The sequence below is a fragment of the Vipera ursinii genome (assembly GCF_947247035.1).
Source record: "Vipera ursinii genome assembly, chromosome: 3".
Classification (NCBI taxonomy): Eukaryota; Metazoa; Chordata; class Lepidosauria; order Squamata; family Viperidae; genus Vipera; species Vipera ursinii.
In genome coordinates this window covers 124,031,516-124,153,411 of record NC_139516.1, presented here as the reverse complement: position 1 = coordinate 124,153,411, position 121,896 = coordinate 124,031,516, and the positions used below count along the sequence as shown (strand labels likewise).

At 40.2% G+C, this 121,896-nt stretch overlaps 1 protein-coding gene across 1 annotated transcript; it reads left to right on the top strand.

Moving 5' to 3' along the window:
* Positions 1–4,516: 4,516 nt before the first annotated feature.
* ICE1 (interactor of little elongation complex ELL subunit 1) lies at positions 4,517–51,245 on the top strand. Its single transcript, XM_083359119.1, has 20 exons — positions 4,517–5,477; positions 13,787–13,845; positions 15,471–15,506; positions 16,445–16,462; positions 16,846–16,957; positions 17,947–18,023; positions 19,008–19,045; positions 22,393–22,475; positions 23,389–23,428; positions 23,539–23,598; positions 26,725–26,814; positions 26,945–26,962; positions 27,992–28,359; positions 34,657–38,922; positions 41,396–41,564; positions 42,548–42,708; positions 43,147–43,337; positions 43,924–44,030; positions 47,620–47,718; positions 49,946–51,245. The coding sequence occupies exons 1-20, from the start codon at positions 5,391–5,393 to the stop codon at positions 50,140–50,142; spliced, it is 6,276 nt and encodes a 2,091-aa protein (XP_083215245.1). The 5' UTR covers positions 4,517–5,390; the 3' UTR covers positions 50,143–51,245.
* Positions 51,246–121,896: the final 70,651 nt, after the last annotated feature.

The window sequence follows — 121,896 nt, the reverse complement described above, 5'->3', positions numbered from 1 at the left end:
AGTGAATGTGTTCTTCCTGTCATTTTGGTTTATTAAATTCAATAGTCTCTTTCAGACACACAACGTGGCAGTAAATTACCAATTGTTATCAACAACATAAATGCCTACACTTGGAAGGAGATATTTGCCAGACTACTATCAGACATAGTTATTCAGTCTTGTTAATGGTTCTTTGCTTGCTTTCTTTTCCCTTTTTCTTTTCCATTTAAAAGGTCTTTATGTAACAGGTTTACTATCAGCATCATTTTTCCTCCATGCTAGTTAATTACTATCAGTGAATGTTTCAAATTTCCCTGCTTTAAGGGGCATATGATAAAGTCATTATGATAATACTGACAGAGATAATAATGTACAATTCTCTCTAGATACAGATTTATGAGATGAAGTAGACTGATAGGAGAACCATTATTGGGCAGCAATTTCCTGTATTACAGTTATCAGGTTCCCCCAACATTTTCTGCTACTTCAACAATGCTATTATAATAATACCGAATAGGAGCTCTGGAGCAATCTTTGGTGCCATCTGCAGTATGTTGCCTGGAATTTCAAACTGCTACAAATAAAAAAAAACCATTAATTAAATGTTCTTTGTGTTTTCTTACTTTATCTGTTTCATTTGTCTCTCCCACCAGAGGCAAAAACATTAAAACAAACAAAATTTTACTATTGCAATTTCTGAATTTTTCTATTTACTAATATTTTTTTCACCTTGAAACACACATGCAGATCTTGCAAATGCTTTAATGAACTGAAAAGTAATGCCCCATGCATGCTTTCAAGCACTGAGAAGCTACATCATTGTTTTCTTGCCATTATGATATGTTATAGATGCCACTGCCTGTGGGAAACCATAGAGCAATAGCCTGGGTATCAACTAGCCCCTAGCACAATTTTCTAAATGTGACCAAATAGAAGGGAATAGACACACTCTCAAACAGTGTTTCTGGGTCCTATCCGCCAAACATTCCAAAAGCAAATCATTGTCGTGTCAAAGCATGCTGAGTGGTCCTGGAAAATTAGTGGGGCACATTGTTCTGTATTATTATTATTTTTACTATGAGTAATGTGTTGCTTCTTATTGGAAACTGGAATGTCAAAGAAATAAACTTGAGAAGGAAAACAGTTGTACTGTATAGCCTAGGAAATTGAAACGAAGCAGGAGAACAACTTACACATTTCTGTCAAATCCATTATTTCTATATTGCTAACACAGTTTCTCAACAATCAAAAGGATACCTATATACACGGATAAACACAGAAGTCAAACTGACTATATTATTGGTACAAGGAAGTAGAAGAATTCAATTGTAACACCAAAGATGGAGGCAGGGGCTAACTCTACAACAGATTGTGCACTATTCACGTGCAAGTTCTAGGTTGAGCTACAATGGAAGAAGAAAGCCTGACTGTTTTCATATTGCAATGTTGAGCACATCTATTGTTGTGATTCAGGGTCAGCCTGTGGGTTCGGCAGTTGGGTCGGATGACTCAGAGGAGGAGGAGGGGGGTGTTGAAGAGCTTGCTGATGATGGCCTTGAGGCTCCGCAGAGCCCTCAGCCAGGCCCCTCCCACCTGGTCACGACGGAGACCCAGCTGTGTGAGCCTGACAGCGTGGATGAAGATGACCCACAGCTGGCCCTGTTCAAGGACACCTGACACAGGAGGCAGTCAATCAGGAGTAAACAGAGGAAGGCAATGGGGCACCTCGGAAGGAGGCAGAGAGAAGCCACGCCCTGAACTGTATAAAAGGGGAATGCGTGAGAGGGCTGGTTTGCTGAAGGCAACTGCTTGAATAGTTCCTGTTTCATAGCTCCTGTTTCATGGTTGGTGTCTTGTTTTGCTCTGTTTTATGTTAATAAATTTGGCAGGCTTTATTCCAGCCTCTTGCCGTTTGTAAAGGGGTTGTCCCTGCTTTTTCTGCAGGGCCGGTAGCAGGCTGGTACAGAACATCTATATACATCTATAAAACACTCATATCTATTTGTAATTTTCAATTGGGTGAAATAGTGCATCATAGGGCAACAAGTTTTGAAATGAACTAAATCACAGAATACCACCAAATCCATGACCCAGGACTACTGTGGAAATGAAATTCGAGAAGTTGTGGTCACTTTGCTGTTGCTTCAGTATCGCCATGCTGCCACAGTCAACAATAGTCACATCATGCTCATTTCCAACAGTCCCCAACAGGCAGATTTAGTTTTCGAAAATTAAGCCATCCTATGCTTTATTCTGAATATATACTCTTTTCCCCCAAGAAATACCTAGTATCTCTGATCATGTGCAAAGTATCATTCTTTTAGTTACCAATATTACCATGGTATCAGACTGATAACTGCTATGTGGCAAGGCATATCTGCCCAATTTTTATTTCCAGGCTAGCGTATCCAGATAATTTGTTTTTAAAAAATGAGGAATCATTGCACCAGAAGATATTATTGTATGTCAGATCTTAAAAACAAATGCACAATATACCCACCTTAAGAAATTTTTAAGTGAAGGTAAAAGAATGCAAAAATTTGTCTATAATTCAATAGTAAAAAAAAAAGGCTTGACAATCCTGGCAAAATTACATACATCAGATCATGAAGAGTTGGAAGTAGACTGAACAACTGAATAACAATTTAATAATTTTTTGTAACAAACCTTCAGTTTCCAAAATACATTGGTTTCTTCCAAAATTCCTAAACACAGCTTGAATCTTTGAATGGGTAGATTCACCTTATGATTAAGCATCTTACACTTATCAAGAAAACCAGTTATAAAGATATTGTAAAATATTCTGAAAGATGTGCATTTTCCCCCAGATCTTTTATTCTGCTAAAGGCAAAGTTTAAAGAGTTGGACTGGGCAATAACCTGACCATTTTTTAATTTAGCAAATTAAAAATAAGTTACAGAATACTTTTAACATCTAATTTACCAGGCAGTCAAAGAGCAACAAATTTCTGTAACTGTTGCCAACCTATGGGGCATACTATGGGTCCTTGATCATCGCAAAGTTCAATGATATGAGGCTTCCCAAGGGGTATCTCATATTATTTAGATCTCAGGATAGAAAAGGATCATGGTATGCCTGATTTCTAAAAATGTGCAAGATAGGGAAAAAAAACAAGGTTCAGGTGGTCAGAAGGACACAATCACAATTCACTTCTCGATTGCTAATTGCTAACTCAGGTGCAAGAAGTACAAATGCTCAGAAAGATAACGCCTAATTGGTCTTTAAAAAAAACACAGGTACCAATCAAGATAAATAAACTCTTCTCTTGATTCCAGCTGTTAGTCTTTATTCATCTAAGCAGTTTGCTGTGAACTATTGTGGTCCCAAAAACCAATGCAATATTTTTATAATGAAGAAGAGTTAGAGGAATCCTCTGATTCCTCTAATTCTTCTTCATTATAGAAATATTCTATGGTTTTATTGCAGCTTTCACATACAAGATGGAATTATTGGGAATGAAGCTGAAAAAACAAGGTGTGGGCAAAAATAAAAGACTCCACTATTTGTGGAATTCCTTTCAAATTTCTGGAAAAAATGCAAGTAGACTGGATTTGGAGACATTGGGTGTGAGTATTCTGGAAGCATGGCTTGTATCCACCCCTTAAATTCTTCCACAGAGTCATTTCAAAAGCCTTTCTTCAACATACCTTCAAATATATTATTTTGCTTGCACAAAATATATGCATTGCAATGTATGAATCCTCACAAGTTAAGGCAAATGTACATGCTCCAGGATAATGTTGCAGGGTCCAATCTGAGTCTGTCACAGGGACCACTTCAGAGAGAGAAGTTCCCTGAGGGTGGGCTCCAGCACAAACCAGAAAGTTTGAAAGTGTAAGGTTTTCCACTTAGCCTCACAATTGTCCCAGTGTTACTCAGGAATTTAAGAGCCAAAGAAACTCCTGGGCCGAGGTTTCAGCAAGCAGACAACTTTTATTTTGATCAAAATAGAGTTGGGTGACCTCATCTCTCTTCCTGGCTGACAGAGAGATGAAGGCAACAACCAGGAAAGATGTCTTCCACCTTTTATACCTTTCCAGAACAAAAAGATCAGGTCTTGGTACCAGGCATAAGATAGCACAAAAAATAATAATTCCTAGATGATGACTTATACACAGCAACCCAGGCTCCATCCGCAACTCCTCCCCCCCCTCCCTTTACCGTGCTCTTTTCATGTAATCAATCACCTGTACCTAAAGCATGAAACAGTTGCTTTTATATAACTAATTGCCCAATATAAAACACCTACAAAGCTGCTTGCACACAAACAAAGATCAATATTACTAATATCAAGCTTAAGCATAATAAATCCCTTCAAAAGAATAAACCTCTGGACACAGCGACTGACTCAGATTGGATCCTGTATGAATTACGCCTGTGATTTTGTTTTGCTAAGGGTGGCCCTACAGTTTCGGTTAAAACGTACTGTCTTGCTCTGTGCTTAATGAATGAATCCAAAGCAAAATCTGTAAATCAGTTCAGAATGGGTATTACCACAGTATCTTTATTAGGCCAATCCAAAGATCACAAAACATTTGCAAGGTATTGAGATCCCCGAACTCTTCATCAAGCACGGGGAGTTTTAAAAAATGCTGAGAGCAAGGAGAGAGGAAGGGGAAAAAAACTGCACCGTTGATATCCGTATCTAACGCGCAGTCTTCCATGCCTGCTCGGGTTTCGTCTCTGCTTTTCGTTTGAAATTATTTCTCCTCCTCTAGATTGCCTCGGTATTCTTTGTCCCCTTCGCACCCCTCGTAGCAGAACATGACGTCTGTCGCTACTGGCTTTTTGTAGACTCAGGTTCCCGTTCAGATATGGTTAAAAAGTTCGCTTTTGTTTGATGCAGTTCCAGATTTCTCTTATTCTTGGCTGGAAATTGCACCTGACCCTCGAGAAGCATGGCAAGAGTCATATTCCCAAACATAGGGAACTTTAAAATTTAAAAATTACATTTACATGTGATTATAATTAAATGCAAAAGTTAAATTTTCTTCGCTGGTCGTATTTCCATCCTGCTATCCGTTTGCAAAAACCAGCATGATCTGCAAGCTGCGAGAGTTTGCCACTTAGTAGAAACCCCCACTAACACCACCCATTGTGAAAACCCGCGTCTTACATTCAGCCCTAGATTTGAGAAAGAGAAAGTCAAGGTTGCATTGGAAGGCTGGGAGTTGCAGTCCGCCGATTTGGCTGCAGGCACTTTTTTTCTTCCCCTTTTTCTCAGGCACTGCGCGGAACAGCTAATCGCAGCGGCGCGAAGGGTCTTTCTTCCCTCTTGCGTCGCACTGGCTTTTCGGGGAGGTTTCGCTACAATATTCTTGCTGGTACCGCCGTTGCCGTCACCGCCCGAGGCTTGCGACGGATGGGCCGCTTGCGCTGCATTGGCAATCATGATGCCCGGGGAGACCCCGCCGGCGGCCAACATGGCAGCGATCGCGGCGGCCACGGCCTGCGACAACTGCGGAACCCTTCAGCAGGTAGAGCTCTTAATTTGACTTTGCCTTTTGCAGCCCGTCGTGCTGGGGGCGTATTTACCGAATGGGGCAGACCTGGTTTAAGACGGCCTTATTCAGGGGTCTTCAAACTTGGCCCTTTTATGACTTGTGGACTTCAACTCCCAGAATTCCTCAGGCAGCTTTGCTGGCTGAGGAATTCTGGGAGTTGAAGTCCACAAGTCATAAAAGGGCCAAGTTTGAAGACCCCTGGCCTTATTGAATGAATACTCTAAAATGGTATTTTAGGGCAGTGTTTCCCAACCTTAGCCATTTTAAGATGTGTACACTTCAACTCCCAGAATACCTCAGCCAGCATTACTGGCTGGGGTATTCTAGGAGTTGAAGTCCACTCATCTTAAAATGGCTAAGGTTGGGAAACACTGTTTTAGGGAAGGAGTGAAGTGCGCGGGGAGCAAATTCATGTGATGAATGATTTGGTTTTCCTGGGCTCCCTTGAAGTTCCCAAACACCTTTGCATCCTCCAGCCTGGGGCCAGCTGTCCACTCACTGTCCTCTGTCCAGACATTTTTAACAGAATAACAGAGTTGGAAGGGACTTTGGAGGTCTTCTAGTCCAACCCCGTGCTCTAGCAGGAAACTATATACCTTTTCAGACATACGGTTGTCCTATCTCTTCTTACAAACCTCCAGCGTTGGAGCACCCACCGCTTTTGGAGGCAGGTTGTTCCACTGATTAATTGTTCGTTCGAACTGTCAGGAAATTTCTGCTTAGTTCTAAGTTGCTTCTCTCCTTGATTGGTTTCCATCCGTTGCTTCTTGTTCACCCTTCAGGTGCTTTGGAGAATAGGTTAATTCCCCTCTTCTTTATGGCAGCCCCTTAGATATTGGAATACTGCTGTTCTGTCACCCCTAGTCATTCTCTTCATTAAAGAAGACATACCCAATTCCAGCCATCATTCTTAATATGTTTTAGACTCCAGTCCCCTAATTTTCTTTGTTGCACTTTTCTACACTTTTTAGAGTCTCAGAATTTTTTTTTTACATTGTGGCAACCAAAACTGGATGCAATATTCCAAGTATGGTCTTACCAAGCGGGCCCCGAACAAGGAGTATATATCGGAGGTGGTGAGCCTTTGAGAGCTGTATGCAACGAAATTTCATTTTGATGTATGCCAATTGGTGTACATTCAAAGTGACAATAAAGTTATCATCATCATTAACACTCACATAACCTTGCTACTATCCCTCTGTTGATGCAGCCTAGGACTGCACTTTTTTGGTAGCTGCAGCACACTGCTAGCTCATATTTATTTATTTATTTATTTATTTATTTATTTATTTATTTACTTATTTATTTAGATTTAGATTTAGATTTAGATTTAGATGATTTAGAGTTAGATTTAGATGATTTAGATTTAGATTTAGATTTAGATTTATATACCGCCCTTTCCCGAAGGACTCAGGGCGGTTTACAGGATATTTAAAAGAAAAACAATACAAAAGTTAAAACAAATTTAAAAAGATTAAATGAAACCCTGAGAGAAAATAAAAAGCCCAGTTAAAATTAAAAATTCTCAGCCTGGGCCAGAGAGCTCGAAGAGCCAGGTCTTCAGGTCCCGGCGGAATGAACGGAGGTCAGGGGCAGTCCTAAGCTCCGCGGGCAGCTGGTTCCAAAGGGCAGGCGCGCCCACTGAGAAGGCCCTACCCCTGGGTGTCACCCGCCGGCAATCTTTAACCGGCGGCACCCTGAGAAGACCCTCCCTGTGGGAGTGCACTGGACGAAGGGAGCTTGATGCTGGCAGCAGGTGTTCCCTCAAATATCTCGGACCCTCACCATTTAGGGCTTTATAGGTCATCACCAGCATCTTGAATCTCACCCGAAGGGCAACCGGAAGCCAATGCAGCTCGCGGAGTAGAGGTGACTGCTCATTAGGACACTAAGATCCCTCTCACAGTTACTACTATTGAGCCAAGTACCACCTATTCTGTACTTATGCATTCGGTTTTTCTTGACTAAACGTAAAACCTTACATTTCTCTACATTGAATTTCATTTTGTTAGGTCCCAGTGTACAAGTCTGTCAAGATCCTTCTATATCTCTGTATCTTAAGCCTATCAATTTTTGATTGTTTTCTGATCTCAAGAATGCACTGATAGTTGCCCTTGTTGGATTGTGCTGAAATTTTTCGCTTGAAGTTCCTTGGAAATGTCATTTGCCTTTAAAGCCACACAAATTTCCACATATTCATTGTTGTCCTAGTATTTTGAAGGTTTTGCCAATTTAGAACAGAGAAATTTAAAGAATTCTAGTTGTAAATATGTTATCCAATCTTAGAGACAGAATGTGTATTTCAGCATTATTGTATAAGATTAAGACCTGAAGTCACCTCAGAAAAAAAGTATGTGTAATGTAACCAAGGAATAATCTATTTATATTGCTCTTTTCAGTATGATTGTCCTTTCCTGTGCTTTCTTGAGAGTAAGCTCCCTTGCCAGATTTCTATCTGATTTAATATAATGTAAATGGAATTGTACAGTAGTCTATAACTTTTACTCATTAACCTATCCCTACTGCTTTTAATAAACAATGTATCCTTAAAATACTAGAATTCATTTTTTTCAAGTGACATTGATGTCCAAATGATAAGATTGGATTCCATCATGAAGAAGTTTCATGAGTTTTACAATGGATGCTGTTCTATAAACTAAGGACAACTAAAGTAAAGAAAACAGAACTGGTTCATATTCATAGTGTTTTTTCATCTTAAAAAGTTTTCAAAATACCAAGACAATCATTTCTTAATTATATATTTTGCTTTCATTTATTTACTTTGATGTCTATTTCTGACCAATAAATTGTTTAGAAGCTCAAACATATCTTTTTAGATGAATATTTTTTTATCCTTTCTCATTGTACTCTTCATTCTTTTTACCTTAGTCTTTGACTTTCACTTTTCCATATCATCATAAAATAATGTTCTTTCTTAAAATTATTATTAGCTTGCTTGTAGTGCTATTTATTAATTTTCTTTATCAATTTAGACCTTCAAGTGAAACTCTTACTCAGCAGAATTCTGTCCCTCTCTCTTTCTCTTTCTCTCTCTCTCTCTCTCTCACTCTCTCACTCACTCTTACTCTCTCTTCCCTACAATAAGGGTTTAATAAGTATATTGTGGTCCAGAAGCTGACTTAAATTCTGTGTGATCTTTGATTTTTACTAAAGTGCTTATTATTTACTCATACTACATTTACAAAAGTGCATTTTCAGCTTTTCATTCTGGTTAAGGCTTTATAATTCTACTCTAGCATTCCTTGAAAGTAGTCTATAGAAATTGTAGCAATGCACCTGCTAATCTCTACAGTACTCCACTGATTTTTCACGTGGTTATTGTAGGCTGATATGATGCTTGATGAATGGAAGCAAAATGTAAAAAATTAATACCATTGAAAGTAGCTTTGCTCAATATTAAATGACACAAGTGTTTTGTTTATGATTCCTCATTCACCCAAGCACATTCTATTTTACTATTAAAAATACTTAGGTCAGTTTGCCAGATAAACTGAAACAGTTGTGTTTATAGTATCTTTGCACATAATTTTTACAACGTTACAAATCCACTGAATATTGAGTAACCTGTCTTGCTCACAGAATCTTCGGCCAAACAAGTTGTAAAAGGGATTCGGCCACTTCCTAACAATTTCAATAAAGCAGTCTTGTTTAGGGGCAATTCATCCTTGTTACAACCAAGTTCAACCTGGTTATTTAGAAGCCAGCTAAACCTAAGTATTGAACTTGATTTGTAGTAGAATCCTTATCTATATTTCCCAGAATCTGAAAAATAGGCTTCTGGAGTAGGCACCTCTCTGAGCTTTCTCCATTGATTCTGGTGTTTGGATTTACCTGAAAACATTGTATTAGATGGACCTAAAGCAAAAGGGTTTCCGTTTACAAGTTGAATTATGATTCCCCATCCCAGTAAGCATTATTAGGGATTCAGTACACTGCTTGCACCTTCTCATTGGTGGAATATAGGAAACAGTACAATGACTTGCAAAGTAATCCATAGATTGGAGATCTTAGCTTGCATAGAAGTGTGCTTGTGGTAAAAGTAGTATTTGGTTATGTTTGTGGAATGTGAATCAAATCTAACTAGTATTGCTCTTACCAAATAATTGCCCTTACCATTAGCAGGGAATACTGTATTACTTTGACTGGCAATCCAAACTTCAGTTTTTCTGTAGAGGTGCTTCCAAGTTGAAATGATTAGCAATGATAACACCATTGCCCAGGGCAGGGGTAGGCAACGTTGGCTCTTTTATGACTCGTGGACTTCAACTCCCAGAATTCCTGAGCCACCCGGCTCAGGAATTCTGGGAGTTGAAGTCCACGAGTCATAAAAGAGCCAACGTTGCCTACCCCTGGCCCAGGGGATACCCAGTTGGGAACTCTTTTCATGTTCCTATTAATGAGTCCACTGAAGTGGCAGCTATTTATCTACTCACTTTTGCATGCTAGGTTAGAAGGAGCTAGAGCAAATAACAGGAGCTCACTTCGCCACACAGCAACACTTGGGTCTCGAACCTGGGTTTGCAGATTGTCAGCCCAGCATTCTAACCATGTGAACTACTGCGTTCCTAAGCGTTAAGTAAAAGTTGATCAGAACGATAATGGGTCAGTAAAGTTTGATATTTCACTTCTGATGATCACTATGGTACATGAAAGACTGTAACTTTAAATATCAAAATGATAAATTCCTGACAGGATTTAGTGAGAAAAATGAACAAAAGTAAAATAGTTAAAATAGATTAGAAAATAGATAAGTTGTGTATCTGATACTTAGGGAGTGATGATTACTAAATGGAGGTAGTCTTAAGATTATAGAGTTGAATGCATGTAAAGAAGTAAATGTGGGTTTAATTACAAAAGGACTAAAAGTCAGAAGATAAGTGATGTCATGGTTTTAGTTCATAGGAAAGGAGAAATCTATAAGATGGCAATAGTTTTATGTTATGCTGCAGTAAATTGGTAGTAGCGGAAGCTACGAATTTGGGGGAAACTATGCAACATTGTAAATGAATGTGATCAAGGGGGAAAAATGTAAACAGAAAAAGTGATTGCGTCATTTGGAGAAAAACTTAAGAATGAAATGTAACTGGCGAATAACTGCTTAGAAAAAGGCCTGTTTGTTTGGAATATATGGTTTAACCATAAATCTGTTTATAGATAAATATTTGTTCTTATCCTTTCTTCCCTGTATTGACATTTAGCCCCAGTCATAGAGTCTACATCATGGGTGTCAAATTTGCAATGTCACGTGACGTGTTACGATATATCGCAACTTTTTTCCCATTGCTGGCAATGGGGTGGGCGTGGTTTTGGCGTGACGCATCCGGCCCAGAGGCCAGCAGTTTGACACCCCTGGTCTAGATGGGTAACAGTCAGTAAAAATTTAATAAATATCCACACACAATTCAAAAATCAATTTCAGATGTCTAATTAAAATAGAACTAAATCCAACAATTCCTCACACCAAAAGGTTAAGGAACACACACACACACACCTGTACTTTACCTGTCTTGGCAAAACAAAAGCATTTTTACCTTCCTCCTCTCTTGAAAATAGACTGCAGGGCACGGATGTCAAACTTGTGACATCACGTGATGTGTCGTGACGTATCACGACTTTTTTCCCATTGCCAGCAATGGGGTGGGCACGGTTTTGGCGTGACGCATCCGGCCCAGAGGCCAGCAGTTTGACACCCCTGGTCTAGATGGATCACAGTAAAAATTTAATAAATATTCACACACAATTCAAAAATCAATTTCAGATGTCTAATTAAAATAGAACTCAATCCAACAATTCCTCACACCAAAAGGTTAAGGAACACACACACACACACACACACACACACACACCTGTACTTTACCTGTCTTGGCAAAACAAGCATTTTTACCTTCCTCCTCTCTTGAAAATAGACTGCAGGGCACGGATGTCAAACTTGTGACATCACGTGATGTGTCGTGACGTATCACGACTTTTTTCCCATTGCCAGCAATGGGGTGGGCACGGTTTTGGCGTGACGCATCTGGCCCAGAGGCCAGCAGTTTGACACCCCTGCTGTAGGGGTTATGTTGGCCTTTGGAAGTAAGCTGTTACAAAATGACAGGGTAGTGACTCAAAAGGCCTGTCCCATAACTCCTCTGCTTTATTATTATTGTGTGTGTGTGGGGGGGACTAATACTCCATCCTCGTGTCATTGTATCTTGGGTGCTTGGCAACTGGCTTGCATTTAGATCAGTTACACCGTCCCACAGACACAAGACTGCAATTTGCAACATTTTTTGCCATTTTTCTGCCCGTTGTGTATGCTGGATTTGCTGAACAACCTCATGGTTCACTTAAAGTCCATGTACATTGTATTTTATTTTAAAAACTAATAAAAAATAAATAAAAAACTTTGCAAGCATCAAAAAAATAGTTGCAAAGTCAAATCAGATCGCATGGTGACTTGCATAATGACCGCAACTACCAAAATTACAACTTACAACTACCAAAATTCTGAGCTCAATTGTGGTTTTAAGTTGAGAACTACCTAAATATACAAGTACTAGGAGATTAATATCTTCCAGCAGTAGCATCAAAGATGAAATCCAGCACTAAACCTGAAATTTATTTATTTATCGTGGCTTTTATGCTCCTCCAATCAAAAATAACTTTGAACAATTTCAGTGAGATCTAGAAAGTCAAGAATTGATAATGCTGAACAATAGGGTGGATAACATATCAGCAGTATACTCAGCCTGTCTGCACAACCCAGTTTCAAATAGAGTTACTCACAACCAGTCATGTCAAGAACAGGGCACCTGATAACTATCTCCCATAATACTTGTCCCAAGTTCTTTTAAACTATATCCAATTTGGTGGGTTCAAGACACCAGAAGAGCTAATCACAACCCACGTTCCTAGACAACACACACAAGCACTCACATAACTTTTACCCACTATTTGTATTTTTCATTCTTCCCCACTGCTACTACAACTTCTGCTACTCTGCCTACTACTCCTTGTGAGTAGTGCTAGAGAAAAACACCCCTTTCTAGCTGCTTTAGACTGTTTTACTTTTTTACACACTCCTCCCTTTCTCTCCCCCACACACTCAATTATTTCACAGCAAAGCTTTTATCATTAACCTTGCCATGCTGTCCTTGGGGACAGGGCTTAAAGAGAAGAGAAGATAGCAACAGCACAGATGCTGGCAATTTTCTGGGCAACCTGTTCTCAAATTACTATAGCCTCCACCATCCCAGCATTACATCAAAGCTGCTAAACTACCAAAAGTGAGACAGATGTCAGATATGGCACTTCTTTATTCTTGCCCAAACAGTTCTCGATTACACGTGCAAAATCTTCGTAATGATCCCTAAGCAAGTATTTTGAACAAGGTTTTATTACACATGAATTCACTAAAAGCGGCCTGAGGCCAAATACTGGGAATTCGGCTTCCCGTATTCTAGGAGGCAGGTGTACTAAAAGATGGGATAAGTAACAGCCAATATTCTGTAATCTGACCCCCGTCATACCTCCTCCTTCCTATTACTATAGTAATAAACCTTCCCATATCATTTTTTTCTTCCTGAGCACTTAATCCTCCCCTCACAATCCAACTGGGATTGATTACTATGAGAATGGAGTCCTTAAGCACGCGTAGGAAAGTAAGAAGAAATAGGATGAACAGTAAATGGATGCTGAATGACTGAAAATGCTGAATAGAGAAGTGAATAACTAGTGTGAAAGAAGTACATCGAGGTGATTTGGTAATATAGAGAGAATGAACAAGGATTAAATTACAAAATAAATAGATGAAGAAAGAATGAATGAAAGAACCAAGAAGAGACCAGGAAAGTTGTGGTGATAGATAGTTTTAGAAAAAGAGCTCACACTTGTTCACAAATTCATTCACGTTTCTTCTATAGCAGACATGTCAAACTCGCGACGTCACAGGACGTCGCGCAACATATCGGGACAGTTTTGCCATTGCCGGCAGTTCGGTGGGTGTGGCTTCTGGATGACGCATCCGGCCCATGGGCCGGGAGTTTGACACCCCTGTCCTATACCATTTTTTGGTTTAGTTTACCTTATTTTTCTAATATAATCTTACCTATAATGGTGTTAAATCTTTCTAGCTTCTCTTTATAAAATTACTGCAGCAGATTAAAACTTGCTGTGGATTAAAGCAGCCCATCAAGGTCTGAAACACTTCCTCTAAATCATTTTTAAAGTGTGACAGCTCTAATAAATATTCTTAATAATTTGTCATCTTTTTTTTGCAGAATTTGAATGAATATATTGCTGCCTTAATAGCTTTAAAACAAAAAATAATTGATGCTGAGTAAGTACCTTTTCATCCATTTTTGCAAGCGTTCATTTATTTTTGTAGTCCTAAACCATTTATTGAATATAATTAGGGACTAGATGGGAGGCTAGGAGTATGTGACAGTACAAATAAATTGGGCATGATGTGCATAAGGAGTCTAACATGGAATATAATCCACGCTATAATCTATAAGGTTCTGATAAAATACTTTGGGGTATATCTTTAATACAGTTTGGGAGTTCTGCTATGTCCAACACTACTGTGGAAGATGGTGTGGCAAAGATGTCAACCTGGTACTTTGCCGCTATGATAACAATGTTTTTCACATGGAATACCTGTGACTTCTCAAAAAGTTTTGGAAACACTTTCACAGGAATTACTCATTGGAAATCATTTTATAAAGGTAAAGGTAAAGGTTCCCCCGCACATGCATGCTAGTCGTTTCCGACTCAAGGGGCCGGTGCTCATCTCCGTTTCAAAGCCAAAGTCCCATTTTATACCAACCACTAATTGACTTTCACTGAAATCATTTACTTCCAAGCACAACTGATGTGCTGGTTTTCCCCTCCTGAGGCCTAAAACATAAGTAGGCAACTTTTTGTCAATCATGGGATAGAACGGTGCTCATCTCTGTTTCAAAGCCGAAGAGCCAGCGCTTGTCCGAGGACGTCTCTGTGGTCATGTTGCTGGCATGACTAGATGCCAAAGGCGCACAGAACGCTGTTACCTTCCCACCGTAGTGGTCCCTATTTTTCTACTTGGATTTTTACATGCTTTCGAACTGCTAGGTTGGCAGAAGCTGGGACAAGTAACAGGTGCTCACTCTGCTACGCAGCACTCGGGATTCGACCCACCAAACTGCCGACCTTCTGATGGACAAACTCAGCGTCCTAACCCACTGAGCCACCGCGTCCCATATGTGTGTGTGTGTGTGTGTGTGTGTATAAATATGTATGTGTGTGTATATGTATGTATGTGTATATATATGTGTGTGTGTGTGTGTGTGTGTGTGTATAGCGTCCTGTCTCATGACAGATTAAAAAAAGTTAAAAACAGTAATACAAAAACAATCAGAAGTATTAGAATTATGATTGATTGAAAGGCAAGGAGAGGCACAGATATTAACCTCAGCAGAGCCACCTCAACAATAATGATATGTAGGTAGGTAGATAGTAGGGAGGGAGGGAGATGTTATGAGCATAGTATGTGCTCACTTAAGCACGTGGGGAGCAGTTCCCCACAATTGTGTGGCTCACCCCTCTACTGTTTACACCCCTTGATATACTTTTCTGGAGGCAGTGTAGTCAACAGGGTGAAACAGATCCACATCCCCACTTTGGGGGATACATTCATGAAAACAAAAATGTGTTCTGTGAGAAATCAGATCTCAGATATTGTGTAAAAGATCTTACATTTGCTCAAAAGGAAAAGAGAAAGCCTTCCTTTGTCTTCTTCTAAATATAAGAGAACAGTTCCTGTAACCATCAGACACAACCATCAGACACAATTCAAGGTATTCGGTTTAGATTTTGGTCTCTATGAGTTATTTTTTCCCCCTTTGCCAGTCAGCACTCTGTCTTGTTTGTTTGTTTGTCATGTGTGGACTTTCATCTAATCCTTCTTCTGTTCTTTTCTTACAGCCAACTACTCGCAGAATACCAACAAAAGTGCAATGATATCCTTTTTTGCATTAAAAAAAAACCCACAGGTCCTTGCTTTATTATTGGAAATCTGAATTCTAGCATTTTCAACAGTGGCGTCGGAAGCTTCTAATAAGCAATGAGCAGTATTTTGATGCAATACTGAAGTGCATATACTATGCGTTTTATTTATTCACTATGTATTTTATTCAGACTTCTGAAATCTTGCTGGTGTAATCTGCCTGGGCTTTGATTGCCCAGAGTTGCATCAGGGAGCAGCAGCCACAACAACTTTAGTAGAAAGCATAGGCCTTGTTTCCTTGACAATGAGAGTGTGTGGTGTTTCTGTGGGGAGGGGGTATTTGATACAAGGCATCCATAAAGTGAGAGCCCCTAATTATTGTAGTGTTCTGGCTCTTCAGTCATCAAGCTAGATGATGACTCCAAGATCACTTTTTAAAAAACATTGAATGCTGATACTTTTATACCAAATTTAAAATGCAGGTCTGCTAGTACAAAAGCAGGGATTAAGGGAAATAACCCACCCTTTATCCATTCACAAATCCATGAATCACTAATAGATATCCAGATGTCGGCCAAAAGTCCCTGAAGGGATTTCAGAATTTTATAAATAAACGTTGAACCTAATCACACCAGTCAACTTTGATTTCCTTCCTTTGGCTTCTAACAGTCATGATCCTTAATTCATTCTGTACTGTCATAGGATTTAATCTCCCTTCAATTTTTCTCTCTCCCATTTCTTTTAAGATTTTAACAACCTTTCACAACCTTCATTTCTTAATTCAGGCATCACCCCAAGTTTCTCATTATGTTTTTTCTCTCATTATTATGGATTCACACTTTCAAGAAACCTGTTCTCTTTTAAGAGAATTTATTTTTTCCCCTTTTCCCTGCTCTAGCATATGTAGCAAAGATAATTCTGTATGTCCTGTTTTCTTTAATAAGTCAGCACAGCTTCAGTTTGCTAAAAGGTAAGAATTTATTCTAGTTCAATTTCCCATTGTTCGGAGTTGTATGAATTTCTGGGTATTAATAGTTGTATGTTAAATTTGAATTTACCAATAAAGAATTAAAAGAAGACCGGGAAAAACAATAATTGTTATAGTGTGACTCTTGCCCAAGCAAAACAGCATGACAAAATAGCATGTCATAGCATGACAATCATGTCATAGCATGACAATTAATCTTTGAATATAGTGTAGGATATTCTGGTTTATTGCTTCTTTGGGCCTTTGACAAAACAAATGCACAAAACAGAATTTCAGTTGAGTTTTAAGTTTTGTTTTGTTTTGTTTTTTTCTAATATTTTTAAAGCCATGTTTTCTTTCTGTAAAGTTTTCTGTGTCCCTTTCAGAGAAAACAGTACACTTCATCACCAAGTGGAACAAATGTTCCAGAAAATATCACCTCTGAAAAAGTGTCAAGAAGAACTGGGATCTGTAAAAGCAGAGCTGGAAGAGAAGAAGGTAGCTTTCTCTTTTTGAAACAGAGATCCATATTATTTAGAGGCACTGCATTTTTGTTTGTTCTTTTTAAAATTGTAACAGACTGTGATTTGTACCTGGAAATCTATGCATAAAGTTTTGGTTAAAAAAAATACTTAGGAATTTGTATCCCTTGGTACCATAGTAAGTCATGTTTAGTAAGGAAGACTAGGAATTTTTTAAAAAATCCCATTTATATCCCGCCCTTCTCCGAAGACTCAGGGCGGCTTACAATCTAAAGCACAAATCAATGTGCTTAGCAATAGCCTTCATTCTATGTATATGCCTGCTTATTAGGGCTTCCCCCCCCAAGCGGCATTATTACAAAGTCAGCTTAATTGCCCCCCACAATCTGGGTCCTCATTTTACCTACCTCGGAAGGATGGAAGGCTGAGTCAACCTTGAGCCTGGTGGGATGCAAACCTGCACTAATTGCAGGCAGCTGGTGTTACTTAAGGAGGCATTAGCACACTGCTCCACCAAGGCTTGAAAAATTAGCTTGCACTCATTTGTTGGCTAGCAGCTTTAAATTATAAATCTGTAATTATGACTGTATATTATTTGTATCGTCTCATGCCTAGTACATTGTTGGACTTCTGGTGAGGAACATACAGGCTATTCTATGAGGACTGTTACCAGTGAACATTAGTGAGTGGATGGTTGACTTTAGTCATGGATTTTTACTTCATTAGCAGTTCCACAGGCCTCCTTTTGCCCCATCCTTAAATGTAGCACAAACACTTCAATGCTTTTGGGATGCACATTGACAAACTAATATGGGTCACCATAGGCACCAAATAAAAAAATAAACATGTTAATTAATGCCTTTGGCTGATTATTATACAGTAATGGGAGGTTTTGCAGGGCCATGGTATTAATTAATAAACATAGATGAATTGTCCAAAAGATACATGAACACAGAAACTTCCATCTATATATATCAACAATGTATTCCTATCGTCTTTTTTTAGAGTTCACTTAAGATATACCAAGAGACTCATCTGGAATATGTTCGAGTGAGAGAAGAAATGGATAAAAGTGACAGTGTGTGAGTCATTATAATGGAACTAACTAATGGATGTAGACTGCATTTGCCTTCTTTTTAATTAAAACATTCAAATAATCATCCAAGGTCTTCCTATAATTTTAGAGGTAAAAAGAAAGACAGACACAGAGAGAGTGAGAGAGCTAAGGATCTTTGGGCAAGGCGGGTTATTAACTTCCTTGGCAGATTAGATAGAGGGAAGGTTAATATTCTTTCACATTAGCAAGACCAGAATATATACCAATTTTTTATAGAAAAAGAAATGCAATTCCTATAAAGGGAAGCATAGCACTTAGGGAACTATTCCATGCAAAATGGAGACTTTCTGATGACTCATTCCCTTTTTGCGTAGATTTCCTCCTCTTCTGTGATGATAGTGTAACCAAATAGTTTTTGCTTGGTGAGAGAAGTAGATTTAACTCTGTACCCTCCACTAGTTCAGAGAAGCAAATATCTCAGGCTGGTTGCCAACCAGGTTAGCAAGTTTTCTCCTCAATTTTCCTTCCTGTTTCTCTTGATGAGTTTATTGTATGCTGTGAGCAGTCTTTAATAGGGATGTGCAAAATATTTGAAAGGGGACCTCAATAAAGCATGCTAACACATGCAAATCATCTGTCCTTGAAGTGTGTCTCTGAGCATGCACAGACAACACTTCCAGTAGTACCACCAGAGTAACAAAGTGAGTATGCATATGCAAGACATGCAGATAGCTCAGAGTAGCTTTTGAAAATTTTCAAATGACGTGGCCGCTTTGCTGCTAAAAGAATAGGTACTTCACTCATCCTTACAGAACAACACCCCCTTTTTAATGGTTCCGCAAATCCAGTTGTTGTTATCCATAAAGACTGTGGGCAGCCAACAGCTCACCATAAAACTAACCAAATTGTGAAATAGAATTAAATCTAAAATGCAACAAAAATTATATTGAAGAAGTTCTTTGCTCATTTTTCACATATGTATTTTAAAATGTTTATTTTATACTTTCAGGAAGAAAAAATTAGAAATTAAAGTGAAAAAGCTTGAAGGTATTTTAGTCTTTATTATTGTTGTGGGGTTATGTTTCATAATCATAACACAAATGTACAATTGGGAAAAGATATTTGAATACACAAAAAGAGATTTTGGCCATAAAATTGAACTTGCTTCTCAAACTGTCATCTCATCTTCATCCCTGTAAACTAGGTAAATATATTTAATGCAATGCCATGCACTATATAGAGGGTTAAAGCATCCATTTACTAATGTTATCCATTGTCTTAATTATCAACATTAATAAAGGAAAAAGATGGAAAGCTAAAAATACCCAACTTTTCATTTCGACCCCAAACCACCCCAGTGATGCCCTCGACGTGATGTCCCGGTGCCTGGAGGCGGTCCGGGTCTGGATGGGGAGGAACAGGCTTCGACTCAACCCTGACAAGACTGAGTGGCTGTGCGTACCGGCATCTCGGGATATTCAGGATATCCCACCCCTCACTATGGGGGGTGAGTCATTACCTCCTGTAGATAGGGCTCGCAAATTGGGAGTCCTCCTAGATTCACAACTCTCCTTAGAAGACCATATTGTAGCTGTGACTAGGGGGGCCTTCGCCCAGGTTCGCCTGGTGCGCCAGTTGCGGCCCTATCTAGACCGGGATGCCTTACGTACGGTCACTCATGCGCTCGTGACCTATCGTCTGGATTACTGCAACGCTCTCTACATGGGGCTACCCTTGAAGACCACTCGGAGGCTCCAACTGGTACAGAATGCAGCCGCGAGAGTTGTACTGGGAGTTTCCCGATACTCCCATGTCACACCTTTGCTCCGCGAGCTGCATTGGCTACCAGTTGTCTTCCGGGTGAGGTTCAAGGTGTTGGTAATGACCTACAAAGCCCTTCATGGCATGGGTCCGGAATACCTTGGGGAGCACCTGCAGCCGGCGTCAACTTCCTTCCGCCCAGTACGCTCCCACAGAGAGGGCCTCCTCAGGGTGCCACCGGTCAAAGAATGCCGACTGGTGGCCCCCAGGGGGAGGGCGTTCTCTGTGGGTGCACCGGATTTATGGAACCATCTTCCGGCTGAGCTCCGGATGGCGCCCGATCTCCGCTCCTTCCGGCGCGATCTTAAAACCCATCTCTTTAAACAAGCTGGCCTGGCCTGATAGGACGGGGTGGGATTTTTAATTAATGAATTTTAATCTTAAATTTGTATTAATTTTATGGGCATTGTTTAATTATGTTTTAATAATCTTAATTTTTGTATCTAGTTTTTTATGTATTGCCCTGTTCACCGCCCTGAGTCCCTAGGGAGAAGGGCGGTATATAAATTAAATAAATAAATAAATAAATAAAAAGCTCTTATATTCTTTGGGAAGAAGAAAGTGGAACATTATCTCACTGCTTTGTCTCTGGCAAAAAGCTGAAGCATTGCCATAGATAGCTGCAAAGACAAATCCACAACAATTGTCTTCAACTTAGTTCTTCCTTCTTTACTTTAAATTGAAAAAGTAGGTATGAAATAAGGTGGGATTCACTGTAACCCAGTGTGTCCCATATCTGGGCAAATTATCCAAAATCAGATAAAAGTTTTTTTTTTCTTTAATGACACATGAACCAATTACCCAAACACCACAAAATATTTAAATTAACTTAAAGTGTTTTACCTGCATTGAGAAAAAAAACAACTTTCTGATAAATGGTTTTGGGTAATAAAGAAAAAAGTTTGGGAAACACTCCTTTAACCCACATGTAAGGAAATAAATTTAAATGGTCTAGAAGTCATAAAAGAGAATTTCCTTTTTGTGGAGTTCTTGGTATTCTCTAAACTTGGTTATTTGCTTGCAGACATTTCATTACCTAATTAACTAACATCAGTGCGAGTATATGTAGGGTTTGCTCCGTGTTTATACACAGTAGCTTCCCTTGCCAACAATACCCTAATCAAGGTACAAGCAGAAAAACCACACCCCCATCCAAACCCGTTGTGAGAACCCATTGGGTTCAAGAGTAGGAGATCAGGCGACGCACCCCTTAAAAGATAGATGGCTGCAGCAGGAACTGCCAAGGCAATGCCCAAACTTACAGGGTGAAACCAAGGTGTGAAGAAGGCTTCTGGGTGATGAGGTTTGAAAACCTCTAGTTGTGTGGTTCAGCCAAGCCACTGTGAGCAGTAATTTCAAATTGGGTTATCCCTGGAGATCCAGTACAGAGTCTGGATACTAAATGCTTTTTTTCTCTGATACATATTTGGAAAGCATCATTACTTTTATGTGGAAACAGATTGCAATATTTGCAGAACTTAAATTAATAACCGTTAGTAATTAATTTTGTGTATATGTCAGCAGACATTTAACACCAAATTTCAGGTCCATTTATTTGTAATTCAGCTCCTATTCACCGAGTCTCTTCCATGCAATACATATCTGCTTGAAAGTTAAGGAGCAAACTAAGATTGTTTACCAAGTTCCATTTATGCTGTTGAGAAACCGCAAGGTGCTTGAGATTGAACTTACAACAATTATGACAGTGCTGAAAAAGGAAGTTTATGACAGTCCTTAAACTTGTGGCCCTTGTCACGTCCCCGTGACCAGGTGATTGCAATACAGGCCCTTGACAACTGTCACAGCTGGCTTCCAAGAAGCAAAGTCATTGGGGAAGCCAGCAGGAATTCACAGATCATAGTTACATGATCTTGCATTTAATGACTGCAGTGATTTGCTTAACAATCACAGCCAGTAGGTCATGCTCAGTCACATGGTGCTTGCTTTACGACCGAATCACTTAACAACAGAGTTGCTGGTCCCAATTGTGGTCACTAGATATTTGCATATTTGAGTTATATTTTAATGAATTTGATTAGGTAGTGACTAACCTGAAATCTCAATCTACATATTGCATTCTGAAAATGTATAATGTAAACATTATGACCAATATTTGTATATTATGGTCTGTCAGGAAACTTTGAAGAAGTGATGTCCAAGAAATATTCTGGATATGCATTTTGCATATTTATCATATATAACCTTTTATATGGAAACGGTTTCTTTCAGATACTTTTATTCAGTAAGAATTATTTTGTTTAGTGAGACCACCAAAAAGGCACTCCAAGCACATGCAGTTTTTTGTTTATACATTTGGAGACAAGCTGTGTCTGCTGTTCACGTTTTACTGTGACTCTAACGAAGCAAAACTACACACATCCAGTGTGATGAAATCCTAATGAAATACATACTGGTACAGAGCTCAGTGTTGCAAACCGTGAATAAATATTAGAAGGCTAAACCAAAGCGAAAGGTACTAACATCCAAGTGCACTGATAGGATTGTTGCCATAATTTTGAAAGCCGTCTGTGTTGTTTAATGCATTTTTATTACTTTGTGTTCCTTCAATGAAGAAGCTGCATCAAAGCAGACTCAGGAATTTAAGCAACTGAAAGCAGAGAAGAAAGTGCTCGAGAAGGAATTGAAGAAGGCACAGGTAACTTTTTAAAGCAATAATTTACATGTACAGTTTTCTTTTTTAAAAAAAGACTAAAGTTTGTAGTATTGTTAAGTTGTAAGTAGTCACTTAATGTGACAGGGGGATGTAAGGTGTTCTAAGATAAGGAATGAATATTGTCAGGAGTCATTTGAGACATAAGGTTTTTGTACCCTCTTGGGCACAATTCCCAGAACTGAAGGACACCTTCCATTGCTCCTCACATTTGTATTAGCCGGGCATATTATTTTGATAAGTTGACTAATGCAAGAAGGGGACTGAAAGTGCGGAACTGAACTGTTGGATTTATAGCTTCTTATTTTTGCGGTCAGTGTGGCAAGAGAAATACCATCTGCAGAAATGATGGTCCTTCCAACTAACTGCTTTGTAATGATAATGGTAATACGTGAAACCATATCCAGGATGCAGGGTATCCTTGTGTGCATGGAGGGGAGAGGTTTGCCCCAACCACAGCCTTAAATTTGGAGGGGCAAAGGAAGAAGCAAAATGCATGACAAACTAGAGGGAGGTGGGAGCCAAAGACCAGGGTCGCAAACACCAACTGCTTAACCATTTAAACAATTGTAAGAATAAATTGTCCTAAACTGGATGTTTCCAATCTGATATTATTCGTGTAAAGGAGCATTCTTTTAACACAATGTTTCCCAGATAGGTTGTGATTACAACTCCCAGAATTCCTTCCCAGCGTAGCTTATTGCCATTCTGGTGGAAATTCTGAGAAGTATATTTCAAAGGCATCTGAAGACTGACAAAGGCCACTTTGATGTTTTTAAGTAGTTCACGGGGAAAACAAAATCGGACATCGTTTTCAGCGTGACTACTGCAGATTGTGTACGTCCATTAGTTTAAATTGCTTTTCTCCCCCCCCCTTTTTTTTTTTTTTGATTAATAGGAAAAGATCGACGGCTTCTCTAACGCAAAGCAAAAGAAAGGTGACCTTTTTGTGATTTGTTCCTCTTTTGGTGGGGGAGGGAGGAGATACTTTATTTTGATTCGCAGTTTAAATTTTTAATCTGATATAGCTGGTTCTCTTTCCTCTCAGTGTTGAAAAATGCAGAGACCCAGAGCGAGAGTGAGAATTTGGTAGCAAATGTCGACAAAGGTTAGTATATGTAAGTCTTGCATATATTGCCGTTGATTATTCTTCTGTTCTTTGGTAACTGGTATAGTTGGATTATTCATGTTCTGTACCAGCCTGCTACCGGCCCTGCAGAAAAGGCAGGGACAACCCCTTTTACAAGAAGGCAAGAGGCTGGAATTACGCCTGCCAAATTTATTGCTACAAAAACAAACGGAACAAGACAAACCAAGAAACAGGAGCTTTAAGAAACAGGAACTATCCAAGCGGTTGCCTTCAGCAAACCAGCCCTCCCACACATTCCCCTTATATAGAGTTCAGGGCGTGGCTTCTCTCTGCCTCCTTCCAAGGAGCCCCATTGCCTTCCTCTGTTTACTCCTGATTGACTGCCTCCTGCGCCGGGCGTCCTTGAACAGGGCCAGCTGTGGGGTCATCTTCATCCACGCTGTCAGGCTCACACAGCTGGGTCTCCGTGGTGACCAAGTGGGAGGGGCCTGGCTGAGGGCTCTCATCAGCAAGATCTTCAACCCCCTCAGCAAGGTCTTCAACACCCCCCTCCTCCTCCTCTGAGTCGTCCGACCCAACTGCCGAACCCACAGGCTGACCCTGAATCACAACAATTCAGTAGAAGGCTTTGATGCTTTGGTATGTATGGATTGTCAGGTTTTCACTCAGCCTATATATTTAGGCTCTCCAGACACTTAATCCCCTTATTTAGGAGACAGTCTCTTTATCACAGGTATGATGAAACCATTAACACAGAGAGATGATTTGCTCAGAACACAAATCTTTCTGATCCACAGTGTGAATGCTAGGGCTTTTCCTCCCAGTTTTCAAACTCCGTGGTTACTTAGCCATTCTCCTGATGACCCTTGAAACCACCTAACCTATGATGATATAGTGGTTCTCTTTAGCATGAGAACCATTGGTTCCTGCCTGGCCAGATTAATTCTTTGCAGGAGGAGCACAAATTGGAGATTTTTCCAAAGGCTGCAAAGGATTCCTTGACGTAACATTTATTGTGTATTCCACCACAATGTTGAAGTTATTGAAACATTGAGAGTGAGATGCAGGATAAAGAGATTGTCCCACTGTTCACCTGAAAGCAAGAGCACAAGCGTACAGATTGTGAAGATAATGAAGAGTTCAAAGCATTGGAACAGAAAGAGAAATCAGTACTTTATCCCATTTTAGAAAAAAAACAACCCAGTGTAATGGTAGAGAACTGGATGATATCGTAAATAACAAGCATAGCAAAGAAGCAAAGTTTGGAGATTGGTTATGAAGCTAGTGGAGAAATTTGGGAAGGAAGAATGTAAGGAAGTGGAAAATAGAAATTATTTGTTGTTTTAGGAATGAAATCATTGGTCCTATCAACTTTTCACACAAAATCAGTTATTTGAGATTTTTAAAAAGTGGCAATGTGATGATTGGACATTCTATGCTGAGTTTGCTCTGTTTGAATTTAACAAATTAATAAAAATGCGAGAGGCAGCAAGCTATAGAATTAATTAAAAATAATAAAACTATTTAAGGATTAATTTCTTGCCTTTTATAAGTGCAAATTTTACCTATGAAAGCAAACACATGAAAGCTGCCAGTTTTTAAAAATTCTGCTAGCACATCTACTAAAACAAGTATCTTTTATGTACATGATAATGTCAGAGAGGGAAGATGAAGGAAAATGTGCTCTTTCAAATGCTTTCCTGCTTAGTCAACTTAAAAAGTGATTTTTTTCCTTATCCCAGCTGATATGTTTTAAATTTATGTGTTTTTTTTATATGCAGGTAGTACAGAACATAGTCATTTGAATGCTAAGGGGGAAAAACAGGTTAAAAATTATATTTTGTTAACATTTTTGGGTTCGTTATTTAATTAATGAAGAGACTAGCAGAAATTACAAGGAAATGATGCAATTTAAATTGATGTGTTTGACTTCTTGGTATTGTTTATCATACCAATAGCCTGAATTCTCCAAGGAGGTGCAAAACTCAGGAGAGTTGTAGGAAAGGAAAGAGAGTCTTATGACTTAACACTTAGATAAAACCAAAATTATACAGGAATATGTGTGTGTGTAATTATATATATATGTATGTATGTATGTATGTATGTATGTATATGATTGAATTCTGATTTTGTTTTTAAATATTTATTTTGATATCTATTTTGGACTTCTCTAGGATCTCTTAATTAAGTCTTATTATGTTCTGCAAACAGATCTATATTCCATGATGCTATTGCTAATGGAAATCTCTTGTTTCTTATACCCATCTTCATTGCTGATTAAACTGTATAAAAGAAAAACAATATTTTATTTGTGACAATGACTTTTATATCTCCATCAATTATATATGCAAGACAGTTCAGTAGAAAGAACTCAGTGGAGTCCAGGATATCTATGATTTTCCATTCTTTTTGTTATTGTGTTGTACTTTAGGCCTTGGGCATTGACTTTTTGATGACCAACATCTTTTTTTTTCAAACTTCAAAAAGTGGCTTTCCTGAATTGTGTATATTCTACACATACGCCCCTTGTCTGGCGTATTTACTGTATAACTTAACATTTTGAAGATATGCTTCATATTTTTGTTTAGAGACACAGCACAATTATCCCCCTGAATTTTTCTTTTTATCTGTGTCTTGGATTGCCTATATGCCATGTCCCAGCACATCAAACCACATGTAAACACCTTAGGGAACACCTGCTGCCGGCATCAACTTCCCTCCGCCCTGTGCGTTCCCACAGAGAGGGCCTCCTCAGGGTGCCACCGGTCAGAGAATGTAGATTGGTGGCCCCCAGGGGGAGGTCTTTCTCTGTGGGCGCCCCGGAACTATGGAACCAGTTACCGGTTGAGCTCTGGACAGCGCCCGATCTTCGCTCCTTTCGCCGCAATCTGAAAACATACTTGTTCGAACAAGCCGGCCTGGCCTGAGGGGGGATTGGTGGGGTTTTTACTATCATTTTATTGGGGTTTTTATTATGTATCAACTGTTTTTATGGGCATGTATTTAATTACCTTTTAACTTTTGTAACTCTGTGTTTTATTCTTGCCCTGTACACCGCCCTGAGTCCTTCGGGAGAATGGCGGTATAGAAATATTAATAAATTAAATTAAATTAAAATTATAATGATGTGGATTTCTTTTACAGGAAAAATTAAATTTCTGTTGGAAGAGCTTTGGCAGTGTATAGAAAGCTCTACAGGAAAAAAACAGATCAAAAAATGTGAGCATGCATTAGGTGAGATCAAGTAACAGTGTTTTAAAGGAAATTTAAAGTAACTTAAAAAAACTTCTCATTTTTAATCTTAAGTAACACTCACTGTTTTTTTTCGCTCCCTCTCTAATTGCTGGTTTTCACGTTCCTTCAGAAACACGTGGAAAGTCAAGTAAGTAATTTCCAAATGTATTTATTTATTATTAATTAAAGAAACCTATATAGCCTCCCAACTCAAACACAGCTTAGAGTAAGAGACTAAAATGCAATATTCTCCCTGTTCACTTTTACATTTGTTTATCTGTTTCCTTTGCCTTTGTCTGCCCTTCTTCTGTCTTCCCTTCTTTCTCTCCAACCTACTCATCTTCGTGTTTCGTTCTTTCCATGTATTTGCTATCAGTTTTTCATTGTGTGCCAGTCATGTGTATCTGTGTCTGATTGCATTGTAATCTGCCCCTCTGTCTTTCTTTGTCTGAAAGAGAAAAGCAGAGACAGAAATAAAACAAAAATACGGCCACCCTCCCTTAAGAATGTGGGATTATGTCAAGATACCCTTTGAACATGCCCTACATACCCACAGTTCTCCCCCACAGCTATCAATAGTTAAGAAAGATCAGCACTTACACTCTCTTCCTTGTCACTTCTGGGAGAAACAATCATATTAAAGGATTCCATCCTACTTGGTTAGAGTTCTTTTGATCTGTGGAGATAGAACTCTGGAGTAGAGATAATAACGTGATCCTCAAGCTTGATTTCTGCAGAAATGGGATTTTATTTTGTTTACAGTCAAAAATGCCTCTTTGCTCGAAGGATGTTTTCTGGTGAGCTTCTATATTGCAGTAGCTTTATAGTGCTACTATAGTGTGCATATGTTAACATGAGACAGGCTCCCCAGTGTGGGAGGAATGGGCAGTCCTTTCATTTTTCTTCACAGGAGTAAGGAGTGGGAAATGAAAGGAGTTTATTTGGAGACAACACAGGAATGCTTCCTTCTATAGGTGACACTAACCTTAACATCTACTCCTATATATATAATTTGCTCTTGGAATTCAAAGGGGGAAGGGAAGGGAAATACCTTTTAGCTAACAGTCTTTAACAACTGGCACAAATCATTTTGAAAAGTATCTTTTTGCTATCTTAAACTTCCAGGGAATGGAAATAAAATGCATCACAGAATTATTATTATTTTTTGGTCTTCTAGAAAGAGGGCAGAATCCTGAAAAAGCGAAGAAATCTGAAGGAGCATGGATTTCTGTTTTTTCATCAGAGCCCTCTACAGTGCGAACATCCCCAGCATCACTGAAGATACAGGTGGACAAAAAAAATGCTGGAAATAGTCACCCAATAGAAAACAAATTTATGGAGACTACTAAAGCGAACAACCGTGATGTTTCTGATGAAAACAGATGTCTCGACGGTTTTGCTGAAGCAGATTTTGCAACAAGTAACATGGAACTTCTCAGCAAGGAGCAGGAAGAGTTTGGTGAAAGTCTGCAAGATGTTTTGAAATGGATTAGTCCTCTTCCTCCTCTATTGTCACCCTTACAGTTTTCACCTGCTACTACTCCGGTAAGTTCCAAAAGGGGAATGAAATTAAATATTTAACTTATTTAACTTCAGAAATCATGTCAAGACTGCTCTCTTTGGAGATACCGTATATACTTGAGTATAAGCCGAATTTTTCAGCCCACTTTTTGGGCTGAAAAATTCCACTTCGGCTTATACTCCAGTCAACAAAAAAAACTTACCAAGGACTTGTGCGCGGCCGAGGCTTTGGTGCTTCCGGGATCGCCCGCACCTCTCCCAAGCCACCGCCGTCCGAGACCTGCCGAAGTTTGGGGAGGTTTGGGGAGGTGCGCGCGCACCTCCCCAAACTCCGTGCCTTGCCTGCCTGCTTCTTTCCGCAGCGGAAAGAAGCAGGCAGCCAGGGCGCGGAGGAACGGAGACTTGCCGACGTTTGGGGAGGTTTGGGCGCCTCCCCAAACCTCGGCAGGTCTCCGTTCCTCCGCGCAGACCTGCCGACGTTTGGGGAGGTTTGGGCGCCTCCCCAAACGTCCCCAAACCTCGGCAGGTCTCCGTTCCTCCGCGCAGACCTGCCGACCTTTGGGGAGGTTTGGGCGCCTCCCCAAACGTCCCCAAACCTCGGCAGGTCTCCGTTCCTGTTTGGGGAGGTTTGGGCGCCTCCCCAAACCTCCCCAAACCTCGGCAGGTCTCCGTTCCTCCGCGCAGACCTGCCGACCTTTGGGGAGGTTTGGGCGCCTCCCCAAACGTCCCCAAACCTCGGCAGGTCTCCGTTCCTGTTTGGGGAGGTTTGGGCGCCTCCCCAAACGTCCCCAAACCTCGGCAGGTCTCCGTTCCTGTTTGGGGAGGTTTGGGCGCCTCCCCAAACCTCCCCAAACCTCGGCAGGTCTCCGTTCCTCCACGCAGACCTGCCGACCTTTGGGGAGGTTTGGGCGCCTCCCCAAACGTCCCCAAACCTCGGCAGGTCTCCGTTCCTGTTTGGGGAGGTTTGGGCGCCTCCCCAAACGTCCCCAAACCTCGGCAGGTCTCCGTTCCTGTTTGGGGAGGTTTGGGCGCCTCCCCAAACCTCCCCAAACCTCGGCAGGTCTCCGTTCCTCCGCGCAGACCTGCCGACCTTTGGGGAGGTTTGGGCGCCTCCCCAAACGTCCCCAAACCTCGGCAGGTCTCCGTTCCTGTTTGGGGAGGTTTGGGCGCCTCCCCAAACGTCCCCAAACCTCGGCAGGTCTCCGTTCCTGTTTGGGGAGGTTTGGGCGCCTCCCCAAACCTCCCCAAACCTCGGCAGGTCTCCGTTCCTCCGCGCAGACCTGCCGACCTTTGGGGAGGTTTGGGCGCCTCCCCAAACGTCCCCAAACCTCGGCAGGTCTCCGTTCCTGTTTGGGGAGGTTTGGGCGCCTCCCCAAACCTCCCCAAACCTCGGCAGGTCTCCGTTCCTGTTTGGGGAGGTTTGGGCGCCTCCCCAAACCTCCCCAAACCTCGGCAGGTCTCCGTTCCTCCGCGCAGACCTGCCGACCTTTGGGGAGGTTTGGGCGCCTCCCCAAACGTCCCCAAACCTCGGCAGGTCTCCGTTCCTGTTTGGGGAGGTTTGGGCGCCTCCCCAAACGTCCCCAAACCTCGGCAGGTCTCCGTTCCTCCGCGCAGACCTGCCGACCTTTGGGGAGGTTTGGGCGCCTCCCCAAACGTCCCCAAACCTCGGCAGGTCTCCGTTCCTGTTTGGGGAGGTTTGGGCGCCTCCCCAAACGTCCCCAAACCTCGGCAGGTCTCCGTTCCTCCGCGCAGACCTGCCGACCTTTGGGGAGGTTTGGGCGCCTCCCCAAACGTCCCCAAACCTCGGCAGGTCTCCGTTCCTGTTTGGGGAGGTTTGGGCGCCTCCCCAAACGTCCCCAAACCTCGGCAGGTCTCCGTTCCTGTTTGGGGAGGTTTGGGCGCCTCCCCAAACCTCCCCAAACCTCGGCAGGTCTCCGTTCCTCCGCGCAGACCTGCCGACCTTTGGGGAGGTTTGGGCGCCTCCCCAAACGTCCCCAAACCTCGGCAGGTCTCCGTTCCTGTTTGGGGAGGTTTCGGCGCCTCCCCAAACGTCCCCAAACCTCGGCAGGTCTCCGTTCCTCCGCGCAGACCTGCCGACCTTTGGGGAGGTTTGGGCGCCTCCCCAAACGTCCCCAAACCTCGGCAGGTCTCCGTTCCTGTTTGGGGAGGTTTGGGCGCCTCCCCAAACCTCCCCAAACCTCGGCAGGTCTCCGTTCCTGTTTGGGGAGGTTTGGGCGCCTCCCCAAACCTCCCCAAACCTCGGCAGGTCTCCGTTCCTCCGCGCAGACCTGCCGACCTTTGGGGAGGTTTGGGCGCCTCCCCAAACGTCCCCAAACCTCGGCAGGTGTCCGTTCCTGTTTGGGGAGGTTTGGGCGCCTCCCCAAACGTCCCCAAACCTCGGCAGGTCTCCGTTCCTCCGCGCAGACCTGCCGACCTTTGGGGAGGTTTGGGCGCCTCCCCAAACGTCCCCAAACCTCGGCAGGTCTCCGTTCCTGTTTGGGGAGGTTTGGGCGCCTCCCCAAACCTCCCCAAACCTCGGCAGGTCTCCGTTCCTCCGCGCAGACCTGCCGACCTTTGGGGAGGTTTGGGCGCCTCCCCAAACGTCCCCAAACCTCGGCAGGTCTCCGTTCCTGTTTGGGGAGGTTTGGGCGCCTCCCCAAACGTCCCCAAACCTCGGCAGGTCTCCGTTCCTGTTTGGGGAGGTTTGGGCGCCTCCCCAAACCTCCCCAAACCTCGGCAGGTCTCCGTTCCTCCGCGCAGACCTGCCGACCTTTGGGGAGGTTTGGGCGCCTCCCCAAACCTCCCCAAACCTCGGCAGGTCTCCGTTCCTGTTTGGGGAGGTTTCGGCGCCTCCCCAAACGTCCCCAAACCTCGGCAGGTCTCCGTTCCTCCGCGCAGACCTGCCGACCTTTGGGGAGGTTTGGGCGCCTCCCCAAACGTCCCCAAACCTCGGCAGGTCTCCGTTCCTGTTTGGGGAGGTTTGGGCGCCTCCCCAAACCTCCCCAAACCTCGGCAGGTCTCCGTTCCTCCGCGCAGACCTGCCGACCTTTGGGGAGGTTTGGGCGCCTCCCCAAACGTCCCCAAACCTCGGCAGGTCTCCGTTCCTCCGCGCAGACCTGCCGACCTTTGGGGAGGTTTGGGCGCCTCCCCAAACGTCCCCAAACCTCGGCAGGTCTCCGTTCCTCCGCGCAGACCTGCCGACCTTTGGGGAGGTTTGGGCGCCTCCCCAAACCTCCCCAAACCTCGGCAGGTCTCCGTTCTTCCTGCCGACCTTTGGGGAGGTTTGGGCGCCTCCCCAAACCTCCCCAAACCTCGGCAGGTCTGCGCGGAGGAACGGAGACCTGCCGAGGTTTGGGGAGGTTTGGGGAGGTTTGGGGAGGCGCCCAAACCTCCCCAAACAGGAACGGAGACCTGCCGAGGTTTGGGGAGGTTTGGGGAGGCGCCCAAACCTCCCCAAAGGTCGGCAGGTCTGCGCGGAGGAACGGAGACCTGCCGAGGTTTGGGGAGGCGCCCAAACCTCCCCAAAGGTCGGCAGGAGGAACGGAGACCTGCCGAGGTTTGGGGAGGTTTGGGGAGGCGCCCAAACCTCCCCAAAGGTCGGCAGGAGGAACGGAGACCTGCCGAGGTTTGGGGAGGCGCCCAAACCTCCCCAAAGGTCGGCAGGAGGAACGGAGACCTGCCGAGGTTTGGGGAGGTTTGGGGAGGCGCCCAAACCTCCCCAAAGGTCGGCAGGAGGAACGGAGACCTGCCGAGGTTTGGGGAGGTTTGGGGAGGCGCCCAAACCTCCCCAAAGGTCGGCAGGTCTGCGCGGAGGAACGGAGACCTGCCGAGGTTTGGGGAGGCGCCCAAACCTCCCCAAAGGTCGGCAGGAGGAACGGAGACCTGCCGAGGTTTGGGGAGGTTTGGGGAGGCGCCCAAACCTCCCCAAAGGTCGGCAGGAGGAACGGAGACCTGCCGAGGTTTGGGGAGGCGCCCAAACCTCCCCAAAGGTCGGCAGGAGGAACGGAGACCTGCCGAGGTTTGGGGAGGTTTGGGGAGGCGCCCAAACCTCCCCAAAGGTCGGCAGGAGGAACGGAGACCTGCCGAGGTTTGGGGAGGTTTGGGGAGGCGCCCAAACCTCCCCAAAGGTCGGCAGGAGGAACGGAGACCTGCCGAGGTTTGGGGAGGTTTGGGGAGGCGCCCAAACCTCCCCAAAGGTCGGCAGGTCTGCGCGGAGGAACGGAGACCTGCAGAGGTTTGGGGAGGTTTGGGGAGGCGCCCAAACCTCCCCAAAGGTCGGCAGGAGGAACGGAGACCTGCCGAGGTTTGGGGAGGTTTGGGGAGGCGCCCAAACCTCCCCAAAGGTCGGCAGGAGGAACGGAGACCTGCCGAGGTTTGGGGAGGCGCCCAAACCTCCCCAAAGGTCGGCAGGAGGAACGGAGACCTGCCGAGGTTTGGGGAGGTTTGGGGAGGCGCCCAAACCTCCCCAAAGGTCGGCAGGAGGAACGGAGACCTGCCGAGGTTTGGGGAGGTTTGGGGAGGCGCCCAAACCTCCCCAAAGGTCGGCAGGAGGAACGGAGACCTGCCGAGGTTTGGGGAGGTTTGGGGAGGCGCCCAAACCTCCCCAAAGGTCGGCAGGAGGAACGGAGACCTGCCGAGGTTTGGGGAGGTTTGGGGAGGCGCCCAAACCTCCCCAAAGGTCGGCAGGTCTGCGCGGAGGAACGGAGACCTGCAGAGGTTTGGGGAGGTTTGGGGAGGCGCCCAAACCTCCCCAAAGGTCGGCAGGAGGAACGGAGACCTGCCGAGGTTTGGGGAGGTTTGGGGAGGCGCCCAAACCTCCCCAAAGGTCGGCAGGAGGAACGGAGACCTGCCGAGGTTTGGGGAGGCGCCCAAACCTCCCCAAAGGTCGGCAGGTCTGCGCGGAGGAACGGAGACCTGCCGAGGTTTGGGGAGGTTTGGGGAGGCGCCCAAACCTCCCCAAAGGTCGGCAGGAGGAACGGAGACCTGCCGAGGTTTGGGGAGGCGCCCAAACCTCCCCAAAGGTCGGCAGGAGGAACGGAGACCTGCCGACGAGCCGCGGCCACACAGGGTATTCCTGTGTATTCAGGCTTGCAAAATGGCGGATCGAGCCTCTGCTGGCGGCAGAGGCTTGCAGAACGGCGGATCGGCTTATACTCGAGTCAATAACTTTTTCCAGTTTTTGGGGGTGAAATTGGGGGTCTCGGCTTATACTCGAGTCGGCTTATACTCAAGTATATACGGTAATTGTTGACTAAAAGTAACATGAAAAAGACATTGATGTCTCCGATGAGCTTCTAGCCAGCAGTTGTAAAGAAGAAGTAAAGAAGTTTTATAAGTTTCAAGAATGAACTTCTTTCTTGGGGGGAAAAAATCTTTTTCAAAGACAAGAATTTTAGAATTTGAATACATACTTTTTTTATGGAAATAAGTGATGAAATTGATACAACAGAATTAGTGCATGTGGAACAAAACATATTTCAGTTATATCATTTGCAACTATCCAAGCAAAATTTGTTGACATGTGGCTAGATTGTTTCAGAGAACTCCAAAATGTTCCTTTTTTTCTATGGACTCTGCTGAAATTCTCCCAGATTACGTTACTCAGGAGGCAGATCATATTTTCCAAAATAAAATCTTGTTCCATCAGAAATGGTTTAAAGTATTTTGGACACAATATTCCAGATGAAATAAGCCTGTTCCAGTGCTATATCAGCCCGGAATATTTCTAAGCATTTCTGATATTTAGGCAATATACTTTTCAGGCTAATTTTTGCAGCAACTATACATTATTTATTTATTTATTTATCATTTATTTATTTATTAAATTTTTATACCGCCCTTCTCCCAAAGGACTCAGGGCGGTGTACAGGGCAATAAGTATTAAAAGACAAAATACAAAAGTTAAAAAACAAATGTTATACCCGATATATGCAATAATTAAAAACCATATTTAAACCCCAACCCCATCAAACCAGGCCACATTGCTCAAATAAATAAGTTTTTAGATCCCGCCGGAAGGAGCGAAGGTCGGGGGCCATCCGGAGCTCAACCGGCAAGCGGTTCCACAGGTCTGGCGCGCCCACAGAGAACGCTCTCCCCCTGGGGGCCACCAGTCGACATTCTTTGATCGGAGGAGGCCGTCTCTGTGGGAGCGCACTGGACGCAGGGAAGTTGACGCCGGCCGCAGGTGTTGCCGTAGGTAATCCAGACCCATGCCATGTAGGGCTTTGTAAGTCATTACCAACACCTTGAATCTCACCCGGAGGGCAACCGGCAGCCAATTATTACTACATTAATATTTACATTTTTTTTCTCTTTAAGGACACTTTATTTGGAGACATCACAGACTCCAGTGATGATGAAATGGAGCAGAATGCACAAACACTTGAAAATATTATAGACAAATATGATGAGGACAAACCAGCACCTAAAACTTTGCATTTGACAGAATTTTGCTCACAAGTTTTAAAAAAGACTCATCTACAGGAATCACATGAAAGATCAAAAAAATTAGAAAATGAAGCATCAGTGATTTCATCTGACTCTATGCTCAGAGCATCAGAGTACCTTAATGAGAACAATCCTAAATCAAAGACTGAAGAAAAGCACCTAAAAGAAGATGCTGACTTTGAACAAGTACACACAGCCTCTGAAATAATATCTCCCAGTACAGAGGAACTCAGTGAAAACATGATTAGCAAAATAGAAACAGAAGGGCAAATCGTCATTGGACATGTGCTGGAAGAAACTAATGATTTCATTCAAAAGGAGGAAAAGAAAATGTTAATTGAAACAGAAGATGATTGGAGTCAAGAACCCAAAGGCAGTGAAGAACAGCAAACCAAAGAACCGATTTTAACTGCTGAAAAAACACCAGTGGCTTCTAAACAGACAAAGGATCCTTCTAATGGTAAAGAAGGAAGAGTGATGGAAAGTGTTTTTGAGGACCTCCAGACAGAATCTTACTCAGGAAAAGCGAGCCTACTCTGTGAAAAGCACATCGAACATATAACAGTACAAGAACAAAATGCGACAACTGAAAGAAATAATGAACCATTAATAGAGGGGAAAAAGAATGACAGTAATTCTGAATTCCTCCCCGAAACAAATCTTTGTGAAAGAGTCCAGCAACCAGCTGCCACCGTAACATGTACAGAATCTATTGAAAAGAACATTGATTCTTCGGAACCTCATTCTGAAGCTGAGATACGCAACCAACAAAATGGAAGCGAGGTAAATGGAAAGAATGAACAAGTTTTGAGATCAAATTCAGATATTGCAACATTAATTGAGGATTTGAAACAATCATATCATGGCAGCAAAATAATTAAGGCCATGAATGATAGTCCCAGAAAAAATGTGTCTGATGGAGCTAGTGAGGGAATAAAGTTAAAAGATTTACCAAAGGAGGGACAATTAGAATGGTTACTTGATGAAAAAAAATCTATTAAATCAACACAAGGGGAATTAACTTGCAAAAGCAATACCAACGAGTTGCCAACCCAAGCCTCTACTGCTGAAGACTCTTCATTGACGTCTGAGGGAATTATTGAAGCAAGTCAGGTGTCCCTTGAATTACACAATGTCACTGAAAATGCTTCACAAGTGGGGCATGTTGAAAATGCAAACGTTACACCCAAGAACATGTCCACAGTAGAAAGAATTGGGAACAGTTTAAATAGTAACATGGAAGAATTAAATCTGCTAAGAATAAGGCTCACAGAGATAAATTGTGAAGCAAGGAAACTCACTGAAATGGAAACCATACAATCTCTTAAAGCAGGATTATGTGAAAAGGATTCACCTAGTTTGATGCATGGACATTCACAAATTGAAAAAAATAGTGCAATGATCATAAATGAGCTACCTGATACAAAAAAGTATGCCATGGAAGAAAAAGGGCTGAATTATGATTTTTCTGCATCAAATGAAGTAGCTTCAATACAGAACATGAGCAGTGATACAGTTCAACCGATGCAAAATGTGTCACAAAGAAAAAATGGAGAAATTGAATCAGCCTTTTCTGTTGTTAAGACAGGTGATTCTGAGGCAAACATGGAATCTGTGGATGTTGCTCTTTCTTCCCCTGACAAAGAAAATGCTGATTACATTGATCAACATAATTCTGAGGAAAATTGGAAGGATAAAAAGTCAAAAACTGTGGAATCTGAGGGAGACAAGCTGTGGAATCTGAGAGATATAAACTGTGATTATCACAATCCTAGTAATAAGAAAGATGAAATAGACTTTGAACAAGACAGAAATCATGACACTTTCAACAAAACCCAGGCATTAATTACTATTAAAAGTTGCAGTAGAGAAAATTCTGAAATGCTGTCTTCTGATACATATTGTTCAAACAATATTTACAGCGCAGATACTTCTACAGAAAACAAATTGCTGCTGAATCATGAGGAACTTCTTATTCTCAGGGATCAGAGTTTAGACACACGGTCAAGAAATGATACTGTGAAAAATATCAATGAAAAAACAGCTAAGAAAGCAGATACTGTATCGAGTACCGAAATAAAGTCTAGAGGAATAGATGAAATAAGTATGTTAGAAAATTCTGTTTCAGTGGGAAATTCCTCTGTCTCAGATTCATCAGAGGAAGAATTTCATCCATTAAGAAAAGTGAATTTCACAAAAACACACCCAGGGTGTGCAGTGTCCAGAGGTATACCTTGTTCAACCAAAAACAGTGAAGATAGTCTTCCACCCAATATGACTTCTTCAGATGACACCAGACATGAGATGTTCCCTGTGGTCAAAGGAGAGGAATTCTCTAAAGATAGAAAAGCTGAAGTAGGTGACACTGGCTCCTCTACAAATGAAGTGATTGAAAAGACATGGGAACATTCGTATGCATCAACGTGGCGCTGCACTAATGAAAATACAACCTTAAAAATAGAAGCATCCACAGCAATAGAAAAGTTAGAAGAGAACCAAGCAGAAGGAAATGCTTCAGTAATTACTTTATTGCCAAGTCAGGATTTATATAACAAGAAAGCTATCTCTGGGAAGTCATCTGTGCGTGATCCAGATGTTAATGACGACACAGTTGTACTGCATACAAAATACCCTAATGATAGACAAGTCGACTCTTATTTACTTGTAGAAAAATCCATCGTGGAACTAGAATGGAGCGTTTCCACTTCAGAATCCAGCTCAGGTACAGACCAAAGTTGCATCATGGCTTGTCACATTGATGATGGTAGTGATACATCCCATTACAAGAGGCATGATATAAATAATGATAAAGGAAGTGTTGCATCTAAGACCAACAGGACATCCATATCACCTATCTCTGAGTCTTCCAACTCTAGTAATAAACTACAAAAAGTGGTATCGGAAAAATTGGACCCGCCAGTTGTTTCTGCAAAGAATAGAGAAGAGCAGACATTGAGCACTTCAGAGCCTGTCATGATTAAAGCAAAGGAAGAGATTAATGATAGTGATGGTGGCCATTTCCAGAGCATATCTATCTGTAAGAGAAAAAGGGAAAATCAGCCCACCCTACCAGCTGAAACCATTCTAGCTAATGTAGATACTTCTACACCAACTATGTATTATCCAAAAACCTTATCAAAAATTATGCAAGAGATGGGTCCACCGTTACCTCCATTGCTTCCACCTTTGCTAGCTACCCCTCCAAGAACTGCTCAGCGCATTTCCCCTGTAACATCAATTTCAAGCCAATCTTCCTTACCATCTCCACTTGATGAATTGATTTCTCCTTTACATAAAACGCCAGTTCCTCCTCTAACATCAACACTGTCAGAGACCCCAAAATGCAAGTCTTCATCATCATCGTCATCTTCCACTTTGTCACCCTCTGAAATGTCAATAAGTCAGAGAAGTTTATCATCCCCTCTTCGGTTTTGTTCCAACACTCCTAAACATGCCCTTCCCGTTCCAGGTAGACTGCCTTCATCTGCACCTAGTAATTCTGTTCCATCTGTGCCTCAGGAAAACTCAGTGAAAATTTTGGACAGTATGTATCCAGAATTGTCTGCTCGGGCAAGAACACTCAATATCCTGAAAGGTAACATTCAGTTTAATAGGTCATCTTCTGTAGATGGGAAGGGTAGCCATCAGATCGGTGGCTTTAAAGCAATTGCTTCCACATCAACTGCTTTTGTAAAAACAAGGATCAGATTTAAATCTGATCCAGAGAAGCTGCTCTCCAATGTCAATGAGACTGGGAAAAGGAAGTTGCCATCTGTGACTATGCCAAAGAGTGTCAAAAGACCATGTTTAGATAGCAGCAGTTCATCAACACTGAACTCCTGCTCAGAAGACTTCTCAGATGGTGACCTACAGTGCATTCCTGGTGGTGACTCTCTGGACAGTGGGAATGCTACTAAGTCAACAGCTGACTGTAATTCAGAATCACTTTTGGAAATGGAGAAAACAGAGGATCCTGATATGTCGGTTGCGATTCTAGCATTGGAAAAAATTTCCGAAGCTTGTTTTGACCTGTTGCCTGTTATTCGTAGCCGTGTTCTTGTTGGCAATACATCAAAGGTTCCAATAATGAGAGATGAAGAGAAAGAAGTTGTTTATGAACTTACTGTTAAAAAGAAGGTCAGCTTTATATTTAAGTGTCTGTGTGTGTGTGTATAAAACATGTTTTCATTTACTAAAAGAAATAGTGAAAAAAAACTTAAATACGGAGCCTTAGTCATGCTAAAAGAGGCATTTAAGAGCTCATTTGATGATGTATCATTGGTTTTTAATTGAAGATAAGTATTGCTTCAGTTAATGATATGGAGATATTTTTTTTAATCAGTCATAGCTACTGTACATAGATATTTAGGTCCCAATGGTTCTTTTTCAAAAGGCAACTGGACTTTGTTTTTCTTCGAAGACGTTTCTTCAAGAAAGTTTCTTGGACAAGAAACGAAACATGTTCAAGGAAAAACAAAGTCCAGTTGCCTTTTGACAAATCACCTTTGGGACGACCATGACCTGGATGACTGAGAATCTCTATAGACATAGATGTTTAGGGGTTTTGCCTAAATCAACATTTCTCTTTCTCTCATTACTACCTCAGAGAATCTATGGGTTGAGGTCCTAATCCAACATTAGCATTAGCTTGTCAATTACCTTTTTAACTACTATAAAAGGAAATAACAATACTTCCTTGGAGGCACTGAGGTTATAGATGTCCCCATAAATCCAGTCTGCATTAAAGAGTGCTGTGCAGAGCAGCTTTCCGTCCATGAAAATTTCAGTTAGAGAAAGGAAGTGCTTTGCTTAAAATGCCTATCCCTCCTTTGAATATTTTGCCATCCTTTTGGCTATATCACACGTATCAATTGTTTGAGAGCTACTGTGTAACCTAAAGGTCAAAACCTCGGTGTGGGTTATTGTTTTATAGATCTTAATTAGTTTAGTTTAACTTTTTCATTTTTGTTGATGCATAGTTCTTTGGAATGTATTTTGAATGAATTCCATATTGTTTAGGTGGCAGGACCGCAGTCGTTCGATTAGACGTATGTGAAGGGTTTCCTAGAGAATCAGATTCATAGAGCACGTAATCTAGCTTGATCTATTCTGAAAAACAGCGGCTTTTCAACCCCCCCAGGCAGAAATCACTTCTAACTGGAGATGTTTGGGAATGGACCACCTAGAGCCCCCTTCACAACATCCAGAGCCCCTCCCTGAGAAAGATGAGCGGTTAAGAAGTATGAAATATAAATCAATCAGTCTTTTGCATATAATGTTTATACAGTACTACTGAGATATGGCGTTCCCTAGAACCATCTCTCTTTTTTTGGTTTCTTACTCATATACAGTATCCCACCCATGCCCAGCACAAATTGCATCAGTTTGGAACCAAATTATCCAGAAAGGGCTATTTTTTTTTATAATCAAAGACTTGATGTAAAAACAAGAATTAGAAGCTAAAGATCATAACGGGAATAGGAGATGATACAATAATAGCCATTAAGTAGGCATAGCCAACGTTCATGGGAATCATTTTGAGGGCCTACGGTATTTTTAGGTGAGTTGATCTTGAGCTTGAATTAAGGTTTGCCCAGCAGATTTTTTTTTCTTCCCCTTTGGAAAATCACAGCCCCATTTCTCAATTGTTTGCCATAGTTTCTGAGGGCTGCGGGTAAAGGTTTTAAAGGGTCAAACAGTGGCACAATTTGTCAGTAGAACTAGGACACCAGTTGACCTGACAGGAACCAACTTGTGTTGAATTGCTACCCAACTCAGCCTATCAAACTTCCCTGTATAAACAGCATATCTTGTTCAATCAACCATTCAAAAAACATTTTGCAGTGGTGGTGTCAATGTGATAACGGATTTTAAAAAGTTGCAATTTTCAGACAGTTATTAACCAATTCCTGAAAGGAAATAATTGATGGCCTAAAACTGACTCAGAAAAGGATGCAGTTCTTAAGAACTATAGCGAAAATTGCAGTACAGTGCCAGATATTTTATGGATTCAGTGTCACCTGACTTTCATGGATGATGTCTTTCCACAAATAGGTAATTTTAAAGCTGCCTCCAGCAATGTATAGAATATAAGTTTGAACCCTGTCCTTTAAAATACTTTCCCATCTTTGGTGCCCTGAGAAAATGGAAATAGGAAGCACCAATTGCTATATTTGAGACTCATGATACTGTAATTGATAGAAGCAAAAGAAGAGGGCTACTGAATTCTTATTCTTATTTAAGACCCTTACATCACCCTAGATAGCGCTCAGACAGTTGACACTGGATCTAAGTAAAAAGGCAGGAGAAAAGTCCGAGCAATGGGTTCTTCCGTATTGTATTTAGTGAGAGATACAAAAGGACAGTCCAGTGCTTTGGATTCAAAGAGGAAAAGATGCTGTGGGGCACAGAGGGACATTGCTGTAGCATCTGTCAAGAACTCTTTACAGCAGCTGTATCTTTTCTCAGCATTGAGGCTATTCTTCCTTGTTTTTGGTAACTTGCTAGTTCTGAAGATCATTGTGGTATCTGTTCATTTTACTATTGCTTTCTCGTTATGGTGACACTTTTTGAAATAAACTCAAAAGCACATACTGTTTTGCATTTATAGTCCTTGGCCGAGCCAGCTTTACTGGCTATTCTTAATAAGCTGAAAAAGCAGAAGGCGTCTTTGGGCCACAATTATATTCAGTCCCTTTGCAGAGTCTATGTTGGAATATGCCATCAACTTGGGGACTTAGAAAAAGCACGTCTCTTCTGCTACACTCTACTTAAGGAAGGTATAGTATAACCTGGAGTTTATATGTTCTTATAAACTATCATGTATCTAGAAGATTCAGAAGCATAACCAATTAGATAACTATTGCAGTTAGAGAGCATTAAAAAAAACCTGTGAATAACACTCTTTATCCCTCCCAAACATACAGTTTACTGCTTTAGAACATTTGACTGGCATTCATTTAAAACATTCTCAACCCTGAACTATATTTTTCAGGCAGGAACAGTCTTTTGATCCTACTCTAATTGCAAACTATTAGGTTGGAATAATTTCCTACCTTTCTTCTGCTGGTTTGTTATGGGACGTGATGGGAAGTTGAGGCCGTTCAGAGGTACAAACTGAGGCGCTTGCTTTTATTTATTTTAATTATTTAAATCTGGGTGAGCAACCCTTGGTGAGTTTTATTTTTTTTAAAAAAAATGTTTAGGCTCTGACAGCCATAGGGATAGTTGGTGGTGACTGCAAAGGATGGAGCTGGAATTTTGGCCTTTATTAAAATGTTTCAGGATTGTAGGGAAGAGGATTTGAATAGTTGCAGAGCTTAATTTACTTTATCCCTTATTTTAATAAAATGGGATTGTCGGGGGAAAAATTAGCAGATTGATCTGGAATGCTTTAGGGACCACAGCCATTGCACTAATGGCTACAGATCACCCAGTTCTCTTTTAAACCTTCAGTTTTATGTTATCTTTTAAGGGAGGGAGGGATGGCTGCCAACAATGTGAACAGAACTGTTTCTCTTTGAGAGTGAAGATGCTCTGTACCATTTTGTGGCAGACATCATTTGTATCATTATTATATTATTTTTTATTAAATATTTTTATCCCACCTTTTATATGTAACCCAAGATGGCAAATGTACCTAGCTTTTATGCTTAAGGGAGGCCTAGAACTCACAGTCTCCTGGTATTAAAGGGTTTGCCCCTGCTCAGTTGGGAAGTCATTTTTCCCCCCTTTTGCTTTAATTTTTCTTTCTCCCTTCCAGATTTCCCAAGGTCTGACCAGTTGATATTGTTTATTGCAAACATATGGAGTGAAGTGTTCTCCTCTGAGAGTGTGATCAACAAAGCAATCCATTTAGTAGCTAGAAAGCGTGCAAAAGGAGATGTCTTGAAGTGCCTGAAAACCTACCTCAGTTGGGAAGAGGTACAGATATTTGATGTTTTCTTTGTGTTTAATGAAAGGACAGACTCCATTTTCATTTCTTAGTGATTATCTAAGATCGGAACCACATTTGATTTATCTTTTAAGACATAAAGGGCATTGTTGCAAACTTCTTTGATGGTCTGTTGCTCAAATACCAGTTTCTGAAAAGTAACACGAATGGACTTATCCCCCCTAAGTTAGAAATGCAGATTTGATATTTGACAAAGCATTTATCTCTATAGTACTTAATTTTTGCAGGGGGGGGTTGTGTGTTATTGTTCATCTATTGGGGGATTTTTACATGTTTTCCAAAGCAAACACAAGCATATCTTTTATCTCCTGAGGTCAGAATTCCCCAAAACTACTTCCATATATTTTTCTGTCATGGAAATTTAATTTAAGCTAAATTCATGCTTTTATTGTCTTCTTTTCCTTTAGAGTGCACCAGCAGATATTAGCATGATGATCTCCAGCCTACTTTGGGCAATACAGTTGTGTCCACAAATGGAATTTCAGCTGAGTGAAAAATATGGAGAAGATCTGAAAGAGAATATGTGGCAGTATGTGTTTGCTATTGACCTCTTATGCTCATATCAAAAGTGGTGCTGGACCCATGATAATATCATAAGGTACCGTGATTAATTTTGTATTTCTAGATACCGTACCACTCTAGAGCAGTGTTTTCAAACTTAGCAACTTTAAAACGTTTGGACGTCAGCTCCCAGAATTCCCCATTAACTTACCTCCGTGGCCATCTTCCCACCTGTGGCAGGCAAGCAGCTAGTTGCAGATGCCAACCTTTTTATTGAAGTGAAGATGTACAAAGGCTTTGGAGGAATGTTCCCTTTATTGTGCACCTCAACAGTTCACTCCAGACCTCAAGTGGCAAACTCTTCAATTCCATTTTGCCCACTGCTAAGAATGGAAGGCCATCTACCGTTACGGCCCCAGACAACATGAACATCAGCCAGTGTAACTTGACTGTATGTTAAAAGGAAGGAATGGAACAGAGAGGCTTTCTAACATCTTGGCTCTGTGTTAGATGCCTAACAGCAGGGAGGATGAAGTGAGGTGGGGAAGGCTTACTGTTTCACGCTAGCGGTAGCTTAAATTATCTCAAGCCAAAGCTTTTTTGTCTTTTTTGTCAGAAGAATTTGGCAGGCCGTGCTAGCTTTGAACAAGAATGCGCCTATAATTCTCCGTTTTGTTCCATAGCAAAGAGCTGTGGCCAATCATGGATAATTGGATAAAGAACAGGAATGGCAATGGAAGCTCTTCCTCCTCTTCGGATATAATCATTGCAACTGTGCTGAGACTGATCGGTGAGCGTGTGAGGTTTTCACTGCAGCTGTCAGGCTCTTGAACACCTTCCCCTTCTATCTACCCCTCCTTAGGAGAACTGACGAAATACCGTAATCAGCTTTAGGTGATGCTGATTTCTGTATCCTTAATACAATTTCCTAGTATTAAGGAGTAGAGGTAATAGTCTTTTTTCCCTATCTTTAATAATGATAGAATGGTCCTTAGATTCCAAAGACTGAATATATTAAAGTTCACCACCACCACGCTTTTTTGTGTGTATGTGTGTACGTGTGTGTGTACGTGTGTGTGTGTGTTTTAGTTGCACAGTTCTCATTGATCTTGAGGGATATCCAGGATGAGTGAACTCGGGGTTTGTGCTCAGATTTGATAGATGATACAAGTTCTGTTCCTTTCCAACAAAAGTTCCATTTTTTTCAAAGGCAAACTAAGTGCAAAAAGGTCCTCATTTGCAGAACTCCTTTCTGCCAATTCCTTTTTTTTTTTTTTGGTGGGAGGGGGGTGTCTCTTTCCTCTTGTTTCTTGCCTCTGACTTTCATAGCACCAAAAAGGAAGTATGTGCTCAGGAGAACATCCAAGGAGGAAAGGCAAAGCAGGTCAGTCATGAGAGGAAAAGGAAGAAATAGACCCTCATTGGATCTTCTGTGTTATTTTGCATGACTGGCGCACTATTAAGCTAGCACACCTGTTCCCCTGCCATTTTCCCTGGCAGACTCACAGCCACGTCAACACTTTATGAGCTGTAGTTTGCCTAAACCAGGGGTAGGCAACCTCGGCTCTTTTGTGACTCGTGGACTTCAACTCCCAGAATTCCTGAGCCAGCATGGCTGACTCAGGAATTCTGGGAGTTGAAGTCCGCGAGTCATAAAAGTGCCAAGGTTGCCTACCCCTGGCCTAAACTATCGGGGGGGGGGGGGACTTGGAAATGGGACTTTTTTAAACAGAATACCATTTCAGCATCTCATCTATGGTACCATGTGCGACCATTCAGTTACATAAGCCCCCAACTGCAACCTACAGCAGTATAACTACACTGTGTGCACAATTATTAGGCAAGTGAGTATTTTGACCCTATTATCGTTGTCATGCATATTTTCCACCTCCAAGCTGTATAAACCTGAATGCTTAGTGGATATAAGCATATCAGGGGATGTGTATTTGTGTAATGAGGGAGGGTGTGGCCTAAGGAGATCAACACCCTATATCAAGGTGTGCATAATTATTAGGCGGCTTCTTTTCCTCAGGCAAAATGGGCCAAGAAAAGAGTTAACTGACTCTGAAAACTAAAAAATTGTCAGAGGGATGCAGCACTCTTGAAATTGCTAAGATATTGGGGTGTGATCACAGAACCATCAAACATTTAGTTGCAAATAGTCATCAGGGTCGCAAGAAACGTGTTGAGAAAAAAAGACACACATTAACAGCCAAAGAGTTGAGAAGAATCCCAAACGTGAAGCTACCAGGAACCCATTATCCTCCAGTGCTGTCATATCAGTAACGGGCACAGAGCTCCACTTCGACTCAGATGCCAGCATGGTGGAGGTGGGGTACTGATATGGGCTGGTATTATTAAAGATCAGCTAGTTGGACCTTTTCGGGTTGAAGATGGACTCAAAATCACCTCCCAAACCTGCTGCCAGTTTTTAGAAGACACTTTCTTCAAACAGTGGTACAGGAAAAAGTCTGCATCTTTCAAGAAGACCATGATTTTTATGCGGGACTTTGTTCCATGGCTCTCTTCCTCACCTGACCTATTGAGAACTTGTGGGCCCTTAAATGGGAGATTTATGGTGAAGGAAAACAGTACACCTCTCTGAGCAGTATCTGGGAGGCTGTGATTGCTGCTGCACAAAATCGTCAACAGATCAAGAAACTGATAAGACTCCATGAATGGAAGGCTTATGACTGTTATTGAAAATAAGGGTGGCTATATTGGTCACTGATTTTTTTTTAAATGTCAGAAATGTTTATTTGTACATTTTGAGTTGTTGGTTTATTATTCTCACTTTAACGGATGCAAATAAACAAGTGAGATGGGCAAATTTTCATTTTTCATTTACCGTATTTTTCGTCTTATGGTCCGAAGGTGATCGGTATGGCCAGCCCCAACCTCCGCATGTGGAAAGCAAGGGAGATTGCCAGGAGCACAAATCGACACGTGCTGAGAAACGCCGATCTCACGCTCCTGCAATCTCCCTCGCTCGGTTTCAGTTTCCCTTGCTACAAAAGAAAGCAGGCTGAAACGGAGCGAGGGAGATTGCCAGGAACGCGATCTCGCACTGCTGCAACCTCCCTCGTTCTCTTTCAGCCTGCTTTCTCTTGTAGCAAGGGAAACTGAAACCGTGCGAGATCGCATTCCTGGCAATCTCCCTCGCTCTGTTTCAGCTTGCTTTCTGCAAGAGAAAGCCGGGCTGCAGGGCCGCCTCCGTGGGTACTGCTCTAACACAGACAGGAAAGGACAAAGAGGGAGAGAAGGAAGGAAGGGACAATGGGAGAGGGAGGAAGAGAGAAATAGAGAGAGAGAAAGGAGAGAGAGAGAAAGATAGGGAGAGAAAGAGGGAGAGAGAGAGAAGGAGAAAGGAGAGAGAAATAGGGAGAGAGAGAAAGGGGAAAAGGGAGAGAAAGGGAGAGGGAGAAATAGAGGGAAAGAGAAAAATAAAGAGGGAGAGAGAGGGAGAAAAAGGGAGGGAAATAGAGGGAGAGAAAGAGAGAAATAGAGGAAAATAGAAAAATAGAAAGGAGAGGGAGAGAGGGAGAAAGAAAGAGGGAGGGGGAGAGAGGGAGAGAAAGAGAAGGAGAGAGAGAAATTAAATTAGTAACATGATTGTTAAGTGAATCTGGTTTCCCCACTAACTTTGCTTGTCAGAAGGTTGCAAAAGGCGATCACATGACCCTGGAGCAATGTGACCATCATAAATATGAATCGATTGCCAAGCATCCAAATGTAAATCACATGACCCTGGGGATGCTGCAACGGTCATAAGTGTGAAAAATGGTCATAAGTTGCTTTTTTCAGTGCCATCGTAACTTTGAACAGTCACTAAGTAAATCGTTGTAAGTCGAGGACTACCTGTACTTTATCATTTTTTTTCCTTTTTTGGGGGGGGTGTCAAGTTTTTGACACTTTGCTGGGCGACTGGTGGTACTCGGACATTGCCTTGTCCTAAAAGTGGTACAATGGATGAAAAAGTTGAAAAGCCCTGTTTTAGTATACTGATACTATTTGGTTCAGAATATTTTTTTTCTTGTTTTCCTGCTCTAAAAACTGGGTGCGTCTTATGGTCAGGTGCGTCTTATGGTCCAAAATATACGGTAGTTGCATAATTCTGCACACTAATATTTGCCCAATAATTGTGCGCACATAGATATTCTCCTAAGAAAGCCAAAACCTCACTTCTACTTCCTTAAATATTCAGGTTTGAGGTTTATTAACATTTTGGATTGACCGAGAGCACTGTAGTTGTTCAATAAGAAAATTAACCCTCCAAAATACAACTTGCCTAGTAATTGTGCACACGGTGTATATAAGGCAGGTTGAGCAGATAATTGAGAAATAAATTTCAGTTACTTCTTTCTTTTGACACTTTATAGGTCGTCTAGGACAAATAGGTCTGAGAGAAGGATTTTTTCTTGCTGTGGAAAATATCAGTTCTGTTATTGGAATCTTTCTCCAGCACGCAAAAGAAAAAGGTAATAATCTTATGTATTGTAGTTAGCAAAAATGAATTGTCCATCAGCCACCCCGGTAAGTGGTTTTTCCTTTAAGTAAGGAGATTCGGAAAATGAGTTGGATTGGGATATGACCTCCGTTCATTCCGCCGGGACCTGAAGACCTGGCTCTTCGAGCTCTCTGGCCCAGGCTGAGAATTTTTAAATTTTTAATTTTAACTGGGTTTTTATTTTTTCTCAGGGTTTCATTTAAACTTTTTTAATTTGTTTTAACTTTTGTATTGATTTTCTTTTAAATATCCTGTAAACCGCCCTGAGTCCTTCGGGAAAGGGCGGTATATAAATCTAAATAAATAAAATAAATAAAATATAACAGTAGGCCTACACAAGAATCACATAACCGGTTTGGGGGCTAGATTCTCATCTGTGCTGTGCTGAAAGCAATGTTACCTGTAACATGAATACATACAATATGTTTGTCATAAGAAAGAGCTAGCTACATAGAATTTGGTAGGGGGAGGGCACTGTTCAAATGGTAAAAGACAAGAAAAAAAGGCCAGCAGAGAAAATGAAAGAGAAATTAATACAGTAGGAGGCGTTGGGGTGGGGAAATGAAAAAAAAATAGTTTTAAGGAAACTTAAGAAATTGAACAGTGTTGTAGAGAGGAGAAAAATGGAAAGCTGGATAAACGAATGAATTGACAGAGGATAAAGTGAAAATGCGAATGAGGATGGTGAAACACAGCAGCAGCAGCAAACAGCTGGTTATTCCCAGAAGACTGCTGGAGAGTGTTTACTCAATCCCACAAGCTTTCTCCAACCAGACAAGGCAGCTCAGGCTGCCATGTTTCTCTCTGGCACCAAGCAGGGACTCAAAAAAGCAAAACCAAAAATAATCTAATTGAAAAGCACATGGGCAGCTTAAAGTCAATAACCGATGGTGCATCTCCGGGGTTTAAGCTTATTGAGTCATATCATCCCAAGGCCACAAAGTGACACCAAATATACCTGCTGAAACTGGTATGTATTTAATTAGGAAACAGCAGCAAAGGAAACACAGTTCGATGTAGGGCTCAGAGAAGAAGGCTTAGAGCAGAGGTAGGCAACCTGGCTCAGGAATTCTGGGAGTTGAAGTCCATGAGTCACAAAAGAGCCAAGCTTGCCTACCCCTGGCTTAGAGCAAAGGGACAATGGGTATAGTTCTCTGAATGGAGACTGAGCTTCAGCTGCAAAAAGTTGGGCAAAGGCTCAAGTACATTAAAAATGAAATATATGTCTGCATATGATTTACCTTATTAAAATCTGGGGGAAATAATATTTTCTAACCTGTTCTAACTCTGTTCCCAGCAAGATCCAAAAAACAAAGCCTCCCAACAAGTTGTTTCCTGTTGAGTGAGGGAAGCCCTGCTTGTCCAGGGCTTTTTGCAAATGGGAGTTTCTTACTAGAAGTACAAGATATAAGTTACAGTTTACAGTTACCTTTATATATTCCAATCCAGTTGAGTGATCCTTACTGGCTTTCCTGGTGTCAATTTTATTTATTTATTTAAAACATTTATATAGCCGTTGCATCTTACAACCAACCGTGAGCGGCTGCCAACTGAAAGCATACCAAAGATAAACACCATAATAAAACTGTAAAACTGAACACTTTCAGAACAGTAAAAACAACAAAAACCTGTCGCCAGATCATACAGTTTCTTCTCCCAGGACTTGGGGGAAGAGCCGGGTCATCAAAGCTTTACAGAAGGCGTCGCATAATGCCCTTTATACTCATTCCTTCCTAAATGAAACTTCATGTCAAAGATTTCATACCAGATTTCATTTCACACTAGGCATTTTGTATGTTGATGTGTACGGGTATACATACACCCACACTATGGAAATATCCGCAGAGCGTGCAAAGTTCTGGTTTTTGGAACAAGGTGCAAAACTCCCTATTTTTTCTAGCACACTAAATTTCCAGCATGCGTATTAAGAGACCCAGCTCTCGGAAGAGAAGTTGGACTTGCAAGATCTTGCAAGTTACAAGATGTCCATTCTATAGTGTGCAAGTAAAAAAAGGTTATCCTGAATCACCTCATTCCTCATCAGGCTTGAACGTCCCACAAGTCCTAGGATAGTGGTCCTACTTTGGAATCCTGGTAGCAGGACCAATATTTATGTGAATAGTTGCATGTTGCCCCAGTGGTTTAAAATTCCTTTTGCTCAAGGTTACTATTGATTGTTATATTTCCATCTTTTCCAGATGTGGCCTGGGGTGTCCAGTTAGCAGCCACATATGCCCTCTTTGATTTGGGGCCTAGCAATCCATCAAAAATCCTGGAGGCCATCCATGCATGGAAAGCACTAAGCCCCATCGACCTTCCCTCTGCTGTTCTAAATGGCATAACTGAAGTCAACCATCTGCTAACGTGCACAGAAGAACGGAAGAATGTTCATTAGCATCATGTTTCCAATTGAAAATGGAGGCAGCTCCTCTGAAAGAAGTTTCTTCAAAGCAAGAGAGGCCTTTGAGAGACAGCAGAACATAGGAACTTTTTCTTAGGTGCATTCAGAACATCTTGGCCCATGTAGCCTGAAATAGGTTGCGTTGCAGATGAGTCTATCCTTATATACTAGGAGAGAAAAGGCAAATTGTCTTGTGTACTAGCTCTCTTTAAATCGGAAAACAAAATCATTTATGGCAATAGAAGTGTTCTCTTAGATACGGTCTTCCAAATTGGGAGTCATAGGCTTTTATATGCCAAAAGGTCTCCAAATTGCCTTCATTGGAAATTAGTTGAAACCTTTTTTAAGCAAAGTGGGTTTGTCCATTTGTCCATTGATTAGCATGCTAACTTCAGAGAATTGAATATGTTAAAGAAGGCTATTCCTAATAGTGTGCACATTTGTCCCGCTTCTTTCTTTAAACGGATTCAGTAAATCCCCGGTGTTTCAAAATACCACCTATTTTCTCACTAGAAAACAGTACTGGGACAAAAGAGGGATATTTGTGCCATGGGAAGTGATGTACCTCTCAACTTTAACTACATTAAAAATAGATTTGCTTCTACTGTAAATTTCTTAATCTTGACCAAAGCATGACTTTAAAAAAAAATGCTAGCAATAGCCGCCGTCCTTTTAATTATTTAAAGGAGCCATAATGTATTTCCTGCAATATTTAACATCCACATTATATAGACGATTGAGAAGACTTCTCTATGAGAATTTGTATATATGTTATATTCAAATAATGTGTTTCACATTTCACTTTGTTCCAGTTTGGGAATTTTATTATCTGTATATAGAAATTGGAAAGAAAGACACTTGCACTATTCAATGATGTTTTACTTATTTTCAGTTATATATAAAAGTATAAACTCTTTTTCCTAATAAATATGGTTTGTGTCTTTTATAGTTGCATAGTTTCCATGCCAAGTGTTGCTAGTCCTAACTGCCAAAGCATAAAATCATAAAACTACTGTCCAAATTTGAATATAGAGAACATTTCCTTTCCTGCACATGAAAAAAGTATTATTTTTTTGTCTCAATAAATATTTCAGTAATTGATAATGAATTACTCAATCTCTGCTTTTGAATGTACTTGAAGCATCTAACACTCAACCAATTATACATCAGTCCAAGGAATCTAAAAAATTTTAAAAAGTTAAAACTAATCGCACTGTGAATGTCAGCATCAAAAGATCATTAATTAGCAAATGTCCTAAGTAACCGTGTTTTAAATAAAACTATAGTGGGGAAATTGATCCTTTTTTACAATAGGATTTCGAATTAGTAGCAGCAGTAATACCACTACAGAAGGGCTAAAACTGCCTTTATGAGAATAACATTATTACCCCTTTTTCTTTATTCCTTGGTTGTTGTTTTTAAAGCTGCAAGGTAGATTCATGAATCTGTGGAATAATGAGAGAAAATGTGAACAGAAGTAACGAGGAATAATTTAGGAAGTGACAAAATGCAATAAATTATTCAACATTTTGACAATGCTTTATGCTTGATCAAATACCCTTCTTTAAATGTTGTTTGCGTAGTTTGTGCAAAGGCCACCGTTCATTTATTAGTCCAGTCTAACTCAACCAGAGCCTCAAGATAGTCCATTGTGATTTATTCCTGATTCTGGAGTGCTATTTGTGAAAAATAGTTCTTAACTGGGAGGTTTCTTTTAAAATGGATTTTTCTCTTAGAACTATGCAAAGGCTTTCAATTTAGAAAGGTGGTTTGTATCTCACTGAAAATGTTCTTAGACTTTTGTGGAAGAGTCTGAATAGAATTTGAAACAAGATTGTTTTGAGCCCATAACACCTTTGGTGTAGTTTGAACAATTGCAGTATGATTGGAACAGTTCCTTTCAGTTCAAAACATACATTTCAAATATGTTTTCATACTTTTAAATTCTTTCTGTTCTTTATCAGAAAAAAAAAACGGTGGCAGCATTCCCTACTTGGCCGTCAGTGGGGGCAGAAGGTCTGTAGATAAACATCTCTTCATGTTCATCAGGGCTCCTGGCTTCAAGTTTTCTAAGAGAGGTTGTGCAATTTTTTTTGTTTGCATAAAGAGATGGATGACAAGTGATCTCAGCATGACATCTTGCAGCCATTTCAATTCATTCCTTTTGTTTTTGTACTTTAGCAGTCCCTAGCTCAGACTGCTTCCATAACATTTCAAAAAGCTTCCCGTCAACCTTTGAGTATGCATCAGAGATTTGCTTCTGCTTTCCCTTCAACCTTTGGCTGCTCAGAGAGAATTTTTTATTTTTATTCTCCACTGACATGCCCCTCATCCAAAGGCAGAAATCCAAGACCTGCGTTGGATATCTCGAAGCAAAAAAAATCACCAATGTGTTGATCCCTGAATTCAGTTCTCTTAATCTGTTTTCTCCCCTTTCCCATCAAGGGATTTTATATAACCAAGTGACAAGAGATGTTTGTTGCATTTTGCAACCATAAAATGGAAAAAGTAATTCTGCAACAACTTTTATATATGTTGATACAGTTTTGATTTTATTTTGTATTCTTACATTGTTACGCTGATTTTAAAAAATGTGAGGTACACCACTCAGAGTCATCAGCAATTGGAGTGGCCAGTAAGTCAAACATAGAAATAAATCGTACCACTGGATCAATAGGTTTTCCCCAAGAATGAATGAATGAATACCAGTGGATCGATAGTCTTGCATTAAAAAGTAACACAACAAAAATGGAAGTGCAACACTACCTTACCAGGTACAATTTATGGTCCATGGCACAGAGTGAGCCATAGAAGGTGCAGGATTTTAGAAAGGAAGCAGATTGATTTTGCAAGTGATAATAGTTACTTAGAAACTGTTGATACAGTTTTATGGAGGAACTGCTGAGTCTGTCATTTGTACTTCTATACCAGGGGTCTTCAAACATGGCCCTTTTATGACTTGTGGACTTCAATTCCCAGAATTCCTCTCCAGGCACGCGTGACTGGCTGAGGAATTCTGTGAGTTGAAGTCCACAAGTCATAGAAGGGCCAAGTTTGAAGATCCCTGTTCTATACTGTCTGGTTTGTACTTCTATAACTGTCTGGTTTGGTACAGCAACTAAATGGGATAGGTACAGAATCCAAAAGATAAGACTGTAAGACTAGAAAGAACAATAGCAACCAGTCTGCCTTCCATAGAAGACCAGTATATTGCACAGGTCAGAAGGAGGTTTGAGAAGATATCTGTTGACCCCTGACATCCTGGACATAAACTGTTTCAACTCCTCCCCTTGGGATGCGGATATAGGGTATTCCATGCCAAAACAACTAGACAGAAACTTTTTTTCTTTCATGACATCACTGCTGAACACTTAATTCTCACAGGGCTATCTAATGTCTACGTAGTCTTGGCTGTAGTATTATTTATCCTTCTTACCTTCTTTACTCCCCTTTTTCTTGGGATGATGATAATGATTCTGTTGCTTTGCATATGCTAATCAAGGAGAGACACAACCTGGAATTAAGGAGAAACTTTCTAACAGGACAGTTAACCAGTGGAACAGCTTGCCTTCAGACATTGTGGGTTCTTCATCAGTGGAGGTTTTTAAGAAGAGACTGGACAATCACTTGTCTGAAATGGTACAGGGTTCTCTGCTTGAGCAGGGTGTTGGAGGGTTGGGCTAGAAGACCTCCAAGGTATCTTCCACCACTATTCTGCATCATGATGATGATGATGATGCTTTGCATATAAACTAAGATCTTCAGCACCGGAGACAATTTCCCTGTGTGCCTAATCACACTTGGTCAAATAAAGTATTTGAATTTGAATTCAAAACTCCCAATGGGCCTATTCCTCTCCCTGGCTTCTATCAGCTCCACAATCATACTCCTCTTTGGGCTTAGCCTGAATGGAATAATCACCCTTGAAACAGAATTTCAGCTTCCAGTCTCACTAAGTTCAAAAGAAAAGTAGAAATGAAGAAGCAGCTGAATCCTAAATTGCGAAAGTCAAGAGCATAATATAAAGATGCACAGATGCAAGGGACCTGGGAAGTGTCAGCCAAGGGAAGGTGGCCACCAGTAGGCTAACTGCTAACCAGTAGGCCACCAACGTGACCACCAGTAGGCAAACTGCTAAGTTTAAAATCTACAATCTTTCCAAGCCTATTTCCCAGCTAGGAGGCAGAGTTAAGAAGGAAGTAGGTAATCGGCATTATGCTGTGATGAGTATTATAACCCACAGATGCTGACCTCATGGTTGGATTTTGATTTAGATCTTTCCCTTACCTGTGTGTATGAAGTCATTGTGTGACTTAAATCATATTGCAAAGAGATGAGCAGCAAACACACTTAATAATAAACAAATAAATAAATCAACAAGTTGTAGCATTACTATGTTTCCAAGTAGAACCTACCCCAAAAATAAGCCCTAGCTTGATTTTGGGGGGTGGGCCTAATATAAGTACTACCCCAAAAATAATCCCTAGTTTGGGGACAAGGCACACACCTACAAATCAAGCTAGGGCAGGGTGTGGCGATGGAGCTGCCCCACGTGCCCCACACCCATTTACCTCGCAGCCAAGCCACTCCTTGCTGGCCCACTTCTGCAGCGTCCCCCAGCCTGTATTTCACAGTCAGGCCTTTCCGGAAGGCCTCTGCAGCCAAGAACCGAGCTATGGATTGAACCCATAGCTCGGTTATCAGCTGCAAAGGCCTTCTGGAAAGGCCTGACTGCGAAATGCAGGCCAAAGCTCCATTCTCACCTGCAGAATGAAGCTGCTCCTTCAGCCGTAGAGGAACTAAGCCAGCTGGGTGCAGCTGTCTGAGCCAGAGTGGAAAAGACCCACACACACACACACAAAAACAAACAAACATGAAAATAAGTCTTGGTGCCTCTTGGAGGAAAAAAAATAAGGCCTGGTCTTATTTTCAGGGAAACATGATAGCATTGCTATTTATTGATTTAATAGGGTTTGATTAAGTAGATAACTTGGTAGTATTTCACCTATATTATAGATATAGAAATAAATCACCTACCATCAGAATCGCTTTATTTGTTAAATGACAGGTATTGAAAGCCAAGTGTGACTTGAAAGGTGCATGCCTCAGTGTGCTGGACCCCAATTAGGCAATAGAGACAAGGAAGATTGTTTAATTTGTGATTGAAAACATTTCAATTATAAAGGATTCCCTTTAGCGGAAGGAACCTGGAACATGGCTTACATTTATCTTTGTAGTTTGCATAACAAAGAGACTTCAAAGTAAAAGTTGATTGGTTTAGAACAGGGGTAGGCAACCTCGGCTCTTTTATGACTCATGGACTTCAACTCCCAGAATTCCTGAGTCAGCATAGCTGACTCAGGAATTCTCGGAGTTGAAGTCCATGAATCATAAAAGAGCCGAGATTGCCTACCCCTGGTTTAGAATAAATCATCTGTCCAATCCCATCATCAAAAATTCAACATTCAATAATATGTAAGCATAAGGATTGGAAAGAGTGTTGTATTCTGAATAAAAGTAAAATAAACATTTGCAAGGGGAAAAAAATTCTCAGCACTATCCCAGCGCTGGGCTCAAAAATGTTTATTTACAATGTACCAAATATTTCTGAAAGATCCTGGTTTCTAGAAGAAAGGTTTTTTACATTCTTCTTGCTTGGCCATAGCAAATGGTTTGCGGCCAATTATTAACAATACATTTTAAAAAGAAAAAAAAGAGAAATAAGGCAAATTAAAATACAAGAAAACCCAAGTTACTTAGCCAGTGTAACAGTACTACAAAACCCATATTGTGAATATTACAAAGTCCATTCTACATGGCCCCTCACACTTTCCAGTAGGCAATAGATAGAGCATAGAAATGTAGACTCAGCCTCAGATAAAAGATTAGAGCAGGAAAGAAGAATTACAAGGAACAGCCATAAGCAATAGCACCTAGAGTTTTATACTGCTTTTACAGCTATCTCAGAGTCAGCATATTGCCCCCAACAATCTGGGTCCTCATTTTACTGACCTCAGAAGGATGGAACCTTGAACCGGTCAGGATCGAACTCCTGGCAATAGTCAGAGTTAGCCTGTGATACTGCATTCGTAACCATTGTGCCACTACAGCTCAGGCAATGAATTGCATTAAGCCAGACAGATCCTATAATCATTAGAACATCTTCCCATGCTAGACCCTCAATCAACAGCTGAGCTGCTGGTTGAGCTCAAAGACAGTAAGACCAGAGGGCTCAAGCGACAAAATAACAAAAACAAAACAATATTTAACAGTGTTATTACAAATCAGCAATGTTACTACATAGCAGCATTTGTTCAGACAAAGGCCTTGATTACAAAAACTGTAATCAAGAGATAGTCAAGCAGAATTACTTAAAACAGAAAAGATGATGGGGTAATAAATTTCTCTGTTATATATTCAAGATGGACAGTATTTAATATTTTATTGTTATGTATAGGTAGGGGTGTGGGTCTATACATATGTTGTATATAGTATGTTTTAAGTGTGTGTCATGTATGTTTCACTTTTGAGAGCGGGCAACTAAATTTCATTTTTAATGTGTGCCGTTGTGCCCCCAGTAAAAAATGACAATAAAGATTATCTTATCTGTGGGCTGTAAAAGCCTTAAATTGACTGATCCAATTGTGTGGCTAAGAGGTGATGCCAATGAAATGTCAAAGTAATTGCCAAGCTTCTAGTTAATAAAGATCATATATTTCATCAGAAAACAGGACATTTTCCTATATGCACTATATGAACTAGTTCACTTCCATGTTTTTCTCTCTAACCTCAGAGCCCCCAAATTTATACTTTGTACCAGCAGAGGGCACTTGTGAACTGTGTTCAGGGTTTTTGAGGGAGGAAAGGGGTCTTCCACACTGCAAAAACCCAACATAGGAAATTTAGCCAAAGGCAAGCTCATCTGATTTGTTAAGGATACAGTGTGAGAAAGAATTGAGAAATTCAAGTATGTAGCCTCATGAAAGATGCAAAAGAGAATTGGAAAAGAGAGTTGAAATAGTTACCAACCTAAAGAAAATGGGATTTAAGTAAGATTTGATCCAAATTGTACCAAAAAAGGCAGAAAAAAACTGATTAAAATAGAGGCATGAATTTCACAGACAGGAAATAAGACACCCCCCCCCAAAAAAAACAATGTGACAAGGGAATGTTGCTTGAACCTGTATTTGCAGATGCTATCTTTTGATTACTTGGATCTGACACTACTCTTGAGGGTGAAGGAGTATAAGATTTGTTGAGAAAGCCTTCTGTTTCAAGGTCATTCAATGAATGTCATGGATGAGAGGATTTAACTCTTGGTTGTCTATCCTCCAATCTATCATTCTAATCAATTTATTACAAATGAACCATATTTTACTGCCTTTCAGTCTGATTAGGGTGTTCCGATACTATGACTTTACAATACAATGCAGCAGAACATTGCTATTGCTATGCTTGACACTGAAAACCATCTCATCCCCAGTGAGATCTTTTTATGATTTATACACATGTTTATTGTATCCATCATTTGTGCCTATTCCTGGACTGGAAGGGCTTCAGACAGTCATCTCTCAATTGGACTAGTGCAGGGGTAGGCAACCTCGGCTCTTTTATGACTCATGGACTTCAACTCCCTTAGCTGGCTCAGGAATTCTGGGAGTTGAAATCCACGAGTCATAAAAGAGCCGAGGTTGCCTACCCCTGCAATAATGTAATGCATGCCACATAGGACGACCCTTGGTGATCACATGAAAGCTATAACTACTTCAGAAAGCAGCAGGCATCAGACATGGGTGTGTCGTAGCTCAGGGCTTTTCAACCAGTGGTACGCGTACCACTTGTGGTACATTAAAGAGTGGCAAGTGGTATGCAGCCCTGCCTAGCCAAGCGTAGTGGGGGAGGGAAAGAGCCAGTGCAGGCAAGGACTTACTCTGAGGGAGTCCTCTGGAGCTGCAGAGTGGCTGGAGCGAGGCAAAGGCCCCAGGCTCACTTCTGGCTCACCCTCCCCCATGAGAAAGAAGGAGAGAGGGGCGGAGACAGGAGAGGCTATAAAAGGAGGCAGTTTCGGCTGGAGAAGGAGAGAAAAAGAAGCTGCTTTGGGTGGAGGTGGGAGTCAGCTTTAGCTGCACCGAAGGGGAAGGAGGAGGGGGGGAGAGGAGAGGAGATCAAGCAGGCCAAGCAGGCAGGCCATGAGCTGATCTACAACTGCTGTGGCTGGCAGGAAAAAACAGGCAAGAAATGCAGCAGAGGAGGGGTTGCCCTCCAGGAGGAATGAAGAAAGGTAGCATCAGCTGGAGGTGAGGCAGGGAGGGATGGAGATGGAGAGTGGAAGGATTCTTATATGCTTTTGTGACTTTGAAGTTCTGGGATTTGTGCAATGGGGGCTATGTGTTCTTAAGGAGTGTTTGGCAATTTCTATTTGGCTGATGGCTGATGTCTCGTGTTAGCTTCTATTGCTCTGCTATTGTTAGCTGTAAGTTTTGCTGCAAGGGATTTTGAAATATTTTTCTCCTGAATGGATTTTGCCTGTAACATTCCTTTACTTATGAATGAAGCCATTTGGGAGGCTGCCTTTTTTTTTCTTCCTTAAGTGCTGGCTGCACTCAACTTTCCTTTCTAGCCAGTAGCTAATTCTTAAAGGGGAATGTGCCTTTTTAAGCTAGTTCACTCAACAGCTTGTCTTTTCTGTCTCTGGAGGCTTTTCCTTGTTTGATGTATATATGGAAGAGAGAAAATATGGGGTTTTTTTCCAAATTCTTCCTTCAGAAGGAGTGGGCATGAGAAAGAGGGAGGGAGGGAGGGAGGGAAGTCCCGCCTTGGCACTTGACCACCAGCAGCCCTGCCATTGACTTTGCTTGTCAAAAGGTTGCAAAAGGGGATCACATGACCCTGGGACACTAGCATCCAAATATTAATCACATGACCCTGGGCATGCTGAATGGTCATAAGTGTGAAAAATGGTCATAAGTCATTTCAGTGCAATTGCAACTTTGAACGGGGGGGGGGGGGGTTGGTCAAGTTTTTGACACCTTGCTAGGTGGTACTCGAATATTGCCATATCCTAAAAGTGGTACAATCAGTGAAAAGGTTGAAAAGCCCTGTCATAGAGTGCACAAACATTCCTGCTGCTTCACAAACTGTATTGGTTACCTGTTGGCTTCCAAGTGGAATTCATGTTGCCTAATATCACTTTGAAAGCCCTTCATGGCATAAGATCTGACTAACTGAGGGACCATCATGCTGGCTGGGGAATTCTGGGAGTTGAGTTCACACATAGTAAAGTTGCCGAATTTGAAAAATACAGAACTAATTGGACACAGCCATCCTTCCTGCACTTGGAAGGAGTTACAATCCTCTTACAAATCTGAATTTCCTGTTCCTTGTTGGAGAAAGGTAGCACCTTCATTAACTAATTTCTCCAATTATTACACCATTCGTTTGCTTGCTTCCCTAGTAGTTGGCAGGTGAACTTTAAATTTTAATCAAGGCAGTTGCACATTATTGAAGAACAGTGGAGAAAATATTTGTTTTTTTAATTTATTTTTTATAAATATTTTATTAGTTTTTCTCTTACATAGATATGTTAGTTTTTTAACCAGCATGCTGTCTGGATTCAAAAGTGCTAATACATAGTCAATTCCTAATCCTTGATTCTTTCCTCTAGCCATTTGTAGAATGATCCCAGGTTTGGTAGTATTGTTTCTTCTTTATCTTTCAATCTCATCTGTCCATTTCTGCGCATTCGAATATTTTTTTAATTACTTCTTCCTCTGGTGGTGCTCCTTCATTTTTCCAGTATTACGCAAAGACTATTCTTGCTGCTGTTGTGACATGTAGAACCAAATATAAACTTTGTTTATTAATCTTTTCTGGCATTATACCTAATAGAAAAAGTTCAGAATTAAATTCTATGTGTTCTCCCAACATTTTTTTCTAACCAGGCATGTATCTTTTTCCAATAAGCCTTTGTTTTACCACATGTCCACCAAATATAATAATACATGCCTGAGTGATGTTTACATTTCCAACATCTATCTGACATATTTTTAAACATTTTTGCTAATCTTGCTGGTGGCAAGTGCCATCTATAAAACATTTTATATAGATTTTCTTTGTATGAAGTTGAAAATGTCAATTTATAATTTCTCTCCCATAATTTTTGCCATTTTTCTAGTTCTATATTATAACCAAAATTTTTCGCCCACCTTGTCATTCTTTCTTTGGCTTGTTCACTTTCCATCTCCAAAATAAACAAAAAATTATACATTTTTTAAATTAATTTCTCATCAGAGGTTAATGAAGGAAATAAATAAAGGTTATTCTTTTATAAATTGTACCAAATGTACCAAATGTAACACCAAGGTGTGAGGCTGTTTCCTGTCCATGAAAAGTGACTCACAAATGGCAAACAGTAAAAATAATGTATTATGACTTGCTAAAAGGTCCCCAGGACACAGGAACCTACGCCTTAAATCACTATCAGTAAGAGAGGAACGGCCCAAGGTGAAAATTACAAGTAAACAAGATAAGATAGTGCCGGATGTACGGAAATTGTCAGGATAACCCTTTAGAAATGTGAAGCAACTTCAAACAATGACTTAAGAGAATACGGGAGTTGGGAGTGATTCTTAGGTGTGGCGTATATCATGAAAGAGTATAAAATGTATAGCTTGAAAACTGCTTTTTGCACTCTTAGAACTCAATCCATTTGGGAAGGGTCTAAGAGGCCGCGCTTGCAATCGCTCTTCTTTTTTATTTTCAATAAATCTTTGTTTTTGTTAACCAGACTTGTCTTTGAGTTGTGAGTATAAAATTTAGGATTTTAAATCTCACATTCACAATATCTTATCAAATACAGTTGGTTCTTTATAAAACCCATACAGTTTCACATCTTTTTCATTTCTATTTTGCATTTGTAGGTGCGGCCACCAGGACAGGTTGATACCCTGATTTTCCAGTTCTTGTCTTGATTTTAATGTCCCATCAGTATTTAGAGTATCTCTATATGTCCAATTTTTTTCAAAGTCTACCAAGTTTGGATGTAAAAAAGCTTCCATCATTGATAGCCACCCTGGAATTTTTACATATATTTTAGTTTTATTTTTTCCTCATACTTATTTATCAATGTCTGATATTCTTTAAAAAGAGCACTTTCCCCTCTTTATAATTGTTGTTGTTAGTTGCGAAGTGGTGTCCGACCCATTGCGACCCATGGACAACGTTCCTCCAGGCCTTCCTGTCCTCTACCATCTTCTGGAGTCCATTTAGGCTCACACCTACTGCTTCAGTGACTCCATCCAGCCACCTCATTCTCTGTCGTTCCCTTCTTCTCTTGCCCACAACCTTGCCCTCTTTATAATTACTCACCGCTTTTAAATTTAGTCCTTCTGAGGGTCTTTACTTTTCAGCCCTTTCCCATCAGGGGATCAACATTTATAATCCTCAAGGAGAAGGAAAGAAAATTCTGGCTCACCCAGCCTCAGCACGCAGTTGAGAGTCAGCTGTTTTGCGGTGCTTCCCTTCCTGCTGGAGATGACTAGGCCTGCTTGGCTCACCCGGCAGCATTTCCTCCGCCTTTTCAGAGGGATCTTTAGTATGCTCCAATCGGCCACCACCTGATCTGAACTCCTGGAGTGTCCCTCCTTCTTCATTGCCCCTCCAGGTAACTTTCCGACCCTTTAAGGGTCGCTGGGCGAAGAGAAAACAGACTGGAAAGCTGAAGCGCCAGCTTTTTCCAGTCGTCCCATCGGTGACCAAACAGGAAGTCCCAGTGGAGAAAATATTTGATTAACAGGCTTTTGTTCTTACAGTATGCCAAAAAACATAATGGGAGGAAATGGAAGAAGGTTATATTTCAAAAAATCAGAATGGCTGCTAAGGAAAAAGGACCTGAACAGGCATGGCAAGCCATGCACCATTGGGGGCCACCAGCAACAGCTTCATGCTGAAGCTGTCAATGAAATTGTAAGAAGTCACTGTCAAATTCACATTTAGCAAATCTTGCAAAACATGGAAAACTGGAAAACATTGTAATACAATGCTTGAAACGTGATGCTTGAGATGCAATGAAATGTGGCATCGTCAAGCTTCTGTATGAAGAGAATGAAATCATTATATCAATTATAGAGAAAATTACTGTGTAGAAGCAGTGCTGGCTAAAAACTATATCTCAAGCAAGACATATCGGCAGTTCCCTGCTCTGGGCTGATTAAAAATATTTTATATGAAAAGAAACATATATTGCAATTAGTTTCCAAGGTCTCCCATAGTTTTTCATCACAAAAGCAGCGACCCTCAAAAACAGCTACTGAAATTGGTGAGTTTGAAACAATAATTAGCAGGCCTCTAGTGCTTTGTTCATGGTTTCAATGCCATCAAAAACATTCTAAAGAATGAAGTGAAGGACCTTCATTCTGCCTTCCTATTTCTCTTTCAACTGCAAATCAGTCTCTCTTTGCTGAATATGAGAACAGATGGTGATGATTTTGTTTAAATTGCTCATTATAATAATGTATACTGCCAAGTTATCATTGGGGTTTGCCCCTTTGGAAGATACCAGAAGGAAATCTAATCAATCAAGTCTTTAGCTAAAATATGTGGTAGGTTTACAAGTTATATTTACGTGGCATTTAACAGATTTTTTAAAAAGTGAAAAACATGAAGAAAACCAGATTTGGTTTCAGTGGACTTTCAGTAAATCCCATCACAGTGTCAGGAGCTTTCACGATACGTAGAGTGGTATCAGGCCTTCAGTGAGACCATAAGTAGTGATGCAATAAGATAACATCAAGGGGATACAGGGCAACAATTTCAAAAGATGACAGCAGAGAAACATCAAGCAGACCTTGAAAACTATCATGTCCAACCTCTAGTTGGCAAGTCAGAGCCTCCTCTATTCTGGCTGAAGGTTCATTGTCTCCATGTGAAGGTTTGGAATAAAGAGAACCCTAGCCCAGTGTAATGTATTCAGACCACTCGAACTATCAAGACAACTGTCCCATAACTTAAGCCTCCTGGATTTAGTTTTACCTTTGTAGATGGCAGAAAGCATTTAAGGACTGCGGTCATGGCTCCCATTCTTCCCTTCCCTTCCTTCAACTTCACACTAATTCCATTGATTCTTGCTTCTAGTACTTGTTTGCCATATAATTATTCCAATTTTTCCATTATGCTTCACCCAAAATTTATCAAAGACAAATAAAGTTATTGCTGTGTTAGCTCTCACCAAAATATTACAAATTAGTTGACAATATTTTCATTAATACCAAAATAAAGCTAAAGATACCTTTGACTGAAGCTTATCTGTTAGTCACTGCATAAAACTTTTTGGGATGCACTATAGAATTACTTTCCTTTTTCAGGAATGTTGGTTGACTTCTCAATCTACCCTACAACCAAGGAATTCCTTGGTAGTTTCTAATCCACATATCAAACATGATCAACCTTGCATAGTTTTCAAACCCAAAGTCAGCCTGGTGCTGCCATCTGCTGAGGCAGGATCAACACAGTAGTTTGTTACTTTATAATATTTTTGATTGAGCCTAAAAAAAACCAATTGCTCAACTGTGAATTTTATGCATCATAACATCACTAGAGTGGGATAGGTGTAGGTGGGTGGGGGAGAAGATGTCAATACAAACAGGACTGCTAATCAGCTTTCCTAAGAATTCACTACCAGTATTGTGATTTAGATATTCCAAACAGATTTTTCCAGGAAGCTCAAAATTATAGCATGCAACCAATGTGGCTATACTTAAAAATTCTCTGAGGTCTAAAGTCTTGTACAGGTCAAGCTTATCACATCAAGAGGAGTTTCCAGTTGTGATATCTTTCTTGGGTGGGTTGCAAAATCTGGCCAATTCTATCATGGGCTCAGGAGCAACAATGACCCTGAAAGTAATGCTGAAAGAAGCATGAGGTCCTGATAAGACTGAAAGGAGAGGAATAATGGGGCAAATGAGGATTCCCTCTGCAGGTGTGAAGAAGCCCACCCAGGTAGGAATGCCTGGGTCAGAACCTCCGATTATTCTTTTCAGGAATATATATAATGAACAAGAATCTATTGCTTTTTATTTTATTTTATTTTATTTTATTTTGCTTTTAGAATAGTAACAGAAAAAGAAAGGTAACAACACACAAAGATAATTATGATGCAAATACATACATTCTCACAGAAAAAAGCAATGCTTTTTTAAAAAAAATAAGAGAAAAATAAGAAGAGGGGGAAAAAGAACAAAGTATAATGCATCATAATACTTGCCAGTTGCAATTCTCTCTATGTATATATGACTAATGTAAATGTTCAAGTGTGCATATATTTTTAACCTATTTATTCTGTATAAATGAGTTTCATATTTCATTTTGAAAAATACTGTAAGCTAATTGTATACAAGAGATTTGGAGAAACACAATGGATCTGAATAAGGAAGGTGAGGTGAATCAAGAATATCTATCTATCTATCTATCTATCTATCTATCTATCTATCTATCTATCTATCTATATATATATATATATATATATATATATATCACAGCCATATCATTTTAATTTATATAGGTTATAAGATATAATTTATATAGTTTACATATGTTATAAGATGTAATTGGTTGGAAACATGCAGAAGACACTTCCATCCTGGATAGACAATGGCTTAAAATGATGATATGTTATAAGAATGGCAAGTGAATGGTTGAAATATTAACACACGGGGATGCTGTATGCAAAAACTTTGTTGGCTGAAAGTAAAAAAAAATGCTTTAGAGAAACTCATTACAAAAATAAAATAGAAAGTAAAAAATCTGTATCAATACAAATTTTTAAGAAGAAAAAGAAATTTCAACCAATATGCTTGATCAACTTAACATTTCACAGCACAGGAGCAAGAACATGGAAGGGTTAGATAGGTCTGTTTTCTTGGCTGTACAGAACCACCATCTGGAAAAATAAAAAAGATAAATCCTAAGGAAGAAGGCAACCAGAGGCAAGGTCCTGAAGGAAAAGGACAGTTCAAAGATGACAAAGATCAGAATAGCTAGAGCAATGGTCCTTTTCCAGGGAAATTTACAACTGTGAAAACTGGACACTGAAGAAAGGGCAAGAGAAAGAAGATGGATGCTTTTGAATTATATATTTGGAGAGAGTTAACAGTAGCATGAACTTGAAAGAAGGACGCATCACTCCATCCTGGAGAAAATAAAGTCTGACTATTCTCTTTGGGAATGTGATGCAAGTAAATAAAAGAGGGAACTATAATGGAAAGCTGGATGGATGAAACCAAAGAAATCACTTGAATGTCCAATAAAAGGTGTACATTTAAGGCTCTACAGGGATAGTGAGCAGTCACAGTCACCAGAGCTGAAGATAATTCAAACATGACCTTCAGAAAATTATTCGCATTCTCTATAGTGTTGGTCAGGATTTTATTTTATTTTTTACTTTAATGGTACACTGGGTAGTCCATGAAGGAGAAGAACAGCGATGGTGTAGAAAAACAAATTATATCACAGTATGGAGCTTCCCTTCTTTCTTTTTTTATTTTAACTGCAGCAGACTAGCATAAAGAAGAGGACCAGGGCCTTTGCCAAGCCATGCTTATTTCTCAATGACATGCAGAGAGCCCAAGGAGATTAGTTATAGTATCCATGGCCATTTAAAATCACAAATTAGAAAATGTGCTGTTGCTCCTTGACAACCTGTTCCAAACTTGGCACGTTGGCTGGGAGTAATGGGAATTGCACCAGATAGAGGAAGAAAGACAAACTGGTAGAAGGTTTCCATCCTTCAGATCTGACACTTTCTGCTTAAATTCTTTACGCCATTTTGATTCTGGACTCCTTTACAGAACAGTCAGATGCTGAGGCACAGGGTTAATATTGGTGAGGAATCTCGCCATTTTTGCTTATTCTAGAGCATATTTAAAGGAATTAAAGAAATTAATAGTTGAAGCAGTGGGAATGTTCCACTAATTTTAAAAAATGCACTACATAGAACAGTCTTTGAATTGTTCTTCAGTTTCGGCAGCTAAGCAACCTGAGTCCTACTGTGTGTGATATATCAGCAATGATAATAATCTGCTGTTTGGTTTTGCTGATCTTTACACACTGGAGACCTTAGATAATAAATTTTCTTTCCCTATTTGTGTCTGTGCTAGTCTCTCTCTGCCAAGGACAACCAACAACATTAATAGAACAAATGTGCTCATAGCCACTCTTCATCTTAATTTTTCCACCACATAAATTGTTCTAGGAAGCAGATTTTCCATAATTTTGTTTCTTCTTTCCATTAGAGTGGGCATGTGTCCAACTTTTTCGGAGGGCAGTTCTCTAGTTCAAGGATAATCAATGAATAGCCTTACATCTGAAGGCATTCTTGGCAGGAAAGCCTCTCTGATTCAAGTCCAGTTTAAAATTCAATCGAAAGACTGTGGTTTAGAGGAAGGAATGGTGACAGGGAGACTGACATCAGCCTGACATACTGCTCAAACAGTAATAATACTTGGAACAACTTACATCTTCTGGTGATAACTTTAATATTATTAAACAACAACATCTGCATAGCCCAGGACCTTGGGAAGGACTTAATAGGTGGACAAAAATGCCAAATATAGTCTAAACCTCTAGTTGGCTGCATAACTGACCACAATAATAATACTAAACATGCTTGTGATGTTTCATTCCAATCACCTCTGAGAGAAAAAAAGGCCTTTGAGTGTGCCACAGAAATCACAAAATTTCACTTTTGAATGCATTAAGTGTAGGGTGAAAGATAGGAAGTTCCTCAGGCATCTTAACTGACAAACCCCAGACTGAGAAACACAAAACCTGTCAACACAAAAAGCAGAGGTTGTATTGTATCAATATTGCTCTCATCCATTTGCAACCTCTAGTGGACACCTCTAAGCAGGAACTCCTTCAGAGTCCATGCAGGGGCATAATTATAAATGTGTACATGAGATGAAAAGCCCTAGTTTCAGCAAAATATTAAGAGACCATCATTCTTTATAGGGTTTGTATTGTTTCTCTGGACTAGAAAGAAAACTCACTGCATTATCTCCAAAGAATGAGGCGCTAGTGGATCTGTGTTAACAACTTTTAAAGCAAATCCATCCCTATTTCTACTCCGAGAAATCCATTGACTTCCCATGACTCTGTCCATCATTCATCAATGTCAGTGAAAACATTATGTCTTGGGGATAAATATGGACAATTTGAACTATTGATGCAAAGTGTCCAAATATTTATAGCATCTGTCATTAATAATAATACATTAATTAATTGGTAAAAATGTTAGTTTTTTCCCTTTTTTCAATAACTTACCCAATAACTTTTATTTTTTGTTATAGTAAAATTAGTAACTATTAGTGTAAAGAAAGTAAATAAATTTATTTATACACTAGATAGACATATGAAATCATACAATCCTATGAAATAAGGTTCTTGGGTAATTCTGATGGTGAAACTTTAATAATTATAAAGAATTTGTTGTTGTTAGTTGCGAAGTCGTGTCCAATCCATCGCGACCCTATGGACAATGTTCCTCCAGGCCTTCCTGTCCTCTACCATCTTCTGGAATCCATTTAAGCTCACGCCTACTGCTTCAGTGACTCCATCCAGCCACCTCATTCTCTGTCGTTCCCCTTCTTCTATTGCCCTCAATCTTTCCCAGCATTAGGCTCTTCTCCAGTGAGTCCTTCCTTCTCATTAGGTGGCCAAAGTATTTGAGATTTAGCTTCAGGATCTGGCCTTCTAAAGAGCAGTCAGGGTTGATCTCCTCTAGGACTGACCAGTTTGATCACCTTGCAGTCCAAGGGACTCGCAGGAGTCTTCTCCAGCACCAGAGTTCAAAGGCTTCAATTCTTTGGCGCTCAGCCTTTCTTATGGTCCAGCTTTCACTGCCATACATTGCAACTGGGAAAACCATAGCCTTGACTAGCCTTTTGTCGACAGGGTGATGTCTCTGCTTTTTAGTGTGCTGTCTAGATTTGCCGTGGCTTTCCTCCCAAGGAGCAAGCGTCTTTTAATTTCTTGGCTACAGTCTCCATCTGCAGTGATCTTGGAGCCCAGGAAAATAAAATCTGTCACTACCTCCATTTCTTCCCCATCTATTTGCCAGGAATTGAGAGGGCCAGATGCCATGATCTTGGTTTTCTTAATGTTTAGTTTCAACCCAAGTTTTGCACTCTCCTTCTTCACTCGCAACAAGAGGCTCTTTAGTTCCTCTTCACTTTCTGCCATTAGAGAATTTAAGAAAGAATAAAAGCAACTTATATACGTATATGTATATATGTGTACCCGTATATGTGTGTGTGTGTGTGTGTGTGTGTGTGTGTGTGTGTGGTTTGTGTGTAAATGATCACACATTTATAGGTATATATTGATTTTAACTTTGATTTCATTTATTTGATGTGAATTGGACTCTCCTGCAATATTTTAGTTGTTATTTTAAATCTACCTTATTGAAATTAGAACTTTAATTTGCATTATACTAGTAAAGGAGAATATTTGTAGCTCAGGGTTGAAAGGAGGGGTCCTTGGTGATCCCTGAGTTTGGCTGTTTTCTTGGAGACATTTCATTAACCAGACTAGGTGACATCATCAGTCCTAGGATGTTACCTAGTTTGGGTAATGAAATGTCTGCAAGAAAACAGCCAAGCTCACAGAGCATCAAGGACCCCTTAATTTGCATTATAGTTTGGTAGTTTCCACAGATGACACCTTGGAAGATTTTCTTTCTTGAAAGATATCCTTTAAATGTTCCAAAATGTTTCTTTTTTTAACATTTGTATTATTGTCTTTTATTGTTGTTAGCCGCCCTGAGTCCTTCGGGAGATAGGTCGGCATATAAGTCCCAAAAAATAAATAAATAAATCCACCAAAGGAAAAAAAAATCATCAACAGTGTGGCAGTTGTTTTTTTATTTTCCTTTTGCACCACAGTAGTCTTAAAATAACTGGCCTAGAGCAGACTGAGACCAAATACATTAAGGAAAATAAGCAGGGGTTTGTTTGTTTGTTTGTTTGCTGCACCACTTAGCCCTGAATGTACTTCTTTGGAAAGAAAATTTGAGCTCGACCTTTCCTCTTATTTTATTTTATTTTCTTTTATTTCCAAAGTACACCCTATGCAAAAATAACAATACTGTGTTAATCACGAAGATGTTATTAAGAGAATTTTATATCCATGGCAACACCATTTTCCAGTCCGCTTATCTATTCTCTCAATACTCAACCTTCAAGCTTTCTTTTACAGAATGTAACTTTTTAATATAATACAGGAATGCCACTCAGTAACTTGAAGCCATAGCTTTCACAAGCATTTTTTAAAAAAGCGAATAGCTCTATTCATTTGGATCATCCATGTTTACTGTAGCTATCCATCAAAGATGGAATCGAGTATCATATCTTGATCAGTTAAAAATGTACCATTCTTTAAAAAGTAATTAATCTCTTCCCAAGTATCATAGCAACTGCTGTTACAACTTATATCATTCAAATTCATGGACATTCCTTTAGACCAGTTCACACACATAGATGAGATTATAAATGTATACACCAGGGGTCTTCAAACTTGGCCCTTTTTTGACTTATGGACTTCAATTCCCAGAATTCCTCAGCCAGCGTTGACATAGTGATTAAGGATTCAAGCTAGAAACTGGACACCATTAATTTTAGTTCTGACTTACCTGAGTAACCCTAAGCCAGTCATCCTCTCTCAAACCTAGGAAATGGGCAATGGCAAACCATAGCAGTGTTCCAATATCTCAGGGGCTACCACAAAGAAGAGGGAGTCAAGCTATTCTCCAAAGCACCTGAAAGCAGGACAAGAAGCAACGGATGGAAACTAGTCAAGGAGAGAAGCAACCTAGATCTAAGGAGAAACTTCCTGACAGTTAGAACAATTAACCAGTGGAACAACCTGCCTCCAGAGGTGGTGAATGCTCCAACACTGGAGGTTTTTAAGAAGAGACTGGACAGCCATTTGCCTGAAATGGTATAAGGTTTCCTGCCTGAGCAGGGGGTTGGACTAGATGACCTCCAAGGTCCCTTCCAACTTTATATTATTATTATTATTATTATTTCTGGGGGGAAAAACCTTGTCAAGAAAACTCCAAGGAATTGTCCACAAACCAAGCCATTCTGGTTTATAACTTGTGGTTAGGAATGAGAAACAGTAGATGAGAATAAAAAGTAAAACTGAAAACCTGTTCTCCCTCTGATACTTTTTTCCAGACTTCCTGTCAAGCAAAGAATGAAAAGAGCTCTTTCCAGAACTTTGAGTGATCATTTGCATAGAAATATTGATATTTGTCCAAGGCCGCATACACTTGCTGTCGTTCTAGAGCTATGTAACTCTAATACTACCTTTGGCTTAATACTATGTATTAATTATGCTACTAGGGCTTGTTCAACAATCCATAGGTGAAACAGATGCCTTGAATATGAGTTACATGGATCCATGGACAGTGGTTTAGACTTTAATAAGTCTGCCTAATGCCTGTAACACCATACAAATGTGGGGTTGAGTCATATATAAATATGGCATTATTTGATGACCATTAAAAACTGTTTTTCCCCTCTTGCATTATTTGAATGCCATAGAAGTAATTCTCACATTCAGACATAAATCAAACATGACGTACTACAGAATAGATCTTTGATCTATAGTTGAGGCCCGAGCAATCTTGGGAATCACCTCTCTCAAGAAGGAGAGTTGTCTTTGCCAACAGATACAGAAGAAACATTAGGGGATCACCACTTAGAGAGGAAAAAAATGCATCAGACGTTCATCTCCTGCCCTGACACTTTTCCAACTTCATTTAGGCAAGCTCTGAACTCCAGAAAATTGCTTATGATATTCAGTTGTATTCAAGCATTGGTTGTGGCAGGATGCAGCTCTACCAGGTACTCAGTGGCAACATTTGCAGTTACATTTGTTAACAACATTGTTTGTAACCAGATGTGTTTCCCATTTCCGAGTAAACCAAGATACAAGAACAACTTGCTAAATCGTTTAAAAATAAAAAAAATAAAAAGCTATTCATTTCAAAAAATATTTGCTATCACTAAGTCTGATATACAGATGTTAAGAAGTGAGTAAAGAATTGATTGTAAAATCTAAATACAGATTTTGAAATGAAAGGCTTCCAATTTCATTTTGAATGATTTATCTCAAAAGTAAGTTTTCATAATAAGTGCTTGTTTTCTCCACAAAATGTGTGTGCTTGCTTTTACAACTAATCTCAGAAATATCTAAAATCTTGTCTTCTGAAGCAGATCAAGAATCATTTCGTCTTTCCTGTTAATTAATAAATTTGATTGTTCCCCACAATTGCATTGATCTGCTTGAAGTAAGAAAAAGTAATGACTACCAATATTTGCCTTAGCTGCCAGCTAAGGCAAATATTGGTAGTCATTACTTTTTCTTACTTCAAGCAGATCACTGCAATTGTGGGTAACAATCAAATATATATATATATATATATATATATATATATATATATATATATATATATATATATATATATATATATATATATATATATATATATATATATATATATATATATATATATATATATATATAAAAGAAAGGAGAAAACTTGGAAGCAAACATGCACCCAACTTAGATGGTCTACGTTAAATCCAAAATGAACATTCAAGTTTGCTATCTAATGATAAGTGAAAAATGGTGGTGGGGGGTTTATTTGTATTCAGTCTAGTACCACTGTGTAGTAATTGTTAATTGCTGTTGAAAGATAGATTGTTTTTTTGTGTGCCTTCAAGTTGATTTTTATTCCTGGCATTGCCTGCAGTTTACTTGGCAAGATTTTGAATTGTTTTGTCATTGTCTCCTTCCAAGGGCTGACAGAGAGGTACTCATCAAGATCATCCAGCTGGCTTTGTGCCTAAGGCAGAATTAGAACTCACAGTCTCTCCACTTCTAGCCTGATGTCTTAATCATGCACCAAACTGGCTCTCTACTACACATTATTTCCATATCCTGAAATAAAATAACATACATTATAAAATGCCTCATGTTCAATAAATTTTCTGTTAATATTAAAATATTCAGGGAATATATCAGAAGCATTTAATATAAACATTCCCAGGACAGCAGATTTATTTCAGTTCTGTACTATTAGAGCCAAGAATGCCATTTATTCAAATATTGCATTTTGTTGGAACAATGGGAATTGCCTATAAAACCTACTGATGTGTCAAACAATAGTAATGAGACAAGATGTGAATTGTTGCCAAGCAGCAGTAACATTTCCATCTGTTCAAGCTACTGTGAATCAATATTTCCATGGGACAGAGAAGGGAACATGGTCCATTAAATTGTTAGGGTTTTTAGTAGATAAAAGGAAAATTTGAAATAAAACATACAATCTTCTACAAGACTGTTTATTTCCAGAAAAGTGACTGCTTATATTCAATGTCAACCAGGCTTACACAGTTTATAAGCTATAGCAATTCAGCAAGAAGGTAAAGTTGGATTTTGAAACCCACCATTCAATACATGGAAGGAGACAGGAGATGGAATAAATGGCCAGTATTCCCCTACCTCCAGGATTATCCAAAACTAGAGATGGTGATCCTATCTTACCTAGGGTAGCATTCATTTGAGCCCACATCCATCCAGTCCACTGGAGGTCAAATTACTGTCACTACCTTTAACTACTTGGAGGGCCATGAAGAATACAGCAGTGATGCATACCGAATGAAGGTGTTGTTTTTTTAAAACTGTTATTTGGGGGACTTTTTGTTATTTTGTGTTCTTTTTGTTTTGGGGAATGAGGGATATTTTGAAGGGGGAAAGGCTACTAAGCTTTTTGTAGGACTCGCATTACAATTGTAATCAATTTTCTCCCTCCTACCTTCGCTCATTTCACTGGGACTTAAAAAACTGGTTCTTCGAGCTGTTTGGCCCAGACTGAGGGGTTTTAACTAATTTAATTTAATTGGGTTTTAGTTTGATTTTAGGGACAGTAATTTAATTATAGTTTTTAACTGCTTTTAATTTTTGTATGCTATGTATTTTAATTCTCCCTGTAAACCACCCTGAGTCCTACGGGAATAGGGCGGTATATAAATTTAAATAATAAATAAATAATAAATAAATGATATCTCCAGTCTGTAGGAGTCCGAGAAAGCCCTGGGGCTTACCTCTAGCCCAACAGAGTTTTTGCTCCGTGCAACTTCTCTTGTTTCTCTTATTTTCAAAACCATAGTCAGGTGTCCTCCAGCTAGCCATGTTCATGACAAGAAAGTCAAACTCTTCCCCAAGGAAATGTACTGAGCATCATCAGGGCAGTAGACTCAGACTGCATATCATTCCTGCAGTCAGTCATGTTGGTGGCTTGAATAAAAGTTCAAAATGTGAGACTGCTGTAAAGTCTGAAAAAGTAATGACATGTAGAGAGGAGAAAGGTGGTTCCAGACTTCATAACGCCAACAGAAACAATGCCACATTCCCACTATTGTGCACAAACCTACAGAGGTATCTGTAGAGTGTGGTAAAAAAAATGTCAGGATGCTGGCCATGATGGTGCAATCAAAGGTCCACTGTTTTTATGTGTACCACACATACAAAATAGAAGTGGTTTCTAACGTCTCTTCATGGTTCTGATATTGACTCTTTGGACTATACTCTACACATGCCCCTGGAAACAAGACTACAAGGTCCATGATCTACAACAACCCTGTGACCTCACTATTTACTCTTAGCATGTTTGGAAAATCCAAAACAAGGAGTAAAATTATTGCATTTCTGTCCTCATCTGTCAGATTCCAAAAACCATGAAAAATACATCATGATTCTTCTAATTCTAAGCAGAATTCTTTATTGTTCCTCACCCATAGACAGAATCTTGCCAAACTAAAGCAAACTATCGCCTCCATGAAGCATCTACTCTGGGAACTATTAGGTAGGAGCCACCTTTACCCTTTTTCTCTCACACAAGCTATCTGAAAGGAGTGGTCTCTTGCTCCTCTAAAATGCAGCCCCTCCCTCCTGAACTACATTCCACCACATCTGCTTTGGGAGTTGGATGGACAATTTGCTCCCTCTATTGGCTACACATTAATTAATGTATCTTCTATCAAAGCAATAGAAGGATGTTTACATTCCAGTAATCTATGAGGAAATTCCACCACTAAAGAGGATCAGCTGATGAGATCTTGTAACAAGACTTTTGAGTGGCAGCACCCTCATTTGATTGATTGACTGACTGTTTGACTTATTTTAGTGTAGGACCTGCCCAGCTTCAAACCAACTTGCAATTGCCTTCCAAAGAACTGAGGTGAGTTCTCTCCCTGATAAAAGTTAGGCAAGCAGTGAAAAAAATTGTCATGCTTTCTGTCATGCTTTTCTCAGTGTCAAAACCTGACAATAAGATTTGGGGAAAATTAGTCATATCTCTAAAACCTGTGAATGCCTGGTTGTGAAAAAAAAGTTGTTAAAGATGGCCAAATGGCTTTGCCTAAGTTTAGCATCCCCACCTAGATAAGAGAATTGTGCTAATTTAGAACTATCATGCCTGAGCAGCAGAAACTGATTATCACTCAATGGCTCTAAGATATAAATAATGCCATCTGGTGATCCTCCAAATATTTTACAGCCCAGATTCACTAAGTCTGATGAATAAAAATCAAAATAATCTGAGTGATAGGAGCTGGGTAGAACAACGCACATTACTAAAAGGGTTGTGACTTTGTAGGCATATAATTAACACACTTAAAATCATAACTTCTATGAATTATCTTGATAACAAGATGTTCATCTAATTCTCTTTGGGGTTCATTAGGATGCAGTTTATTAAGCCTGCACTGATAAATATATTCCACTGGTTTTTAAGAATCCGGTGACCTGCAGTAATTAAGGCATCTGCCTGAACATGCTTATCATTTGAAAAAAAGCACAACTTGGTGGCCCCAAGTCTCCCAATTGTTTGTGTGGTTTCAATGGACTTTTGGTAGACTAAATGTTTTGCAGAATTGCAGGCTTATGGATTTAAATGGCATAAATAATTAAACTTTGCAAGATTATGGAGGAATAAAAATAATCTAAGCAGCTGGAAAGCAATAAGAGAAGCGTTAAATTAAAGGAATTGTGAGCTTTTTGTAATTTCTGGAATATATTTCTGCCTAAGAAATGCTTTTGGCAGTAAGCAAGCAGATTATTAAGATGCAGGAACTCTTTCATACACTGCAGTGTTGAACATTGGCAGAAAAAGCATGCCAAAGTAGCACTGAGCAGCACTCTAATGGGAGAGATTAAAATTATTTAGGAATCACAAATTATTAGTTAGGAGTAATAAACTATAACTGGCTTGCTTCCCCCAGGTACAAGTAAAATGGTATCAACCTTGCCCTCTCTGTTCAAATGGAAATAAACCATTAAAAGCTGCCCCAGGAGCTTAGGCAGGTAATGCTTACAAATTCATTTAGGGAAATAACTGAAAATCATTTTACATCGCTTAGTTGTCCCAAGGGAGATTTGTGTGTGTGTGTGTGTGTGTGTGTGTGTGTGTGTGAGAGAGAGAGAGAGAGAGAGAGAGAGAGAGAGAGAGAGAATGGTAGCTATCCGTGGTGCACTATCCCAACATAGACATAATGCCCACAAGCATATGAAGAGAAAATTGGGCATACTCTCACCCAATGCAAATTCTCCCACTTACCTTGGGGAATGTATTTCGGGGAAAAATTTGAGTGAGCTGCAGAAAACTCATCTCCCAAGAGGTTTCTGAATATTCTCTGGGAAATACACCTTGAGAAATGTGCATTGCTTGAAAGCATTTTGTGCATTCGCCAAGTAATGTGGATCCTCTAACAGGCTTGGGGATGTATGAATCTCAACAGGTTTTTCCAGAGAATTTTTATATATTTAGTTAGAAATTTTCTCCAGGTCTAATGCATATTCTAATTAGAATTCTACAATTGTTTGCATTTTTATTTCACAAGTGAGAAATTTGCAGCCATGAATGTTCTATGTTGCCTGTTGTCTACAGTCACATTCTCATATCCCACTAACTGCAAAATGAAGCTATGTGTCCCCTCACTGTTTCTGACAGACTTAACTTCATGACTTTGCCTTTGTCTCATCCCGTCTACCAAGGATAACGTTTAAATTGGTTTGCACACAGTTCATGAGATCCCTGCTAGTGGTCAATGTTCCTGAAAATACCACACAGAATATACACTGTGTGAAGCCCCCACCCCAACCAAAAAGTCATGTAAAACCCCATACATGAGATTAAGGCATATAACATGCATGCCTCTCTGGTCTGAGAGCTTAAAGAAAACCGGGCTGTACATGCCATTCTGACAGGGTTTCTATATATCGCTTCCTGCACCATTAAGCACCAAGATCAGTATAGTTCTGAAGGTGAAAGCTCGATACATGGTCATCCAGTTGGATCCAGAAGATCCAACTACTATACAATAACATCTGGATGCCCAAACCTGAGAACTCCCAATCAGGATGAAACCTGTCATATGACCCCCTTCTGGTTGTCAATAAAAGAAGCAATCATTGCATTTTACTTCTAGGCATAAGCCATTTTTAAAGGGTCCATTATGGAATAGATGCAACAAGATTTAACATTTTTCCTTCTAAATAAACATTCTCTGAAGTTGTTGTTTATGAGAAACAAGCTTTTCACCCACGAATACCTGGGGTTTTTATTTATTTATGCTTTATGAAAATGAAAAATAAAGAAGAAAATGGGAAGGCTGAATGTTAAGAAATTTTAGAGCACCTATGCAAGACAAGCAACATCAAAATTAAATGAAGCTTTTATGACTGCTCAACAGGAACCTTGCACTTGAAAGTAATTATTCACTGAATCACATAAAGCAAAAATATTGATAGCAATTTGGACACACAAATTATAGACAGTATCACCTTTGATAATCTATACAATCTGGTTCTCTCAAAGTCACCAGGCTTTGGATAATATTAAATTGTTTTTATTAATTGTAAAATTGAATATTAATTGCATCAACATACAAGAGTTATTAGGGGAAAGTATTTTCTCTTCACCTATCAAAACATACAGTGTCTTGTCTTGTCAAAGTAGTCTTTTAGCAATTTTTATTTTTAACTTCATTTTGGAATCACTGGACTCTTCTTTTAGAAAGACAGAAAGATATTTTGGGCATAATAGTGGCTGGAGTTGAACATAAATGGCTATTATATACCTGTCAATTATACATCTTATTTATAATTATGCATTTTTGCCAAAATGTACTAAACACATTGCCAAAATGCATTAAATTAATATTGTGCAACTGTTTGGCAATTTATCTAGTTATTCAGATAACTGGAAGAACTCTCATATGCTTTCTATAAATTACAATGTTTCCATGGAAACGTACAAATGCGCACACAATAAGATTCCACATAAATAGATTGTTAAGAAACCTCATTGAGTTTATAGGGAAAGATAAATTTTGCAAAAAGACTATTATTTTAAAGCTGATATACACATATAGGTCTTCTTAAGCTAATTAAGTTATTTTAAATAGACTAATAAGAAATTAAGATGTTGTATATGAAAATAAAAAAAAACCTCTGATTTTTCTTTACCTAAATCATGGTTAGTTAGTTATTAAGAAAATTATACAACTGCCCAATTCACTCACCGTGACTCTAGGCAGCATACAGAAATAAATTTAATCGTGTGATAGTAGGAGTTTTAACTTTCCTGATTTTCAACTTTATCATTTGGCACATATTTTAACTTCAGGTGCTCTACAGAACTCAAATAACAGGACTACCTGGGATGTGCACAAAAGGTGTTAAGCAACTCCTTTGACATCATGAGAGTGGCTTTACTTTTAGAAGGGAAAAATTATGTCTGCTGAGCCCTCAATAAGTTGAAACAGGCCCACGTCTGTCACAATGGCCACCTCCCACCAATGAAAGGCTGGTTAAAGTCTCCAGTGCCACTGGAATTGGGAATTCCACTGCCATCCCCAAATAGGTTGAGCAGCAAAGCAGAGATGCAAGAGGAACAGCAAAACAACAACATCAGATCAAACTGTTCCCCTTGAGCCTAATTACACAAATCAACTAGAGATATAGAAGCCAGTTATCAGCAAAGTGTCTCTTGATGTCTCTTGATATCAACGGTTATCCCCCCCCCCCCCCATCCATCTCTGGGACTATAACTGCCACTAGGACTGAAAGTTGATTGGCTGTATCACAAAGAGGAGAAAACCCTTCTCTTTCCCCACCTAAGTTATGGATGGAGAAGTTTTTTATTAGTGTTAAATCATTTAGGGCCTTGGTGGCGAACATGTGGCACGCAGAGCTCTCTCTGTGGGCACGCGTGCCATCACCCAAGTCCTAGGCCTTCAGCTAGGTTTTGTAAACCCTTTTTGCTTTAGGCCTCCACTGCCATGTGCAAAAAAAGAGATTCAATCAATCAATCAATCAATTTCAACTTCTTGCAAGAAAAAAAAGATCTCGCAAAGTTGGAATTGATTGATTGAACTTTTTAGTCCCACCCAGTCTGCCACTACCACTGAAGCCACGCCCACCCAATGGGCCACACCACCCAATGGGCCATGCCCACCCAGCACCCGATGATACATAAGTGGGTTTTGGGTTGTAGTTTAGGCACTCAGTCTCTAAAAGGTTCGCCACCACTGATTTAGGGTTTAGTGCCCAAGTTAAATTTTGACTCCTGGTGACTGCCTGGACAAGTCCTTGCAATTTTTTTGGCATGATTTTTCAGAAGTGGATTGTCATTGCCTCCTCTTTAGAGTAGAGAGAGAGTGACTGGCCCAAGGTCATCCAGCTGGCTTTGTTCCTAAAGTGGGTCTTGAACTCAGAGTTTCCCAGTTTCTGCTCTGGTGCCTTAACTACTAGATCAAATTGGCCCTCAGATCTTTTAGTAGCAGCAGCCAAAATCCTGGAACTCCACAAATTTGATACCATAATTCTTGATATGAGGACTGAGACCCAGAAATAAATTATGGTTAAAAAAATATTCAGTTCAGGTTACTTATGTTCAAGACAGGATTCAAGCTGACAATGAAAATGAATTGGATACTAATTACAATGATGGTGGAAGAATCTAATCCAGGCATGTCAAAGTCACGACGTCAGGTGATGTCATGCAATGTATTGCGACTTTTCCCCCATTGTCGGCAATGGGGTGGGTGTGGTTTTGGCATGACCCATCCGGCCCATGGGCCAGGAGTTTGACATGCCTGATCTAATGGGAAGAATTTGATTATTTTCCACTAGAGACTTCCATATATTATATGACGTTAATGATCAAAGTCTGTAGTTTTGAGCTTATGGTGGGCCTTCAGCCAAAACAAATAACTACCCTGTATAATAAAAACCCAGACACAAAACATATAATTACTTGTATGTTTGTCCAACCTTGCCTGAGTCCTTTCTTTCAGTTTATGTAACTGCTGGCAAATATAGCCTATTTTTTGCTTAAGAGGTTGTTCCAAGATCAAATGAAATAAAAGATCATTTTCTTATGACAAAATGTTCATGTTAGCAACAAAACCTTTTCATTGTGTAGTCATAACAACTGCTATAACTTTCATGTGACATATTTTAAAAGCAGAGTGAATGAAGGGAAGAAAATGTTGGAACTAGACAATAGTTCAAAATAATTTGCTCTATAATACGTATGAATAGAAATATCCTTATTGTTCCCTTCAGCTCTCCCTCAGCTTCATCTATTTTTCTACAATTTCAGGACTCAACTAGCACCCCATATTTCAAGCCTATTCAGGTTTACAAGAAAGTGGCAGTCTTAGGACTACAGAGCCAAATATAACCTCTAAATCTTCAACATATCTCACCATGAGGGCTAGAAACTTGCTTCAAAAAAGGATATAAGTTTTGCATTCAGTGCAATCAGCCATTATCGTCATGAGCTGAACAAAACCTTTACTGAGCCAGAGAATGATTAGTGCCAGTTTTCTGATTTATCATTGCTCTGTTATTCAGGAGCTTAGTTTTTATGGTAGTATCCAAGTTGTAATGTTTTGCTAAGTTTATTGAAGTTTGTTCCTTCATTTCTGGGCATATGCAAAATATATATTCCAAGACAGCACATTTACTAAGCAGAATGCCTGCTACAATTGCCAATTCTCATGACGGAGTGCCTATTTTATGGTTTAAGCCCCTACACATTTTCTCATCCAACTTTTTTCTGCAACAACAACAACCCTGTAGGGAGAATGCCTTAGGTTAGAGTTGAACCTCAGCCATTATACAGTCTGATCCTCTCTAATTAAAAGAGCAAAACTCAGACAATCTTTTTAAAATAATTCATATAGATTGTGAGAAATGCTGCACTGGCAAAGTGGCATCTAGCTATGCTGTCACTTAAGGCTGAAACCCTACCGTACATCACATGTGAGCACCAGACTTTGTAATGGAATGTGAAATTTTACAGACCTGGAAAACCTTCTAAACCGGGATCATGTAGTCTTGAAGACTGCTCTCGTCACTGGCATCTGGGTGGATATGTCCAAGCTGTATGGACTACTGAGCAATAAATAGACTTCCAAAGATGAAAGTAGCATGACTGTTATGGTGATAATTAACCTTAGGACTCAAGTAGCTACCAGGATAAGCTAGATGTCCTTAACCTTTTTTGCACCAATGCACATCTCACTTATCTTGACGCCATACAGAATTTGGGCATTTTCAGAAAATGGTTGCCCTGGGAAGGTTTATCGATTCACAAAGTCCTGATGAGGTTAATTCCTCGTGTCATCATGTCTGGTCTTCTAAGATACTTCCTGTTACCTTCACGTATTGACTTTGTTCAGGATAAGCAGGCATAATTTTTTTTAAAAAGGTTGGGTCATATTTTCTAAAAATGTTTATTTTTCATACCAAAGCAATTTGCTTTTTCAGGATGATGTCAGGTAGGAATAGCAATAGCACTTAGACTTATATACTGCTCCATAGTGCTTCACAGTACCCTCTAAGCAGTTTAGGGTCAGCATTTTGCCCCCAGCCATCTGGGTCCTCATTTTACCAACCTTTGAAGGAAGGAAGGCTGAGTCAGCCTTGAGCTGGTCAAGTTCGAACTCCTGGCAGAGAGCTGAATTAGCCTGCAATATGCATTCTAACCACTGCGCCACCATGGCTGATATTCTCATTAATTGGAGAGTTAGATTATATAATGGCTGAGGTTCAGCTTTAACCTACAAGGCACTCTCCTTACATGGTTGTTGTTGCAGAAAAAAGTTGGGTGAGAAAATATTACATAGACTGCCTTGAAAAAAGTCAGGATATAATCTACAAACAAACATTATTATTTAATTTTAAGGCATATCTAAAAGTCTAATGTCAAGGAAGATTGGGTACCAGTGGAAGTATCAGCAGAAATCTGGGGGTCATGATAGAAGAAGTATAGGTATGTATGTATGTTTGTATGTATGTATGTATGTATGTATGTACGTACGTACTTATTTGTTTGTTTGTTTGTTTGTTTGTTTTTATTACATTTATATGCTGCCCTCTCACCAATAAGACAACTCTATATACAGGTAACTGCCCTTGCATGAAACATTCAGACTGTTTAGTCTAAAGTAGTATAGCTAGACACAAATGTACAACTTCAATGAGAATTAAATCTCTGACTTGAGAATTTTATATTATGCAGGAACCTCTTCCAAATCCACAGCTATAGATCTTTTGCAATTTTGTCTGCTGTGGGTTTGAGAGCATTATGGCACCATACTTGTTTCATAATACCAATACAGCCATTCCAGCTGAGTGTAGAATAGAAAACCGGCTAAGTTAATATAAGGAAAGCATGTTCATCTATTTCATTTCATCTGATTTAATATCTGTCCAGGTCTGCTTGGCATGCTCCACAGTTTATAAACTGTTTATAAACAGCTCTGTTGTGCAACTCAAAGTATGAGCAAAGTGTGACATGAGCCCATATTAATTGACCAAATAAAAAAGTCAGTTCTTAACTTCATCCATTCTTTCAAGGCAAGTTGTTCCCATGAGAAATGGCCTCTTTAGAAAGCTTTTTGAGTATGCTAAATATACTATGATAATATAAGTCAGCCTACATGCATTTTTCTTGGTAAAACTCCCTAATTTATACCATCTGAATATTTAATACATTGTGCTTATTTTGGAGTACTTGGACACTGGATACGGCACACATATGGCTGTACATCTGACTTAACACAGTAGCAACCTCAATGGGAGACATTATGTTTTCTTTCCTATATCCCGTCATTTGACACAAAAGGATTTTCTACCTAGTACACCATTGCTTGGTCTTGTTTATTTATATGTTATTGAAGGATCCTGTAACTGGAACAAAAAGAAATTATTTAGTCTAACTATTGCTATCTTGTTTCTCTAATCAGCTTATGCATCAGGGAAAAATTTCATGCAAGCGTGGGAAACATGTACATGGATGGGATGTACTGAAGTAGGGAATCAGGGAGTGTACAGGAATGATTGATGTCTTCCTTCTGATGTAATGACTCTGTTGTCTGATTTTCATTGTCTAACAAAGTTTATAAAGCAAAGCTACTAACTTTCTAAGGTGTGGCACTTCTGAATGCAGTGCTGCCAGTGTTCAGATTGCGTTCCCACCCAGGACTTATTTCGATCGAAAATAAACCTTTAAGAGGCCTCTGCTTGGGTTTTCAGGATTGGATTTTTATGATTTCTCAAGTTTTGCCAAGGACCAGTGACTTACATTATTAATCAATCTCAAAGTAGGGTCCACATTATATAAAACAGCAGCACCTGGGAAGAAAATTTCATAAATGAGTGCAGATTACACTACCCTCATTTTCCCTATGGAACAGGGAAGAAGTAGCTATCTGTATATTTGGCATGACATTGATGGCAAGGATCACAGCCATCTCAAGGTGCTCATGGGTACAGCTCACCCATATGTTCTGATGCTGTTTGCAATGGAGAACTGTGTTTGACTTTGGTTCCAGAAATACATGGGCACAGACCAAGTAATGTCCTGTCCTGCCCTTTAGAAATGACCATTTAATAGAAGGAAATGATAATATCCTCCTGCACATGAAATTCCTTATTGATGCTCTGTAAAGAATGCTACTTCTCACATTCAGAAATAAACTATAAATACAGTAGCCCTGAAAAGTTCTCCTGCTCCATGAATGAAATAGCCCCAGATAGAACAAACAGGGCCAAAAGAAAAGCAGTGAAAGGGATTTCCTTCATCGCAAGCTGTTCTTGAAAAAATATATCAGAAGACAGACTACATAGATGGTCATGCCAGGAGCCCAACATGGCTTACAATGCTCATAACAAGTTCAATATTTATTCAGAGAGATGAAGATTCTGGGTGGAAAATAACCCTTAGGCTTCAAAGTCTCATTAGGCACTAATGATGCATATAGACATAGAGAGAGAAACTAGTACAGTGGCCTTCTGCAGAATTGATTGACAATCACTAATATTTAGAAAAGAATATGTTGGTTCTTGAGACTGATGCTGTAATAGCACATGGCTGTGCTGCCATAGAGCCTAGAGACATTCTCAGTATGGAAGTACTGCATGCAGCATGGAATATTCCAATCATATAGTAAAAAAATAGACACGTAGGCTGTGGCAGAGGCAGGTGATGAACCTAGAAAGATGCACTGCATCGAAAGGATCCTTAAAATAATGTTTTATACGGGCATCGTAGGTTTGGTTGTTTATTTTGGTGCCTTTACGTCAGTCAGCATTGACTCCTGGAGACTAGTCCCTGTAGTTTTCCTAGCAGTAGTAGAATAAGCCTGCTTAAGCATGTATTTGTTCTATACTAACTAGGGTTAAATATGTGTGATCTTCATACCTAAAACTTGGATGTGCCTTCCAAATGTTTTCTTTCAAACCAGATTTTTGCAAACCTTTACTCAAGCCAAGAACTGATAACATATTAAAATATTTCACTGTCTCATCCTTCTTCTGCTACTTCATGTTTTTCAGATAGTTCAAGGTCTGCCTGATGAACCTCTCCTTTTGATCAGACCTCCATGATGAATAGGTTCCACTGAACAGATTTGGACTATATTATTTTTCTATCAGAGAGTCTCAAGGAGCACAAATGAAGCCTCTCATCCAGCCTTTTCTACATGGATTCATACATTCAAAGAGTGAAGCAATGGATGCAGCTGGAATACTGCATCCAGTTTTGGTCAGCACATTACAAAAAAGATGTTGAGACTTTGGAAAAAGTACAAAGAAGAGCAACTAAGATGATTAAAGGCCTGGAGACAAAAACATATGAAGAATGGTTGCAGGAATTGGGTATGCCAGTCTAGAGGAAAGAAGGACTAGGGGTGACATGATAGCAGTATTCCAGTATTTGAGGGGCTGCCACAAAGAAGGCGGGGTCAGCCTTGGTGGAGCAGTGGGCTAATGCCTCCTTAAGTAACACCAGCTGCCTGCAATTAGTGCAGGTTCGCATCCCACCAGGCTCAAGGTTGACTCAGCCTTCCATCCTTCCGAGGTAGGTAAAATGAGGACCCAGATTGTTGGGGGCAATAAGCTGACTTTGTAATAATGCCGCTTGGAGGGGGTGTGAAAGCCCTAATAAGCAGGTATATACATAGAATGAAGGCTACTGCTAAGCTTGTAAGCCGCCCTGAGTCTTCGGAGAAGGGCAGGATATAAATGGAATTAAAAAATTTAAAAAAAATACATATTCTCCAAAGCATCAGAGGGCAGGACAAGAAACAATGGATAGAAACTAATCCAGGAGAGAAGCAGCCTGGAATTAAGGAGAAACTTCCTAACAGTGAGGACAATTAACCAGTGGAAGAGCTTGCCTTCAGAAGCTGTAGATGCTTCATCACTGAAGGGTTTTAAGAAAAGACTGGACAGTCAACCTATCTGAAATGGTATAGGGTTTCCTGCTTGAGTATGGGGTTGGACTAGTAGACCTCCAATGTCTCTTTCAGCTCTGTTCTGACCTGCAGAACCTTCCTTAAAATATGGACTGCTTCACAAGTGAATTCATCCATGCTTGTGGAACACATCATTCTATTCATGCATGATCACAAAACTAAATACAGCTTATTTCTCTATCCTCTCTTGCCAGCTAATTGCTTTTAATTATGCAAACATAGAGAATGTTTGCTTTCTCTTGAATGAAAGTTATTTACAGCAGGGTAACTGACATCCCAACATTTGCCTTACAGTATATTTGTCTTTCAACAAAACTGCTGCTCAAAATTTCTTCAGTAAGCCTAAGAATAATGAAATAAGAGGGTAACTCCTTTACTTCCTCTGTTGCTGTCTTCTCTCATTAAAATGTGGATCATGTCCCTTCTTAGTCATCTTCTTTTAAAGGGGACAGATATTTTACCCTTTTCTTATAGTCTATGCTAGAATTATCCATGGAGGTTTACAGGAGCAGACCCAAAGGGAAAAAATGAGATTTAGCCCTATCTACTCTGCAAGCTTATTGTCTTCTATGCACTTTAGATGCAAACCTTCCACAGATTAGTGCAAGGCAAATCCCAATTCTGTCCCATATTTTTCTCACCGAACAACACCTCTAACATGCCAAAAATCAGTATATGCATAATGTGTTATCAAGTATTACTGAACCACTTTATCATATTATTTTGAAAGCAGAAATAGCAAGTAAAATGCCCTTCAATTATGTTACTGGAGTCAACGCTGCTAACATCGGAGTAAGAGTAAAACGTAAGAAGGAAAATGGTTGCATCTCCATATGTTGTCAAAGCAAAAACATCCAATGTTAGCAGCGTTGACAACTGGTCTATGAATGAATTTGGTGTTTCCTTTGCTTGCTGATATTTTTCTTTAATCATATCCTTGTTTTGTTGTTTTTTAAAAATCACTTTGACCTTTTCTCTGATAATGAATGTAGAAATGTAGAGGTGGATTTCTACTTTATTTGAAGGTAAAATCTTATGAATTCTAGATCTGGCCTAGTAATATGTATTTCTGGCCATCTTTCTAATCTTAGCTCTCCAGGTTTTGTTGGAACTATGATTGCAAATGTTCCCTGACCATTGACCATTTCTGGTTGGGACTCATGGGAGACACAGCAGCTTACAAGACTGCATATTTATTTGTAGTACGGAAGGATTATAGTCAGTGGGAAGCCATGTTTATTTAAGATTGAAAGATGCTAATTCAGGGAAACCAATTTTCAGACAAGTGCCATTTATCTGAGTGCCAACCCACTTCCATATGTTCAACATGCATATGTATTAATAGATGGATATTAATAAATATGACTAAAAGCCCCTAAGACTAAGGCCTTAAAAACTGCTTTTTGAACTTCCTGCTGCTTAGGTGTGTGCATGAAATATTGTTGTCCTTCTTTTAGCATAAACACTATCTCCTACTAATCCTGCATATGATTTGTCTGGGAATATTATCTTTCAGGCATATTATCTGACTCAGCTTACTTACACCATTCCTGTTTGCACAGAGAGCAATTCATCTGCAAAGTGCTGCGCTCCAGCTACTACAAGGCAGGAGGTGTCCTAGCACTGGGCAAGAACCCCTGAGAGAAAATGGTTTTTGTGAAATCTAAAACTTGCAAGACTGTTAGGAGCTGAATCAGCTAATGGGAGCTCTTCAAGGCAGCTAGGTCTGCGATGATATGACTGAAGACAAAGAGATACAGTATTTGAGTGGAGTAGTTGCTTCTTAGGATAATGATCAAATCATAAAGATAATGTTGGGAATATTGCAAAACTCTTCAGAAACATCATACATAATTAGTAAAGGAAACCACTTTTTCTCTTAGTATTTATTTATTCATCTATCCTATGGCAACAGCATACCAGTGTATTCACTGCCTTCTATTTCAGTACAATACATTTTGATAGCAGCATTTCCTATCCTAGAAAGCACTGAGTCTTGACTTCTTGGAGTTATGTAATCTAATATAAACCCCCAAAGAAGGAATTTTTACTGTAAAATGCAATCCTTCAAAAAAAAATTCCTTGAAGGTATTGATTTAAATGTCATTAGTCATCATCCTCAGTTTTTAAAACTTTTTATTTTTTCAAATGCTTCTTTCATGTAGAAATGGATCTCCATTTGACAGAAAAGCCAGGTTCCAGTTAGTGCTGCTGGGCCTTTAAAAGATTCTGAGGGGGCTGGAGAGCAGTATATTTCAGATGCTCTCACATACAGAAACTCAATGTACTAAACATACTGTTTCTACCTCCTTTTTATCCCCTAAAACAGGGCTTTTCAACTAGTGGTACACAACCACTGGTGGTACTTTGGTACCTGGCTGGTGGTGCGTGACCTAGACAAGTATAGCTGGGGGGATGAGCTGAAGCGGCAGCAGTGTTGATGTGTTGAAGCGGCAGCAGTGCCACACAGGCTTGGGAAAGAGTCAGCTAGAGCTGCGGTGTTGCCGGGGCTCTGCTGAAAGCCCATGATTGGCACATGTGGCTCCAGCTGATCAGCACTTCTGGAGGCCTCAGGGATGGCTGGCTACCACAGACAGTCTTCAGGAAGAGAGTCAGCTGGAACTGCAATTCTGCTGGTACTCTGCTGAGAGCCCAGGATCGGCACTTCTAGCAGCCTCTGCTAATCACCGAGAGCAGCAGACAGGCCTTGGGGTGAGAGAGTCAGGTGGAGTTGCCACGGTTTGGCACATGCCGTTCGGTGCTTCCAGCACACCCAGAAGACAAAAAATGGAGGAGGAGGAAAAAGAGAGTAGACAAGGAAGAGGTTTTGGCAGGAGAGGGAGCGGGATAAAAAGATGACCAGGAAAGAGAAGGGGATGGAAAAAGAGAGAGGGAGAGCTCAGCAGGCAGTGAAGAGAAAGAGACAGGAGACGGAGAGAGGAAGAAGGGCTGATCAGCCACCTGACCACCAAGGTAGTTGTGTCTTATTAATAAATATAGATAAATTCATCATATGTTTGCCAGTGCAAAGGGAAAGCGATTCAGCAAAGGAACTGCTACCGAAAAAATTAAAACCAGTATTTTTCCTTTCTTTTTTTTACAGTTTGTTACATTTTATTAGAGAATAGAATAGAATAGAATAGAATAGAATAGAATAGAATAGAATAGAATAGAATAGAATAGAATAGAATAGAATAGAATAGAATAGAATGGAATGGAATGGAATGGAATGGAATGGAATGGAACAGAATATCTTCTACTCCAGCCCCCTGCTCAAGCAGGAGAACCTATACCATCTCAGACAAGTGACTGTCTAGCGGCCTCTTCTTAAAAATCTCCAGTGATGGAGTGCCCATGATTTCTGAAGGCAAGCTCTTCCACTGGTTAATTTTCCTCACATTCCTCACATACATATATAGGACATATATCTTTCTTTTAAGGCAAGTTAAAATATAATCCCAAGAATAATTTCAATTATTCAAACACTACACCTTACTTTGGATGAGATATCTTCCAGATGTGGAGCTGAGGACTGCATTGTCCCCCTACCTAACAGCCTAAATACTGCCATTTGTGCTCCATTTTAATCCAATCTGGAAGATTTCTGAATCTGCTCTTTGAAATGCCACTATGATATAGGTCAAACCAAGACTATTTCAACATTTGCTGAATCAAAACTTTGCATTCTCTTTATGTGGAAGAATTATAAGGCTATCCATAGCCATTCCTGTGTGATAGTAGGGATCTCTGTGGTATTACAGATCCCTGTAGTTCCTGTGGTAAACTGGAAAATCTTCTAAAACAGCAGGAAATTTGTTATAACTATGGACCATCTCAAATACAGAGATCTGCAATGAGAAAGGGAGAGCTGGCAAATTTTGTCTCCATCTTCATCATCTAGTAGAGAGCTTCTGCTAGGTATTAGTGCTTTCTCTTCATAAAAGAATTATTCCTTATTCAGTTCAATTTGTTTTTGAAGAGGCACCAATGCAATCACACATAAGTATTAAATGTTAGTTAGTTATGCAAAGGATTGCAGTCAGACTGAACCTAATATACATGTCCATTTATTGCTACTCTTTCCATATGTACACCAATATACACAGGCAAACCTATAGCTATCACGGTCCCTTGCACTTCAGAATTGATCACTATCTTTCTAATTGGTCAATATGCAATTAAGCTTTTTCAATATTTAATTCTTACCCCAGCAACTACAATTTCTCTTTCCTGAACAAATATTACCTGAATTGCTTCAAATTCTGAAGCTACTATGCCCCAAGTGATAAGGGAACCTGCAATTAATGTGGTAGCTAGAAGGGGGGAAAAAATAACAGTTGGTATAAGAGAAAATTCCCTAATGTTCTGCTCCCTGCCAAAGGGGATACACGCCTTAAATGAAGGAGGGACGCATGCCAGATGGTGCTGAAGCAAAATTTAATTACACCGGACAATCAATGACAAAACACCTCAACTGAACCGCAGAAAATTGCTTATTATTTCATTTCTGTTTTGTCATTTGAACAAATAGTGAAAGCCACTATTTGGGGGACAAGTTCTTGAACAATAGGATCTCAGAATAGCAAAATGGAACACTTCAGAAAAAGCATTACCTGATGAGAACAAAATAGTTAATTTTTTTTCTCTTAGGATTTTAATGCTTCATTCAATGCAGAGATAAACATCTATTTTTATAATTGTTGTAATAATTTCTAAAGTCACCTTAAGCACCACAGGAGAAGATATTTTTTTTCCAGAGGGCAAAACTCCCATGTACTTCTGAACATCAAATTCACTGCAAAGCATTCTGAAGTTGGATATGTTGAATAATTTCAGTGTCCTTAGGTGGGAGCCAAAATCAACAGGAATAGTGTCTAGCAAGGGGTTGGCAATATTTGACAATCACAATCAAATCTTCTCTTGGTTCTCCCCTATGACCCCATGTCCTCCCTCCACTCCATGCTTTCTTTTTCTCCCTACCAATATTGAAGATGGCAGAGAGGGGTATGTTTCCTCACATGCTTGGCAACATATTTAAATACAATAGCAAGAAGGAATTTTGGAAGAGAAGCTCTTTGTAATTTGAAAGTAAACATTCCCAATTGCTAATGGTGCTCTATCTTGCAAAAAATTTAAATTCCAAGGACCCAAATCTGAATAGCTGATTCAGACAGAAAAGAATATAGATCAAGGGTTCTTGCAGACGTTTCAGTACCAAACTAGGCCACATCATCAGTGCTGATTCAGCTGGAAACACCAGCTGCCCAGTGTTATAATTACACTGGGGATCCAATACTTCTTTTGCATGTTCATTGATTGGCAATATATATATATAGACGACTTTGAATTAAAAATGGATGACTTTTCACCACTCACACAAACTTTTCATCTTAATCTCTGGGTTAATCCAGAGTTTTCTCTTTTGTTAGTGTTCAGATCGAGCCTTCCCACCTATTTTTAATCTTAAATCATTCAAAATGGACTAAGATATTCTTTGTTACAATGTTTTACCTTCTTAATAATTGTTTTGTGTTATATATTTTTGCTGTTCCTTTTATTTTGCAAATGCAAATAATAAACATTTTTGAGAGAAGAAATTTAGCAATTTTTCAAGATGCTTCTTAGCAATCTCGATACAGCTAAATCAATTGAATGATTTACTTGTTATTGTATTGTGTTTGTTTATATCTGGTTTCATCAACAGTCTTGATGATGGCCATTAAACTGAAGCTCAATATACTCTGTGCAAATTGTATTTAAAGACTTGTTCTGTGTCCCCCTAAAGAGAAGTGAGCAACCTTTCTTGGCTCAAGGGCTATAACTTCCTTACCTGCTAAAAATCTGCAGAGGATTAGAAAGATGGTTATGTTATTAGATGGGGTGGAACTTGTTGTGTAGTGAGTTCTTTGCGCAAGTGAGTTCAACAAAGCTTATTGTTCATTGCTTGCAGGATCTGAACTGAGAATTGGGCTGCAGCTTGCAGCAATTTATAGCCTGGCCCCTAGGCAGCAGCCAACAGGTTTAAAGCAACCCATTGCCGCCTAGGGACAGCCAATAGCTATGCTAAAGCCTTTGATTGTGTGGGTCACAACAAACTGTGGCAAGTTCTTAAAGAGATGGGAGTACCAGACCATCTTATTGGTCTCTTGAGAAACCTATATGCGGGTCAAGAAGCAACAGTGAGAACTGGACACGGAACCACTGATTGGTTCAAAATTGGGAAAGGAGTCCGGCAAGGCTGTATACTGTCGCCCTGCCTATTTAACTTATATGCAGAGCACATCATGAGAAAGGCAGGGCTAGATGAATCAAAAGTTGGAATTAAGATTGCCGGAAGAAATATCAACAACCTAAGATACGCAGATGATACCACTCTAATGGCAGAAAGTGAAGAAGAACTAAAGAGCCTCTTGTTGCAGGTGAAGAAGGAGAGTGCAAAACTTGGGTTGAAACTTAACATTAAGAAAACCAAGATCATGGCATCTGGCCCTCTCAATTCCTGGCAAATAGATGGGGAAGAAATGGAGGTAGTGACAGATTTTATTTTCCTGGGCTCCAAGATCACTGCAGATGGGGACTGTAGCCAAGAAATTAAAAGACGCTTGCTCCTGGGGAGGAAAGCCATGGCAAATCTAGACAGCACACTAAAAAGCAGAGACATCACCCTGTCAACAAAAGTGCGTATAGTCAAGGCTATGGTCTTTCCAGTTGCAATGTATGGTAGTGAAAGTTGGACCATAAGAAAGGCTGAGCGCCAAAGAATTGAGGCCTTTGAACTGTGGTGCTGGAGAAGACTCCTGCGAGTCCCTTGGACTGCAAGGCGATCAAACCGGTCAGTCCTAGAGGAGATCAATCCTGACTGCTCTTTAGAAGGCCAGATCCTGAAGCTAAAACTCAAGTACTTTGGCCACCTAATGAGAAGGAAGGACTCCCTGGAGAAGAGCCTAATGCTGGGGAAGATCGAGGGCAATAGAAGAAGGGGACGACAGAGAATGAGGTGGCTGGATGGAGTCACTGAAGCAGTGGGCGTGAGCTTGAATGGGCTCCGGAGGATGGTAGAGGACAGGAGGGCCTGGAGGAATGTTGTCCGTGGGGTCGCGATGGGTCGGACACGACTTCGCAGCTAACAACAAAAATGGTGATGTGATTGTGGTGGGTGAACAGCTCAAATGCGGTGCTTGGGGTGTGCATGTCATCTGCAGTTTCCTCTCCAAGATTCCAAAGGAGGGTGACTCCCTTTAGAGTTACATAGGAGCTCTGATGCATGAAAATTTCAGCTTCTGCTCTGCCTCTGATACAGAAAGCATGTCTCAGAAATCATATCTGGGTAGCCTATCCCACCAATAAATGTGATATGCTGCTGCTGAATGACAGTTTTAGAGGAGATATTAGAACTGAGTGTTTGGATCACATGAGGTCAGTATCTTCATTGTTTCCAGCTCATTTCTTGCCCAACTCAAAAGGCTGATACGGAGCCTGCAATTTAATCAGGCAAAAATATCTTCTGATTTAGACCCAGGACCCAACAAATTCAGTCTCTTAGCTCTGAATGCGTGATGCATGATGAAAAATGGAAAGGAGATGTTCAGTTTAAGCTTCATTCCCCCCCCCACACACACACACACGAGGGATGGTTCCTGTCATCTCTTTGTTTCCCCAAATCTATAGTCATTTCTAGTTTTCTGGATATTTTAATATTGATTTTCTGCATTTGATCTGCAGTGTGATTTTTAAATTGGTTTTATATGTGTTGTTTTAATCTCTGCTGGGTTAGCTTGGAATTTGATTGATTGTTTTCATTTACTATTTTGTTATGTCTTTGTATGTATTTTAGCAGTGTGGCTAAATGACAGCAGGAGGTCTTTTGATTTCAGATCTGCATATTTTAAAATCCCTATTAAATCACATAACTAATACATTAATATTTAATAAAACTTGTAAAAAATGGCTTCTGGAGAATGCAAACCATAGTATTTCTTTAAATGGGTTTCATAGATTCCAGAAATTAGGGATATTTTACTAATCCAATGTGACCCATAGATGAGTACTGTGGTGTTCCTTGGAACTTTCTTTCTCTTAAGAGTATTTAAAGTTGGAATGTTAAACAATAAACAAGTTTCTCTCCCCAAGAGATATAATCTCACAGAAGTTACTCCTTACAGGCTGTTGCCATTTTCCTCTGCAAGTAGTACTCATCTGTGGGTAACACTGGATAAGTAAAGTATCACTAATTTCCTATGAGTTTAAAAAACAACAACAGCAGCAGCATAAATTAGCAATTTTGGAATTTAAAAAGTGAAAGAGAATATGTAAAAATCCTGGCTACCGTGCTGTCTATTCAAGTGCCTACATGCTCAGCCTATATGGGGAGGCCATGATGATCATCAAAGAAGATGCAACTCTTTGATGCTTTAAGCAGCTGGTCCCATCCAAATGGTCAGACACTATCTTATAGATACAGGTAGCTCCGGTTTAATGATTGCTGTTCGCAACTATATCACTAAGCCACAAGGTAGTAAAGTAGTAAAGTGTGGTAGTAAAGCATGGTAGTAAAATGTGACTGTGCTGACTTACAGCAGCCATTATGGCAGGCCCATTTGTGCCATTAAGCAAGTCCCACATGCTAGCATCCTTCTGCAGACATGATTGCCAGTGGCAACCAACTGCTGGTTTCCCCATTGACTTTGCTTGCCAGAAGCTGGCAGTGATGGTCACAAATGCAGTCATGTGACAGTGGGATGCTACAATGTAATAATTATAATTACAAGCCAGTTGCCAAGAATCACAATCATGCTGCAATTCATCCGGTTGTAAGTACTCTTTCAAATGATCAGTAAGCAAGGACTACCTATAATAAAATAATATTCACTGTGCATTCTGTTGAATCAAGATAATACAATTCAGAAGATGGCTGAATCTGCAGAGTGAAAAAAAAATGTTAATTATTGCTTATATTATTTTTTTTTAATTCCCTTGGTTGCTTTTTCAGTAAAAATTTATTGGCACTGGCATTTCAGGCACTGGTATGTCTATTACCAACACTTTTTTTGTGACCGAGGATGAAAACGTGGAGTGAGAGATTTGTTTCAAGATCCCATTGCTTTCTATGATAGAATAAATAAAATCATTTGAGTTTTGAATAGTTGAAAAGTTCCAAGAAAATATTCTGACAGACACTGACTCTAACAGACATAATCCTAATTTTTCCACCTAAGAAAAATGCTAGAATAAAGACAAGAGAAGTAAGTGAGATGTAATTACATTGATTTTTCTTCTACTAGAACTAGAACATTATCACTCCCAGTTTGTGAATTCTGCCAGTTTTCTCTTCCAGAGGAAGGAACCCTAAAACAGCCTTCATAAAATGTAAGATCCTGGGAAGTATTGTCCATTAGATGCTTGATTTTAAAATGCCAGATATTCAAGCCCTTCTATCACAGTTTGCTTGCATGTATCATCCATCCTTACCTGCAGACTTCAGGTCTAGATATTATAATCTGAAATCAATTTTTATTTCTCATATTACTTATAAGACACCCAGCACTTATCCTCTTGCAAATTTGCATATTTGTGCTCAGGGAAATCTTTGCAGTGTCTAATCTTTTTGTACAAATCCCCTCTCCTGCAAAGAAACAAAGAGAAGAGAAGTATTTTAAAATGTAAAGCTGCTTAGTTCCACTTTGCTATTTGTCTGAAATATTACTTTTTAAAAAATTCTCACCCCATTTATTGATTTCAGATTATTGCCCAAGGGAGCTATTGAAATTCAGATTTCCAAATCAAGATTTGGGTTATGACCCAAGTAAAACCAGAGAACCTGTGATTTGCTAAATTGGAGTTAATGCAGAATTGTTTGGTTCATACCTCATTCTAGTGCATGATTAAACAACACTATTTTTCCCCAAATGGACAAAAAATGTTATTTCTTTCTTGGTCAGATGTTACTAAAAGGACGTTATTTATAACTATTTGTGTATGCTTCTCTTTCTGGAACTGTCTATGCCTTTAACAATTATATTCCTTTTGTTTTGATAAAGTTTTGCATCTTCAATCAATATTATTAAAATTTTCGGGATACAATGATATGAAACTACTTTTCAGGACACATCCATACCTCATCTGTTAGCTTCCTGGCACTCCTAGCTTTTTCTGGTTATATAGCAAACAAAGAATATGCAGAACATCTTTTCCTTATGATGTAGATTTTGTCCTGAGTAAGCTGTAATCATCTGTTTTAGATATGAGATAATCCCCAGGACAAGACAGTCTTTAACTTTTATTATTTTTCTCTCAGTGTTAGTCTAGTGTGGAGCATCAAAGGAGTAATCCAGAAAAAGAGGTTCACTCCATCTTAAAAGAGAAAGGGAGGGAAGGGGGAGACAGAGAGTTATGTCACATTTCAAAGCTAGAATATGGAACATAAATCAAATGCATGTAATCTAAATATAGAGTCTATTCTAGAGTTACTTGACCTGTTTGTTCTTTCCTGGAACTGTTAAAATATCTGCCATAAAAAGCGGACACCACAATAAGAGATTTCTGTAGTTCAATGAAAGTAATTTCATAGTCTCTTCTTTGTATTAAATCTGAGAAATGTAATTTTCCAATCTTCCCTGGTCCCACAGCTAGTCAACAAAAATAACTTCGCTACTAGCCTTTATAATTTGTACACTAACCCAGTTTATATTTAAACATACTGATGTAGACTAGACTATAATTTCCATATGTATAATGCATTTTCTTCAATCACATTACAAATGTTAAGAATAAGAGTTTTTATGTGCCTGTTCTAAGATGGTGGCGCCTGGATTGGCTGCGGTTGCATTGGCTCTCGAAAGTGAAAAGTTTTTGGAGGGATATAAGGGATATAGGCCAGATGATCAGGAAGGTTTTAATGAGTTTCAGCCACGTGGTGGGACTAAGGTAACATACGACCAACACTCTTTGCTGATATGGCGAGTTTTTAGCTGTTTCAGAACTGTTGGTAAGATTGTTAAAAGTCATTTGCATTGTTTGAAATGGCTCTGCTGGCAGCAAGATCTGGCTGCTGGCACAGCAACGGATTCTATTGCAAATCAGGACTGTTTCCGAAGGAGGCAGAGAGGTAGAGGTCCCGGGGCTTATGGAGCGAAGGAACTGGATGAGGCTGTTGGCAGGCCCAGAGAAAGAGAGAGATGCTTTTCTTTTCTTTTTTTATTGCTTTTATGAAAACATATATTTAAACAAAAAAATACATATAAAAACAAGACATAACATAAACAATACAATCAACAAAAATACAAAAAGAATACTTAACTTCCGTTATTCCTAATCTTTCTAATCATTTTCAGGTGACTTCCTCAAGTCCCCCCTATCTGCGTTTCATCGTAAACCATCGTTAGCAATTTCTAATTCACAGGGAGAAGAGTCGGTGGAAGAAGATTGGAAGAAATTCAAGGACTATTTGAAGAAATATTGTCAAATTAACTAGTTTGAAATGGACTTGGAAGTGTTTATAGGTTGTAGTTTTAGAGTTTATTGTTTAGTATTAAGGATAATAAGGGATGTGGTGACTCAGTGGGTTAAGACGCTGAGCTTGTCAATCAGAAGGTCGGCAGTTTGGCGGGTCGAATCCCGAGTGCCGCGTAGCAGAGTGAGCGCCTGTTACTCGTCCCAGCTTCTGCCAACCTAGCAGTTCGAAAGCACCTAAAAAAGCAAGTAGAAAAATAGGGACCACTACGGTGGGAAGGTAACAGCGTTCCGTGCGCCTTTGGTGTCTAGTCATGCCGGCCACATGACCACGGAGACGTACTCGGACAAGCGCTGGCTCTTCGGCTTTGAAACGGAGATGAGCACCGGCCCCTAGAGTCGGAAACGACTAGCACGCATGTGCGGGGGAACCTTTACCTTTACATTAAGGATAATATGAAACAATGATTGAGAGAGATGCTTTTCGAGGAGTTGCTTCAGGGGTGAAAAGGAGCGAGGCCCCTTTAAGGAAAAGGTGGAAGAGACAAGATCAGAAAAAGGAAAGGAGGTGAGGATGTGGTGCAGGAATACAAGCTAATTTGAGGACTAATCCACATGGAGCTCCATTTCTATCTGTCCTGTTTGCCATGGGTTCACTCCCTAGAAACTAAAATGGACATTCTGAAACTTGGGCTGGCCATGAACAAGGAGTGTATATCAGAGTTGGTAACCCTTTGAGAGCTATATGCAACAAAATTTCATTTTGATGTATGCTGATTGGTGTATATTCAAAGTGACAATAAAATTGTTGTTGTTGTTGTTATCGTAGCATGAATAAGGAGATCTTGCTTCCTTAACTGAGACTTTAATCATATATCTGCTGGAACAAAAGTTCGTATGGTAAGTGCAACTCGTTCTACTTTCTTTCATAAAGTTACAAAAATGAAGTTTTAGTAGTATAGCTGCAGAGCTTTGAAACTTAAAAGTATACAATATGTGGCAGAAACCTTTGACTGTTTTTGGCTGCCCTGAAGGTGAAATAGGTTTTATGGGAGAATGTGCAATTATAGCTATAATAATCTATGCAATGGCAGATTTTTTTTTATTTTTTTATTTTAATCCCATTTATATCCCTCCCTTCTCCGAAGACTCAGGGCGGCTTACAATCTAAGCACAAATCAAATGTGCTTAGCAATAGCCTTCATTCTATGTATATGCCTGCTTATTAGGGCTTTCGCCCCCCCCAGCGGCATTATTACAAAGTCAGCTTATTGTCCCCAACAATCTGGGTCCTCATTTTACCTACCTATCTTCTCAAAAGTCGGGGGTCGTCTTATACGCTGGGTGTTAGGGTTAGGGGCGGTTTTATTGTCCGATGTTACAGGAAAAACCAGAGGCAACACGCCTCCACACATACACACACTCAGGCAACCTCGGCAGCTCATTGATAGGGGGGAAGGAAGGGGGAGGGAATCACAAAATTGCTGTCTGTTGTTGAGCCCTGCGGGCCCAACACTACTCAGGGGCTCGTTCCAAAAACAAGCCCTGCTTCACCTACTCACCCCCCCCTCACTGTACACAGCTTGCTCCATGACCCGGCGCTCTGACAAACGAGGAGGTCGCCTGTAATCAGCAAGCCCGACTATCAGCTGATCGTCGGTTCCTGGCTCTGCAAACCCGACGACCAGCTGCTTCACAGCGTTTGCACGCGCCTGCATCGCAGGGTTTTGCTGAGGACCCCGCAGGCACTCAGGAGGACAGCCCAGTCTGCCTTGCCGTACAGGGAGCCTGGGCACTACAAAACATGCCAGCTGTTCCCTTGCCTGCTGACGGACCTATGCTGGGACTGCAAGGTGCTGGGGGCAAGGGCCGGCTGTTTTCCGTCGGTGTCAGATGGACCGGAGCCGGGGACTGCTGGAGGGCGGCCCTGGGACGTGTGGACGAGCCCGCTGGACCCAGATACAGATGAGGGGGGGCAGTTGGTTGGAGAGGGATAGGCACACACTGGGAGCACGTTAGCTTTTTCACCCGGGTTGGGGTAGAGGGGGTTTGGAGAAGAGTCACCCAGGATACTAACAGCAGCAAGGTTTACAACACTGAAGTTGTCGAGAGTCAGAAGCATGTGGAGGTTAAAGAAACGCAGGCAGGCTCTGGATGCCGGAAGTGTACTTTGTACATTGCTAAGCACATTGATTTGTGCTTTAGATTGTAAGCTGCCCTGAGTCTTCGGAGAAGGGTGGGATATAAATGGGATTTTTTTAAAAAAAAATTGCGTACTACCGCTCGGATCGTCTTGGAGACAGGGAGGGCTAGGCAGGCAGGGAGGGAGAGCTGACCCACCCAATCCAAGCAGACTTTGTATGCAGTGGGGTAGTCTTATACGGTGAGTATAGCCCAAACCCTATAATTTAACAGGAAAAGTAGGGAGTCGTCTTATACGCCGGAAAATACGGTAATGATATATCCTACATTTTTAGAGGAAAGTCTAAAATACATCATTAAATGTAAAAAAAATCTGGGTTATATACATAATGATGCAGAGAACTTTAAGTCTTAACTTTCAAATGAAACTGGAGCTTTTTAAAAAAAATCTAGAACTTATGGAAAGTCAACTAAAAAAAAAGACTCATGGACATTTTGTTTTGTATATGGTAAACTGCAGGGAAGCCACTATGTGCACAAACAGGGGAAAATACAGAAATACCCATAAAAAAGAAAAACCCATTCCATTTCAGCAGCAAATATTGTTTTAAAAAAAAATAATATATTGAGTGAGAAATATAAAAACTGTACAATAATTTTATGATCGTTCATCTCCCAAAGCCACTCGATTGAGATGGGCAACTATAGAAATTGAATAAATAAAAACAATTCCTCAGTGGATGGAATGTATTTTTCCATTGCCACTCTCCTATCGTTTATTGACTATAAACACAACTTCATCATTTTGGAAGTTTGCTGGTGACCAAATGAGCATCTCAAAGTGTGATTTAGATTCCTGCACACAGCAGGTGCTTAGACTAGATGGCTTAAAAGTGGCCACTTCGAACTGTACAATTTAATGATTCCATGAATTATAAAATGGAAGCATTTGGGGACACAGTAGGATGAGAGTTGGAAGGGAGGAAATGAGCCTTTGAATCCGTGACCTGGAAACTGAACTTCTTATGTTTTAAAATTGATTGAGGAGTGGGGGAGGTGGCAGGGGTAGGATGTATGATTGAATATTCATTTCCTACACAGTGGAAATTAGGTGGGGCAGAGGAATTAAGGGAAAATCCTCCCTTGGGGGTGGGAATGGGGAAAAAAACACTTCTTAAAGAATTCAAGTATATTATCAAATGTTGGATGAGGTTCTGAGAAAAAAAAACTCTGCAGCAGGAAAAGGCATGGAGGGAAGGACACTTAAATATTGCCTTGTAACTTGCTGATATTACAGTACATTTTGTATAAATGGGATTTTCTGCTGGCTCAGTAAAACAATCATCTGAAAGTGTTCTTTTCTCGCAAAAACCTCACAGTGTTCAAAGCTAGGACAGATTCTATATAGTATGCTGATTTCATGGTCCAAAACACCTTGAAGTGTGATTAATGTTCATCTAGAAGAAATGCCAGCGATAAAGTCAGACTCATCAATGATAATGTTGCATCCATCCAGGGTAAGATGATCAGCAAAGACATCAGTTGAACTCAGACTTGGTTTTCCACCTAACCTGATTAAGAATTATGAGGATTTAAAAAGTTAAAACACTACTACGAGGTGATCCTCCTACTAAGGCAGCATGAATTTTGGAAATCATCAGTTTCGTTCCTTTGTTATTGTTGTTTTGTTGTGTTTTTTGTTTTGGGGGGCTTGGGGGGGACATGTAACTTTACAAACATGTAATTTAGCTCTTCAGCCATAATTATCTGCACTGGGAATCCTTTCGTCCGAATTGATACATCTATTTCAAACACCCAAAAGGATGAATCAGTTTATTTTATTAATTTATGTGGCGATCCATCTCAACTAAGTGGGTGGCTAACAATGATTAAAAGCATCAAAACCAAAACAAATACATAGTTGGCAGCTGACAGTAACCACAAAAAATCCTCAGTCCAACCACTTCATGGGCTCTAACTGACATTCTGACCCACATGTCTGAACCTACAGTCATGTTTTCTGGATCTTGTGAAAGGCAAACAGTATTAGGGCCAATCTAATCTCGGGGTGGGGAGGGATGATGTTCCTAGGACAGGGACCCTTCCTGGGTTCAAGACAGCACTCTTTAATCAACGAAACCCATGGAGTACCTCTCCTTCTGGATCTTATGTGGCAGACAATCATGATCAGGGAGAGGTGGTCCCACAAATATCCTGGCCTCACACAATGCAGGGCTTTATAAGCAGCTATCAGCACCTTGAGCTGAACCCAGAAGCACCAATACAGATCATGGAGCTGAGATACAATGTGCACAAATCAAGAAGCTCCCCTAAGTGCCTGACCTGCTGCATTTTGAAGCACTTGCATCTTCTGGTTACTCTTCAAGGAGAGCCCCTTGTACAAGATGCTGCACTACTCCATTCAGGAGGTGACTAAGAGTGGATAACTCTGATCAGCACTTCTTAGTCCAGGATGGGATGCAACTGGTACACAATATGGAGCTGTGCAAAGGCCCTCCTGACCACAGCTGCCACCCAGCAGTCACGAAACTAAAGACCCATAGACTGTGCACTTGACTGCATCAAGAACAAAAGAAGGGTGAAACTCTGGAACCAGCAGGGCTCTTAAAGCCAAATCACTTATCCTTACTAGGGCTGAGTTAAGTTCCTTCCCAATAGTTCTGCAGTAGGTGCAACCCGAAACCATTACAGGACCTAGGAGGATCTAATTGAATGTTTGTGATTTTCTCTCACTTTCCCTGTTAAAATTATCATTAAAGGAAGGCTTCTAAAACAGCAGCTTTGAGCTGCTTTTTTAAAAGTATCACTTTAAATATGAATTTCAGAATGTATCTTTGTGAACTTACTCTTTGTGGCCCCAGGTTACATAAATGAATGTATTGATTACTGCTAACATCATTTATAGAACCTGCAGTGTTAAGGTTTCCTCTCAATCCCCTCACAAAAATTCACATATGTAATAGTCTTTGTAGACCTATGACTAAGAGTAGCCTTATGGGTGCACCAAAATAATAATCCTATGTTGCTCCCACCTCTTTAGCTATACTGACTTGATCAATCAATGAACTTAAAACTTCACAATGATTTAACATTTAAGAGGTAAGGGGCATTTTTCACATTGCTTTGTCATAAGCATTTGAAATTGAGGTCGAATCTGGGTCCTTTAATGACTTAACTAAAATATAGGCTCCCCCCCATGTATAACATATTTTCAACTGTGCACAAACATAAAAAAACCCGTGGCTTTTTTTCCCAATATAAATAATAATTAAAGGAGCACGATTTTCTAATTTTGCACTCCCTTTCTGTTCTTGGCATACAACAGATGTTTGAATTTATACCCCATAAATTCCTGGTGGATGCTGTCAAAATGGGAGCAGGTGGCTTGGGCTCTCACAAAACCTTGGAGACAATTTTGGGTGTGGGAACAGCCCTGCCTGCTATAGAAATATGTTAAAAATGAAAATGGAGCAACTGGTAAACTGTCTTTCCACAAGATGAAGGGTATCTAAAGTAAACCGTGTTGCAAAGATCAGGTTGCCTCTTTGTTTGAAGCTTGCATCTGATTCTGTTTTAATTTGATTCATGGTCAAAAAAAAAAATCCCAGTATTTGTTAAAAAAAAGAAAAAAGACTGAGACGGGAGGAGAGGGTTTTATAAATGAACTCTTAATGTTCTTCCGTAATACATGAAAATCCAAGCATTGCAAATAAAATTAGGTCTGAGAGCAATTTGAGTCCTAGGGTATGATATGGAGCGAAATAAAAATAAAGAGTAGGGATTCTCTTTTTCAGAAACTGACTTTACACATGAAGCGTTTCCCTGCAAGTCTCTGGCGACAGTTTCTGCCCGGAGCTGTGCCCCTATGTTTTCATGCTGCTTTCATTGGCAGTTCATTCTGACTCAGTTGTAGCTCCAGGAGCAATCAAGAAAGGGAAAAAAAACGGGGGGCTGGAACAATAATAGTCATGCTTCAGGATGGTTGTTTTGCTAGGATCTCCCCACTTTGCCTTTTCTTCTGGTTTCTTGGTTTCCTCCCTTTCCATAACTTATCGGCTGTGGGCTAATGCCTCCTTAAGTAACCCCAGCTGCCTGCAATTAGTGCAGGTTCGCGTCCCACCAGGCTCAAGGTTGACTCAGCCTCCCATCCTTCCGAGGTAGGTAAAATGAGGACCCAGATTGTTGGAGGGAATTAAGCTGACTTTGTAATAATGCCGCTTGGGGGGGGGGGGGAAAGCCCTAATAAGCAGGCATATACATAGAATGAAGGCTATTGCTAAGCACATTTGATTTGTGCTTAGATTGTAAGCCGCCCTGAGTCTTCGGAGAAGGGCGGGATATAAATGGGATTAAAATAAAAAAAATAAAAATAAATAATGGTAGAGTATCTTCCGTGCTAATCTTATTACATCAAGTGGAGGGGGTGTCTTTGCTGTTCTTTTCACAGAAGCTGCTCTTAAAATGGAGGAGGGAAAAAGAACAAGCACAGAGTAAAGAACAAGAGGGTTGAAGGCTGGCAAAATGCTAATTTTGCATCTTCTGTTGATCTTCTAGAGCAGCGTTTCCCAACCTTAGGAACTTGAAGATGCGTGGACTTCAACTCCCAGAATTCCCCAGCCAGCTATGCTGGCTGGGGAATTCTGGGAGTTGAAGTCCACACATCTTCAAGTTCCTAAGGTTGGGAAACACTGTTCTAGAGAAGGGTTTCCTAAACCTTTTGCCATTGCTTCTCCCTTTAGTGCAATCTTAATATCCACACCTCCCCTAGAAATCCAAATCCCAGACTGAACACAAATGAACAATACAGTAAACAATGCAGTACAAATGAAATGTTGGAAAAGAAGTTTTATTGCAACAATGCACAACTAAAAGCTTCTTCATACCTTCCTCGAACTCGGTCTGCACCTCCCCAAGGAAGGAACTCGCGGTTTGGGAAACACTGTTCTAGAGGGTGTGCAGTCAGTTCATCTAGAATAATCTCTGTATCCCAAGGATGGTGAGGTGAGGCATTGCAAAATAATTCCATGGATTTGGAGAGGGAAAGTGGATGCCTGCCTAGTAATTATAGTTTTTGCATTGAACATTATATTATATTAAAAATTTTATTCATAGTTTATAAAAAGCATAAGAACTAAAGCAAACTAATGAAAAGCAAAAGCAGAAACAGGAAAAAAGAAGAGAGATAAAAGTGCAGAAAGAAAGAACAAAAAGAAAAGAAATAGGGGGGGAAAAGAGCTTCCAATTTCCTCTGCAGCAAATACAAGTATATCTGCAAAGTTATCTCTTACTCTAACTGTACAAAAGAAAGCTCACCCTTTTCTATTATCCAGGGTTTTTTTTCCTAATCATCAAAATCGTAAATCACGTGTATTTTTTTCCATTGTGCAAAAAGTCTATGAGGAGTTTCCACTCAACCATAAATGTAAATATTGTGGCTCTTGATTATCACATGTTTTGGTTGGTTACTGGGTCCTTGGATTTGCTTAAGATATTGGGGAGGGGGGAATATGTTTGGAGAGCTCCCCAATGCTGATAAGCTGCAAAGGGGAAAAACCAAGGAACCAGAAGAGGAGAGGGGAAGAAGTAATGCACAAGCCCAAGGCCTTTTGTCATAAAGTTCAACCAATCTTTCCAGCAGGTTGCCTGCTTGTTCCACTGACAACATAGCTGGAAAATATGTCTAAGCCTTACATTTGTTTTAGTTTGAGAATAATCATATCAAAGATCAAAGCAAAAAAATAAGATTTGTCATTAGGATAACAGGCTTCAACAACATCACTTTTATGTCTAAATTATTATGTCTTACAGTATATAGGCATCTCACAGGCAGAGAGTTGGGCAGTCTTCACCTATATGGAATGTGATAACATGATAGGTAGTGAGTGGCTCATGAAAAGCGACTGAAATGTTGCAAAGTGCAAAGAGCTCTCTATGTCAAATCCACAGAGCTGTCCTATTCCTGCAGAGTAGAATAAGGATCAGGAAACAGTAAGAAACAGTGGGAAAGATGTCACATTACTGAGAGAGAAAACTGGAGAGGATGGCAGTCAGTTTTAAGAGTCTTTCCCCACAGCTGAGTTGAAGTGCTATCCGCTGTCCTTGAATCAGCAGAAAACTAAGCCCTGCGTGAAATGCATTGTCCCAATGGTGATTCTTATCCTGCCTCTATTGCCTCTGTTCCAAGTCACTTTTGTAACCTAATTTCTCTCCAAGGTAATGAAAGGCAAAGCTTAACCAGTTTTAGACACCTTTGTGGCTGCCCTTGGATCATTCTGGAAGAAGGAGAAAATATTTCATTGCAGCTAAGAATCATTTAAGATTGTTTCACTCAGGGGCTGGGGAGGAGATAAATGCAGAGCCAGAGAAAGGATGTAGCCAAACAGAGCCAGAGAAAGGATGTAGCCAAACAGAGACATCTACAGGGAGGCTGAAAATGGCAGGTCAGTCCCCAACCATTTTTAATGCAAAATGGGAGCAGAGCTTCAACTGTACAATTGCAGCCATCATCTTCTGCATTTTTTTATTTTTTACATTTCCCTCACCCTCTCCTGATGCATCTTGTTCCAAAGGTAGATTTGGGCCATGGTTGGGTGCAAGAAGGAACATCTCAAGAGAAAACCAGTTAGTTGAAGATTTGATTACTAATAACTACACATAAACTCTCAGGTTTCTTTAACTTGAGGAGCTAATAGATACAACCAACAAGACCTATGGTATATGTTTAGGTAGTTAATTTATATAAAAGTACCATCACTGAATATACTATATACTATAAACTATACTATATACTATACTATAAACAAGTTTCTGATTCTACTGCTTTGCATAGACTTTTTATAATCAAATCCTCAACTGTTCAACTATTTGGTCTATGGACCAGTATCGGGCCGTGGTATGCCAGCAACTGATCTGCACAAACAAGCAAAGCCCCATCCATGGGATGCAGGCAGCACACAAAACCACACCCACTCTGGTCCACAGAAAAAACTCTCTCTACGGAAATAGTCCCTGGTGCCCAAAAAGTTGGGGACCTCTGCTGTAGAGGATAGACTCTCCATTGGAACTGTTGTATTTCCAAGATAGCACTATACCAGCATTGTTCCACACACAGTTGTACTCAGAGGTCATACCTTAGTGAATTTGGCATAGGATTCTTTGTGTTTTCAGCATTATTGTGAGCTATGCACCGATGAATAATATAAATTGCAGAAGCAGGAAAGAACCTACTTGTAATTTGTAATTATAGTTATTTGGAATTTGTGCACACAGTGGCATATTACCATTGTATTAGACGTCATCCAGCCTTTTCAGGTTGCTTTCATAATCATATCATGCACCCATAATGATATGACAATCTAGGAGTACCAGGTTTCAGAAGTGTTAGTAGGGTACGCTCATAGAAGCATTATAAAAAGTAGGTTAATAGCACAGGAGAAGAAGCTTTTCCTCCCTGTTTCCACCTTGATACATAGCTGAAAGAGGAGAAAACTGTCACAACCCTAGTTCTATAGGTCTGAAGACACTCCTCCTAGAAAGGGTTATAGTAGTGCTAGTTTGGAACGCGGTGGCTCAGTGGGTTAGAACACTGAGCTTGTCGATCAGAAGGTCAGCAGTTTGGCGGGTCGAATCCCGAGTGCCGCGTAACAGAGTGAGCGCCTGTTACTCGTCCCAGCTTCTGCCAACCTAGCAGTTCGAAAGCACGTAAAAATGCAAGTAGAAAAATAGGGACCACTACGGTGGGATGGTAACTGCGTTCCGTGCGCCTTTGGCATCTAGTCATACTGGCCACATGACCACGGAGATGTCCTCGGACAAGTGCTGGCTTTTCAGCTTTGAAACGGAGATGAGTACCGGCCCCTAGAGTCGGAAACGACTAGCATGCATGTGCGGGGGAACCTTTACCTTTAGTTTGGAATACTTAATTCAGTAGCATATATCAACAAGCTATACTATAGCTCTGGAGAGGAAGTTGAGGGTGAAGAGGAAGAAGAAATAGTGAGGGACAATATGGTCAGACCATTTTAACCAAGCCCCCACCCAACAGTGTTTATTTCCTACCTGTCAGACTAAAATTAATGACAGAATGATTTGCCTATAATAAAGAAGTCAAGATTATTATCTTTATCTGAATAGAAATCCAGGGCGTTTGTATGTATAGAACAGGTGATATTGGTTAGGAGAGATCCATGATTATCTCAGAGAACATAAAATAGTGAATGGCTCCCGAGAGTCCAACTTCAGTGGGCATTGTACTTCTACAGGACAAGAATCCTTGGTAAATTGAATGTTGGCTAACTTGGGGGAGAGAGAGTAGACAGTGGGGTGGATGATATACAAGCACTATCTATCCTGTAATACTCAATACATTATAAATCATGTTTCTCACCATTTGGGCAAATGGGGAGTCTCAGGTTTGCTTTAAAAGGTTCTTCTGGATCCTTGGTAGAATCACATTGAACCTGCATTTTTATCCAAGAACAGAGGCACATGGATTATTCATACAGACAACCCATCCCAAAAAAACAACATGGGTTTCTCTATTTAGTTCTGAGTTGGAGTACTTGCCTTCTACCCATTGTGCCTGAAGATTAATGCTGTTAAAGGGATACACAGGTTGCTAATGCTGCTTAATTATGAGTAAAGTGTGGCTTTGATTTATCTGAAGGAGCATGTGGTTGCTTAATTGCTGGCTATGGAGATCTGCTTTTTCACTGTGGATTGTTTTCTGACCTGCCTAATTAAGATTTTGTGCTACAATGGCAAATAATAGGGATTGCACAAAAGGCTGGAGGACCAGACTGGCATCTGGTAGAAATGACAGATGCAGAAGTTAGCCTCAGTATGTGCAAGGCAGGCAGTTTAGGACCATTGAGAGGGAAATGGCATAACTGATGAGCCTGGTGCTGCCCTGCCCTTGACTGAATGGCCTTCCCACGTGGTGCAATTCATTAAGCCTTTATCTGGATGACTATGATCATACTAAAAGGGGAGTATCTAGCGGTTGCTATAATTACAGCCAGGAAGCCAACGAAATGGGAGCAGGGAAACTGGTGGAGGAGGGGAAGAACAGATGAGTCTGTTTGTTGTTGATTTCATTCTGTGTATATGGGGGACGGAAGGCACTTGTGACTGCAAAATAGAGTGCAGATGTCCTTCATCATTCTTAGAAGCCCATGTGAGCTTTTAAAGAATCTAAGCAGCCTTTGTGTTACACATACTGAAGAAACTCCTATTTTCTCTGAATTGAGAAGAACAATAAAATAACACAGTGAAGTTTGATTTCTGGTAGCTTCCTGGACATTATATGGGAATGGTTTGAAACTCTTGCCTTCACCAATGTCCATGAAGACATTCAATTTCCAAAGCTAGACTACAGCCCTTGGATTTCCTGAGGTGTGGGGTGGGTGGGGTGGGTGGGTGGGGTGTCCCATCCAAGAACTGGCCACAGCTGATCCAGCTTACTTTTTTGAAATCAGACAAGCTGGTCAGTTGCTGCCATGTTTCATTACAATATTTTAGGACAATCAATTTATAAACAATGAAACTTAATAAAATTGTTTATCTTTAGCATCAATCGAAAGTACACTTTCTGAAGCCTAATAATAATAATAATAATAATAATAATAATAATAATAATAATAATAATAATAATAATAATAAGAAGAAGAAGAAGAAGAAGAAGAAGAAGAAGAAGAAGAAGAAGAAGAAGAAGAAGAAGAAGAAGAAGAAGAAGAAGAAGAAGAAGAAGAAGTAGTAGTTGGAAGGGACCTTGGAGGTCATCTAGTCCAACCCCTTGCTCAGGCAGGAAACCCTATACCATTTCAGACAAATGGCTGGCCAGTCTCTTCTTAAAAACTTCCAGTGTTGGAGCATTCACCACTTCTGGAGGCAGGTTGTTCCACTGGTTAATTGTTCTGTCAGGAAGTTTCTCCTTAGTTCTAGGTTGCTTCTCTCCTTGACTAGTTTCCATCCGTTGCTTCTTGTCCTGCCTTCAGGTGTTTTGGAGAATAGCTTGGCTCCCTCTTCTTTGTGGCAGCCCCTGAGATATTGGAACACTGCTATCATGTGACCCCTCACCCTTCTCTTCATTAAACTACACATACCCAATTCCAGAAACCGTTCCCTATATGTTTTGGCCTCCAGTCCCCCAATCATCTTTGTTGCTCTTCTCTGTACTCTTTCTAGAGTCTCGACATCTTTTTTACATCGTGGTGACCAAAACTGGATGCAGTATTCCAGGTGTGGCCTTACCAAGGCATTGTAAAGTGGTATTAGTACTTCACGTGATCTTGATTCTATTTCTCTGTTAATGCAGCCTAGCACTGTGTTGGCTTTTTTGGCAGCTGCAGCACACTGCTGGCTCATATTTAAGTGATTGTCCACTAGGACTCTGAGATCTCTCTCACAGTTACTACAATTGAGCAAGGTACCACCTATACTATACTTGTGCATTTGATTTTTCCTGCCTAAATGTAGAACCTTACTTTTTTCACAATTGAATTTCATTTTGTTAGATAGTGCCCAGTGTTTGAGTCTGTCCAGATCCTCCTGTATCTTAAGCCTATCTTCTGGAGTATTGGCTATTCCTGCCAGCTTGGTGTCATCTGCAGATTTGATGAGTTCCCCATATAACCCCTCATCCAAATCGTTGATGAAGATGTTGAAGAGCACTGGGCCCAGAACAGAGCCTTGTGGCACCCCACTACACACTTCCTTCCATGTAGATGCAGTTCCATTGAGGACCACATGCTGAGTACGGCCTGTCAGCCAGCTATGAATCCATCTGGTGGTGATAATATCTAACCCACATTTTTCTGTCTTATCAAGTAGTAGGTTGTGATCTACTTTATCAAATGCCTTACTGAAGTCCAAGTAAATTACATCTACAGCATTCCTCTGGTCCACTAGTTTTGTCACTTGGTCAAAGAATGCAATAAGATTTGTCTGGCATGATCTGTTTTTGAGAAACCCATGTTGGCTTTTAGCGATAACTTTGTTCGCATCAAGGTGTTCGCTGATTTGTTGTTTGATTATCTTTCCCAGAATCTTCCCAGGTATTGAGGTCAGGCTGATAGGTCTGTAGTTTCCTGGATCTATTTTTTCCCTTTTTTTGAATATGGGAACTACATCAGCTTTCTTCCAGTCCTCTGGTAGTTCCCCAGTGCTCCAGGATCTTTGAAAAATATAGTTCAGTGGTTCTGAGATCACGTCTGCCAGTTCCTTGAGAACCTTGGGGTGTAATCCATTTGGTCCTGGTGATTTGAACTCGTCTAGGCTGGACGGGTGCTCACTTACCATTTTCTTGCCTATCTTAACTTGCGTTTCTATTCTGTTTTTATGGCACTGGTTTTGGTAGGTTGGACTGTTTTTTCCCTTTGTGTAAAGACAGATGCAAAAAACGAGTTAAATAGTTCTGCTTTATCCCTGTTGCTTGTCACCTTCTTGCCACTTTCCCCCACTAATGGACCAATCATTTCCTTAACTTTTCTCTTGTTTCTTATATGTTGAAAGAAGCTTTTTTTGTTATTTTTGACTTTGGTCACAAGCTTTAGTTCATTTGGAGCCTTAGCTTCCCTCACTTCATCTTTGCAGGCACGGGCTGTTTGCTGATATTCTGCCTTAGTTATGTGCCCCTCTTTCCACTTTTTGTACTTGTCCTTTTTATCTTTCAATTTATCAGAGAGTTCTTTATGCAGCCATGCTGGTTTCTTTTGAGAGCTGTTATTTTTCTTCTTTGTTGGTATTGTGCTAGACTGGGTCTTTATTATCTCACTTTTCAAAATTTCCCAAGCTTCTTGAGTTGTTTTCCCCTTTAGGATTCTTATCCATGGAATTAGTCCCAAGGTCTCTCTAAGTTTATTGAAATTAGCTCTTTTAAAGTCCAATACTCTAGTTTGGCTGCATTCTATTGCTTGTGCTTCCATAATGTTGAATTCCAATATTGCATGATCACTTCCCCCCAAGGTTCCTGTGGCTTTGACATTTTCTATCATTACATCTCTGTTAGTGAGAATTAAATCCAATATGGCTAATCCCCTAGTTCCCTTCTCCACTTTTTGGGAGAGAAAGTTGTCTGCTAAGTTTGTCAGGAATCTGTTAGATCTTCCACTTGGTGCAGAATTTGTCTCCCAGTTGATATCAGGGTAATTAAAGTCCCCCATTACTATTATGATGCGCTTCCTACATACCTTAGTTAACTGACTAGCAAAAAGTTCATCTATTTCCTCTGCTTGGTTGGGCGGCCTATAATATACACCTATGGCAATGTCATTTCCCCCCCTTTTATATTGACCCGAATACATTCAAGTTTACAGTTTTCATCATTGTTGTGCTCTATTTCTGTAGAGATAAAGTTATTTCTTATATATAGAGCAACTCCACCTCCTCTTTTGTTTAGTCTGTTTCTTTTAAATAATTTAAATCCCTCTGGCTGTGTGTTCCATTTGTGGGTTTCGTCCCACCATGTTTCCGTAATGGCAACAATATCATATCTGCCCTCATTTACCCGAATTTCTAGTTCACCCTGCTTACTGTTCATACTCTGCGCATTGGTGTACAGACATTTGAGTCCTTTATGACTGACCCTGTGTTTACTTTCTACATAACTTGTGTGGTGCCTGAGTTCCCCTATTTTCTTAGATTGCCGGGGACAGTGATGTTCTGTATCAATTAACTCACTGTCCCCGTTGTTTAGTTTAAATATTCCTCCAGAAAAGCTGTGAATTTATTGCCAAGTAACTCAGTCCCTTTCTTGGATGGATGCAGACCATCTCTTTTGTACATTTTTTCATTAGACCAGCTACAGACATTGTGACTAATATAACCGAAGCCTTCTCCTTTACACCACTCCTTTAGCCACATATTAAATTCTGCTATATGCTGGCCTTTTCCATTTTGCTCCTTATACACTGGTAAGACCTCTGAAAAAGTGAGCCTACAGTCTGTTCTGCTGAGTTCCTGTCCCAAGCTCTGGAAATCATTTTGCACAGAGAGTACATCGTTTTGGGACAGATCGTTAGTGCCAAGATGTACAATGGCATCCACATCACAGTCTTTGCTGGCATTGTTGACTATTTTGAAAATACGCTTCTTGTCCCTACTGGCAGTAGCACCTGGAAGACACCTGACCTCTTTTGAAACCTTTGTATCCTTTCCTAAATTTACATCCCTTATAATTGAATCACCAACCAGAAGGTGGCTTCTCTTTTTGGGTACCTTTCTTTTCTTGCATGACTGATGTGTAATACCTGATTCGCACTTCTCCCTGTCAAAAACAAGTTCATCTCGGACCATGGTCCCCTGCTTATTTGAGTTATCACAATTACCTTGACCTGTTTCCTTAATGTCCCTGTTAAGGTCAGCAAGGGCACTGTATCTGTTATGCAGGGACACAGCTAAAGCTTTGGGTTTATGGTTCACAGCTCTCACCCTGCCAGATCCCACGGTTGTCCACACTGCCCTTCTCCTGCAGGATCTTTGCGGTAGAGGGGGCTGATAGCGTGGAGGCTCAGTAGAGTAGGAGGGCTGAACTGAACACCTGATTTCTGCCTGAAGAGTGCAGATTACAGACCCTAGATGAATAATCTGTCCTTGTAGACTAGTAATTTGTGTACAGATAGGACAGTTTCCCACTTTGAAAAGAGTGCTGCGAAAGACAGCTGCAAAACAAGTGTTGCACTGAACTAAGCCAGACATGCTGAGATGAAAGGAATCTCAGATGCACTTGTCCTGAATGTACCACCACTATTTTTGATTTTGCTATACGATTTGCGCGCCATTAGGCGCGCTGGCCGCTACTGTGCTCCTCCACCCACTTCTCCTTAACTCACAGTTTTGTAGCTTTTCCCAGCAGCCTCTGGCAATTTAAAAGCAAAGAGGGTCCAATCAGCAAGGACTTAGCTACTGTGCTCCTCCACCCATTCTCCTTAACTCACTAGAGCCAACTCACTAAAGAATGTTGTTTTATTTGATTTGTTGAAAGAAAAATCTTCATCAGGGTCCAGTCCAAGCCAGGAATTAAAAAAAAAATGATACTGCTTTAAAAAGATTGTAGTTTATTAAAGAGCAAAGCCAGACAGAAGCGTGGCTCTGGGAAAGCTGACCACCTTTTGCTGGGAGTGGTGGGTTTTTACACCTTCTTGGGCTTTTGTGTTTAGAGTTCCTCTTCCTGTGGCATGAACTTTGACCTTGGGTTTTGAGTGTGTCCTTTTTGGTATTGGTGGGTTAATCCTATTATGTCCCAAAGGTCATATCCTGCTTCTCTGGGGCTGTAGCTGATGGCTTACTTCCTGTGTTGGATTTCTTGGGTGAGGGGCTGCTGTTTCTAATTCTATCACTCTGCTATTGTTAGCTGTCAGTTTTGCTGCAGGGAATTTCAAAAGATCCTGTCTTGAATGGGCTTCTGCCTGGTAGTATTTGTTCTTGAATGGGTCCTCATTCTTTCTGAATGGGATTATCAAATCTGCATTTCTACAGACCTGGCCTCTGCCTGGGGCAACAAAAGTGCGTATAGTCAAGGCTATGGTCTTTCCAGTTGCAATGTATGGTAGTGAAAGTTGGACCATAAGAAAGGCTGAGCGCCAAAGAATTGAGGCCTTTGAACTGTGGTGCTGGAGAAGACTCCTGCGAGTCCCTTGGACTGCAAGGCGATCAAACCGGTCAGTCCTAGAGGAGATCAATCCTGACTGCTCTTTAGAAGGCCAGATCCTGAAGCTAAAACTCAAGTACTTTGGCCACCTAATGAGAAGGAAGGACTCCCTGGAGAAGAGCCTAATGCTGGGGAAGATCGAGGGCAATAGAAGAAGGGGACGACAGAGAATGAGGTGGCTGGATGGAGTCACTGAAGCAGTAGGCGTGAGCTTAAATGGACTCCAGAAGATGGTAGAGGACAGGAAGGCCTGGAGGAATGTTGTCCATAGGGTCGCGATGGGTCGGACACGACTTCGCAGCTAACAACAACAACAACAACGGGCCTACTTTTCTGCCTTTAAAATCCTTTGGGGAAATATCATATTCTGCCTTTTTTAATATCCCAAAATATTTCTTTCTCGGGTGGGGGGGTGCTGTCCTCCTACAGATTAAATGAATGCAATTACAAGTAGACTTACAACCATTCCTTTAATGGCCATTCAAAGTTACAACAGCACTGAAAAGGGTGACTTACAACCAGTATTCATGCTTACAACCATTGCTACATCCCCATGATCATGTGATCAAGAATCAGGCACATGGCAACTGGCGTGTATTTTACAACTTGCAACATCCCAGTGTCATGTGATTGCCATTTGTGACCTTCTTAGTGGGCTTCCAACAAGCAAATTCAGAAGGGGAGGACGGGTGGACTGGAATTGCTCAATGACTGCCATGATTCACTTAAAAACTGCAATGATTGGCTTAAGAACCACGGCAAAAAAAGCTTGTTAAAAAAAAAAAAAGCACTACTCACTTAACCACCTTGTGAAGCAATTTGTGAAGAATTTCTGGTCCCCATTGTGGTCCTGCATTGAGGATTACTTGTAATAATCAGCACTGATGGTAGAGTTTTGCCACGTAATTTAATTCGGTGAAAAGGTGATTTTTAAAACTAAGTTATGCCTTTACTGCAGAATCAACAGACTTCTATTTCCCCCGTCCAAGTGAAATGTTTTTGATTTTTTTTTTGGTAGTTAAAAAAATAGACAGGCATAACGGGCTATTAATCATTCACCTATTCTACTTACATCTCAGCCTAAACAATTAAACTTGCTGATTAAAATTTCCCCACTCTGATCACTCTTCAGGTTAATTTATCACTTTCTTTATGGATGCAATTTTTGTTCTCATTACTATTTATCTCGACACCTGGCAATTACTACTCTTCATGCCTTTGAAAACCACCCAATCCATAATAGGTGCCAAATGTGGTGGCCTGATTACTAACTATTGCTGGTCACCAAGCACATTACACCTGTGAAACACCACTGGTAGGTGTTTCCTGGACCTCCAGCTGGAGTTTCTCAGTGGTGGGATTCAGCTGGTTTGCACCAGTTCGGTAGAACTGGTAGCTAAGTTTTGTGGCCCATGCCCAGAATGGACTTCTGGAAGCAGCATCTACACCAGACATGTCAAACACAAGGCCCGGGGGCCAGATCCGGCCCGCGAAGTGGTTTCATGTGGCCCGCGAAGCCATCCTGGAAACAGTGAGGGAACGGCCCCCACTGCCTTGGCCCTGGCCCAGAGACCCTCCTTCTGCCAGAGACCCTCAGATCTGTCCCACTCCTGCCCAGGCCCCCATAGGCACCCTTGATGCGAACGATGTAGAGCTGGCCACGCCCACCCAGTAGGCCATACGCACTCTAGCCACGCCCACCCAGTAGGCCACGCCCACCCAGGCCATACCCACCCAGCCCCCTGAGGGCAACCGCAATGCTGATGCGGCCCTCAATGAAATTGAGTTTGACACCCCTGATCTACACAGAGAACCAGTTGTTCACATATCTGAATCCCACCACTGATAAAGTTACTTTATCAGATAGGAGCATAATGGCAAAAAGTTTTAATTGTTCCCCAGTTCTATGAAATTGGGGAGGGGGAGATGCTGAAGCCAGGAAGTGTTTTTTCTCTGTCAGTGCTCCAGACTTGTAGAACAATTTCCCTTTGGAAGTTAGTTTTCAGGCAGCATTTTCTAGATATTGATTGACATCATCTGGTTTTTTTGGTAGCTGAGAAATCTAAACTGTATTTATTAACATAGTTTGCTATTATGTATACCTATGCCATGGATATTTCCTTATAATAGAGTGAAAGATTTTAACTTTTATCTCGAATGTCTATTACCTCAGATGCTTTAGTACTGTTGATGATCGCTAGAAAAGCTTTCATTGATTGAAAAGTATATAAATTCAATAAACAAAATGTGTAGCTAAGTGAACTTAAAATGAGAATACATAAAGGGAAGCATGGAGATAACTATTAATCCCCATAAATATCAGTTCAGGGAGATGAGCCAGTAATCCTATAATACAAATCCTCAAGTTCCACGGTCAAATAAATGAGCAGAAAAAGGATTCTTCTCAGCATTATCTAGGGACTGGCAAAAAAAAAAAAAAAACCATCAGCCACATGGAATGTAGCTATCTGTGCAAAATCACATGGACCTTCTCCAGCAGCAATTAGGCCCAGCAAATTGGTTCGGATGCTATACCTTGCTACACAGATCTGCCATTATTCTCTGTTGTACTCCAAATCTTTAAACAGAGCAGAAGGCAAAGAAATACATTATTGTAGTACATGGTGAAATTTGCAACAAAGAAAGAACCAATCATTTTAAGGAGAAGTGCTAATCACAGTGCAGAGTATACAGTAGTATTTCAGATTGCTCAGGACACTTCTGTGTGTTCAGTGTTCAGGAAAAAAAATGCTTTTAAGAAGGAAAAATGATACGAGGCTGAAAAACCCCCACTGAAAACAGTGTTTCAGTTTTTCCTTTGCCCATTTTAAAAATGAAATTGAGCAAAAAATAAGAGTGGGAGCAAATTTGAAGACAACTCCTTCTTTAAGAATATATATTTTGAATAAAAAGGTCAAATTGCTTGTTTTACCTATTTGAGATATCCATGGTCCCCATAATCTTTGCTCTTCAGTGCTTATTACTATTTTCCATGCATATTTAGAAAACAACTACCATACCTGAATTCTGCATATTTAGGAGACGGGGGAAATTTTTTCCACTCCAGCACCTCTGGATGCAAGAAAGAACTTATCTTACCAATAATCTATAGGTATCCTGTCCATTCTGACACTGCTTATTTCCAGGGGCTGCTTAAGGAGGAACAGACTGTGATTGCAATGCAGGTGGCTAGATTCTATGCAGCAGCACTGGGAATTCGTCAGAAATAGGCGATTAATCTGTTGTAGCTATTTTACACAGTTAATGCATTATCACTCTCTGGCATTTTAGTATTTAATGACTATGGACCTCACAATTTAAGGATTGATATTATAGTTAGGCCACGTTGCATTTTGTTTGTGTGCAGCTGACAGTAAAAAAGGTAAAGGTAAAGGTTCCCCCACACATGCGTGCTAGTCATTTCCGACTCTAGGGGCCAGTACTCATCTCCATTTCAAAGCCGAAGAGCCAGCACTTGTCCAAGGACGTCTCCGTGGTCATGTGGCCAGCATGACTGGATGCCAAAGGCGCACAGAACGCTGTTACCTTCCCACCGTAGTGGTCCCTATTTTTCTACTTGGATTTTTACGTGCTTTCAAACTGCTAGGTTGGCAGAAGCTGGGACGAGTAACAGGTGCTCACTTTGCTATGCGGCACTCAGGATTCGATCTGCCAAACTGCCGATCTTCTGATCGACAAGTGATTTTAATATAGATCTTATTTGTTATTTATTATTTTATTCTAGAATTTTAATTCCTGGAGTGTTTTTAACTTGCTCTGGTCTTTGACTGTAATAAACATTGACTTGACTTGACTAGTGATAGCGATGCAGGGAAGATCATTGTTTTGCCGCTGTTAGTCTGGATCAGGAAGGTGGAGTTAGAAGGTTTTAATTTCATTCTCCTCACACACAAAAACAAAAGCATGTAAAGTATTGCCCTGAAAGAAAGGGAAGGGAGAATGGCTGCAGTTGTGGAATAACAATTCCGTGCCAGCTTGTAGGAGAAAGCCAAAAATGGGGAAAGAAAAAAGTTTATTTTAGAAACAGTCACTGGATCTGTCCTGTAGAAGCAGAAACCACCTTTGGATTGGTGGCAGTGCTTATAAAGATCTATAGAACAATGGGTCCCTCTCGCACTTGTTCCATATGAGTTTTTGTCTTACATGTTAAAATTTTGCACAAAGTTTACTTTTATGATTTACATGAACTCTCTGTTTAGAGATGATTGATTGATTGATTGATTCAATTTATATGGCAACTAATCTCAACAAGTGACCCCAGGAAGTGAACAAAATTAAAACTAAATGAACACAATTACAAACATTAGAAAAAGTAGTGGAGATCATGGAGAAAGTCTTTTATTTTTTGTGGATTGGCACCACCACAAACTGTAATTACCAGTAATAATGTGTGAAGTACACTTTTTGAATACAAGTTGTGCTCAACCTACTGTATAACAGTAACTGAGCCCAGAATTAGAGTCATAAGTTATTGCAATCGTTAAGTGGGTCACCATGTGACTGTGCCTGATTTTACAACCTGTTTTGCAGTGCTCATTAAGCAAATGCCAGTCACCAAGCAAATCCATCCTATTCAATGGGTGTTTTTTGCCAGAAATCAAAAGCAAACAGCAGAAACCATCAAAAAAATGCTAAAAATCAGTGACTGAAGGACACTGCAAATGGTTGTAAACATGAGACTGTTGTCAAAATGTGATCACATGACCATGAGGAGGTTAACTTCAAAATCAGGTCATAAGTACCTTTTGGGGATTCTGTCATAACATTGAACATTCATTAAGCAACCAAACATTAAGTGAGGTCTACCTGTAATGGGAATGCATATGCACACTCGATCAGACAGGAAAGTACACAGTTTGAATGACAGACTGCATACAGGAACATGCAGAATAGCAGCAGTTGTGTTCCTGTTTTGTTCCTCATTGTTTAACTCTGAAATATCCTTCCAGAGAAAGGGGGGAGGGAGAAATACTATGAGTCAAAATGTTATGGAGATGGCCTCTGCCAGCTATATAGAAAACTGCAACTAGAAGGTCTATACTGTATTTTTAAAATCCATATCTTGTCTCTAAGAGGTTTTAATTCCCTCTCCTCTGTAGGTTAAGCTACAGCCATCTTCTCCCTGCTGTTTATTTATTTGATTTTTTGTTTATTGATTTAATGTTAAAACTCTACAAACAATAATATTTCTCAAATTCAGCAATCCATATTAACATCTTACAAAGCAAGGACGTTATTAATATTAATATATTCAGTTCAGAACATTTATATGAAAATGGTTGATTACTGTTGTCCTGATTCCATCATTAGAATATTTCATAAAATCATGTATGTTATACAACATATTTTACCCCATTTTTTTCAACTGCTTTCAATTTATATGTTAATTTTTCCATTAAGGCAATGGGCCATAGTTTATCACACTAGTTTTTCTTAGATGCCCTTACTAAATGTTCCCAATATTTTGCTGTTAAAAATCTAGCAGATTAATAGTACCTTATTTTCAAATTTGTGTTCCTACTAGAAAATAATACCAAGAGATCTAATAACGATGCTTTTACTATTCTTTAATTAATAATTAACTGAAATATCATACTACCAGATTTATTCATTATTGGACATCAGGACCACATAGGTAAAAATATACCTTTGTTCAGACAATCCTTTCAAGATTTATTTGTACCTGTGTTTTTTTTAATATATGAAATTTTAACTAGGGTATGAATTCAACTCTCTGGAAAAGGGTTTAATGCTAGAAATGATAGAAAGAAAGAGTAGAAGAGGACAACCAGCAGCAAGGCAATGTGTGTACTGTTGGGAGTGTTGGGACTCCAAATTACTCTTCTGACAGGATACATGAAAGAACAGGTTAGGAATAGAGTATCTTGAAAAAAATCTAACTGTGCACGTGGGTTCGAATCCCACCTTCGTTGCCACTGTTGTGTAGTGGGTCCGACGCAAGGAAGAGACGCCAGTTGGAGTACGTGTTCAGCTCTTTATTGGAAGGGGGTAGCGTACTGAGGGATGAGGGTTACCTGGCCTCCTTAAATACCTGGCCAGGTAAGCGGACAGCCAATGGGGTTGGCCCTAGGTTTCCTGCCAAAACTGGGTTTCCCGCCAAAACCGCTCAGGCCAACGCCCCCTGGTGGCTGTTGCTATGCAGGTGCCTGCATACATAACACCGCGGGCATTAGAAATCGGAAGCAGCGATGGTACATAATCATTCAATCTTGAAATATTTAGAATGTGTGAAGATTACATTTAGAATGTAAAATATTTACAGCTGTTTATGTCTTCTTTCAATTATAATCATATGCAGGCATGTTATTTCCTGAATATGTAAAAGGGAAGAGAATGATCTGCCTCTTCTCCCTCAGATGAAGGGCCCTATTTTTACAGACAAAACTCTCTTGTTTCAGAAGTTACCACTCAAGGATAATGGAAAGATAAAGCTAGATGCCAAGAATTATACTCCTTCCCATTGTCCCTCAAGACAAATATATCATATCAATATAATAGAATGCAGCTACAAAAGAGTTTTAACTTCTATGTAGCTTTCAGTTAAAAAAAAAGAAAGAAAAAAATTGTCCATTCTTCAACTGAGATGCGTAAAAAAGAGGTGGAGCTTTGATTACACCTTCATGACTGACTTCTTGACTTTTTAATATATATATATATATATATTATTGGTATTTTACAATAACAATCTCCAGTTCCTGGTGTACACCATGTTGTCTTGGTTTATATATTTGAAAAAAACAATAATAATTAATTAACAGTCAATAATAATTGATTTTAATAATTCCATAATTAGTATATTAATTAATACTATATTTCTTTGATCTTCCCTTCTCTCAGTTGTAGTCTCCTTCTTCATTCTTAAACAAATATAATTCTTAATATTTTCAATGTATAAATGATTAAATATAGACATTTTTTCATATTTGTACAGATAATGATAACATCTATGTTTAACTTTTTTTATCAGCTTATTTTATTCTTATAAAAATTGTCTCATAAGTTCACCATGCATCCTATTTTCATGGTTTTTATTTAAGGGTAATTTCCCCTTTATATTCAATCTATTCTTATCAGTCATGATTTTCTCAATGCTAGTCATTTAAATATCCAAATTTTTCCATTTCAGTACACCATCCCAAAATTTTCATATTTCATGCGTTATAAAAATACTGTACTTCTTATCTATCTTATAGCATCTGCGTATAACATTCTTTCTGATCAGCTTATATTTCACTTATCTTTATAAATGTTACATCATCCCAATATTTTTATATTTCATATATTGTAAAACATACTATACTACCTTCTTGACTATTTTTGACCCCATCCTGGTCAAAGCTACACTTGTAGGGAAGTTCCTTTTCCTGAACCCTCAGTTGCGAACAGAAATAAAATAACAATAAAGGTTTTACCATGAATCTTACAAAATTAGAAAAATAAGAGACTGGATCTCAGAAACAGAGCTCATGGAATTGATCTTGTTCTTGATATTCCACCATATTTAAGGAAAGTTTTTAAAGAGAAACCCAGACCCAAATTATAGCTTTATTTCTGAGACTGTCTCTCTTTGTGACAATGGTAATTTAATTAATTTCTCAATCACTCCCAGATCAAGACAGCAAATCCTGACATTTATTAAGAAATCTTCCCCCAAAGATTCAGGGCAGAAAATCTTCTTACAACAAATGGCCTTTACTCCAGTACTGAACAAAGAAAGAAAGACAAAGGATTAGAGGGTTTCAAGAGATCTGTTTCCCTTTGGCCCATAGGAATCAGCCAGGGAAGGGACATGGTGGCACTTGTCTGAACATTTTTATCTGGGTATTCCCTAATGCATGGGTGTCAAACTCGATGTGTCATGACATATAGCAATGTTTTTTGCCTTTGCAGAGCTAGGGTGGGCGTGGCCTGCACGTGACGCATCCGGCCCATGGACTGCCAGATTGACACCCCTGCCCTAATACAATCACAAAGCTGTTGAAATGCTTATATTCAACAATGAGAATCAGCCAGAAGGTAACTGCTCCAGACAATAATTCTCACTAGTTGATCTATGACCACATGGACTCTTGCTGACATTTCAGGGATTCTTTCTAGCGTTTTGTACTTTATCAAAGAGCACAAGTACCCTCCCTGTCATCCCCACCATCATCACCCAGGTGACAGCCAAATAATTTTCATTGTCATATCAAGGCAGGGGATTTATCTCAACTTTTCAAAATGAATATGCATCTCCAGAAACCTCTGCAGGGTGCCTTTAATATTGCATCCCTGAATTGCTAAATGGTTTTCTTTTTTTGTGTTTTCACTTTTTTTATCAACACCATTTCTAATGAAAGATAGAGATCCAAGGGAAACATATTCCCTGACCAGTTTTCAGAATGATGTATAGCTGTAAGCTAGATTTTCTCTCACAGCCTCACTTCTCCTTTTTATCATCTAGTATGCAGGTGATATAGTTGCCAAAAATCATAGCTTAGATTAGAGCAATTGCTAGGAGAATAAATTTGCAAAGTGCTCCATAATGGAACATATTAAAATTCTTTCATGGAATAT

Excerpts from the sequence above, each read along its gene's own strand:
- ICE1 (XM_083359119.1), top strand. The coding sequence starts at position 5,391 with ATGATGCCCGGGGAGACCCCGCCGGCGGCCAACATGGCAGCGATCGCG. Across the intron at positions 41,565-42,547 it reads CTACACTCTACTTAAGGAAG|ATTTCCCAAGGTCTGACCAG; the intron begins GTATAGTATAAC and ends TCTCCCTTCCAG. Across the intron at positions 43,338-43,923 it reads ACCCATGATAATATCATAAG|CAAAGAGCTGTGGCCAATCA; the intron begins GTACCGTGATTA and ends TTTGTTCCATAG.